Here is a 144,179-nt window from a genome sequence, read left to right on the forward strand (position 1 = left end):
GCAGAGATCCCTGATCGGCACGAACACCAGGCGAACTCTATTGATTTCCTTACACCTACTTCTGCCTGACCCATTAAACACGGCTCACTGACAAGGTGGCAAAACCTTCAAGTTGCACTTTGTTGTATCCCTCCATGTCTCCTGGTTCCAGCCATGTCCAACATTTCCCCCAACTTTCAAACGTGGTAGAGAGAGAAGCAGAAAGATAGTTAACAGCACAGTGCACTGGCGCTCAGCTAACCCATGCAGGCAGACTGACTCATGAATGAGATAGAATCATAGAAAATCAGGCTTGGAAGGGACCTCAGGAGGTATCTAGTCCAACCCCCTGCTCAAAGCAGGACCAATCCCCAACTAAATCATCCCAGCCAGGGCTTTGTCAAGCCTGACCTTAAAAACTTCTAAGGAAGGAGATTCCACTACCTCCCTAGGTAACGCATTCCAGTGCTTCTCCACCCTCCTAGTGAAAAAGTTTTTCCTAATATCCAACCTAAACTTCCCCCACTGCAACTTGAGACCTTTACTCCTCGTTCTGTCATCTGCTACCACTGAGAACAATCTAGATCCATCCTCTTTGGAACCCCCTTTCGGTAGTTGAAAGCAGCTATCAAATCCCCCCTCATTCTTTTCTTCCGCAGACTAAACAATCCGACTTCCCTCAGCCTCTCCTCATAAGTCATGTGTTCCAGTCCCTTAATCATTTTTGTTGCCCTCCGCTGGATGTTTTCCAATTTTTCCACATCCTTTTTGTAGTGTGGGGCCCAAAATTGGACACAGTACTCCAGATGAGGCCTTACCAATGTCGAATAGAGGGAAACGATCACGTCCTTCGATCTGCTGGCAATGCCCCTACTTATGCAGCCCAAAATGCCATTGGCCTTCTTGGGCAACAAGGGCAGACTGTTGACTCAGATCCAGCTTCTTGCCCACTGTAACCCTAGGTTCTTTTTTGCAGAACTGCTGCCGAGCCATTTGGTCCCTAGTGTGTAGCAATGCATGGGATTCTTCCGTCCTAAGTGCAGGACTCTTCACTTGTCCTTGTTGAACCGCATCAGATTTCTTTTGGCCCAAACCTCTAATTTGTCTAGGTCCCTCTGTATCCTATCCCTACCCTCCAGTGTATCTACCTCGCCTCCCAGTTTAGTGTCATCTCCCAACTTGCTAAGGGTGCAGTCCACACCAGCCTCCAGATAATTAATTAAGATATTGAACAAAACCGGCCCGAGGACCGACCCTTGGGGCACTCCACTTGATACCGGCTGCCAACTAGACATGGAGCCATTGATCACTACCTTTTGAGCCTGAACATCTAGCCAGCTTTCTATCCACCTTATCGTCCATTCCTCCAGCCCATACTTCTTTAACTTGCTGGAAAAAATACTGTGGGAGACTGTGTCAAAAGCTTTGCTAAAGTCAAGGAATAACATGTCCACTGCTTTCCCCTCATCCACAGAGCCAGTTATCTTGTCATAGAAGGCAATTAGGTTAGTCAGGCATGACTTGCCCTTGGTGAATCCATGCTGACTGTTCCTGATCACTTTCCTCTCCTCTAAGTGCTTCAGAATTGATTCCTTGAAGATCTGCTCCATGATTTTTCCAGGGACTGAGGAGAGGCTGACTGGCCTGTAGTTCCCCGGATCCTCCTCCTTCCCTTTTTTAAAGATGGGCACTGCATTAGCCTTTTTCCAGTCGTCCAGGACTTCCCCCGATCGCCATGAGTTTTCAAAGATAATGGCCAATGGTTTTGCAATCACATCCGCCAACTCCTTTAGCACTCTCAGATGCAGCGCATCCAGCCCCGTGTACTTGTGCTCGTCCAGCTTTTCTAAATAGTCCCGAACCACCTCTTTCTCCACAGAGGGCTGGTCACCTCCTCCCCGTGCTGTGCTGCCCAGTGCAGTAGTCTGGGAGCTGACCTTGTTCGTGCAGACAGAGGCAAAAAAGCATTGAGTACATTAGCTTTTTCCACATCCTCTGTCACTAGGTTGCCTCCCTCATTCAGATGCTCGTAGGAAGAAGAATATGGATGGTGGGGAGGTGAGGGGGAGCTATACAGAAACCCAGTTTCCCAGAGCTTTGCATCCAGTTTGGCTCCTTTAACAAGAACATAACAATTGTCACACTGGATCAGACCAATGGTCCATCTAGTTAAGTGTCCTATGCCCAACAGAGGTCCGAGGTTAGAGAGACTGTCCTGAAGATTGAAAGGAGTCACACTGAGCTCTAGGAGGGCATAGAAGTTTCATTTGCCCTGAAGTGGTTCTGTCCTGGTCCACTTTGCATTTTTTTTTCATTTTGTTTCTGGAAAGGGGGATGAAGCCTTTGGCACCACAGACATGCCTGCTTACTGTTCTCAGACATAAGGGGCACTACGTGCTCAGCCTGAGCAGCAATCCAAAGAGCTGGGACTCTCTAGAGATGGGACTGGAACTTTGCAAACTCCGGTGCTTAATGATTTTTCTCCGGGAGCAGGGTAGGAATGAAACTGGGACTCTGAATCACAGTTTAGTCTGTGTTCCCCTTGCTCCAGGCAGGAGGATTTCTGTGTTATGTTCATAGCATACAGAGAAGTTAGAGAAACGCATAAAATACTCTTGCTGGAAGGTTGCAATGTAACACTACTCTATTTCTTAAAATTCAGAACACTACCACACAAGAACCCAGAATCAGAAAGAGACAAAGCAGTCTGCTCCCTAAGGCACAGGAACAACTCAACACACCTTACTTTAGGCTGGCTTTTTGCAGACTGATTTCTGAAGACCTAGATAACACACTTATCTGCAGCATCCCCTAGCCTGCAAGTAAGACCGAGAAATCCCATAGTCTTAAAATGATATCTTGCCACTTCCAATACACAACATTCTGCACGAGCACTTTCTCAAGTGCAGCTTTCTTCCCCCTCTGGCTCTTCTATGCTGGCTAGTGAGTTGATGGAGCAAAGCCAGGACTCTACCCACTCCCTGCTCACCTGGGTGGCAGAGGCAGTAGCAGCCCAATGGTGGCTGCTCTCTCTCCATGCACAGGGGGTTCCTTACATCTTCTTACACCCCTGTGCCAGCATGCAGTAGGGCTCCCAATTGACTCCTAGAAAGGCAGATTGCAAATTCCGTGGAAAATGATACCACTGAATTTTGTACAGGTCTGTTCAGAACAGGAATAACACAGGACTCTGTAGATCAGGAGCAAGGTACCTGGGCAAAGCAAAGAGACTGCTAGTATTAGGCATGGTGCTAGCTGGACTTATTTTCATCAGTAACTGAACTGAAACCTAAAACACCCCAAATGTGTTGGAACCTCATGTGGCAATAAATCAAGCCCTGCTCAGTGCTGCGGTGAAAACATCACTGGAGGAAACGCCTGCACATGGTAAAACATTTTGGAAATATCTGCCTTAAACGTGCAGTAGAGCCTGCATCTTCCAAGGGAAATGACCTGTCTTTCCCAATTTCCTTCCCTCCCCTCCCTACATATTTTTCAATATGCAGTTCCTTTTCCTGGGAGACTATTAGGTCAGCTGTTTTTCCATGCTGATCCTCATTCTCAGTCATGGGTCAATGAACAGATTTTTATCTGACTCTACAAGGTCCCATCAGCCCTGCAGCTAAGCTTTGATTATCAATGAAGAACATGCCTTAGAAGGCTGGCATTTCAGCTCGATATGGGTTCTTATCTGAAGCTAATAGGAACCACTGGTCAAGAATAGGACTGTAAATCTCAGCTGGCCATGTTCCATATCTTTCAGCTGTTGAGAGCCTCCCACAAGTTGCTAACTGAGCTCCTTCAACCCCCACTGAAGCCAGTGGGCCAAATCCTGAAGAATTTATCTGATCCTTCTATAGGCAAAATCCCCATTGAGATCAGAGAGTGAGGATGAGTGAGAATTAAGGGCCATTTTAGACAATCACATATAACAGCATATCTCCAGATTAATCTCATTTACTTCTTTGTGGGATTCATCCTTCTAGGAGTTGAGGATGCACAGTGCCTTATGGAATGTCCTTAACACCTTCTAGGATCAGACACATCATTAGAACAGAATTTTCTTGGACAATGTCACGTATTTCTTTGCTCTTCCCAGGCTGAAAATACTACAAGAACAGTCTCTCGCTCATAGTGTCTTGCGACTTCCATTTCTAGACCCATCTGAAACCAAATATTAGCAGAACTTTTCATTTTGGAGCCTCAGAAAATGCTCAGTTCGGGTTCTGGATGAAGTTTTGCATTGGTTCTTATTTTCCACAGAACAGCTCCCCCCACCTGCAGTGCCAATTCTGAAGTGGAATGTTGCTTACCCACTTAAAAAGTCGGGGGAGAGAAACCTGCCAACCTTTCTGGACACCTGCAATAATCCACACTGGAATGTCCCTGAAAAGATACAGGAGAAATTCTTAAAATATATTCCCCTCCAACCACAATATATTCCATATGCTGGGAATCTGAAGGAGTGGGAAACTGGTACATTCAGTTACCTCTGGTAAATGTTTCAGTCCTACACTGGGGAAAATCTTATCAGTGTTTCTCCTACTTCACAGCTGGAAGGAATTTAGAGGTAAATGCAACATGCCTTCAAAAGAGGGATAAGTCCATAAAACTGCTTACAAGCCACTGTTGTTATGAGAAGCTCCGGGGTTTTGGATCACCTTTAATGCTGGCCACCAAGAAATCAGACTAAAAGGCCTCTTTATGGCCATGTACTTCATTACAGGAATGATCTAGAGAGCTTATCCAAGAAGGGTATTTGAAATTGGAAGTTTGTTTGGTGACCTTTCAGCAATAATACCTAAGGTCATCCTGTTCGAAAATGCACTGATGATCAATGAATATATGCTGTTCTGAAGAATTTTGGCAATGTACACAAGGTCCTCTTTGAAGAGGTTCCTCTATGGATGATCCATAACCAAACAACCCATGCCTATATGCTATAAAATGGTTTTTATGCCATGTCTTTCATGTCATGTGACTGCAGCCAAAAGGCAAATAAAAGGCAAGAAGCAGAGGACATTCTTATAAACTGAATAGAATAGAATGAAATAAAGCGATAGAAATATTCAGAGAGAGAATAGTATTGTGATCTATTTTAAATGCTTTACCAGAATCAGCAAAGTGATTACCATGGTGTTTTCATTCTCCAGTTTTTATGGCTTATGATTTAAGGCCATATCCTGTATTATATCGGCAGTATATAGGAATGGGGTAGTATCCCTTCAAATAATTTAGGAGCCCTCCCTGTCTTCTGTTGCAGAAGCCATCAAAACCTAACAGAGCATAAGTGCATATATGTAGTTAGGCTTTGTATGTTTTTCATATATTATAATTAGCAAACACGGTTATTAGAACCCATCTGTGTTCTGGTGGTTTCCTCTTATTCTTAATGTTGTTGTGTCTTTGCTCTCTACACAATGACTTAATATAGAAAGGTATATTCCCTTGCCTAGCTCTCCAGCAGTAGCCTATGTGGGTTAGAAACTGAACTTGAAAGAATAATGAAAGAGTTAACCAAACTTTTTCATACCTCATCTGAAGGATTCAACTACTAGCTACAATTGTATTTGTTGATGGCAGGTCACATTTTGGGGGAAATAGTCATGTTTATAGAAGTGGATGCTATTTACCATTGGGGTGGTGCATAGAATTGTTTAATCTAATTGTCTGTTCAGAAGACACTTAGAAACTGTAAAAGCATCTTTTCTGGGCGAGAACTTGTGTGAAGAATATTAGCCCATTGCATTTTCTGCTACCACCTTAATGGATCTTGTGGTCATTGGGCTGTTCACTCAAGGTCTGCTGTGCCAGCTTTCTGTGCAGAGCTGGGGCAGCACACAGGGAAAACACACATGCCGCCAAACATCTAACCACACCACGCACCTATGAGAATAGCAAGAATTTTCTCAGGGCTTGTCTTCACTACCGGGGAGATTTAGTGGGTCTAGTGAAGACCTGTAAAATCGATGGCAGAGCGCTCTCCAGTTGACTACGGTATTCTAGCACCCCAAGGCCATGTCTACACTTACCAGGGATCAACTCTGCTCTGATCGATGCAGCAGAGGTCAATTAGCATGTCTAGTGAAGACCTGCTAAATCGACTGCAGAGTGCTCTCCGGTCAAATCCGATACTCCACCGGAACAAGAGGAGTAAGGTAAGTCGATGGGAGAGTGTCTCCCATCAACGCAGCATGGTGTTGACACCAGGGTAAGTCGACCTAAGCTACATCAACTCCAGCTACATTATTCACATAGCTGGAGTACTGTAACTTAGATCAACTTACCCCGGTAGTGAAGACAAGCCCTCAATTCTAGATAACATAATTTACTTTTCACTGATTATTTTCTGTTCTCATTTGGAAAGGGTTTTTAAAAAAACTGTTAAGTTAGTCCAACATTTTGAAATAGTCAGCATCAGAACTGAGTGAAACTTAGAGTTTCCACGCAGCGGGAAATTCCATCATTTCATCACTTGTTTTTTTTGCAAATTGTGACAAAATGTTAAAAATATTTGGCATTTCCAATCTGCAAAAAAATTTGGAATGTTAATTTGGAAATGTCAAAGTGTTCTTGGTCACAGCAAAAGATTTTGCCGTTCCCAACACTGAAATGTTTCCTTTCGGTTTATGGAATGCTGGACCCAAAACACTTCCTTTGGAGTCAGATCAATATTAAACTGCACTATCCCATAGTGACACATTGCCTTATGGAAGGTGTGGGAGTCAGATGTCCCCATTCTCTCCCGTAGGACAGGATCCCTGGCCAGAGTACATCAATTTATCCGGTGTCACGTGACTCCTACAGGATGCACTATGCATTGCAAAATCTGCAATGTGTTTGGAAGATGTCATCTTACTGTGAGCCTGCCTGTAGAAGAGAATGGGGGTGGGGAGGTATTCCAAACTACAAGGACTGCACCCATAACAGTATGGACCAGTGATTCAAAATGAAACGTTTCAGATCAGTTTGAAAAACAAAATATTCCAATTCAGATTGAACTGACCCAAAATGAAATATTTCATTCTGATTTTTCCAGTGGAAAATCTAAAATTATTGACAAAATCAAGAAACTTTCCCCCACAGAAAATTTCAACTTAGCAGAAAATGCACATTCTGGCAGAAGTTCATTCTGATCAGAAAACTCTCAGCTCTAGTCAACTTATCCCACCCCATGACCACTTGCTTCCTCTGTGCTAGCACCAGATCAGTCTGGCAGTGGCAGCTCTGATTTATTTTCATTGGGTCAAATTCCCCCCATGCGCTAGTTGTGGCTTATATTAAGGACTTAAGTGTGACTTCAGTAGGACCTTCTAGAATGGGGGAAAATGTCACCTCATCTCAGTAGATATGTATGTGAAATATTTGATATGTATTTGAAACAGAATGGAGGCAATGTAGCTTAGGCAGTGTTTCTCAAATGTAGCCTCTGTGGCCACATGCAGCCATGAGGGGATTTTTCTGCAGCAGCGACAGCCTCCTGGGTGGAGAGGGTTGGGGGACAAGCAGTGGCCCCTCTCTGCAGCACCCAACTGTTGCTCCTGAATGTGCTGCCTTGGTGATTGCTAGCAGGGGATCAGTGCCCTGCACCATGCAGCCTCCTTGGGGCTCCTGGCAACGCCTCTGCAGACACATGGGACTGGTGTGTGTGCTTGGCCGGAGAGGAACCTTTGACTCTGCAGGTCGCCAGTGAGTTCCCGACCCAGCTTCCCGGGGTGGAGGGGCTTCAGGCTTCACCTTGCAGGTGTGGGCTCTGGGCTTCAGCCCTTCCTCCATGCCCACCCCCATGCCCACTCCAGCTTCAGTGGCCAGGCTCCAGTGGCAGGCTTTGGGCTTCAGCTTCCCCCAGGGCTTCAGCAGCAGAGCTCTGGTGGTGGGCTTTGGGTTTCAGTTCCTGGGCTCCGGCTCTGGGCTTTAGAGCAGGGTGGTGGGGCTCGGGCTTGGCAAAATTGCCAGAGTGGCCGCCATCAAGAGTTGGTTGCTGCACTCAGAGGACACCAAAAATTGTGTTATGAGAACCCCTGGCCTAGGGGCTAGCATCCTGGACTGCAAGTCAGGATCCCTAGGTTCTAGTCCCTGCTATGCTGCTGGGTGATCTTGGGCAAGTCACTTCCCCTGTCCATGCCTCAGTTTCCTCAACTATAAAATGAGGACAGTGATACTGCCCTCCTTTATAAAGTACTTTGAGACCTATGGATGAAAAGTGATATAGAAGAGCTAGACATTATAGATAAAATATCTAAATTTTAAAGAGTATTCCCTAACCTGTAACTGTTCTATTTCTCTTCCAAAGTATTTAGGATTTGATCTTGCATCATTCACATATTCTAAGGGACCGTTCAAGGTGAATTAGCCCATTAACACCCTTGTAATCCTCTTTTTGTCCTATGACTACAGATGTGTTAAAGGGCCACTTCACCTTGAATGGTCCCTTGGAATGTGTGCTAACTATTTATGTATAAAGACTGGGAGTGGATGGGTCATTACACAAAGTAAAACTATTTCCCCATGTTTATTCCCCCTCCCTTCCCCCCCTCCCCCCCCCCCCCCGCTGTTCCTCAGAAGTTCTTGTCAACTGCTGGAAATGGCCCACCTCGATTATCACTACAAAAGGTCCCCCCCCCCCGCACTGGTAATAGCTCACCTTATCTGATCACTCCCTTTACAGTGTGTATGGTAACACCCATTGTTTCATGTTCTCTGTGTATATAAATCTCCCCACTGTATTTTCCATTGAACGTATCCGATGAAGTGAGCTGTAGCTCACGAAAATAAATTTGTTAGTCTCTAAGGTGCCACAAGTTCTTCTTTTCTTTTTGCGGATACAGACTAACACGGCTGCTACTCTGAAACCTGTATTTATATTAAGTATCAGGGGGTAGCCATGTTAGTCTGCATCCACAAAAACAACAAGGAGTTAGGTGGCACCTTAAAGACTAATCTGAAGAAGTGAGTTTTTACCCACAAAAGCTTATGCCCAAATAAATCTGTTAGTCTTTAAGGTGCCACTGGACTCCTTGTTACTTATGTTAAACTATCTGTTCAACTTTGTGTTTTGCTGTGACATTCTGAATACCTTTCCCACACCTGAGGAACAGCTCTGTGTAGCATGAAAGCTTTTCCCTCTCACTTGGTCCAATAAAAGATACTACCTCGCCCACCTTGTCCCTTTAATTACAATTGTTTATTTCAAAGATAAAATTGCTTTATTTCCAAGTAGGAATTATGCATATTTTGGGCTCCCAGGGCTAATTCTTTAATGGAATCTCAGTCAGCATTGAACTTTGTGTGCCTGATTTTGCACCTGTACATAATTGTGAGCATGAGGTATAGCATTTAGACATCTAAATATTTTCTTGGGACCTGACTCAGCAAGGCATTTAAACACATGTTCTATAGAGATGGGTAGAGAGATGGGAATCTCTTTTCACAGAGATTATTGAGATTTCAACATTTGTTTTCCTACAAATTAGGAATGAGATCGCAAAATTTTGAAACACTAAGAGTACAAAAAGCTGTGAAAAAAATTCATTGCAGATCAATCTAAACATGGTTTTGTTTTGGACTTTTTTCTCAAAATAAAAAGTTGTTTTAAAAGGAGAAATCAAAATGTGTCATTCTGAGAATGTCAAAATGGGATGTTTTGACATTGCTGGAACTTTTTTCACCTATTTATTTCCCCCCGTCCAAAATGAAATTTCGGTGAAATTGACAAGAAAAGTGCATTTTCCAGTGAAAAACTATTTCATGGACGTTTTTCCAACCAGCTCTATTGCTTAACTTAAAGCATGTATTTAAGTATTTTGCTGGATTGGGGCCTTACTGGGGGCAATGAGATAGTTAGCTTAATGTTATCATTTGCACCCATAGTTAATCACAGACAGCAAATTACGCTCACCGCCTTGGAGGCCGTTTTAAAGTCTGGCCATTGAAGTTTAACTTCTGCTATGTTAAGACTGATGAAGTCAAAACATTCGATTGGCCTTTTTGCTTTTATCTGTCAGCAAATTTCAAATGGGTTCATTTTTCCTTTGAATTAAATGCTTCCATGTTTTCTTTTTCTAGCTAAAGGGGAAACAAATGCCAGCAGTCCCATGTTCATAAGCAACCCTATAATAAACTGAGTGTGTAGCCCTTCATTCATGAAAAGTCCCACAGGGAGTGCAACTTAGCGAGTGTGAAAGCCCTATATGAAATCAGCATAGTCATAATGGAAGAAAAGAAAAAAATCCATGAGAAAACAGATGGTAAACCCTGGCTTCTAATGAACGATTACAAATAAGCAGTGGAAGAAAAATTACTTGGAAAACATGAGGCTAAATTGTATGTTGCCATAACACCACTGAAGATGGAACTACCCTGCCAGAGAAGGTAGCCTACTTGGTAAGTTTCAGGTGAAGGATTTATTTTCCAGCTGACCATTCTCTTGCTCACTTCCCCTTTCACTGATCAGTGATTCCCACAGTGATACAGAGAGTACAGAGAAGCAGCAATTCACAGAAGTGATACTTTGTAGAGTACTGTTAAATGACTGCATTTTGCAAATGACAGTGACATTTCACAAACTGTCCCTGCCAGAAAAAAAAATCTGTATGTTAGATGCGCCACAAGACTATGCCAAATTCTTTTTATTCCAGTAGATACAGTATATCATCATGCAGCAAAAGTCCCCTTGTGGAAATAGTCCCAATTTTTGGAGGTAAAGAAATAAGAGAAACTTAAACATCTGGTGTGTAATCTCTTGGTAATGAAATGAGTCCAACTGTTTATTTGGACTTTTTCTTTATTACAGGACCTTAGGCATATACAGCCACAAAACATGGTATAAAGGTGACTTGTGTGGCACACAGGTTAATGATCATGCAATTTACAGTAAGTGGCATGAACCATGTCAAGTCTAAAGTGAACTAACTAGCACATACATACAGTTCTGACCAGAAAAGTTAAATAAGGTCAGGAAGGTGAAAATTTGCCAAGAGACAGTCATCTTTAGTTATAATTCCTTTCAGAATTTTTTTTCCAGCTTTTGTTCAAGCAAAATTCTTAGGGTATGTCTACATTGCAGTTGGGAGCAAGCCTCCTGGCCCAGGTAGACTGACTCAGGCCTGCCAATGGGGGTGGCAAAGGGGGTAATTGCCCAGGGGCCTGGGCTATTCCTGCCCGCCCTCACTCTGTGCCACTCCCAGAACGGCCGGAATGGCCCTATGGCCCCTGGCAGGAGGCAGGGGGTCTTTGCATGTTGCCCCCCGCCCTGAACGCTGACTCCACAGCTCCCCATTGCCCAAGAACTGCAGCCAATGGGACCTGCGGGCGTGGTGCCTGTGGGCAGTGGTGCACGGAGTCTCTCTGGGTCCCCTGCCTAGGAGCCGCTGCCAGGGGGGTGTTCCGGTCACTTTCTGGAGCCACCCAAGGTAAGCGCCGACCCCCTGACCCCCTCCTGCACCCCAACTCCCTGCCTCAGCTGAAAGCCTGCACCCCATACCCCCTCCTACACCCAAACTCCCTCCCAGAGTCTGTACCTCTCCTGCACCCAAATTCCCTCCCAGAGCCTGCACCCCACACCACCTCCCCCACCCTAACCCCCAGCCTGGTGAAAGTGAGTGAGGGTGGGAGAAAGCGAGAGACAGAGGGAGGCAGGATGGAGTGAGCAGGGGGCGGGGCCTCGGAGAAGGGGCAGGAAAGCGGTGTGGCCTCAGGAAAGGGGCGGGGCAGGGGGCATGGCAAGGATCTCTGGGTTTGCGCAGTTAGACAGTTGGCAACCTACCGGGCGGGCATGTGGAAGCCCTGGCCATGCCAGAAGAGCGCGCCCAGCAGTGCAGCCGGCAGCTCGCTGGACACCAGCCAGCACAGGTGCAGCACCACCCAAATGTCAGGCGGACCGCATCTGTGTGGGTGTGGCTTGAGCGTGTGTGGGGGCCCATTGACTGTTCTGCACTGGGGCCTGGAATAGTGGTCAGCGAGCCTGGACTCACTAGTCTCCCTAGCTCATGCTAGGATGCTGAAAACAGTTATGCAGACATGGCAGCATTGGTGGATGTTTGCCCCCAGCTCCAGTGTAGAGGGCTGGGACCATTCAATTTGTACTCCTCACTCCTTTCAGAATCCCAGCTGGAGATCTCAGGATTTAGATCCAGATTTTGAACATTCCGTAGTCTGGGGTATTTGGATCTGAGGCTAAACCCTTGCTAAAGACAAGAAGCATTTGTGAAGTTCTGATCTTAAGATAGAATTGGATTTTGACTTTCCTGAAATTGAGGGATGATCAGAGAAGGGGTTTTGCTTGGTGACAATCTCTAGGAAGTTTTAGACGTCCTAAGAGGAAGCTGTTCCATCACAGTGGGCGACATATGGCACAGAGCTGAGAATAGAGGTAGAAGACAAACGGGGCAGTTAGAAGAGAGGAACACTGGGAATGTAATTGGAACAACCTTAAAAGAGACCCCATGAGAGAGCGCATTCCAAGATTTTCATTGCGCCCAATGAATTCTGTAGCAAACTTGTGGGAGTTTCCTCAGCGCTGGGTGGATGCATGACTAAATCATGCCCCTTCCTGTCTAGTCTCAGTGCTTTAATTTAGGGAGCTCTCTGCAGCATGGACCACAACAGGAAGCAGGGGTAGGCAGAAGTGAGGGGAGAGATGTAGGTGAGAGCAAAATTGTGATGGGTCTTGAGGGTGAGGATCTTGAACCTAAAGTAAAAGTGAGAGAAGCCAGGGGCTGGATTCAAGGAGGAGATGGAGAAAACCATTGGCCAAGTTGGTTGTGTGAAATTTTCTATTTAGCACAAAATGGTCATTTGAAAAAACCGAGCATCGATGAGAAAAACTATGATAATAATTCTTCTCTCAGACCAGTTTGATACTAGTGTCATGCTGCTGACTTCAATGGAGTTATTCCTGACTTACACCATTGTCCCTGAGAGAGGAATCTAGTCCATTAGTCTGAGAATCCAAAAGCTGCACTGTCCAGAGGGGACCACTTCTCAAGAAATAGTAAGGTCGGTAGATTTAATCTGTAATTATTCTGTGGAGAGTGCCTTTAGGAGAGCTTGGTGCTAGATCTTCGGTGATCTGCTTTAAAGTGCTCATTGAAATGAACAGAGAAAATAAAAATCCAGCCCTTTGTGACTTATGCAGACCTTGAGTCTTACAGCTAAGTAGCAGGAGTGGATGAGCATGTGACCATAAGATCATCAGGCTTAGAAGAATGTGGATACATTGGGGTTGTAGTCAGGGGAGTGGGGGGTGGAGAGGGAACCTGGTGATGTTTGAAATTTTCCCTGGCCAATGAGACTGTAAGATTTCCTGGGTCTATTTTATAATTAAGCTATAGCCTGAAGTGCTTGTCTTGAACTATTCACTTCATTTCTAGCTCGTTAATCTCATTGGAAATGTATATAGCTGTCCTTAATTCCTGCCTGATCCTCTGAAGACTTATATATTCTCCTTTTTGATAAAAGAAAATTAATCAAGGCTAGTCACATTCAGAGCTTCTATATTACATGGCTGATACACATTCCCAGAGGATATCTGGGAAAATATAGCATATAGGTAGAGTGTTTCCAATTCTCCCAATATGAAGAGTTTTTGTTCTTCTTCAAGCCCCAGCTTCTGGAGTCATGTCATTCCATGGGAATTTCAGTTTTCATTGAAAAGAAAAGTGTGTTTCTGGTCCTTGTTTGAGGAGAAAAGCTGGAAAACATGAACCCTAAAGGCTCCAACACCAGAAGGTAAATGAAAAGAACCCCCACTTATTTTTTTTTGGATCCCATGATTATAAAGCCATGTGCACTCTACCCTTCTGCAGAGGGGCTTGCCACAACTGCAATCCCTGTGCTCTCCTGAGCTCCTTGCTAGTGATCCTGGTTGCTAGCCACACCAAAAGAGACAGCCTTGGGCAGAGCTGGCAGGCTATGTTGAGTAACATATGCTGCACTCTCCGAAAATATGGTACAGAATGCCAAGGACCCCAGGGGTCTACCTTACTGAAGCATAATGTCTCTGGGCTGGCTGACCAGAGTGGTGCAGTTCTGGACCATGTCCAGTATTGGGCTTGAGCTTAAAGCTATCATAAGCCCTTAGCAGTCAGGTAACAAGCCCTGACAATCCTGTACTGGAAAAGAAGAGGCACCTATCCTCCAGTTTGAGATTTCTCAAGTCAACTGGTATAAATAAGGGAGGTGGGGCGGAGAATTGAGGCATAAATAAATGATTGTCCAGAACACTGAGATTGGTGTCACTGAAAAGAATTCCCCAGATTGCAGATAACCCCGGCATGATTTCCAGGATGATATGTGACACCCAAAGCAACAGCTAGGATCGTGGCACGCTGTAGTGCTATCTGAATGAAAACATGATCTTGCATATGGACAGATAGAGAAAGTAGGGGGCAGGGTGGAGAGGCAAGTTTTAGGAGGATTGCATGCATGGCTGCAATGGGAATATCCTCCATAGACAGCCTCGCTGCCTTTCTTCTGCATCTCTACAAAGTGAAATGGATTAGCAGCTCACTTTCAATCAGGCTGAATTATGAGCTCAGTGATTTGCCGGACATTTTACATGAACCAGAAGATGTGTTATCTGATGAAAATTGCTTAATTTAATATCCTGGCCTGACAAGCAGTGAACTGTACATCTCCCAGAGAATTTGCCAGTGCAGATGATTTTACTTAGCTGAAAGGATTAAGCAATCAAATCTCTTTTCTTCCCCTCCAAAACCCACTACAGTAGTCTGGACAGAGAAACTTTCAGGAGATGGTGGTGCCAGGGAAAGTAGCAGGGTTAGGAAGTGGATCAAATGCACCTGGAGAAACGCCACTCTGTAAAGACACACATTGGATCAAATCTTGGTCCCATTAAAGGCAATGGGTGTTTTGCCATTGACTTCAGTGAGGCCTGGATTTCACTGCTTGGGTCCCTTTGTCAATCAGTTGATCCCGCAAGATGATAATGTGGGTTGTGGCTGTGCTAATTTTTTTTATGCAGCACCTTCTGTAAGGTGGAACTGTTTGATACGGTTGAGGTGCCAGGGACAGTGGTGGGTGGAGGAAGTCCTGGCTGTATGGCTCTCTTGAGAAGCTTGATGGGAGGTTGAGAAGAGGATTCCACAGCTGGAGTAGAAACACCAGAGCCTCTCTGCATATCCTCTGAGACTCCTGGGGCTGGGTATAGGAAAGCAAGCATGAAAGGTGCATGGACATACCTAAAAATCACTGTGAATGAATACTCCTGTGAAAATGTTCCCATTATTCCCTCTTGCTCCTGAAGCTTTTCCACCATTAAACAGATTGGGTAAGCAAGGACACTTCCTGAAAACCAGGCGCATTTGAAGTATCGCGAGTTGGGCACCCAGGAACTGAGTCATCCGAAATTACTAATCACTTGTGATTAACAAGTGAAACAAGAACAAGTGAAAATCTTACCTTAAATATCTTGGGATGGACATTGCTCATCTCAGCTTTCTAATGACATTGGCTCACGTTGTTCGGAAACCAGTGCTTTCATTTGCTCTGCCTGATGCACTAAAGGCAGCAACTTGTGGTCTGTGCTGCAGTTCTCCTTTTCAGATGCCTCTGAATGACTTGGATTAAGAGGAAAATTAACTAACCAAAAAAAAAAAAGTTCTCAACCATATGCAGAAGCCATGAAAATGCAGTGGAAGGTGAAGTGTTGGTGGCATTTTCCAAACTATAAACATAGGTTTATAAGGCCTATTGATTTTGGTGGAAATTATGACCCTAAATACCTTCTGCCCAAGAATCTGAGTTTTCCTTTTTTTTTTTTTTTTAAAGTGAACCCTCTAGCTGTTATGGTTGCAAAGGAAACTTTGAAAATGTGATGCAGATGTGATTAAAGCAGTGAGATCTGCCTGAATTTGTAGAGAACCAGAAACAATCTCTCTCAGAAGGGTGAACTCTGTTGCCCATCTCAGCAAGGGGTTAGTTCAGAGGCTCAGTGGTGATCATTTGAATGCTAGCATTTCACTTGTGATCAAAGTACATAAGAAAGAAGAGGTGAACATATTAAGATCTTCAATTGTGATCTACCAGGAATGACAGCCATGAGCGGGTGATGCTTGGGAGAACACTTTTTTTTTTTCTTCCCAGGCAGGAAGGAACCAAGCCCAAGAAGCCCAGCAGAAGGTAAAAGGATCTAGGGTGCAGGCTGAGCAACCCAAAGAGGACAACCTAAGGCACATGCTTAAGTGTATTGTTGAATCCAGGGCCTAAATCAACAAAACCTCCACTTTTTTATCATCTATTATTTGTGCTATGGTAGTCCCAAGAGCTCCCAGCCAAGATCAAGATCCAGTGTACTAGGTGCTATACAAACACTCCCTGCTTTAAAGAATTTAGACTCAATAGACAAGATAAAGGGCAGGAGGGGAAACAGAGGCACAGAGAAGTGAAGTGATTTGCCCAAGGTCACACAGTAGGTCAGGGGACGAGCCAGGAATAGAGCCCAGTGTTCCTCATTCTCAGTCCAGTGTCCTAGCTGTAAGGTCACACTGCACCTCTGAAGCATTCCTGAATTACCCTGAAGCTAAGACATAATTTCCCATTGCTGCCCCAGAGCATCACAGCAAGCAGGGAACATAGCTGCACAAGTCAGGTTCCACTTGCTGCAGAGATTTCTGAGTCTTTATGTGCTGAGCAGACGAGGAGTAAGAAGGTATCCGTTTTACCTACTCACTTGTGGACTATAGTAACACTGTAGGAAAAGATCATTCATTTAAAGCAAAGTTCCAAAGAATAACAGAGCCAGATCCTCAGCTGGGGTAAACTGGGTGAGGGCCAAGGCATCATTTCCCAGGGTTGATCAGTAGCAGGTATAGTGATCTATCCAGGAGTCCGTGGGAACTCTTGGCTGAGTTCTTCACAAGGAGACATGCAACGTCTCCGCTGCATACCAGGTTGAAGAATAATCCTCTGGAGGAACACATTTAGCTGTTCACTAACGTCTGCATGAAACTGCTCAGCTAGGATGACAGGATAAAGCTGTACGAGGGGAAAGATTTACTGCACACCACGGGTATCCATTTAAGCAGAGCTGACAGCTATCCTCATCCTGGATGGGCCTTGATGGATTTGTTACTCACACTGAGAGGCATTTTAAAAGACCTATAAACATATTTAAGCGACCTTGAATTTCATCCGATTGAAATGAAAAACAAGAGGTTTTTCTTTCGATTCCTTAGAAATGTCTTGCTGAAGCCGCCTTTGATTGGATTAATATTAGTCATGGTGTAATGGACAGTACAGAACTCTCACTGGTTCCTCAACAGGTCATGAAACAGATAGAAAAAAATCAGCCCAGCCAGGGAGTCAGGTGATCTGGAATTTCCTAGGAACTGACTTGGGGAATCCACAAGGAGCTTAAGATATTTTCTTGGGAAAGGAGAACAGGACTGGCATTAGAGACAGGAGCTTGTGATTTGGGGAGTATGTGGTATACCCACTAATTCTGCAGAGGCATAAATGACAGCATGAGATGCAAGGCAATGGAGAATCATGCCCTAAGATTAGTACTAATGTACTTCAGTGATGGATGATTTAGAATATGATGGATGGGGGGAAAAGAAAGAGGCAACTGCTTAGGACAGCAAAACCAAAATTGCTCTTTAGCATTTTCTTAAATTATAACCAAACTAACTAACATTGGAGAAGCCCCATCAATGGGCTACAGCATTGGGAACCTCAAAGCAGAGTCAGGAGGTGGAGGGGTATTTCATAGACTGAAGCATAGGAAGATGAGTGACTTAAACCGGACCCTTCCTACTTCCCATCCTGAAAAATAATGAAGGTCAGCAGGGTATTTAGAGAGAAATTTTCAAATATCTACCAGTGTGTACTGTGCTACAGTAGAAGCATGTGGCCAGCTGCTAGGCTCTGCTTCTTCTACTTACCTGTTATGTGACCTTGGTTAAGTCACATTGCTTCTCTCTTTCCCCTTCCATCATCCATGTGTCTTGTATATTTAGATTACAAACTCTTCGAGGGCAGGGCCTGTCTCTTAGTATGTGTCTATACAGCACCTGGCACAAAACCTATCACTAACATAAAATATTGGGAAATCAGACTGAGGAGCACTTTTCAGCTCTTCATGCATGTTTTGGGGGATGTAATCCCCAGCTCGGGTAGACATACATGCACTACATGCTATAAAAGTGTAGTCATGGCAGCACAAGCAGCGGGATGGGCTAGCCACCTGCATAAATACCTAGGATCTCAGACAGGATTGTAAAGGGGCAGCTAACCATCCCAGCACGCACAGCACAGTGGCTACACTGTTGTTTTATAATGTGCTAGCTCAAGCAAAGCTAAGATGTATGTATCTACCTGAGCTGGTAATTACAGCTCCAGCTCCAATGTAGATGTATCCTTAGAGGTCAATGTTGTCATCTGGAGCTGAAGGCCTAGGCACCAACTTCGTAGGTGCTCTGGGGCTGGAGCACCCACGGGGAAAAATTAGTGGGTGCTTTGCACCCACCAACAGCCAAGCTCCTTGTGGATAAATTCTCCTTTTGAGCCACCCAGGACACCACATCGTCCATCCGAGATCTTCTTTTTCTGCCTTGTATTTTTCTGCCATCAGCTTTCCCTTCCAGTGCTCATAAACATGCATCACCCACTAAATCTCTTAAAGTACGCCTTGCAAATCAAATCTATCTTCTCATATGATCTATAATCTGGTTCATAAAAATGAAATGGGGCTCTCATTTCCGTGCCTTTTGGAAATCGTGCTCTGTAGATAATGATGATGCCAGCCAGCCTCTTTGGATGCCAACTTTTAGGCTTTTTAAGTTTTCCCAAGACATGCCTTTAAATTAAATATGCAGGGCTGGTATGTGTGAAGCCATTACTGAATCTTGTAGAGTGCCATGAGTCCTTATGGACTTCTTATAAAAAAAAACTTCTACCAGTAGCTGCTTGGGTGTGTACAAAGATGTCTTGTTTTATTTTACATGGCACTATATCCAGAATCAATCTGTAAAGCAGGAGACCAGATAGACCTCCACTCTGCTTTTTTGCATAATGTCTTGTCCTCAAACATTCCAGCTTGGTTAAATTTTTGACTTCTGAGACATTTCTGTAAATTCTTGCTGCCACCAAACAAGAAAAAATGGTTAGACTTTTGCAATTTTTCTTTCTTTCTTTCTTTCTTCCTTTCTTTAAGTCCCCTAACTTTTTTCTTCTTCTGCTGCTGCTTCTTCATTCCAGATTGAACTCAGCTCTGGCTCTCCCAAAGCAATACATTCATTTATCAGGATTGCAAGTTTTTACATTGGCAGACTCAGTGGCTTTCCATTGGGTTCATGGCTCTCAGCCACCATATGGAATGAGTTGCACATTTTCGCTTCTTATCAGAGTTGAAGATGGAAATATTTCTTTGAATCTTCTCAGATTGGTTCCACAGTTGTACATGCGCAGGAAGTTTTTAACACTTACATGGCTCATAGTTGGCTGCTGTTATTAAAGGTGAATCTCAAAGCTTTTATAAGATACTGCCCTGTGTGAGTTCGATTCAGTGGAGTTATATGCATGTGACAGAGGTGAATCTCTATTGATCTGTCACCTTATCTATCTGTGGATCAAACACAGTTCTTTCTCTCACCTGCAGTGTTGTGAGTCCATAGCACAATCACCCAACTCATCAGTGCAGCTAGTTTAAGTAATGGTAATGGACCAGACTTTCATCTCACTTCCATGGTTGTAATTGGGGTGTGACTCTCTAAAGTCAATTGAGTTACCTGCATTTACACAGCTAAAATTGAAAGCAAAAATCTGGCCCTTTGAAATCACTGGCCGTTGCAAACACAGCATCTGGGGCTCAACTCTTGGCAGGTAAGTGAGAGAGATGATAAGACTATATTGCTGTGTCTTTCTCCACCACATCATATATGATGGTGTGGAAGGGCACCACACTAGGAGCAGGACCTGGATGTATTCTCTCTTTGTGGGACAGAGGCAAACAGAGTGTGTCTGGGGCATTTTCTTTTGGGAGATGCAACATACTCTTTCTCCCCATTGGATCCAGTGCATGAGCTGTCATGGAAAGGGACGAGGCACATTTTATGCCTGCACACGTTAACCCTGATTCCCATTTATACTAAGGCCCCTTTACCCCACACTGCCAGGGGATTGGGGCCCTGCAATGGGAGTTTAATTTAACATCTCTGAGGGTCCTTTATGAGGCCAGAATGTTGAAAAAGAAGCCTGATTATGACAGGGCCATGGTGTAAGAATGCTTTGAGTCTGATGAGACATTTGAGATATTTACCTGCAAGTCCTAAGGGCCCAGCCAATCCACAAGCCAGGGACTAACCAGGTGACCCCAAGGTATGTGTATAATCTCCTAATGAAGCAGCCTCTCCAGTCAGTGTTGCTATCTTGTTAGGGATGCTCAATGCTATCTGTTCTGATGGATGGCTGCTGGTCCAGCCCGTGCCTTCTTCTGCTCAAGCTGCATCTGGTCACCCGGCTGTACTGACACATGGGATATCTATCTGAGTTTAGAAGTTAGCCCTTCATTCACTCACTGTCATCCAATTTTTACCACCTTCACTCATGTTGGGGAGCCCCTTGACTGTTTGACTAGTCCCATTGTTTTCAGTGTTAGCTCCATGTTACACCCATTGATTTAGAGTTAAAGCACTTTAAAAAAACCACCTCCATGAGAGACAGCTCCCAGCGCAGCTCCCAGCAGCGGTACACCGTTTACACTGGCATTTTACAGTGCTCAGGGAAACTTGCTGTGCTCAGGGATTGTTTTTTCACACCCCTGAGTGAGAAAGTTGCAGCACTGTAAATTGCCAGTATAGACAAGCCCTTAGCTCCGTGTTAGCAAGGCTGGCAGAATCGAGCCACCAGTGGTATCTCCATAGACTCTTAGGAGTGGCTGGAAAAGCGTGATTGGCATGGAAGCTCTTGATGATGGAAGCTCCAATGTATTTTCATCTTCTGCCCCACAGTGTTGCTTTCCCAGAGGCTATTTCCTCCTTGCACTTAGTTTAAGGTAGCAGTCAAGGTAGCACAATTGTCTCCCCTAGCTCCAAAGAAATCATAAATTGCTACTGGTCTGAAGTTGATCAGGTGCTTTGGTGGGCAAGGGGCAGAAGCTAGGCTCCCCCCAGTCCCTGCCCTGGGGTGAAATAGTAGCTATTCAGAATGTTTTCCACGTCTGGATGCAAGGGCCAGAGAAAGCTGTACAGGAGCCTAAAAGAGGGTCTTATTCTTCAGTTAACTCCTACATGGGTGTGCAGTTCAAGACAGAACTGAGCCGTAGGTGGACAGTGACAATGATACCGTACAGCTATCAGATAGATAGAGGGGTATGCATGGCAATGATAGATGTCAGAGGGAGTTTTTCTGCCTCTAGCATATAGCAGGCTTGTGTGTGGGAGGTTTACAGCCAGAGCCCATTCTGACAAGAAAATGAGCTTTTCATTTAAAAATGACCCAAAATGTAAAAACATCATCCAGCGCTTGGCCTCCCTTAAAGCATTTCATTCAACTCAGTTTTGATCTCCTAGACACCACCCCTTTAAACATACAAAGCTAGCCCATCGAGGAGATGATTTTAGCAGCGTTCCTAGCCTACAACCAACACTTCCTTGCCACTGTAAGCCTAGAAAGCTGCTAGGTAGAGCTGTGTCCAAGCAGGTTCTTCCTACTGTTCAATGGAAACATTTTCTGTGTGTTTTAAATAGGTGGGGTTTTTTTCAGTTCTTTGAATGAAGAGAAGGCTTTGAAAACACATTTTTAAATCCTTCTCTTCATCTTGCTGGGTCTGTTCTTTCTCCCCTAATTCTGGGCTGCAGCATAGGTATGCAGAGCAGACTAGATTCAGAGCTTTGGCTAATGTGATCTTTTAAAGTCATTTTTGGACATGAAATGGGAAAGTAAGGCCAAAGCTCACTCCAGGAAAGGATTTCAGTTTCATTTGAGTCCATTTCAAGGGCCTGCACAGGGTTAGTTTTGCTATTTTTCCCCCATTCCAAAAAACCTCAAAGAAGGAGATTCTACTACCTCCCTAGGTAACGCATTCCAGTGCTTCACCACCCTCCTAGTGAAAAAGTTCTTCCTAATATTCAACCTAAACCTTCCCCACTGCAACTTGAGACCATTACTCCTCGTTCTGTCATCTGCTACCACTGAGAACAGTCTAGATCCATCCTCTTTGGAGCCCCCTTTCAGGTAGTTGAAAGCAGCTATCAAATCCCCCCTCATTCTTTTCTTCCGCAGATTAAACAATCCCACTTCCCTCAGGCTCTCCTCATAAGTCACGTGTTCCAGTCCCCTAATCATTTTTGTTGTCCTCCGCTGGATGTTTTCCAATTTTTCCACATCCTTCTTGTAGTGTGGGGCCCAAAACGACACAGTACTCCAGATGAGCCCTTGCCAATGTCAAATAGAGGGAAACAATCACGTCCCTCAATCTGCTGGCAATGCCCTACTTATACAGCCCAAAATGCTGTTAGCCTTCTTGGAAACAAGGGCACACTGTTGACTCATATCCAGCTTCTTGCCCACTGTAACCCCTAGATCCTTTTCTGCAGAACTGCTGCCTACCCACTCGGTCCCTAGTCTGTAGCAATGCATGGGATTCTTCCGTCCTAAGTGCAGGACTCTGCACTTGTTCTTGTTGACCCTCATCAGATTTCTTTTGGCCCAATCCTCTAATTTGTCTAGGTCCCTCTGTATCCTATCCCTACCCTCCAGCGTATCTACACTTCTCCCAGTTTAGTGTCATCTGCAAACTTGCTGAGGTGCAGTCCACACCATCCTCCAGATCATGAAGATATTGAACAAAACCAGCCTCAGGACTAACCCTTAGGGCACTCCGCTTGATACCAGCTGCCAACTAGACATGGAGCCATTGATCAATACCTGATGAGTAGAAACAGGAGCTGGCACCTGTGGCTGGCACCAAGTGATGCAGTTATTTATCCTGAACAAAACAGGGGGCTTTTGGGAGTGACCTTGTCGTTCCCTGGAGGCACATCCTGGAGGCAATGAGCTTATCACAGGCAGTTGAAGGGTGTGAGATCATACGTTACTGGCGGGAGTAAAGGAGGGTCATCAGCTGGCTGATTCAGAGAACTCTGGTGACTCTCCTTGAGACCCTGCTTTCCCACTTGCTCGCCACTACAATGGTTAGTATGCAGTGAGAAAAAGTCAAGGAGCTGCCAAGGGAGTAGAGTAGAATCTGCGATAACTAATAAGCCATTGCATCAGATACCGCAGTGGGACATTGACACTGTTGAGAGGGAAAGAAAAGGAAGAGACCTGTATGAGAGCATATTTGTGTGTGGTTCGAGAGGGAGAGAGATAGTTCACACCGACCTATGATTTTAGACAAAACATTCCCAGAGGAAGATGCCTGGCAAATTACCCCGAGCACTTGCGTTTGCAGAGCAGGTATTTTGGCTTCTCCCAAGGCACTTTGGAAAATGTTATGGAAGGAGGGAGCAACATGGGGGGTGGGAAATCAGAGGAGCCAAAACGTCCCAGCAGGCCGAGGGCAGAGTTTGAAATCCAGAACCACAGTGGACCTTGAAGGGGAAACGTGTCCTCAGACTCCGGTGCCTCCTCATGCCTCTTCACTGCTGGTGGGTGGAAGAAGATTCTGTGCCTTTGTGGTGATTTATGGGAGCAACCGCTTTGCCCAAGGCAGGTGAAGCGACAGGGCAGCACTGGAAGCGCTGATTGGCTAACACAAATGTTGTCCGTGGAATGCAGGCAGGAAAGATGTAGCACAGACATAAATGTTTGGTGAGCCCAGCAATATGCATTAGAAATGTAGAAGTTGCTTTTCCAAATCAGACTACTGGTCTTTGTGACCCAACATCCTGCTTCCAGGGATGGTCAGGATACAATCGCCCATGAGAGATGACCCACCCTCTACACGCACACAATTATGGAGCTGGCCAGCAGCACATCACTATTCTGTCTACCTACATGGTCTTCCTCCCTGGCCGTATCACCTCAAAAGCATTAATAGATTGTATCTTCACATCACCCTGTGGGGTAGGGAGGTGCTGTCCGCAGACGGGGACTTAAGACTCTGTCTACATGGCCCTGGAGTTTGGACTATGGGGGTATGAACTACAGCACACACTAGCGTGCTGTGCTGTAACACCCCTGTGTGGATGTTGCTGGTGTGACAAAAGGTACCTAGTTTGCATGAATATAATCCTCTTTCAGACAGGACGACGTTAGCATGCACTAGGTACCCTGTAGTTTGCACAAGCAGTATCCACGTGGGGGAGTTACAGCAGAGCATGCTAGAGCGCTGTGCAATTCACGCCCCCATAGTCTAAACTGCAGCGCCATGTACACAAGCCCTGAGACACAGGGCAGACTTGCCCAAGGTCACCCAAGAACTTGGGAGCTGAGCCAGGAAGTGAATCTAAGCCTCTGGAAATGCAGACTGGTGCCCTGTCCACTAGCCCAGTGTTTCTCAACCTTTTTGACACCAGGGACCAGCTTGCTGCCTTCCTAAACTGTGTCCTGGAGATCTGTCCCGGTCATTGAAAAACACTGCACTAGACCACCCTTCCTACCCTGTTGGGCAAAGAAACAAAATCTTTTCCCAGTCTCCACAGGTGATCATCTTGTGTCCCAAAACATGAAATTTCATATCTCCATTACTGGAGGCATACTTAGGTACAAAGCAATAGAAAAGCCACCAGCCTTTACAGGCATGAATTGGCTACCTTGTGGGATTTCTCTGTGATCCCCTTCACGGTCTGCCTGAGCTGCCAGGCGGGGAGAAGTTCTTTGTTGTTGAATTTGAAGCCACAGATGTCTTTCCAAGTTGTGAAAGGCTCAGTTGCCTCCCCAGACAGTAGGTGGAGCTCTCAGCTGTAGATTCCATCAGGATCCTGACTTGCAGTTAACAGGGATTTTCACTTTAAGGAAATTTTCCACATTTTTTTCCACTCGTGAAAGCATCCAGCCGTGGAAGGATTGGTGAAAAAGAGGAGGCAATGAACACAGCGTGTCACCTTTAGGTTGTGGGTTTGAATCCAGCCACGGCTGCTCGTGACAAACATTGTTCTAATGGCCATATGGTGATTTCTCTGACACGCTCCCTTTTTACCACAATGGATTCCATGCTACTGCTCTCCCCTTATATCCGCCTAAGGCTTGATTTTCAGAGGTGCTGAGCAACTCAGAGTCTAAATGACGTGTATTGTAAACTGATGACTGCAAAAGTGTCAGGACGATGGAGACTCAGACCCTAAATATTGAAGTTATTCTATATACTGTATGTCAACATTTCTACTGCTTTCCCTTTTGAACTGCTTTTCATGGTCACCAAAGACTGGAAGTCAGAAAAAAAAAAAAAGTCAAAATGGTATTTTCTTTCTTTCAACTCACTTTTCCCAGTGGAAGAAAGCTTTGTCCATATTTTCCCAGGGTCAGAGCCCCTCCTTTTTAACCACCCATTCCCGCCACCCCAAAAAAGAACAATGAAAAAACCCAACCAGTAGAAGGCAGCTCTTTTTCTTACTCTTGCATGTCCAGATATTTTGTTTTAAGGGCTCAGGAGCATACAAAGTATTTTAAACTTGTGGGAAAAAGCAGGTTGGAGATTTTTCTCTTGTTGCTAAACCCTTGAGTCCCGATCCAGCAAAGCAGTTGAGCACATGCTTAACCGTAAGTGCACTGAGTATTTATATTGAGTTCAATGGGATCACCCAGATGCTTAAAGTTAGGCATGTGTTTCAGTGTTTTGCTGACTGGGGCCTTGTATGATGGAAACTTCTCTAAGGCTACTCCTTGCGTGAAGCCAGCCAGTTCTCCTGAATTATACAGGCTCTCTGTCTCTCTCATGTGCCTAGCCAAGCACAGAGAAACTGTAGAGTTTGGCAGCCTCCTTTGATCTTGCCTGACCAAGCCCAAGTCTGATGGGGAAATTCCACACCCTGCGCCCCCTTTCCAACATTCTTGCCAGCTTCTGCAGATGTTGGTTCGGATGGGATTTCTCTCTCCGTGGTGTGTGTGTGTGTGTGTGTGTGTGTGTGTGTGGGAAGATGGGGGGTAGTTTCAGTGGTGGGCCAAGGCTGAAGGTCTAACATGAATGGCATGCTTCTGTGAAAGGCAATTTACTTCCAACTGATAAAAGGAAATACTTTTACACAAAGCACAGTCTATGGAACTTGCTGCCACAAGATATTAAGCTGAGTAGGATTTAGAGATGGATTAAACCTTTCCATGGATAATGAGAAGATCCTTGGTTGCACACAAAAATAATGAAAAGATAGTCCCTGTCCCAAAGGGCTTACAACTCAGGTACAGTTGCACTATGAATACATTTGTCCTGCTAACATCCTGAGCCAAGCCTACTCAGTTACAGCAGGAAACAATTTTTCCTGATTCGGGGCTTGATCATCTGCCCATTGAAATCAATGGAGGTATAGCTATTGACTTCAATGGCCACTACGTTAGGCCCTGAGTGTGTATTCTTTGTCAAATGGTGGAGAGAATCACCCAAGAGGCAAATCTCCAGCTGCTTAGTTTCCCTTTGCAAGCAGGTAGAGCTCTTGCTCTTTGTGTTGTACATGAACATGTAGAAGTTCATATATTTATTTTCATGCTCACTACCATGCAGCATTGTCCATGACTGATGGCAGAGGGAACCAGTTGATAGTCCCATGCCAGAGCTGGGATGTTGTCAGTAAAATATAGGTTTAATTTGTATTGCTTTAGTTGTTACTTTATTTAATTTATTTATGTATGTATTTGCTTTAAAAAAAAAGAAAAGAAAAAAGGAAGTACAATCCACATCAGACACATGCCTGTGTATGGAACTGCCATTGAGTTCAGTGACAACTGGCTGGCTGTGTCTGGTGGCAGAAACTGATCTCTCTGTTGCTCTATCTCTAGTTATTTAGGATGAGATTTCAAGGAGTTAGGAACCAAAATCCCATTCCATTTCAATGGAATTTGAGGGCCTAACTCTTGTGAGCTCTTCAGTAAACTCCAGCCTTATATTGCACTCATCACAGTGTTATTTGAGTGCCTGAGTCGCCGTGATAAGTGAGCATGGCAGCTGATCTCCTCACTGAGTGTGTTGTCCAGGAATATTGACTATGATATTCTCCCTTTGCTATGGGCTAAATCCTGGTCCTGTTGAAATCAATAGGAAAACTCCTGCTGACTGCAAGAAAAGCTGGATGTGATCCTATTAACAGCTATGGGTTTCTCCATGCAGAGGGAGTGCACAGTATCGGGGGGCCAAGATCTACCATCTGGCTCAGCAAACAGTATTCAGCCCTAAAAGATGAGTGAAACGTCTTGGAGCTCTGCATGATTCTGCAGGTCTCTGGTATCGGAGGGCTGCCGGTGTGGTGCTGAGTGCTCCCATGGCCTGTGTAAGAACATATCTGCATCACATAGTGGTGGGTTGGTGCAACTTCTTTATCAATTTGCTGGTGATGTTAATGTGTGTGGGAGCGTAGGGTTCATAGCCTTGGGGCTGGAGCCAGGTATAGAATGTGGAGACAGCTCTGCCAGTCCCTTTCAGCCCCAATCCATAGTGCCCCCTGCTATTCCAATCTCAGCCTTCTCTGAAGTGGCCAGCTGAGCCCACATCACGTGGTGTAGGTAGAAGGTACACGGTGTTCCACACAGAAATGGGGAGAGCTGGACAACGCTGCCAGAGGCCATTTCCACTGGTCACCAATCCTGCTGGGACTCAGATCTCAGAATCCGGCTGTGAAAGGCAGCTCTTGAAAAGGAGTTCAGGCCTCAACACATGTCCCCATCCAGCTCACCTTATCGCAGCCCCTCTTCCTGTCTCTTTCAATTTGCCCCCTCCCCACCATGCCACCATCATTCTTTCTCTATAGAAATGGCTAGCTCTTTCTTAAATGCATTTATATTATTTGCTTCAATGGCCTTCTTGGCAGCTTACTCCATAGTTTTACTGCCTTGTCAAGGAATTGCTGCAGCTGGAATTCCCTCTTTGCTAATCTAATGGTTAGATTGTGTCCCCCCAGCATTTGAACCTCTCCCCTCCACCTCCCCAAAACTAGTGAGAGCAATTTATCTTGTTCTCCTTCATTCAATCCCTTCCTAATTTGGAAAACTTCTGTTCAGCTCTCCTTAGAGTCTCCTTATAACCTGGAATCATCCCAGTTGCCCCTCTCCTCCGGGCAGTAATATCCTTCTTATGACCACAAGTGAATGCAGTCATTATTTTAGATGTGGTCTAACCTGTGGCTTGCACAGTAATACAGTAACCGTATCCCCTCTTTTGGTTTCCATCCGATCCCTTGGTTGAGGCAGCTACAATATCCTAGTTTCTTTTCTTCCTTATCTTTTTTTTCCCCCCACTGCAGCCATAGACAGAGCTGAAAGCATCAAAAGATTTTTGTGATTTATTAAAAGACTTTATCCCTTCCTTTTCTTTCTGCTCCCTTTGTCCTAATATGCTGGCTTCTCAATGCAACCTTGAAAGTTATTCTGATGCCTTATCATATGGATGTCAGATGTATGTACTTTTGCTTGTCCTGGGAAGAGTGATTGCTGACCAGGAATGACAAATATCTTATTATTTGACTACACGTGGGATTTTGAAGAAGGGTAGAACACAAAGGAGCATTGTGGTAACCCTCTCTTTGAGAAAGAACAGGAGTCAGAATGATTGATCGATCTATCTAATCTATTTATATATGTATCTATCTATCCCCATACACCCTATCTCTCCTCAGACACCCCCTCTATCTATCTATCTATCTATCTATCTATCTATCTATCCTTTTGCAAAATTTGACATTTCAGAATTTTGAAATCTAAAAAATTGCAGCCAGTTATCTAAATGGCAATGGGGCAGGGGGAGAAGATTTCATCTATTTATCCCCGATTTGTTTGTCACATTTGGAAAGTTCAGAATTCAGAATGTCAAAAAAAACTGGAAAATTCAGATCAAAAATCTAGCAGCTCCTTTCCAAGTTGCAATTAGTAAAACAGACAGAATGGAGTCTTTCGGACTTTTCAGCAGTGTTCGCCCCTGTGAGTTCTTACGCCACTCCTCCACTGCTGTCCATTTCTCCAGTGTAAACAAAGCAGGCCCTTGATGACATTGCTCAAGTTGAAAAGCAAAGGTGAGCGTACATCTCCTATCCACTCTCCTTCCCTCTCGCAGCCGAGAGAATTATTTCCTTATTTTAATCTATTTAAAATCTTCTTATTGCTACCATTCTGATTATAGAATGAAACTATTGTGCCTCATTTTATGTCTACGCTGCACACTCCTTATGGCGGTGTATAGATGGTGGCATTTCTTGGTGGCATTTCTAAAGCACCTAAACAGATTAGGTGCCTAAATCCCATTGAAATCAACAGGTGTTATACTCTTAACTTGGATACTTTTTTAATATCCCACTTGGCACCTATCTGCATCTTTAGGTGCCTAAATACCTTTGAAATTGGTCCCTCTGGCACCCAAATTGCACTGAATTTCTAAGGGTGTCTAACTCCCTTAGTTCTCTTTGAAAATCCCAGACAAAATCTACATAGTTCTGAATCAGGCTGTTAGTCATTGCTTGCTGCGTCTTAAAACACAAGCCATCTATTTGGTATCATCAGCCAGCTTTGATATCCTACAGGCGATGTTTCTGCCTAAGTCATTTACTTGTGTGATAACTGACAGGTCCAAAGTTAGACCCTGGGAGTATCCTAGTAGTTATTTTTGTCCAGCTAGAAAAGCTCCCTCTTCTTATCTCTTGTCCCCAACAATCTAACCAAGTAATTTATTCCTACCTACTACAAAGGAAGAAAGAGAGGGACTGATGTTTGTTCTTTTAAAATCTTTGGAGGTGCTCAGATACTAGAGTGATGAGTGCCATATAAGAACCTAGATAGATAGATAGATGGTCCCAGTTTCTTCAGACAGTTTTTTATCCCATAGTCTATTTGACCCTGTATTCAGTTTCTCTCTCAGTAAGCTGATAATCTTTGTTGTGGAAGCTTATCAAGTGATTTCTGACAATCTAGTAACTATAGAACATCCATGAGCTTTTCCCTCAGGCACCATGGCAGCAATATCTCTAAAGAACTCCTAGTAAAGCGAGGCCTGCTCCTCATAAATCACACACACATATTGGTTGTCTCTTAATCAATCTTTTCCAGGTGTTCCCTCACTAAACCCTGATTGTTTGGAAGGCTTTCCTTGCAATGTGGATTTTTAACCGGTCAGTAATTGCTTGCGGTGCTCCAAGTCTTTGACTTTACTTTGCGTGATAGTGTCTTGTTTGCTGCTTGCCTGTCCACAGAAATCGGAACTGTCCTCAGAGAACTTGTTACAATATGCGATTATAACTCCTGGTTGGATGTCATTATGGATTCTCTACCTCAATATCTGACCACCTGAAAAGGATCTAGACTGTTTCTTTATTAACAAATATTTTCAGTTTTTTTCTTAGTGCTCATAACTCCTCCTTCTCTATCATCAAGTACCAGGAAATAGATGTACTCTTCTTGAGTGGCTATCCATTGGGAACAGCCTTCAGGGCTGGTCAAAAAATGTACACTGTAACTTATTTTCCCCAATAGAAAGCTGAGGTTTTGACTACATAATTTTCACAGAAAGTGTCTGTTGTCCTCAAAATAAAATTAAAATTAAAAATTGATATTTCATCAGTGAACCAACCCCTCCCCCCCATGTGACAATTTCTTAACTTTCAGGAGTTTTTGAATGAAATTTTTTGAATTTCCATTAGTTTTATTTTTGAGTGTGTGTGTTTTATTAAAACTTTTTTTCCCCTCTTTTTGTCTAAATTTTCTATGGGCAAGAAAAAAATTCTGACCAGTTCTATCTACACTTTCATAAAGATAGAAGTAAAATAATTGTTTAACAATTCCTTGTTCCCATATCCAATTCATCACTATTGTTTACTGTTTTTCTCTATCTTCTGTAGTTATTTTTGAGGAACCTTTTAATGTCAATTGAAATATTGTCTGCAGCTTGACAGTCACTTTTTCCCTTTTATCTCTCTCCTTATTACTCTGAGTTAATTTAGCTTATTTTTCTAGATCTCTAGCCTCACAACCTCTTTTTCATCATCCATATTAGCAACCAGTTTACTGGTTTCAACAGAGTGGAGACTTAGCCTCTCTTTCTTATACACCTCTGATCAACTCTCTTCAGTAGGGCTCAGAGTAGCAGCCGTGTTAGTCTGTATTCGCAAAAAGAAAAGGAGTACTTGTGGCACCTTAGAGACTAACAAATTTATTAGAGCGTAAGCTTTCGTGAGCTACAGCTCACTTCATCGAATGACAAGAATCCAGAACCTTTCAGCAGCATCAACTACCCAGTCATTAAGTCATTCTTAAGGCACTGATGATGAACCAATAATTAACTGGAAACATTACACAAACTCGAGCTGGTCAGAAGATGTTTTTTCCCCATGGAATATTTAGGGGGTTTGTTGAAAAATCAAAAAAATTATTATATCATCCAAAAACAAAATATTTAATCTAAAAATAATTCAATTCAGAAATGCCACCACAGTGCCTGTTGGGAGTTGTAGTTTGAGTGCTTCATGATCCTATTTTTTTTCTTTAGGCTGGTCTTCCTGGTTGGACTACATCTCTCGTGGCTTACCACAGTCTCCCCTCCTGAAGAGGGTAGATAGCACACCAAGGGAATCCCATAGCCACGTTGCATCATGGGAGATTAAGTCTAGCTGTGGATCCCAGCCCACTGAGGAGAATGGAGCCATGAGGCAGCTGAAAAACCAGTTTTCTGTGTGATAGCAAAGTAATAAATTATCATAAACTGGAAGATTGCTCATGGTATGTAAAACTTGGACGCAAATTCAAAATAGAATCTCCAGTTCCAGCTAAATTGCTTCGTCAGTTATTGAAATGTGTATACAAAAATCCTTTGTCTGTATGACAATCAAAAAATGATCCCAGTAAGACTCAGCTGTAGCTAATGAACCGAGGTATAACAGACCACTGGCAAAAATCTTTTTTCTTTCTAGAGCGGGTCAAAAGGGGGAAATGGTGGTGGTTGTGTTTTGCTTGCTTGTTTTTTTTTTTTTTAATCTCTTCTGTTCTTTAGTTTGAAATTTCAAGATTTGAAAATTTTCCCCAGCTGAATCATTGGTCAGAAAATGAGGAGAAAAAAAATCACAAAACTTGTCATCAAAAACATTCCCTCCCTCCCCCCCTTTGAATTTGAAATTTCAAAATTCGGATTTGTCAGTGTTTCAGATGTCAACATATGAACCAGCTAGCCTTCTGTTCTTCCTTTCTTTGGAAAATCCACTATGGCTCTTGTTTCTCTCTCCTTCGTAATTAGTGGTTTGGTGGAGAAAAAGAGTGGAATGAAAATAATGTAAAAATAAGAGGGCCTGGGGGATATCTGGTAATCAGTCACCAACATCAGGCCCTTTGTTTTGCTGAAATTGGATTTGAGGTATAGGTTATTGCCACTAGCTTCTCATCTATGTTCAAATGCTAATTTTTGGTCACTGGAGAAAATTATTTCATTTCCATAAGTTCAACCTAAGGTATTTATATGGCCTTCATCATTATAATATCTGAGAACCTTACAGTCCTTTTATTGTATCCACACAACACATCTATGAAGTACTATTATTCCCATTTTACAGTTGGAGAGGCTAAGTGACTTGATTTAAGTTCATGCAGAAAGTTGGTGGCATAACAGGGAACTAAACCTGAGTTTCCCAAGTCCCGAACTATCACCAATTGTCCATGCTATGGCACAATTGTCATTCTGAATCTGCCCAAGAGGGTCTGCCCAAGGCACCATTTAAGTCCTATTTAAGCCCTCAAAATGGAGCTTAGAGGGTAGACCCTCAGCTGTCAGTGATTTCAATGGAGCTATGACAATTCACACAAACAGAGTGTTCTGCTTCTGGGTGTGTCATAAGGCTTCAGTGAGAGTCGGTCACCTCTTACAGTGTGGTTAACATTCATGATTTCACAATATTTGGTGTTCTTAAAGCCTTAGCTCCTGGAGTCATGTGAATACATGAGGGTCTCAGCTTTTATTTCAATAAAAACATTTCTAGTCCTTATGGTTGCAGAGACAAGCCTGCAAATGTGATTTGGTCAAAACCCAGAAAGCAAACAAAAAGAATTAAAAATATATTATTTATTGTTATTTTAAACCTCTTGATTTTTAAGCCAATCTCCTCATTTTGGGTATACTGCTTAACTTTGACACTTGCAGCCTTAGTGCCCGGGAGGTGTCAAAAAACATTCCTGGCATGTCTTGGATTTTCTTTTACAAACAGGAGCAGGGAAACAGTCCAGGTCTTCCCCACCTTCATCCCCACAAACCTTCCCTAGCTCTGTTCAGGCTGAAGAACCACTGTTCCAATGGGATAACTTGCTGCAGGACAGATCCTGTCAGCATTATCCAGGCTTCCCCTATTCTTCTTCTGGGCCTAGTTGTGAGAGAGTTCCTCTTTGAACACTGATGGTTTATTAGTAAAACAAGTCCAGCTCCTACTAGCCCTCTTCCCCACCTGTTGGAGGGTGAGCTCTTAGAGTGGGACATCTCCCGCTTTTTCAAATGCTCTTGGTTTTTATTTGAATTGCAGTAGCACCTAGGGACACCAAATCATGGATCAGGGCCCCATTCTCTTAGGTGCTGTACAAACACAGAATGATGAGATGGTCCCACTCCAAAGATATTACAATATAAGCATACTAACTCTCAGGGGAGGTGCAAGCTGTGAGAGGAGGGGATTAATTATTAAGAGAAAAGCTTCACTGTATCTTAAAACATCAATAAAAGCAAACCAAAGCCTCTTTAGAATGACTGAAATTTTAATTTAGGTGGAAATAGGGCTGCCCAGAGTGTCCAATGGTTGTTAAAATGTCTTATGGGTTTTAGGTTGATTTTTTTTCTGCATAAGTAAGTGTCTTTTAATGATACCCTATTAAAAGTGTCTAAACTTGGCCCACTGCACATTTGGCTGAATAAAGGTTTGTGTTGGTAGGTTCTGCAGAGAGTTGTATAGAAACCCTGATATCTCTGACAGACAAAGGAGTCTCGAAAATTACTATGATAATTTAGGTTTCAGAGTAGCAGCCGTGTTAGTCTGTATTCGCAAAAAGAAAAGGAGTACTTGTGGCACCTTAGAGACTAACAAATTTATTAGTCTAATAAATTTGTTAGTCTCTAAGGTGCCACAAGTACTCCTTTTCTTTTTATGATAATTTATATAGGGCCTGGTTTTCAGAAGAGTTGAGCACTCACAGATCAGTTTGTTGCAGAGCCCATCAAAAAAGTTTTGACGAAACAGTTTTCCATCAAAAAATGCAGTTTTGTCAAAATTGGAATATTTTGTGGGAGCATGTCAATTTCAACTACATTTTGACTCTCTCATTTTGTTCTGTTGTTGAAATGTTTTGTTTCAAGAAGATAATGTTTTATTTCATTTATCATTTTAATTATATTATATTATATCATATTATATTATATTGTCACAGGGTAAGGCGAGATGGGCCTAGCCCCACCTGAGACACAATTTCTTTTTAAGGAACCAAGTTTCTCATGGGATGGAAATTCCAGTTTCTCACCAGCTCTTATCTGTAGCCAGTGGGAGCCTAGCACCTCTGAAAATCAGGCCCATCATGTGGGAAGCATGCTGGATCCTGGATAGGGTGCAGAAAAGTCATGCTCCTTTCTCTTTTTACATTCTGTTGGCCCAGACCTGGGAGTACTGCTCTGGGTCAAATTGGACTACTTGTAGTACTCCAATCAGGAAAAGAAGAAAGTGAGAGGAGAACAAAGATCACAACTGGAGCTGGGCAGTTCCTGGAAATTCCATCTTGCGGAGAATTTTGAGATTTCTAAATGTGGTCTCATTCCAATTCAGAATTTACCCCCCAAATTTCAAAATTCTCAGTGAAACCGAATCCTATTCTCTGCCCAGCTCTTTGGGGAGCCTCGACTCATGGGCAGCCTGCGCTGCACTCCTTTTCAGTGTTAACACACTGGCAAATGCCGACCCCCCAAAAAAAATATTTGGATGAATTTCCCCCACCTGCTCTAATTACAAGGAAGATCACAGGGTTGCTTAGCTATCGAGATGCACATTTTGTTGGTAAAGGCAAAGTCAACAGAGTGACCTCATAGCGAGTAGAAGAGTGAATCTAGGGCAGCAAACTGAATGAGGAGGTCAGTGAGAGGAAGCAAGAGGCAGCAGAGACAAATTGGAGAAGGATGAAAACATTCTCTGGCTGACATGAAGGACCTTCTTCCCTTATATGCCCTAGGTGAAATAAGCCTTTAGAAAGTAAGCGTGGAGGACTGTTTTGCTGCCAATGAACATCTTTGTGTTGCTACATGTCTGATCATTCTGTAATTGCCATTTTCCACCAGCTATTGCCCTGATGTGTCTGTCTTGTTTTATTCTGAATTCTAGCTGCTATGTCGTATGGGTGAGGGGAGCTCTAATCTTGGACACAAGTCTAACAAACTTTTGGGACAGTTTCTTGCAATCATGCATGTGATCTTTTTAAAATTTTTAAATATTGTGTTGGCCAGAGAAACAGCTTTGTGTAAAGCCATGATCTAAAGCCCATTAAAGTCACTGGCAAGACTCCCATCAACTTCAGTTGCCTTTGGATTAAGCCCTCAACTAGATAAATTTTGTGCTTCCATCAGTCTTTCCTCATATAATATTTACCTCTGAGCCAAAGCCCATTCAAATCAATGGGAATTTTGCCACTGACTTCAAGAGTTTGGGTCAGGCACAAAGTACTTGCAGTTCCTTGCTTCAGGGAAAAGGAAGCAGACAAGAACTACAGTATTAAGGGATCAGAAGAAGGGCTAAAAATAAAGTGTTGCTATCATAGGGTCTCAAACTTTTGTTGTGGAGATTTTGTCCTGTTGCTGTTCTTAGGGGGATTTTCCTTTTTAGGAGTTGGAAGACTCACTCTCTGTACTAGAAGGTCTATGTGATATTGTCATCTCTGAACAAGCTGTTCACACTCTATTCTTCCATCCCAATGGGACCCATTCTTGGGATCAACTTATATGCAGAGCTGGTTGAAAAATGGTTTCAAATTTTTGGTAAAAAATTTCACAACTATTTCAGGTTTATCTGGGTTTTTTTTAACTGAAATTCAATTTTTTTGCAAACAATGTCATCAACATTTTGAATTTTGAAATTTTCAACCCCAACTCAACTTGTATGTCTTGTGTGCTATGCTGGAGGGTAGAAATATGAAAGGGGTGAAATATCCCCTTTGTCTTTGTGCTGTATCTCATGAAACGTTTGTTCACATCTCCAGAGTTGCTGTGACTCCCTGCTAACTGGTTTCTATTAGCTCCTGAATTTTTACCAGATCTGGTTGGAAATTTTTGATTAAAAGAAAATTTTCAATGAGAAATAAAAATGAAAAAAATACAACAGTTTTTTTCCAAACTACTCCCCTTTCCCCACGACCTCCATTTTCTGACCAGCTTTGATTTTAATTCTGACTACTCTGTTGGGATTTCTGCATCTTTGTTCTTAACGGTATAGTCAGATGAAGGCAGTGTCTGGTTTCTCTCTGCACATGGTTGAAAAATCCAGCTACAATGGGTAGTAGTGAGTGTGTGTTGGTACAGGAGTACAGGTGTATGTAGACTGGGTATGAGTTCCATGTACTGAGCTACACAGAAGAAGGCATTTGCAATGCACAACAGCAAGTTTTATTGGGCCTGCAAAACCCCATAACTATGCTACATATTCTTGAGCAACATCTATTGACACTTTACTAAATACTGTCATACATATAGACATGAAGCACTCCTGTTACACCCTGGTTCAGCTAAAGGGAGAACTGTTCTCCACCTTCACCCAGGTCTTGAACTCAGCCCTGGCTTCAAGCATCAAAAAAGTTTGGTTAACCTTTCTTTTCTATTTGCCGACATCTCCATGAGCATCTGTAATGACTGTTTTGATGGGAAACAGAAATACAGAATCACCCAGAGAGAAGATACTTCTCCCATTCCGAACCAAAAGTTCTACCAGAACTACCACAAACCCTGTTCTGCTCAGATCTTCAGCCTCATTTCTAGACCAAAAGGGTTCATACATCTAAGTATTGGGCAAGGCTCTGAACTTGGGTGAGATAGTATAACAGAACCTTCAAAGCTTTCAAAGTTTGCTTTTTACTGAGATTGAAATTCACCTCTGTGCTGAGGGCCAACACAAGACCTGTACATTATCATCAGGGATAGTCTTGGTATGCCCAATCCTGCCTCAGAGCATGGGGACGGACTAGATGACCTCTTTAAGTCCTTTCCAGCCCTCCATTTCGATTCTATGATTCTGTGATTACCTATGTTCTACATCAACCCTCAAAATAGGGCTTAAATCGGACTTACGTGATGCATAGGCTTTGTGCTGGTTCTCTGCACAGAGGTCAGTTTCATCTGGAGAGAAAAAGAGAGATTATTAGCAGGTGTGATTCTACTAAAACTGAGCCAATTAGCACAAACTCCCCAAATATTTATTTTTGTGGGAGCAAAAAGAACAGCGGAGAACCTTGTTCTAACTCTCTCCTGGCCTTAGCAAACATGAATGCACTTCAGCTCATGAGACAGAGCCCAATTCTGGACCTAAAAGCTAAACACACAGATATGTTACATATTTATTCGAGGCAGCAATTGGCCAGGAAATGGCTATAAAACACACATTTTGAATAAAAGGAGGGAGATTTATGGCGCTTTTGCGAATCTGAATCATATTTTTCTGCATCCCCCAGGCAGGAATACCCTAATCACTAACATACCCCAAAACATGTACGCACAGTGGGCTGGGAATTGCTTCCTTCTGGCCACAGCTCCAGCTAAAGACGTGATAGGGAGTGAGCTACTTTATCTGACAGTCAGTAAATGAATTGCCAATTCATTCTGAGCTTGGAGGAGTTTTTTTTCCCCTTTAAAAAAAGGGTCCTTTTATATGTGTCTTTGATCAGTCGGGGTCTTGACAAATTATTTTCTGTGGAATTTCTTTAGCCTTAATACCACAAGGAAAAAAAATAGATTTACTCTCAAAGAAAAGCTTTTATGTTTTAGAAATTACAGCAATGTAAGGGGCTTTCCTCCATTTCCCCTCATCTCCTTCATTTCAAGAAATGGAGGCAGGTAGCAATGAAGATTTTTCGATTCTGTTTTAATTGAGAGGATGGAGTGGGGAAAGGGCTGCAAATTCCACAAACAATTTTCATTCATGCTGTGGAGGGTGCTCAAGAAACAGAGCAAAATCTCCTGAAGGTATAGGTAATAATGAGTTCATATTCATTATTAATTCTGTTAATAATTAGGCACATTGGGATTTCATTCATGTGTCAGATCTGTGGTCTATCTTGTCCAGTTTATGTTTCGAGTGGGGTCTTAGATGCTTCAAGGGAAGATGCATGGAGCATTGCAGTAGGTATTTATGGAATAACTTGCCCAAAGGAAAAAATTCCTCCGACTTTATGCCCCAAAATATGAGGGCCTATATCCCTTCCAAAGCTCTTGGTTTTTTGTTTTTGTTTTAATCCTGACTTTGTATCCTACTAAACAATTGGTCTCAGTGATAACTTGTGGCAGTGAGTTCCACAGGGTAATTCTGCACAGTTTGTTGTTATTGTTAACTAACGCTGTTGCATTCCTTTCCCCATCCCTGCAGCATTTGTAAGAATTAATTTTCAAGCTGCATTTAATGTACTGCTAAATGATCCCTTTTCCTGCCCCTTGAGGGCACACTTGGGATTGCACTGGGTTCAGGGAACACCGTCCCCTGGCTTATGTACATACATATCACTCCTCTAATGAGACTCAGTCTCTTAGACAGGTTTCAGAGTAGCAGCCGTGTTAGTCTGTATTCGCAAAAAGAAAAGGAGTACTTGTGGCACCTTAGAGACTAACAAATTTATTAGAGCATAAGCTTTCGTGAGCTACAGCTCACTTTGTCGTATGCATTTGGTCTCTTAGAACGTGTGTGTCATTAGGACCTGATCCTGCAAACACAGACATGTGTAACTTTACCCATTGGGCTAGTCGACACAGTTACTACAGTGTATATCAACAGGAGAACCTGGGTAGGCAGACAAGCACTAGCTCGCGCTAGCACAACAAACATAGCTGAGGTAGCACAGGCGATGGCTTGGGCTAGCTACTGGAGTACAAACCCGACTGACCCCCTGACTACATACTCAGGGGGGCTAGTCTGAGGTTTTGCCCAGGCCACTGTGGCCACACTGCTCGTTTGAACTGTGCTGGCTCAAACAGAGCTAGAGCATGTCTGTCAAGACATTCCTACGAGTTGGCAGGATCAGGTGCTTTGATTATTATCTACCTGGGGCAGAGATCCTGATTTTTGTGCATGGCTTAAATGTCATACTATGTAAATAATGAATGAGAATGATTGATTATTTATACAAATATGTTAATTTTGATAAAGAATAGGATGTGATTATCTGAACAATTCCCTGCCCTTCCCCTTCAGCCCTCCCTCCCCACATATACACTATACACAGAACCAGTATAGTCCATGGAAACTAAAAACATAACACTTTTTTGAGGAGTTAAGGACCTTGGCTTGTTCCTTGTTCAGTGCTCACCTGTTAAATTTCCTCTTGACCTAGCAGAAAATTCCTCATTTTGACTCCATTTCTCCCCTGATTTTTCTCTCACTGCTGCTCTTCTCCTAGCTGGGCTAATCACATCTCTCATCATTAGTGCTATCTCCTGATTCTTATACTCTGTGTGAGTCTAACATGTTAAAAAGGGCATGGAAAACAAGAGCAGTGGATCTGAGAACTGGTGCAAACCACGAGAAAGGGTGAAATCCTGGCCTCATTAAAGTCAATGGCAAAACTCCCATTAAGTTGAGTGGAGCCAGAATTTCACTCAAAGTCATTTCACCTGCTGACCTAGCAGCTTCAGGTCAGGGTGTAGCAATGGGGTAGGAGAAGACATATTTGTACAGCACCTAGAACAATGGGGTCCTGGCCCATGACTGGAGCTCCTAGGTGCTACCACAGTAACAATAATTAACTAATTATTAATAAGAAGGAGGGCATCCGAAGCGGTCATAATTGTGTGGGAGTGGGTGTATTACTTACCGTGCTTTAACTGCTTCCCAGTGCAATTACAGAATATCCCCTGCTTCTCATATCCTCCATTAACAGGTGCGTAAATAACCAAATCTCAGCAAATCTTCTTTAAAAAATCATATATATTGTAAGGAGGTCATCAATATCTGATGACATTGAATCAAATGGTGTTGTTTCTCCTCCTTACTATGTCTCATTGAAAGACAATTAAAAATACATCCAATGCCATCCGACTATTAAGTTCCCATGTAAGAAATTGCTGTAGTCAGACTGGGGCAGTATGTGATTGCCAATGGGAAGGTCGTCTTTGTCAGAAGGATCCATTTACTAATAATGGCACGTGCCAGTCACTGAAGGAGCTCAACTTGGAGCTGGGAGAAATTTTTCAGATGTAACTTTTTCCAGCAAAAAATGCAGTTTCAGTGACAAATAATTGTTTCATGACTTAATGTCAGTTTCACTTAATTGTTTTTTTTTAAATCCACTAAATGTTTCACTTTGATATTTTTGAAATGAAGTGTTCTGATTTTTCTATTAGAAATGACCTTTACTTTAAAAATTTCCTTTAACTGTTTTTTTTAAACAAAACCACTCAAAATTGAAGTGAAATGTTTTGTTTGACCTGAAATGCTCTTTTTTTTCACTTTTTCATTTGCCAAAAATTTAAATTAAAGAATTTAAAAAATTATTTCAGGTTGACCCAAAAGATAGGGATATTGATATTGATCGTTATCAGCACCGATATCTTTCATCTTTTTCAGGACTGTCAGTGGACCTGATAAGTTATTTGCATAGCTCTAATTAAAATGCAGACATAATTTTGGAGAGTAACACACCAATGAAAAGGGAGCTGGCTGAAACCTAGCTGAATATCTGGGACATCATGAAATGATAATGATCATAGAACCATAGGGCAGGAAGGGACCTCGAGAGTTCATTGAGTCCAGGCCTCAATAAGGAATTCTTTAAAATACAGCCAGCTCTCCTGGACTCCTTTCCCCCTCATGTTATTCTCCCAGGGGATCCTGCCCATCAGATCCCTGAGATTGTCAAAGTCTGCTTTTCTGAAGTCCAAGGTCCGTAATCTGCTGCTCTCCTTTCTTCCCTGTGTCAGGATCCTGAACTTGACCATCTCATAGTCACTGTCTCCCAGGTTCCCATCCACTTTTGCTTCCCCTACTAATTCTTCCCGGTTTGTGAGCAGCAGGTCAAGAAGAGCTCAGCCCCTAGTTGGTTCCTCCAGCACTTGCACCAGGAAATTGTCCCCTACACTTCCCAAAAACTTCCTGGATTGACTGTGCACCGCTGTATTGCTCTCCCAGCAGATATCAGGGTGATTGAAGTCTCCCATGAAAACCAGGGCCTGCAATCTAGTAACTTCCGTTAGTTGCTGGAAGAAAGCCTCGTCCACCTCATCCCCCTGATCCAGTGGTCTATAGCAGACTCCCGCCACGACATCACCCTTGTTGCTCACACTTCTAAACTTAATCCAGAGACACTCAGGTTTTTCTGCAGTTTCATACTGGAGCTCTGAGCAGTCATACTGCTCCCTTACATACAATGCAACTCCCCCACCTTTTCTGCCCTGCCTGTCCTCCCTGAACAGTTTATATCCATCCATGACAGTACTCCAGTCATGTGAATTATCCCACCAAGTCTCTGTTATTCCAAGCACATGATAATTCCTTGCCTGTGCCAGGACTTCCAGTTCTCCCTGCGTGTTTCCCAGGAAACAAGTGCTGTTGTTGCTTTTGAAGCAGTGCCTGGTGATGCTACCTGAGGTGAGGCACTAGGTGCTGTACAAACACATAGCAAGAGACAATTCCTTCCACAAAGAGCTTATAGTCTAAAGCCCTGATCCTACAAAGGGGTAAGTCTTTCCAGAGAGTATAAGGGGAAACATTATGAGCAGAGGAGACCTGGGTAGTTATAATAATTATTATGTGTCAGCTACGTGCAGCAATAAGAAGGTGAAAATGACAGGAGTTGTGAATGAGAATAAAGGCAGTGGCCTCCGTCAGATTATATTAAAGGCTTTACTAAATGCTGGTGCAGGTTCCTCTCCCTTCCCCCTCCAGTTTAGAGGCTTCCCCATTCCATTAGAATTCAGACATTATTTTGCCTTCAGGTGGATTAAAAGTCATTTGTTAGGTCTTAAGCTGAGATCAAACTTCCCCTGGCTTTTAACACATTAGACACCCCTGAGTGAGACTATTACACTAGTAACATAGAAACCCCATTCATAAAAGCCAGTTTCCTTCTCAGCATCATGTACCTGATTCTCACTCATACAGTGTTTATATTTATGTGTATTCTATAGAGAGTAGTATAATGGGTGTGTATATGGACAAATATATGTAATGTGGTGTGTATCTCTCTCTATCCAGCTATCTACAGTATTTTACAAAGGTATAACATCTCAATCATCCTGGGGGCAAAGGGCAGCATATGCCATGGTACCTTTTCTACAACGGTAGCTATACAGCAATGATCTAATGCTTCAGGGGTGGGAGGATGTTAGTAAGTATGTTGAGCAATAGAAAGATCATGCTTTCTAGACTGGTGCAAATAATCTGATCCAACTCATACTGACCTAATGTCGTAGTATGGGAGAAAACGTATTGATAGGCCTGTATTAACCAATGTACACTTAGTGCTCTTGCAAAGGGCCCCCATATCAGGGGGGGCCCTGGCCTCCAGACATGGGTCAGTGGTGTTGCAACCTTGCACATGGGGTCTCAGGGTTTAGCCTGACCACCCCTACAATGTGATGGGAGGAGGGCTGACTGCATCAAATCTGAGTGAATTTGGGGGTCCCACAATTTCTGTTGTTCTCAGGTCCCCAAAATTATTTAATCCATCACTGCGTATTGACATGAGCCAAAATTACCATATTGACAGGAAACCCTAGTAAGTTCCCAACAGCTTTTGGGGTCCATCTCTAATGGGAATTGCATCCTGATAATAATGTAAACATTAAGGACAGGGAGTTAGAATAAAATATTAAACACTGAGACCCAGTTCCTCAAAGGTATTTAGAGACCTAACTCTCATTGATTGCAATGGAACTAGGTGTCTAAATGCCTTCGAGGATCTGGTCCTGAATTTCTGGCTTGTGTGGGATCATGTCGGTCCCACAGAACCCAATTCTGTGCTGAACTACACTCCCTGCAACTCATTTTACTTCAGTTGGGCTGCAGGCCGGGTAGGTCTGCAGAGATTTATGGCCTTAAAACTGTTTTAATGTCATTGATTATGATACAGTTCAGCCTATGCGCATGTACAGGATGGAGTTAGAAAAAGCACGCAGCATTGGCCTAACGCTGCTCTCCCTGAACTCCCTGGCAGTTTGAGTGGGAGTAGAGATAAGCCAGCGCTGTGTACTTATGAAAGTCCCACCCACAGTTCCTGCAGAATAAAAGATGGTTGCCAACTCTTAAATTTTGTTGCAAGTCTTGCAATATTTGATGTTTTCTGTAAATCCCCAGCTCCTGGAGGCAAGTGATTACTTGAGAATCTCAGCTTTCATTTTTAACAATGAAAGTATTTAGCCCTTGTGGTTGCAGAAAAAAGCTTGAAAAAATGAAGCAAGTGTCCTCCAAAGGTTAAAAAACCCAAAAGCAAAATAAATAAATTAATTAGAAAAACACCCCTCACCCCCCCACACAGACAAACAACCAAATCTTTTTTTTTAAATATAATAATTTTTAAGTCTATCTCATAAATTTGGGTTGGGTGGTGGGGGGTGACTCATGATTTTTGAATGCTTAAGGTAGGCAATACTGCACTATTACTTTTACAGCTCATATAACTCCATAGCTGTAATATCCAAAGACCAAATCTTGAAGTCCTCACTCAGGCAAAATTCCCTATGGAAATCAATGGAAGATTAGACTGCTTAAGAATTCAGGATTTATCCCCATGTGTCTAACTGCCAGGAAATGCGCAGCGCCTGGCTAGTTCCCCTTTTTTGTACATAAATTCCCAGACCTCAGGGGACAATGCATTTCAAGGGGATTATTGCATGACTGAGATGGTCAAAAAGTCAGTCTGCTTTAGCTTTGTGCCTTGTACTAACACTGAAAGCATGCTTTAATCCCCCCAACATGCAGAGTCCACTCCCCTGCCTCATTCACTACAGATAAGGAAATGTACCATACAGCAGCAATTAAAAGCATTTACAATATATATTTGTCTCACATGAGTTCTAAAAATCAAGAAACCCGCCCAATTCCTTTAGCACCTGGGCTGAGAGTTCTGGGCCAAATGAAACCCTGACACAACTAATCTGTGTATAACTGGAGCGGGGCTAGTCGAAACTAAAACTGTCACTTCAGTGTATATGGTGAATGCCACTTTATATCAGTGTTTTCTATGAAAAGAAAAAGAGCTTTTGTTGCTAGATTAAGGAATACATGTTTCTGGAATAAATTTACCTACACACCAAAGCTGTAACAAAGAGTTTTTGCTATCTAGCTATCATCACAGAGAGCAGAATTTAGTGATATGTTCAAAACAAAACCTCAGGACACATGGCATTCACCTGGTTTCTAATTTCCTTACAAATTCAATGCACATCCATTTTTCAGGAGGTTGCTGGCATTCACGAGCTTTTTGAGGGAACTTCGGTTTATTTTGGAGCCAACTTCATTCACAATCTCCCTTCAAAGCCAAAAGGAACTCAAATGTTTTTGACTGAGTTATTTGGGGTTACTCGAATCTGAAACTTGAAGCAGTTCTCAGTGAGTGTGAAAAGAGGGGGCTCAGAACTGAAGGACATGTTCAGATTAACCTCTGTGAACCAAAAACAATGGGCTCAATTCTAGGTAAATGCTCTTCATGAGAGGGTGTGTGTGCTAGGGCTAAGTATATGGTGGTCCTGAGTTCCAATCCTGGTTCTTCTTTTTAGCCACTCTGGCTCTGGATAAGTCATTCCACTTCTCTGCATCAGTTTCCCCATTTGTAAAATAAGAATCAGAATGCCCATATATTCCACAAGGGATGTTGTAGCTAATGCTTTAAGTCTTTGGTTCCAGTTGAAATTATTGAGAGGATCAGGCATTTAGCACCCGTGGAAATTAGCCTCAAGTTGTCTGAAGTTGGGCATCACATGAACTGAGACCCCCAATTAATGAGCACCTTGGAAAATGAAAGCTATGTATGGTAAATGTTGACTTATTATGTTATGATCTGGAATGATAAAGGCTCCATTTCCGAAAACTGCTTAAGCACCTGAGTAGTCCCATTTAAATTAAAGTTAACCATGTTTAGGGCTCTACCAAATTCATGGTCTGTTTTGGTCAATTTCACGGTCATAGGGTTTTAAAAATCATAAATTTCTTGATTTCAGCTATTTAAATCTGAAATTTCATGGTGTTGTAATTGTAGGGATCTTGACCCAAAAAGGAGTTGTGGGGTGGGGCAGGGTCGCAAGATTATTTTAGGTGGGGTTGTGGTATTGCCACACTTACTTCTTCGCTGCTGCTGGCAGGGCACTGCCTTCAGAGCTGGGTGCCCAGCCAACAGCTGCCACTCTCCAAATGCCCAGCTCTGAAGGTGGTGCAGAAGTAAGGGTGGCTATACTGCAACCCCCCTAAAATAACCTTGCAGCCCCCCTGCAAGTCCCTTTTGGGTAAGGATCCCCAATTTGAGAAATGCTGGTCTCCCCGTTGAAATCTGTATATTATAGGATAAAAGCACACAAAAGATAAGATTTCATGAGGGGAGACCAGATTTCATGATCCATGACACGTTTTTCATGGCTGTGAATTTGGTGGGCCCTAACCATGTTTTAAGTACCTTGCTGATATGGAGCCAAACTCAGAAGTTGGCTCAAACCAGAACATGGTGTTCAAGTTCCCCGTCTAAATTTAGGGATGTTCAGATCTAGCTCTGAACCCATCTTTCTAAAGGGTCAGATTGCAAAACAAAATCCAAACAATCCCAGAGTTTATGGAAGTTCAAATTTGGACCTAAGTTCGGATTTCAATTTCATGACTGGTCCATAGGTCTTTAACAGATACCAGCATCCCTGAACTTTGGGAAAGTCCAGAAACAAACTCTGTGACCCAGGATCGTCTATAGATAGAATCAATATTTCCAAACCCAAACATTTAAAACTCAGGAGTCAGCCCCCTTCACCCTCTCACCTCCCACCAAAAAGCCCTCCAAAACAAAACATGAGATTGGTTTAAAAATCACAAGATTTTTTTAACAATAATTTATGGGGGTTCTCTTTATTTGACTTCTGGCTTTTCAGCACTCAAGTTGCATTTTCAGGCTTTACTCCACAGTCATGAAGGCTAGAAACATACTTTCTTTAGAGAAGAACAGCTGAGATTCTCACCTTATCACAGGCTTCCGGGAGCTGGGTCTTTAAATAAAATGCCAAATATCCTGAGACTTGTGATGAAATAGTGAGAGTAGCAACTCTGTGAGAGAGAACTCCAGTGTTTTGCATTCCATCAAAGACAAGTGTAAGATGTCTTGCTTTTGTGTTCATTACAGGAACAAAATAAAGAAAGTCACTCGTGTTCTTAGAGCTGCCACCTCCAGCAGATAGCCCAGGGAAAGGAGACCTGCACCACAACTATGGAGCTGTAGCTATTGGCATTTGATGTTTGAAAGGAGGCTGGTGTAAGCAAACAAAGAGCCCTGTGTTTGCCCCCTCTGTGCCTCCTCATCCCCTTCAGGCAGAAATTGTGTGATACACAGGGAATATTTTAGCCCAGGAAGGCAGCTGAAAAAACAGAAAGCTCACAACCACAGCTTGGGCAATGTTTAAAGACACATTTTTCCAGTTACAGGGGTAGAGCAGAATGCATGTATTGATCAAGATTAACATAGAAAGCACTGGTTTATACCCAGTTGTAATGCACCAGGTTAATTTCCCAGCTGCTCACTTGTGCAGATTGCTCACTCCAAAAATGCCAGCAAAGGGAACAATGTTGTGGTGAAGGTGCAGGACTTGGAGTCCAGAGTCCTGAGTTTTATGCCTGGTTGTGATGCTGACTTACTGTGACTTTGATTGAGCCATTGAACTTCTCTGTGCCTAAGGTTCTTCATCTGTAAATTGGGGTGATACCCTCCTTCAAGGGGATGGACCAGGCTTGGCTCTGTTCTCGCCTTTGCTACCTAGAACCAAGGGGCCATTGAAAACTATGGCTTAGATTACCGTTTATTGTTTCGAAGGAGTGAAACCAAACTCCCAGTGTATTTCAGGGGGAACTGGGCATTTAATGCCCTTAGGACCCTTTGCAAGTTCCAACTTTAATCATTTTCCAAAAGCCAATATGGTGTGTGCTGGGGAGGGGCTTGAGACCATCAAATTCATCCCATTGTGGCCTGAGAAAGATAGGAAGACTAAGTCCAAGTTTGCAAGGCTCAGAGGTGAGCACTCTGCACCATCTAGGTCACTACTTCACTTCCACTTTTGTCTAGTTTTATTTATGCCATTCATTTCCCCCATTGTCACCTCACTTTATATAAGCCAGCATTGTCCCGTCTGATCTTTTCTCAGAGACTCTAACCCCCATTTAGTGAATCATGGAATGGCTATCTGCTGGGGCATCTAGTCCATCCCCTGCCCCAAAGCAGGATGGGTTTCATTATGCCCAAGTATCCCCAGTTGCAGAATATCTAATCTAGCCTTAAAAAGAACAGGAGTACTTGTGGCACCTTAGAGACTAACAAATGTATTAGCGTATAAGCTTTCGTGGGTTACAGCCCACTTCATCGGATGCATAGAATGGAACGTATAGTAAGAAGATATACATATACAGTGACAAAGTTCCTTCTCTACCATAGGACCTTCCTCCTGGTGTCTGATAATGCTTGTACTCCTCAGTCGTTCAACAGTCCACGTTCTCACTCTCAGCTCCTAGCACCTCTTGCTCCCAGCTCCTTACACGTGCACCACAAACTGAAGTGAGCTCCTTTTTAAACCCAGGTGCCCTGATTAGCCTGCCTTAATTGATTCTAACAGCTTCTTGACTGGCTGCAGGAGTTCTAATCAGCCTGTCTGTCTTAATTGTCTCCAGAAGGTTCCTGATTATTCTGGAACCTTCCCTATTACCTTACCCAGGGAAAAGGGACCTACTTAACCTAGGGCTAATATATCTGCCTTCTGTTACTCTCCTTTAGCCATCTGGCCCAACCCTGTCACAATACATACAGAGAAGGTGGAAGTTGCCATACAAACTGTAAGAGGCTAATTAATTAAGATAAGCTATTATCAGCAGGAGAAAAAAACTTTTGTAGTGATAATCAAGATGGCCCATTTAGACAGTTGACAAGAAGGTGTCAGGATACTTAACTTTAGGGAAATAGATTCAATATGTGTAATGACCCAGCCACTCCCAGTCTCTATTCAAACCCAAATTAATGATATCTAGTTTGCATATTAATTCAAGCTCAGCAGTTTCTCATTGGAGTCTGTTTTTGAAGCTTTTTTGTTGCAAAATTGCCACCTTTAAATCTTTTACTGAGTGGCCAGAGAGGTTGAAGCGTTCTCCTACCAGTTTTTGAATGTTATGATTCCTGATGTCAGATTTGTATCCATTTATTCTTTTGCATAGAGACTGTCTGGTTTGGCCAATGTACATGGCAGAGAGGCATTGCTGGCACATGATGGCATATATCACATTGGTAGATGTGCAGGTGAACGAGCCCCTGAATGGCCTGTAGAATGTGGAGTTAGAGAGCTGCCTAGCAGCCTCTTGTTCATATTCCAACTTATTCATGATGACGACAGCACTTCCTTTGTCAGCCTTTTTGATTATCATGTCAGAGTTGTTCCTGAGGCTGTTGATGGCATTGTGTTCAGCACGGCTGAGGTTATGGGGCAAGCGATTCTATGTCCCCATGTTAAGTATCCTCACACCTTCTTGTCAACTGTCTAAATGGGCCATCTTGATTATCGTTACAAAAGTTTTTTCTCTTGCTGATAATAGTTCATCTTAATTAATTAGCCTCTTACAGTTTGTATAGCAACTTCTACCTTCTCTGTATGTGTATATATATCTTCTACTATATGTTCCATTCTATGCATCCGATGAAGTGAGCTGTAACCCACGAAAGCTTATGCTCTAATAAATTTGTTAGTCTCTAAGATGCCACAAGTACTCTTGTTCTTTTTGCGGATACAGATTTACACTGCTGCTACTCTGTAATCTAACCTTGGAGATGATGATTTCCACATCCTCCTTTGGCTGCTTTATTCAATGGCCTAAATTGTTCCTCTGCAGATTTTCCTAACATTTACTATAAAATATCCCTGCTGTAGTTTAAGTCCTTCAAGAATATAAATCAAGGGAGATTTACGGGAATCAGTAACAAAATATGGCAACATAAGAGAAACTGTCCATATGTTTAAAGATCCACGTATCAGTCTTAGGCCATGTCTACACTTACAGGCTAACAGTAGCACAGGGGTACTGGTACAGCTGCACTGCTGTAAGAGCACTCATGGATCCGCATTATGCCGACGAGAGAGAGCACTCCCATCGGCATCATAAAGCAAGCTCAGTGAGCGGTGGTAGCTCTGTCGACGGGCGAGCGTCTCACACCGACATAGTGCTGTGAACATGAGTGCTTATGCTGGCAAAATTTATGTCGCTACAGGACATGGGTTTTTCACACACCTGAGCGACAAAAGTTTTGCTGACATAAGTGCTAGTATAGACATGGCCTTAGTCTCAGGCGGGAGGGCATTAAGTATGAAAACTATGGCCTGCGGCCAATTTGCAAAGGAACTTAGTCACTGGATTGCCTCTATAGACATCTTAGTTCAACATTTAGGGGCCACTGGCATTCACAAAACCACCATGCAGCTGCTGCTGAACCCTGAAGGGGCCTAAATCCCCATAGGTGCCTATGTTTCTGCCGGGGGCCATGCACCAAGCTGCCTAAGTCCTGATCTATCTCACAGCTACCACACTGCTTGGCACCTGAGCTCATGCCTAAACCCTGAAGGGATATTCAAGTGAGGAATTCCCTTGTCTATCTCACCTGCAAGATGTGATCCCGTACATATTCCCAGAACATACCCTCCCCACCCGTATGGCATCACCCTAAGCACCAGAGGCAATCTCACGTTCTCTGGCCTAATGACTATTTAACACCAAGTGGGACTGTTTCAACAGGAGAAACTCTGCGCACACACACACACATATCCCCCCAAAATAGCCAGTCTCCTGGACGTTTGGGCACTTCCTTGCAATGTGGGAGATGTGGGTTCAAGCTCCTGCTCCAAATCAGACAGAACGGATTTGCGAACAGATCTCCTGCCTCCCCAGTGGGTATTCTAACCACTGGGCTCATGTTTGTGATGAGGAGGGAGGTCTCTCTGTGGCATTTTTGCAAGAAAGGACTGAGCTGATTTAGGTGCCTAACTCCAAGAAGAGGATTCCGGTGGAGATGGGCACTTTCTTTTGGCTGTCATTCAGGCACCTGAGGGCTAGATCAATGGGATTTGGGTGCTTATGTAGCTTTGAGGATCTGGGCATTTGCTCCTTTCCTCTGCATTTTGCTCCTGGCTAGCTTAGGTAACTTACTGCTCAGCTTCTGGGAATCCCTTTCTTAGGAAAAGTGCCCAGGCTCCTAACTCGGGGATCTGAATATCAAGGGGCAGTAGGGTGCCTAGGAGTTAGACGTTGAAATGCTCTGTCCCCTTTGGGAATCTAGCCACTTTTCCTTAAGGAAGGGCAGTGGGCCAAGAGCCAGCAGTAAGCTGTACACTCTTGAGCAAGTCAAGCAACCTCTTCTTTCCTGTCCCACCATTGGCTGTCTTGTCCATTTAGCCTGAAAGCTCCTTGGGGCAGAGGTCGTCTCTCTCTCTCCCTGTGTTTGTACAATACTTCGCACAAGCAGGCCTTGATTTTGACTGTGGCCTCTGGGCGTTACCATAATTCAAATATATAATATATAAGGCACTGTAACCAACTCTGACTCAACTTCCCAGAATCCAGGAAGGGACTTCAGTTTTTTTCCATCAAGGAAAACAAGGATAAACAAAACAAGGAAGGAAATTAGTCAAATCAAAAGCCTAAGACTCCTCTTCTGAAGTATGAGAAATAATCGACCAATGTGGGTTTATTTTCCCTAATGCTCTTTCAGATGCAATTTAATTAGTAATTTATCTTGGACTATCTAGGTGCTGAGTATTCTGGAGGTCTAGCACAGGTTTTATGAAGTAGTATAAAAATTGAATAATTCCCATGGGTGGATTTACTGCTATGAAGAAGACCAGCAAAGGCCTTTGCATATAACTTTAAATCCCGCTCAAGCCCTCAGAAGAAGGTTCAAGTGATCAGTAGGTCTTGTTTTGTCCCTCTGTGCATGGGTCAATTTTTTCCAAAGTGCATAACAAGGACTCAGAGAGGCACAACTACAGGACTGAGGCCTAGGAAGGAGCATTGCTGGGAGTCTGTTCCAGGTGAATACAGCAATCCAGTTCAGGCTCTTTTTCAGGGAGTCACAGGCTTCCATTGAAGATAGAGGGAGCTTTTCCACTGCTGTTAACAGGAGCAGAATGAGGCCCATATAAATTAGAGATGGAGAAGAATGTTTAGGTCATCTCAGTCCATCTCCACTGGGGGAGGCAATTCCAGTTTGTTCCTTACAATATATTTTCTAGCGCTAGTTTACATCTCATTTAAGAGATGGTGCTTCTGCTGTTTCTTTAGTGAGCCATGCTGCAGCCTAATAAACCTCACTGGGCCAAATTTTGCCAACTTTACTCATGTTGAGCAGCACCTGATTCCAGGACTAGTCCCGCTGACTTCAGCAGACTATTTTCAGAGTAAAGCTGGTGGAATCTAGCCTCTGGGCGGCTATCTGCCACTGGCCCTCCACCAGTGTGATGCTAAGGGTGCATTATAGGTTGGATATTGAATGGGAAAAGGGAAGAACATGAAGAAGGAGACGCAAAATAAAAGAATATTAAACCAAACATCACTTATTATTAAAACTGCTTTTATATTTTGGAAGGAAGCATGGTTTTGTGCTTAAGACATAGAAATGGAACTTGAAAGCTCTGGGTTAAATTCCTGGCTAAACCTCAGTCTTCTTCAGTGACCCAGTACAAGTTACTTAGCCTCTCTATGCCTCAGTTTCCCATCTGCAAAATGGGGATGATATTTCCTTTGTCCCACCCTGTGCCTGTTTAGATTGTAGGCTCTTTGGGGCAGGAAGTGTCTTTTACTATATGTATGTGCAGCAAAATGGGGTCTCAATCTCTTCCAGATCCTATCGATGATAGTGAATTACAAATAAATCATAATAATTTAGCTTGTGGTTGTTTGCTAGAAAGAACAGAAAATGGGTGTCTGGGTACCTTATATTCATAGCACCTTGTATTTATTAGACATAAATTGGCACACAAGAATATGGTACAACGAGTTAGGTAGGGATTTTTTTTTCTTAGCAACATAGTTGTGCTCACATTTCTATAAACACTCCCACATACATACCAACACTCACACACATTCACCCACATCCTCATTCCCCTTCACAATTACGTATACCCTATTCTCTTAATTAGGGTCACTTTTAATTAATATATATAGAGAGAGAACAGTTTGGGGGAGGAAAAAAAAAAAGAAAACATACTTGAATTAGAGTATCAATAAAATAAAAAACTCTCAACCAGCTGCTTTGCTGGTTTTATTACCTGTTATTACTTATTAGAACTCCTGTTTATAAATAAATAGTACCAGTAAAATATTACATCTGAAGAACCCTGCAATAGAAGTTTTATTTATACACATCTTCTGCTTCCCTGCCACCCCACTGTTTGCTGCACTTTTAAAACATGTTTTGTTCAGTGTCTCATTTAACATATGTGAAATAGTGTTCTTTTTTTCTTTTTTCTTTTCTTCCTTTAATAGAGGAAGAAAAATAAAGACTGAAAAGAAAGAGATGATTTTACACATTTACATTTTCACCATTCTTTAAGAATGCAGGTTTTTAAAATTTATTTTGCTGTCTGCGACTCCTTGGTTGGCCCAAGGCCTTGTTTTCTTGTTGCTGTTAAAAGTTCTCCTGAAGACCAACCTGGCTTTCAAATTTTTAAGGTATCCCAGGACATAGGGATTAAATAAGAGACAGTCAGCTGAAGAGGAAGAAAGAGAGATGTGAAAGGAAGAAGAAAGAGAGAAATACAGAGCCCAGCTTGGCAAGGAAATTATTTTACTAGACTGCTTCTTTTGGAGACAAATTTCAGGCATGTCGCATTTATATTGGAACATAGCACAATGCAGTGAGTAATTGCAATCAGGAAACAACACATGGCAGAGGTAGATACCCATTTTTTCTGATTTGTGGGGATGTCATTTGTTTTTGTTTAAAAAAAAAATAACACACACTGAAATCCACCTTTTTTAGGCCTCTTTAAAAAGGGGCAGTGTCTTTTTGAGATAATTGCAAGAATATATATATATATTATTATTATTTATTATATAACAATGTCAACATCAAAAAAAAAAAAGTAACATCCTAGTTTTTTCGTCCAAGCACTCTGATTGTGTTAAAGGCAGCAGGAGTTGTGTGTTCACTTGAAAACCAGAAGAACGGAAGGAATGAAGGCACAAGTTTTTTGTGCAGCAATAACACAAAATTTGTGCGAGTGTGTCTGGGGAAGGGAATGGCGGGGGGGGAGTGTGCTGTTTTGTCGATTTTCTTTTGGAACAAAATAATAGAAAAAAGTCACAATGAATTACTATTTAATCTGTGGTTTCAAACAGCTGATCGGATCAGTGTCCATCTCTCGAGTGCTAACTGTGAACATTCAGTTAAAAGGAGTCTTGCAAAATATTCTTGTTTGCTTGTTTGTTTTCAATTTTTCATAGCTAGATTTCTTGCATTTCCCTTATTGCCTTGTTAGCTGTTCTCACTCCACTCTGGCACCATGCCCACCCCATGAACAGAGTGGTACTGGTGAGGTGAAAGGGTTCTGGGCACCCCATGGGAATAAAGGAATTCTGCTGGCTGTATGCTGGGAGGAGACTGGATGCCCGTTTGAGGTCCACACTGCCGGATGATGGGCTGGTGAGAGACAGATGTTTGGTGCTGGAACATGCTGTGTGTGTCCCCTATTTGTGGTGATGTGTGATTGGCCACACCAGTGAGACGGGGCATAAGAGGACCAGAGGTGAAATGGGCAGAGAAATGCTGGTAGGGTAATCTGTCCATAGGCTGCATGGCAGTCACTGTGCAACTGCTGTAAGATGGCACGGTAGGCCACGTATTACAGCTAATGTCTTCCAGGCTGGGCACGGGGTCCGTGGTGGGAGCAGAGCTGGCATACATACAAGCTTGGCGCTGGGCAGATTCAGTCCTGTATGAGGTATTCAATCCTTGCTGCTGGGAGTAACTGGACCTGTAGAAGGGATCCTCATCTGCCGGTGAGGTTTCCATGTAGGGTTTCTTGTACGGATGCTCAGTGGTGGAACATTCCTCATCTACTGAGAAATAAAATGCTTAGTTATAAATAAGAACACGTTGCCTTGTGTTGAGCCTCCCATCCTAGGATCTTACAGTGCTTTGCAAGGATGGGTCAGTATCATCATTATTGCCATTTTTTCAGAGGAGAAACTGAGGCACAGCAAGGTGACTTGCCCATGGTTACACACAGCTGGGTCAAATTCTGCTCTCAAGATGCACAGCTGTAAAGCTGGAGCCATTCCATGGAGATGACCCAGATTTACACTGGTAAAACCAGGAATAGCATTTGGCCCCAGATCTCCAGACCTCCCAGATCCCTACTTCATATTCTAGAAAGGAAAACAGAGTACAAGATAACCAGAGAACAGCCAGGACAGAATTTAGCAACATGTAACAAAATTCCTTGCTATGTTAGGTTTTCTACATGAAGTACTTACAGTTCACCTTAACCTTAGTTTCAGCGAAATCCTTTAGAAATAAGCATGGGAAATGGACAGTAGCAATTTAAAATTTTCATTGTTATAGTCCAAGTTTATGTGTAGGTATATGATGAGAGACAGTATGGTCCAACGGCTAGTTCATTAGCCTAGGGCTGGGAGACCTGGCTTGTATCACTTGGCTCTGCTCCTGATCCCTTGTGTGACCCTTGGTAAGTCATGGCACATCTGTGCCTCTGTTTCCCTTCCCACCTTTTCTCTGCCTTCTCTGTTTAGACTGCAAGCCCTTTGATCCAGAGACCTGCTCTCTTGCTATGTGTGTATACAGTTCCTAGCACAATGGACTTCTGATCATAGCTGGGGCCTCTGGGTGCTATTGTAATCCAAATAATACATAATGATATACTTCAACTATAAATATGGAGAAATATATATAAATATAAATACCCACCATGCTTTAAATAAAGTCTAGAAAATATCTAGAAAAGTGGACTTCTGAAGCTGATTTTTCAGAGAAGGATGCAAACATGAGGGCTGGTCAAAAACTTTCCATCTAAATAGTTTATTAAAAACCCAATTTTCTGTCAAAGGTTTGTTTGTGAAAAGTTTCTGTTTTTCACACACAAAAATTGAATTCTCATTGAAAATGAAACACCTCAGAGTAGAAAAGTTTGCAGTTTTTGGCTCAAAATTGAAAAAATTCTATTTGGAATTGTCCCCACAGTGCCTCACAGGAGTTGTATTTTGTGTTCCTCAGGACCCTATTTTCTTCTATGGCCTGGGTTACACAGCAAGACTACATTTCCCATGATATAGAGTGGCCAGAGACTCCCTTGATCCACTGCAGTGGCCCAGCAGGAGGGGGAGACCATAGTGCCTCATGGGAGTTGTAAGCTGGCCTGATATCCAATTCCATAGAGGAGAATCAGGCCATGAGGCACTCAAACTGCAACTCCCAGGGGGAACCACAGCAGCATTTTTTCAAATAAAAATGTTCAGTTTTTGGCCTAAAAATTTGGGGGTTGGATTTTTTTTGCTAAAAAGTCAAAATTTTCATGGGGATGGGGGGAAGGGAAGGGGCAGGAATGGACATTATCAGACCAGTTGTAGTGAAGAGTGAACATGCAAAGATGCAAGTACCCACCAAAATATGTGTGCACACATATTACCTTCAAAATGCATGTGCAACTATCTTCTCTGCAAGCATGCACGCTCCTGCAAATACAAGTCTACACATAATGGGCCTGCAAAAATCCCTATGCACCCTGGGTGCCTGCAAATCCTATCATTTGCATGTGCTGTCAGACTACATCTCCCATGATGCACCATGGGCTCCCCTCTTGCTGGGCCACCGCAGCGCATCATGGGAGTCCCTGGCCATGCTGCATTGTGGCAGAAGTTCTTTTGCTGCAGTTCCCAGCCCACAGAGAAAAATGGGGACATGTGGAAAACATGTAAATGTAGGCTCTCATTGGTGCAACCAGTGAAACACACTTTTACAGGCCTGCCCATAGCTTACTGCTTTGAAAATTGGGGTGCTTAACTTTGTATACAATTGCCTGTATATCCAAATGCATATGCTTGGGGCCAAATTCATTTTTGGAGGATTGCGATCCCATCTTACAACACTGAAATCCACATTTTAAGCAAACATCAGAAATCTGAATCTCTAGTTATAGATACAGATCTAGATAGCTTACACTGACAATCAGTGGATATTCTACACTCTCAGCTGCACTTAAATCTGAGAGTAGAAGAAGAGAACAGCACAATTTTTGGGTGAAATTTGGTGACATTTTAAAAGCACTTAAACAATTATTACTTGGGTATAAACATACATTATTCTCATTACCATTGATCTGATGGATTTCATTAGTACTAGAAAAACGAGGAGTCTGGTGGCACCTTAAAGACTAACAGATTTATTTGGGCATAAGCTTTTGTGTATAAAAAACCCCACTTCTTCAGATGCATGGAGTGAAAATTACAGAGGCAGGCATAAATATACTGACACATGAAGAAAAGGGAGTTACCTTCAAGTACTAGATTAGTACTAAATTAGTATTAGAATAAAGCTTACATAGTGCCAGGGATTCATGGACATGATAGCCCTAATTCAGCAAAGCAGATAAATTTAAGTCCTTTTGAAGTCAATGAGATTTAAGCACAAGCTTAAAACTAAGCACATGCTTTTGTGCTTTGCTGAATCTGGGACTTTATCAGGAGGTGGCTTTAGAGTAATATCCTGTCTAACCCTCCTGAATATTTCAAAATTCTGGTCCCAAGAGCCGCTACTGAATAATAAAAACACTAGGGTTGAAAAATGTCTTGTAAAATGAAGCATTGTTCTGCTAACAAATTTTTCAGCATTAAACTGTAACACAGCTCCAGCCATGCTCTGCTGGCACTGGGAAACACCATCCCTGGGTTTTACTGTTTATTTTCTTTTTAAAAAATAGTTGAACTTTGCGTTTTTTCATTGTACTAAGAATTTGCTTGAGTTACAACCCTAGGTTGTTGATTTTTCCATTTAGTCAGGACATTCTTTTCCCTGCCACAGTATAACCAGGCAAACCTCTCCAAGTTATAGACCTTTTCCAGATTTACTGTCAGGTGCAGAGAAAAAATAAACCTCACTTTCATTTTGCAAAATCAGGATGGTATAGGTCAGATCCTCAGCTGATGTAAGCTGGCATAGTGCCTATGAATTCTCTGGAGCTATGCTGCTTGACATCAGTTGAGGAACAGGCTCTGTACTTCCACACTTCAATTTCCCCCAAAGTCTGATACCAGCCCCCCAAAAAGAATTCTATAGTTTATCCCAACTGCTCTCGGTCTGCCCTTTGGTCCATCTTCCCAACCCCCACCTGTGCTCATCCTCTGAACAAGTTCTTCAGTAAGGAATAAAATGCCAGGTTCGTCTTAAAAGTAGATGCCATTGTGCAGTGCGGAAGCCAGTTCCTCAGCTGATGTAAACTGGCAAAGTTCCATGGGGCCAGATTCTCTGGTCTGCTCTGCTCCCTTTCCAGTTTTCCCAGAGCTCTCCAGCTGGGAGTATACCTGGCATGGAGTCCTGAGCAGGCACAGAGCTGACAGATCAGATTCCTGTGCCTCCCTCCCTACAGCTGGCAAATGGATCCTATGAAGCCATTGCTATCTAGAGCAGTTTAGAGCAACCCCAAGACAGCTCTAAACTGTTTGGGGGCTAGGACACAGAATCCAAGGGCCATAATCCTTATCCAGACAGCTCCCCCACTTCCCAGCCTAAAGTGAACATAGCAGATAATCTTGACCATTTTCTTCAGTGGAAGTGGGCCGATTTACAGCAGCTGAGGAACTGGTCTTGTGTGATTTTTCCTTGATGTTAATAACCTGATAGCTTTCTAATGTATTCATTCTTGCAGGGCCCAGTCCTGCAAGGTGACGAGCACCCTGACCTCTGGCTACCATCACTGGGAACTGAGGGTGCTAATCATCTCACAAAATCAGTCTATTATGATAGGCAAACCTCAAAGGACTAAAGGTTCTGCTGAGTGTGGAGAAGCAGCCAAAGTTTGGGCAAAGCTTCTCCAAAGTATATCCAAGCAAAACGGAGACTGCTAAATTAGCTGGAAACTTCATGAGAACTGGCTTCCTCACAAGGAATTTGGTGCTCTTTTTATTGAAAGGACTTGAGCATAATTGGACCCAAGATTTTCATATTTACGACTTCCAGCTGGGTCGTAAATACCATAAGAAAAGCTTTTTAAATGGAATTTGCACATTTCTACCACTGGTCCCATCCAGAATTAGGTACAAAAATGTAAACTATATCAGTGGTTTTGTATCTTGTGGGTCAGATCCTCAGGGTTCCTCCTTTCAAGTCATTGAGGATCCGGTCCACTAGACTCAAGGCAACAAAGAATTGTGCCCTATTTTTGTTTATAGAAAAAGTTTGTCCACATTCATCAGGCTCAAAAAAAAATGCAGATGGGCTCAATTTGAGTTTATGCTGAAGGCTTGAATGCTTTTTGTTATTATTATTCTACCCAATCTAGTTTACACTCCCTGGATTTAAGTAACAAGCCAAAATTATAAGGCCAATGAGAAGTAGCAAAGAAAAACATTTCTGTGAGGAAAAGGGAAGGACCATTTTAAAAATGGCCTAAGCAAGGGTGAATGATGCCTGTATCCTGGGAAATGGGTCCAAAGAAAGGACTCATGAATGGACTTAGAACCAATTTCTCTGCTCCTATAAATCAGTGTCGTTCCACTGGTCCAACAATTTCAAGATCTGCAATGCTGCTGTTAAACTTAAAATAGATTCCGAGGAGAGATGGCTGCAATTTGTATGGAGACTTTGAAGGAGAGAGCCCAAAGTTTGAGCATCCCAGGGTTGTAAAAGATTGTAAAATATGAAACTCAAAGGTGAATCTGGCCCTGTGACTTTACTACCAGATGGGTTTTGAGCGAACAACTTCTTTTTTTAACTTAACAAGCTTTGGAACATAGGGTTCAATATCCTAAGGAAACAGACAAATTCGCAGGGTCAGTTCAAAACCCTTATTTGCTACAAAGGCAGGGAGTATGCATTTGGTACCTTTGGTGTTAATAGGATAACCATAAGTAACCCCTTAGACTGAACAACAGCCACTGAATTGGGCCTCCTAAAACTCATAGAAGCTGGCATGGTGTATGGCAAAAAAAAAAAGGCCTTAAAGGAGAACTTGTGCGGACTCTATTGAAAAGCAGGACTCTAGCTAATTTGTCCAGCATGCAGAGAGGACAACAATCCTGCTGCTTCCCAAAGTGAAGGAAGAAAGAGGTAGGATGAAAAAGAATGGTATAACAGTGCAATTCTGAATCGACAGAGGCATGTGCCCTAATGGTGCCTGTTACAAGAAAAATGGGTATTTCCATATCTGTGAAGACCTCATGAGGCTCGGTGAAGCAGTAAGGAGAGAAAGTCATATTCTTTCCACAATGGACGGCATCATCTCCAACTTCGCAGGTGCAACAATTTGGAGCTAAAAGTAACTAACCTGTCATCTAAAAACTATTCTCTTTCTGAACTACTTTAAACAGACTCCATGGGGATAAAGCACAGGAATGCACTGAAGTAACTAGACTCTGTTGATCTCATCTCTAGTACTGCCATTTTATGAGCATTTCAAGTCTATGGCAGTTTCAGAAGACACAAACAACAAAGGTCTCAGTTACACCAAGATGACTGGAAGCCTGTAGCATATTATTCCAGATGACTTTCAGATGCTGAGATCAAGTATGCCCAACTAGAGAGATTGTTTGTTGAGTGTATGTGCACGCAAAGAGGCCACAAGATATTTGCAGGGTCTTATCTATATGAAACTTATAACAGACTGCAAGCCACTTATGCTGTTAAAAACAGTAAAAACTTACTCATACCTCCTAAGACAGCACCTACATTTTTTAAGATTTAGGTTTATTCGGAATACTGACCCAACAAAGCCCCTTGTTGTAGCTGGCACCATATTTAAGAGTGCCATGGATCACCCAGGTTTTCCAGAGGCTTGGTATGATATAGAAGCTCATGTAGGTGCCCTTTTGAATGGTCTGTCAGGCTCACCACTGAAATTTAGAACTACTAGCACTGATAAACAACTATAAACTGTATCCAATTTTATATGGATGACCAGTCAGACCAGTTACTTGGCAGGCCATCCTCAGCCAGCATGTGACTCCTATGGAATAAGATGAGAACTCATCAAAGCTGATGGTCTGATTATCTATGGCACATATACTCTAGTCCTTTAGTCTTTGCAGGATGTTGTATTAGAAAGGGTACCTAAGGTACTTCACAAAATGCTAGGAGATGGTCCAAATGCTGGTGTAGAGGCCCTGAGTTGGGGAAGGTGCTTAACAACAAGGTAGAATCCTGGGATAACCAGAAAAACACAAGTCAAAGAACCCCTTGTACCTATACCATTATCCAGAAGGGCTTGGGAAAAAATAGCACCTGACCTGTGTGACAAAAAGGCACCTACATGTCTGGGAACCATTGGTTATTTTTCTACATTTGTAGAAATTCTATTTCTTAATAGATGCACAAATCAATGAGCCATAGGAATATTAAAAGGCATTTTTTTTCTCATTTTGGCATTCTGAAAGAACTTTTCTTTCTCAATGGGACCCAGCTCTGAAGTCCAAGCTTTTGGGATAAATACGTCTTCCTAGTACTTCCAGCGCTCATCACCCACAAGAGGAAGGACTCAGTATGGTCTCTGAGGAGCATAGATTGTTAAGAGAATTCTACAACAAGAGGATCCCACATTAGCCCAGCTGTTCATCTACAGGCGAACCCCCATATCAGTCACCAGGGTAAGACCATCTTTGCTCAACAGATAAGAACAATGCTACTAACCACAAAGGCAAATCTTTGTCCTAGCAAGTGGTTGAGAGGCTGCCAGGAGGTGTGACATGCCTCAGGATTTCCCCTTTAGCCGTTGGCATACAGACCAAAATTTATTCAAACGTAAATCAAGAGACCCAGTCCTGATATAAATGGATAAGGAAAAAAACTGGACATGACTAGCTGTTGCAGCTACACCCTGACAGTCTTCATGGTAGAGGCTGATCAAAGTGTTTAGCACAGAAACATACAGGCAGCAGCTTAAGAACATAAGAATGTCCCTATTGGGTCAGACCAAGGGTCCATCTAGCCAGTATCCTGTCTTTTGACAGTGGCCAGTCAGCTAGTTCTGAACCCAGCTGGATTGCCCTGTGATCCCAGTAACCTTAGTACCCACTGCACAGCCTTGCTGAAAGGAGATATTTCTATTGAGACTAGCTAGCGTACAGGAGTTAACGCCTCTGCGCATTTGATGATCCAAGTAAATCAACTGAAGAAAACCCTCCTCAAGACCAGAAGCTGAGCAGAGCTGGGTTAATAATGAATCTGGGGAGTTTATATTTTTGTAAAGTATTAAAGCTCATTAAAAGTTATTTATAAAGAAGATAAAGTGAGTGGGGAGGGGAAGATGTGAAGTGATGTGCACTGTGTTCTTAAAACTGTAGCAGGAAGCCAGGTAGGAGTTGGATCCAGGAAAGTACAGTGAAGTGAAGAGAGAGAACATGTTAGGGGGATACTGTTTTCCTTATTCTAATAAAGTTCCTTGTTTCAGTGTTAGAAGAAAGTGGCCCGTGACAAATGCAGCCTGAGATTCAGGTGAAAGCTCGGGTCAGTTTCTGATTTATCCCAACTGGCTTGCTCATCCTTCGTTACTTTTCTTTTTAATTAATCTCACTTTGCAAAGAGCCACTTGGCAGCTATGTTCACTCTCTCTGTTTCCCATTAACTTCTTGTTTCTTTTCTTTAAGCCCTGGTGGCTGTTTTCGATTTATTAGATGCATGGGTGGGGAGGGGGGGGAGCACAGAAAGGAAGGCAGAGACTCAGGCTCCTGAGAGGTACATTTCTGGGCTCATGGAAGAAGTTGGTGGTATCTGACAGGACACTGCCACTCTTTGATTAAAGCATCTGGCGGCTTTCATAAAAGGCCCTTAACTGCTTGTGCCACTCAAGCCATTGGAGAGATAGCAAGGAGACAGCAGCAGCCCAGACGAGGGCTCTCTTTGCCAGTCCCCTGCACTTTCACAGGGCCATGCCTGCCGAAAGGGGTTGGTGAACTTATTCCTGAGGAGATATCTTCTCTTCTGTGACAATAAGAGGAAGTGAGATAATTGGGGGATTGAGGGAAACCACCCATGGAGCCACCACTTAGCGGGAATCCCAAAACTGGAAGGAAACCTCTGTTGATTCCTTATCACTTTACAATGTGGAGGCTGATGATGAATTGCTTTGTGTGGCCGGGACACACAGCAGTCAAAGATTGCCATGAGTGTTTGTTGTTGTTCAGGCTTTCTTGTTTTAAAAAAAGAGCATGGGGGAAGAGGATCTGGCAAAGGTTAAGCTACTTGTGCAATGTAGTGGAGCTCAGATGCACTGGAGGCAGGGTTCGAACTAAGGGAGGGAAAGGGTGGCAGCTTTCTCACCACTAAGTGAGCTGAAGGGGCAGAGTCTGGCTATGAAAGGGGATGGTCTCCTGAACAGGGTGCTGACTCATGATCTAGGAGTCCTGGGTTCTGTTTCTGACTCTTCCATTGACTTGCTGCATGTGACTTTGGCTCTGCTTAGATTATAAGATCCTCCAGGCATTCACCATGTCTTACTGCATGTATGTGCAGCAGCTAAAAGGATGCGTGATCTCAGTTGGACCTGCTAGGTGTTACCATAATGCTACTAAAAATGACCTATAGCAGCCTTATGCCTGAGGAATCAGTGCTAGGGGGTCACTATATTTTCCCCCTCTGGCATGGCTCAGTCTTGCAAGCTTTTCCCTGCTGACTACATATGCCTTACTCCTGCTGGTGCACAGCTATTCACAAAAGCAGTCCCATTGATGTTAGCAGGATTTCTCATTCCTGTAATTGCTCCTCGGTCTGAATATGGGGTTCCCAGTAAAGCTTTGGCAGGACTGGGCTTAGGTCACACAGCAGTCGGTGGCAAAGAACTCAGGTCTCCTGATTCCCAGTCGAGTTCCCTATTCGCTGGACCAAAGACATAAAAGGAGGCAAAGGCCCCATGCAGGCTGCACCGAAATATAAGACTGTATTCAGCAAATACCACCTGAAACCCAGAATATCTAAGTATGTGCATGTTTAGATTAACCCTTAGACCTTCTCAGAGGCTATAAAGACAGATAAGTTATCTTTATCTCACTCACTGGCTATCTTTCTGGATGTGGATTCGACTTGTAGCTGTGTTGCCACCTCTATGTTTCATCTGAGCTGCTCTTTCCTAACCGAGTTGAATCACTCGAGTGGCAAGGCAGCTCATCAGCCAGTGCAATTCAGCATCACTCCTGAAGTCAGTGGCACTGCAGTGATTTACAACATTTGAGGATCTGGCCCAATGCATGTAACGCAGGCGACACTGACAATAGCAAGCCTTTGCCCATCCAAAGGACTTAACTTTAAACCATGCCTGGGGAAATCAGGTATTTGTGAGGAATGCCAAATGGGTTTGACATCCATTTTTGCACGGGGAACAATGAGCAAGATGAGGGGAAGTTGCCAGGGCCTGACCTTTTCTCTTGGTGCAGTGGTAGATCTGGCTGTGCTCCTGGGAGATCGGGTACGGGTTGGCAGGCGGTAGCAGGTCCTGGGAGGTGCTAGACACCCCATTCTCGCACTGATACTGGGATGCTAGGTTGGAGGAGGCCGAGAGAACCCTGGTCTCACCACTGAAAGGGCTGTGATTAGAGGCCACTTTTTGTCTCACCGTACTCCTAGGAACCACTGGGTACTCTTTACTGAAAAACACAGGTGAAAAAATGCAGCTCATTAGTATTGTCCATTTGCTCCAACTTCCAATAGAATAATCTCCCCAAGAATCAACACCTTAGGTGCACTTTATCGATCTAACAAGCTACAGGGGGCCATAGCAACGCTTATTTTTCTTCCTTCTAGGTCTCTTTAAACATGTACCTCTCCCACTGTGACTGCTATTATATATGTATAATAATCACCAGACCTACTTCTGCCATGCTGTTTACGGGGAATCAAGCTGACTTGGATGTAAATTATATATTGCGTGCCTATTGCTGTTTCTGTCCCTTTACACCAACCTTCGTCAGTTTGTCTGTCCTCAGATTGTGATATCAGAGCATAGTGTGTCTAGAAAGCACACAGCATACAGTGGTGCTACCATAAATAAATAATCAACTATAAATAATCTAACTGAGCACGGAGGCCTGCCTCAGATTGGGGGCAAAACAGTGTAGCTGAACCAACACAAACCCCCAGAGCAAACAGGCTGCGCCAGTGTAAACTGGGACTTGCTCCCTTGCAGCTAACCTGGTTTGAAGCATCATTGTAGCTACACTACTAGCTAAAAACCTCATGGTGGACAAGGCCGTTTAGTCATTTTCATCCATGGTTCACAAAGCACTTTAGAAATGTGAGTTGGCATGATTATCACCCTCTGGGAAACTGAGCAGCTCCACTGAGTTCAACTGCACCCACTATGTTACTGGTATAACAGCCACATCCAGAGATCTCAGCCAAGATCAGGGCCACATTGTCTGTCTGTGAGGGCATAGGAGGCTTTAATTGCCATATAATGAGAGGCAGTCCCTTACTCAAAGAGTTTACTATCTAAATAGACAGGGCAGACACAGAGTGGAAGGGGAAACTGAGGCTAAGAAAGGTGAAGTGAACTGCTGGAATTAGCCTACCTTGCTTGTCACCATGAAAGGTTTTCCTCCTTTCCCCCCCCCCTGCTGCTGGTGATGGCTTATCTTAAGTGATCACTCTCCTTACAGTGTGTATGATAAACCCATTGTTTCATGTTCTCTGTGTGTGTATATAAATCTCTCCTCTGTTTTTTCCACCAAATGCATCCGATGAAATGAGCTGTAGCTCACGAAAGCTTATGCTCTAATAAATTTGTTAGTCTCTAAGGTGCCACAAGTACTCCTTTTCTTTTTGTGAATTACTTAAGTTCACCCTGCAGGTAAGTAGCAGAGCCCAGAATAGAACACAGGTTTTCAGTCTCCCAATCCTCTGCTGTATCCACCTCTGATGTGTACATGCAGATTACTCGTGTGACTAAGGTCTGCGAGCTGGAGTCTGGGCCTGATCCTGCAAACACATCCGTGGGATTTGGGGCATCAGTGGGACATCTTGTGTGAGGAAAGGGTCTTCTGGTTGCAGGATGGACCCTATGCAGGATCAGGCCCCTTAGGAAGAACCCATCGCTGTGGCAACTAGAAGCTTATTTACAAAACTTAACAAAACCAATTATAGAAAACTCCCTGCAGCAGCCAGCGTTTCTCCAAACCGCTGTGTCTGCTGCTGCCAGAAACATTAGCAGCCACGCTGTCATGGGGAGAAAAAAGTCAACCGAGAGCTCAACGCCAAACAAACGTGTCTTGCATCGTGCCCTGGAGCCAGCCAAATGTTGGGCTCTGGTCGTCTGCCAAGCAGAGAGTATAGCAAAGGTGGGGTCCCTTCCCCTGAGTAAGCCCATGGGAAGGGATAGTAGGAGCCCAGCTTTGCTGCTGAGAAGGGCTTGAAGGCCAGAGGCCCCTCTCACATGCCTGGGACCCAGGCTGTACAGGATAAGTAACAGGGAAAGGGAGTGATATGAATGCACTGGCCCAATGTTGCAGCACCTTTCCCTCCCAGGGAAGCCAATGGCCATTGAGTATTGCTAGGAGCTCAGAAACGCACCTTCTACTCCCATGGGCATTAACTTGTGCAGGCTCTGTCCCATGGTCTTGTCAGGGGAAGGGTTTTGCCTTCTGGAGAGGGAAGGTCCAGAGGCCATGGCCCTCAAACATCATGGAGCTCAGGGATCCCCAACTCCAGGTTATATCGTCCTCTCTAGCACAGTCAGCAGCCAAGAGTGTTTTCCTCCTGTGTATGCTGCAGCCTCCAGGAACCAGAGTGAGACCAGGGATATAAAGTGTAATTCAGAACTCTGTTTATTAGTTACATGACAGGATGGATCCTCCAGAGTCTAAGCACCCGGCACCTGAGTGTGCCTGCATCGTGCGAGAGACCCCTCACAATGGAAAGCCGTCTGGTGATTACACAGATTGCCAGGGAGGAGTGTGCTCGACCCACTGGCAGCGTGGCTCCCAATGCTACATCAGTGTTCTATCCCCTCTCAGCAGGCTGAAGAGGAGTTTACACTTTAACTCTCCCTTGCATTTCTCCTTGAATCCAGAGGAAAGTATGCTGCATATAGTACCTGATCTCCAGTCCCTTTTCCCTCTGCCCCAACATACCCTGAGAGCCTCCATTGTGCATGGTCATATGGAGGGAGGGGCTCCCCTAGGCTTGGAGTGGGTGGACAACACAACATTGCTTCATTTCCCTCTCTCTGGCTGCTTTAGGGAACACAGGGGTGACTTTCCATTGTGTTTGTCCCCAGCACATTATGAGAGATTAGGTAAGTCTGTGTAGGAATAGATCATCCCCTCTCTATTCACAGGCACAACTCACACTCACACAGAAGTTACATATACACACACACACACAATATAGACCACTACCTTTGAGAGGAAGTGATGGAAAATTAGGGCTGGTCAAAAATTTTGTGTCACATCTGTTTTTTGATGGAAAATTGGGTGTTTGACTAAATGAATTTTGTTGCCAAAGAGTCTGCTTTCAGCAGAAAGTGTTGATTTTTGTTTTGTTTTGTTAAGAAAAACCAAATGTCTGAAAATCAGAATCTTGTTATTCAGAATTTCTACCATGGTGCCTGATGGGAGTTGTAATTTGGGTATCTCATGCTCCTATTCTCCTCTATGGGTTGGGCTCCCCACTCAGACTTTATTTCCTGAAGATGCAGAATGGCCATGCCATTTCCATGAGGCACTAGCTCTCTTTACATAGAGAGGAGACCCAGGGGAAATGTAATCTGGCCAAGGAAGCTGGCCTGTCAAAAGAACTCAAAGTACAACTCCTATGCGACACCTCAGTGGCATTTGTCAGAACAGAAATGTTTCGGTTTTCAGCTCAAATATACATTATTTTGATTTTTTGCCAAAACTCAAAATTTTCCATGGGGAAAAACCCCTATTTTCTGACCAGCTTTATATAAAATGTCCTTCTTCCAACTTGCCCATCTATCTATCCATCTGTCCAGACAGACATCTACAAATTTATATCTTGGTCTTCCCTGTGGTGTCTAAGTTCTCACAAAGAGATTTCTCTGGCACCATCTAAAGCAGCAGTCATCTTGAAACATTTATTAATGTTTGCAGAGCACACTTGATATGTACTGTGAACATTTATCATCTGAGATTGCCCCCTTGGTCTTTAAAAATGCATTAGACGTTTTTCAGTGCCGAAAAGTGACTGCTCCAAAAATAGCCAATTGTAATCATAGGCCAAAGGTTTAATGGAACGAAAGGTTTTACTTATTGCTGGCACAGAAAGATTGCCAGGCATAGGACTTTTGCTTTTCAAAAATAACTGCATGAAGGGGTACAGGGGAACATGAAAGTCTGCATGCTACTGGCAAGTGTATTCGGCCTTCTGAACAGCAAGGGGATACTGTTCTCATACAGCCAGAATGCCAGGGCTCTACTTTTATATTACAATGTTAATGTAGAAATTTTTTTCACATTAAACATTGTATATAAAAAGGCTGGTTTAGGAAAGAATTTACAAGGAGGGAAGCTATTTAGAGCATTCGAAAGGACTAGTGGTAAATGTTCAGTTACTGTATTTTATTACCATTTTGCAGTAGAACCAAGGGCCCCAGTTGAGCTCAGGGCCCCATTTTCTAGGCATTGTACATACACATAGGGAGAGGCAGTCCCTGCCCCAAAGAGCTTACGGTCTGAACAAGCAAGAGGTAGCCAGAAGACCGTATTATTTTGTTTTATTACCATTTTACTAGTGGGGAACTGAGGCCCAGAGAGGTTAAACTACTTGCTCAAGATCACACAGGAAGCTTCTGGCAGACACAGGAACTGAGCCTGGTTCTGCTGGGTCTCAGGCTACGTCTCTACTTAAACTGCTACAGCAGCAAGGTTGTTGTGCTGAAGAACTTCAGTGTAGACACTGCCTATGCTGATGGGAGGGGTTCTCCCCCTGGTGTGGGGAATCCGTCTCTCCAAGAAGAACTATTCCATCAACCTAGCGCTGTCTACACCAGGGGTTAGACCGGCTTAACTGAATCGCTTTTTCACACCCCGGAGAGACGTAGCTATGCTGCTTTACTTTTTCAGTGGAGATGAGTCCTGAGTCTACAGCCCTAACCACAATGCCTCCCTGTCTCTCCAGGGGGAGGGATAGCTCAGTGGTTCGAGCATTGGCTTGCTAAATCCAGGGTTATGTGTTCAATCCTTAATGGGGCCATTTAGGGATCTGGGGCAAAAATTGGGGATTAGTCCTGCTTTGAGCAGGGAGTTGAACTAGATGACTTCCTGAGGTCCTTTCCAACCCTGATATTCTATGAAAGCCAATGGGAGATGCATGGCTAAAACCCTACACAGCTGTTTTAAAATCTGCCCCCTTGATGGGGGGGGAGGGAAGGAGAGAGAAAAGAGGGGAGGCAGGGGGAAGAAGTCCTTGTCCATGCGCCTGACCAGCAGCAACAGGGAGGTCAAAGGATGGGGGATTCCTGGAGTGACTTCTGCCTGCCAAACAGTGTCACCAAAAGCAGCTGCCTGGCGGTAGGGATCTGGAATGTCTCTGTACAGCCTGACTAGCGGTACTAGAAAGCAGCTCCACTACGTGGTGGCTGTTGCAGAGTAGGGAACTCACCACATGTCATATGTGCCCTGTCAAATCAGCTTATAGAATCATAGATACTAAGGTCAAAAGGGACCATTCCGATCATCTAGTCCGACCTCCTGCACAATGCAGGCCATAGAATCTCACCCACCCACTCCTACGAAAAACCTCACCTATGTCTGAGCTATTGAAGTCCTCAAATCATGGTTTAAAGACTTCAAGGAGCAGAGAAGCCTCCAGCAAGTGACCCGTGCCCCATGCTACAGAGGAAGGCGAAAAACCTCCAGGGCCTCTTCCAATCTGCCCTGGAGGAAAATTCCTTCCCGACCCCAAATATGGCGATCAGCTAAACCCTGAGCATATGGGCAAGATTCACCAGCCAGATACCCAGGAAAGAATTTTCTGTAGTAACTCAGATCCCACCCCATCTAGCATCCCATCACAGGCCATTGGGTCTATTTACCATGAATATTTAAAGATCAATTAATTACCTAAATCATGTTATCCCATCATACCATCTCCTCCATAAACTTATTGAGTTTAATCTTAAAGCCAGATAGGTCTTTTGCCCCCACTGCTTCATCTTTTAAATACCAAAAGCTGCTCAGCAACAACCCACAGGCCTTACAGAGAGTCAGAGAAATCACCAGCTGTTCATCTCAAGAAGAAGAGAAATTTGGGGGACATAGAGAGGGGGAAATAAATGATCTTGGATTAATCATTTGCCCATTTCTAGTAAAAACTATTGCATGCTCAGAGGAACCAATCGACATCACTGTGGCCATTGACATCACTAGGAATTTTATCTGGTTAGCTTTAAGCAATATGTTTTGAGCAACAGACTCTACTCCAGTTTCATAGCCTGTTCAGCAAAGGCTGTACAGGCAATGAAAGGGTTAATGTGGGCCTGAGAGGCCAATTATGCTACCTGGCTGCACCTGGAGGGAGGGCGTGGTTTAATTAAAGATGAAGCCCAACTGGGGAAAAAGCTGGGTGGTGACTATAGAGAAGGGAAATCTGGCTGAGAAGGGTGCTGTAGGAAAGACCTTTCCAGTCATGCTTTAGGACTATAAAGTGGGAAAATGAGGGGCCGGGGGTGTCAAGGAGGAAGCCCAGGGGGACAGTTAGCCTTGAGATCTTCTCCTAAGCAGATACATTGGATAAGAGAGACATGGAGCAGCCTCTGGCCTGGAGCTAGCTCTGGTGCTGAGGGTCCTGGATAAAAGAGCAGGACTGGACTAGACTTCCTGGGAGGTGTTCAGCTGAGTAAGGGAAATGTGAGAAGTCAAACCTGAGGAGGGCAGAAGTTGGGTTAAATTTACACTTTTGGTTTGGGATTTGGTTGGGGGATTCCAGCAGGGAGTCCTGGCCCTGACCAAAGGACTAACTGAGAGAAGCTGTGGGAAAGGCCAGTTGCCAGGCTATGGTAGAAAGAAGGCCTGGAAAGCAGCAGCACAGAGTCTGATTGAGCAGATGTTGGTTGCTGGTAAGGTCCTGGACTGGAAACCAGTGTCATGAGAGGGCTTGGGCTCTCCTATTCACCCCTGGAGAAAGTGGTGTCAGGCCCAGAGCTGAAGACCTTTCCTAAGGACATTGGATTGTCTGTGGACACTGTTACCCCAGAAAGGGTGGAACTAAAATGTGACCAGGCTGGAGGACTGAGATGACCAGAGCAACCTATCAGCCAAGTCCTCTAGAGCTGAAAGAGGCACTTCACCAGCCATAGCCAGGGGTAAGTCCACTCTTCTACACCACCCTCTTTAAGTTCAAAGTGCTGGTGAAGTTCACAAGCCCATACTGGTTTCATTGATGATCAATAATCTTGGCAGAATTTGACTTTTTATCATCGAGAGATTATATTGATTGTTTTTAAGCATTCTTCTATTTTTTTTAAATCTATGAAAACTTTCATAGTTGCAGGAAATTATGGGGTGGGAAGTGGGTCTGATGATGATTATTTAATGACTGTATACACAGAGATTCCAAAATGTCAAGCTTTATGAATGCTGCTGCCTAATTATCTGCAGCTCTAGTTCTGTGAATGCTGGTGCTGGCTGTTTTTAGCAGAGCTGTAAATACGTACTTCGTGCAGCATTCACTACAACATGTTTTGTACACATTAAGATGGGACTCTGAGTTCTCAGGCAACATGTTTCTTTCTTTGCCTATCTGTGAATTTCAATTATCAGTGGAAATTTTGTCTGGATGGTAAAATTATCAGCAATGTAGATAATTGGCCTTGCAAGGATTAGAATTTTAACAAGGAAGGCACTTAAAAGAAGGGGTAAATAGAGAACTGAGCAAACCAGACTGGGAGGGCAAAAGGACTCAGACTATAATCTCCTTCTGTGAGAGTCAGAAAAATGGTTCTGTAAAAATCGCATCTCTTTGCTCTACATCCCTGCTCCGAGTGTCTCTGAATTGTATCTGCTTATTTTACTAGCAAACCACTTATGCCCTCAGTGCAAAGCCAATGCAGCTATAGGGGACTAGGCTGCATTCCAGTGTACCTCTTGCATCATCGGAGAATTGTCAGCTATGTTTTGTTTGCAAAGGGCCAGGTTTTCCTGCATGTGTGTATGTGTTGCACACACCTGGCTGGCACTATGCATGACAGCTCCAATGTGCACAGACAAACTGATTTCAGGATGTGCATGCACATACAAATCAGTGGATGAAATTCATGGCTGTACAGAAGACTAGTCTAAGGTATAGGCATCACCCAAATCTGCAAAATAGGGGTTAAGTGAGATTTAAATGGTGTATATACTCCTTCCACGGACTCTCTGCCCAGCTTATGCACCTCCACTGAAGACTGCATGGATACACACCCACACAAGTTGGATGCTGCCATATTTGAAAGTCTGGCTTAGAGGCCACAAACATCTTCCATGCTGCAGTGGAGCAGGGAAGAGGTAAAGACTGTGTTTGTGCTTCCATTATCCTAAGCCATCTGGAGGGCCAAACTGGCCTCTGGTGCAAGTTAGAGCAGCCATAGGGCTGCTCTAGCTTACTCCGGCTGGAATGGTCCCTAAAGAATGTTCCACTCACTAGAAATTAACAGAGTGCATCAAGCTCTTGTCCCCTCTCCAGCTCCCTTTCCCCAGCCAAACCAGATAGAACCACTATGCTAAGTCCAAGATTCTACAATGCTGGAAGAATCCTGTTACAGCTTTACGGTAGCTTTAAGGTCATTTTGCATTGCAGGGAGAAAGCCCAGAAGTTGTTTTGCTGTTGAAAGTTTAGACGGCACAAGGCGCACAACTTGATTTTCAGCTCTCCGGCAGAGTCTGACTTTCAGTGCTGCAGCTTCATTTGATTTTTGCAAATGGAAATTGAATTCTCATCAAACCTCACCATGTGAGTGTCATGCCACTTTGCTGACTGCAGTGAGGTCCATGCCATACTTGTATGAAGGAAAGCAACTGGCATGTCATTAAGTAAAACTTAGTTTTACAAGGTGCCCCAAGGAAGGCAACAAATATCAAGACTATCCAGCGTTATCCTAATTTGTTAAACAAAAATTTGGAAGGGAGATTAAAACCTCATGCTTTACGGCTTAACCAATCTCTAATAGAGATCCGGACAAGACCTGATGTGGGGGCAGATTATTCCAGATCTACTGTGAGATTTTACTTTCCTCCAAAACATCTGGTACTGGCCAACATCAGAGACCAAATACTGGGCTAGATGGACCTTAGGTCTGATCTAGTCTGACAAGTCCTATGTTACTAAGGTAAATAAGATGAGTGCACTAGCTAACTGCAAACCCAACAGTTAATATCCACTGACTTATCATTCACATGCAGTCTTGGACAATTGGAAATGGTCTTATTGAAAGGGAAGGTTGGCCAGGACACTGAGGTTATCTTTTTGACGAATCATGGGATCTTTAACTCTTACCTCATCATCTAACTTAAGCCGAGAGGATTTATGTTTACCAGCTCCTCAGTATGATGCCCCCTCTATGGCTGCAGAATCAAAACTGGGGATGGACCTAAGTGCAGATGTGCATATTTGGCACAAAAGTGTTTGATTTTTAGGCCAATTTTTTGTTTGTTGCTCAGAACAGGGGTCAGGAGAGGAATGGATGTTGGACACAACTGATGCAGAAAGGAAGAGGAAATTCATTGACCTACCATCCCCCAACAAAAAAGCCTGTAGAGTGTAAATGTGCATCATTTTAATTTTTGCAGTGTGTGTGTGTGTGTGTGTGTGTGTGTGTGTGGTTATCAGTGTAACTAAAAACAGGTGTCTTTGAAGCATTCTTGGGAGTGTTTCCTGGGATCCTGAATTTAGTTAACCTACATTCTGAGAGAAGTCCGAGGAAAAGCTGACACATTGCCTTCCCTCGCCAAATGACTCCCTGATCTCTTACAAAATCCCCCCTCCCTGAGCCAGCAGGCCAGCGTCATGGAAAGCAGCAGAGTGGGTGGGTTACGTAATGGAATGAGCCAAAAGTCAGACTTGGTAGGGCTGCACTCTTCCAACCCCACAGCTGCCCTCTCCACATCGCTATCCAATATCCCATCTTCTCCCCCTCCACCCCCCCGCATCCCAGCTTGAGAGATGATTTAACAAGACCAGTTTGGACTGGTGCAGGTGGTAGTTTAACACCTAATACTTCCATACACAACACCTGATACCAGAAGTGCAGCCTAATGGAGGGGGATTGTGGCAGGGAGAGCCTAGACACTCTTTACCAGAAACTTGGAGTGGGTGACTGAGGATGGATCACTTGATTGCCTGTTCTGTTCATTCCCTCTGAAGTACGTGGCATTGGTCAGAGTCAGAAGACTAGACCCTGGGCTAGATGAACCATTGCTCTGATGCAGTACGGCCACTCGTATGAACCAGAATTGAGACTATAGGAGACGTAGAGCTATAGTAAGGTGAGGGATCAATAGAATAGCGAAAAGCTGGGATGTAGGGGGCATGCCCCCTACTCAAATGGTTACACTTATGCCTGATGCAAACTCTTTAGAGCTAATGTTCTCAGGTTAAATATCTAGTCTTAACTGTTGCTGAATGTAAGTATGGGGAGGGGCAGGGGAATAGGAAGGAACCCTGGAAATCTTGATGTCCGTATTAATTAGTGTTTAATTGTGAGGACCTTCTAGAGATATTGTCTTGCTGGATGGCTGCCCTGTAACTGAGCACCAGAGCAGTGAAGGAAGCAGCAGCAATATTATGCCTCCCTAACAGAGATTTGACTAACTCTTAGTCTGGTATCTGCAGAGCCTGTTGGAGTGGTACTCATGGACCACTTCCTTAGTCTTAATCTGGACCTGATCCAAATCCCATTGATTTCAATGAACTATATGCATCAGGCCTGGGTTTGCACTCCATCCATTTGCAGGCAACCTTCTATTGGAGTCTTTTGGCAGAGTAGGGACTGAACAACATCTCCCCACCAGGGGTGATAACCCCCACACTAGGGGTTAGCATTTTCTCTTAGGAAGTGTCTAAGGTGACACATGGAGCTGCTGAGATTTCATTGAGCCAGAGCCTGGGGAAATGAAAATGCATATAGAGTTGCAATGGTAAGATGGTTTCAGAGTAGCAGCCGTGTTAGTCTGTATTCGCAAAAAGAAAAGGAGTACTTGTGGCACCTTAGAGACTAACAAATTTATTAGAGCATAAGCTTTCGTGAGCTACAGCTCACTTCATCGGATGCATCCGATGAAGTGAGCTGTAGCTCACGAAAGCTTATGCTCTAATAAATTTGTTAGTCTCTAAGGTGCCACAAGTACTCCTTTTCTTAATGGTAAGATGATAGCAGTAGCTTGCAATGGCACAAACCCCAGTTGCATCAGGTATTATGGATCTAGCAAATGGATTTGGTGTTAGCATGTCCTCCTGCGCGGACACTCATTGGCGAGTCCTCAGATTCACCCAAAAATTCCACACACACACACACACACACACACACACTGACATGCATGTCTCAGCTGTGGAATCCTGGCACTAACTCTTGATCCATATTGATCATCATACTGCACAAACCATGGGACATCTCTCCATTTAGTTCTGTAAACTGTTCTCAAAAGGTAAAATCTAGACACTGCCATGATAGAAGATGTTGAACCAGATTCTGCTTTTGGTAACACCAACATATATCAGAGCAATACCTTTGAAGCCAATGCAGTTACTCTGGATTTATGCTACTGAAAGCAAAATATGGCCCTTTATTGCCATTAGAGAAAGACCCCCTATACAATGCCAAGCCTCTTCTACTGTTGTATACCCCATTCTAGAACTTTGTCACACATTATAAAGGCCAGTGATAGCCATTTAAGTCATTCAGAGCATTGATTTCATATAATCTTTCATAAACAAGAGCTTCCCAAATGTGAGACTAAAAACTACTGAATTAGATTGAACGGTAATTAGGACTTTGATTTTTTTCAGAAGTGCTGAACACCTGTGATACCACTTGAAGTCAACAGGAGCTGCAGGTGCTCACAAGAGATTCAGTTTCTTTTAAGGCCTCTCATTTTGAGTATTCGGGGCTGAAGTACAGTAAGTCACCAACTCTTTTCCCACCCTCTATTCTATTAGCTGCAGGTACAAAAATCTGAACTCTAGGCAATGCCCCATCCCTCCAAAATCACTCCATAGATATGGTTTATTAATGCATCTCCATTGGCTCCTGCACGGAGAAGTTTAAGGGCAAAATTCTACTCTGGAATGCACGGTGCAGATCCCTGCTTTAATTTCATCCTCTGTGGATCAATGCAGAACATTCTGCATGTGATCTCCAGGCTTAATTCTCATTGGCACTATTGGGGAGTTGTAGACCAAGATCTAGGGTGAAATATGCCCCAACAATCCCCCACTGTCTGATGTATGAATATGAGAAATAATTTGCCTACAATTTCCAAGCATTAAAATGACAAACTTTCATCTGAATTGGTTTTGAATTTCAGCATGAACATAACAGGCAAACAAGGAGATGGATGGATATACACACTTTTTTTCTTTCTATGAAAGTAATAGATCTCAGTTTTTGATCTCACAAACTAAAGCTCACACGGTATGTATTCCTAAAGTATATAGCAACTGACATGAGCATGAATAGTCCTGTTGCTAATGGAGGGGAAGATAAACCTGTACTGGAGGCCTGCATTAACTAGAATTTGGATCTCACTGCAGACCTAGTCTATTCTTTGCCTATGAATTACCTGCTATTGAAAGGTGTTGGCTTGATCACCCAGTTGACTGAAGTCTTTTACTTGGACAAGCCTATATGCTCACTTCTGCTGTGTATGTGGAGGAGACCAAACCCATGGCAATGCCATGCAGAGAGGAAGGCAGCTAGGGGGATGTTCTCTCAAACTCGTACATGTTTTACATAGCTGACAGTTCCCCTCTCTGCTAATCAGACATCTATTTGTCTGAAAGGCTGGTTAGAAAAAAGTGCATGCCCAGGCATTTGGGAGTGGAGTTAGGGGGACAAGTCCCGTGGTACAGGCATATTCCTTTCCCCAAATGGTGAATTTGCACCAAAATAACCTTGGCTATTAATGCTGCTCAGAGTAGCATGATTCTGCTGTAGACTTTACAATCACCACTGTAGATGGGCGCTCAGCAAAACACAGGCAGCTGTGGAGCAGGAAGTCATGGTAAATCAAGGTAGGCTTAGCTGGTAGCATTGTATAGGTGGGGGAGCTGTTTGGGGAGTCTAGATTTGGAGGTAGGAGCTCTCTACAAAGAGCCTGAGATCTACAGAGGCCCTGCTCCATATTCCCATGGATCTTGGCCCATTGTTCGCTTTGGAATGTAGTGCATCTCCCCCCTCCTGCCCACGTGCACACATTCTGCCACTGCATTTCCATCAGCCCCCATTCCTCTCCTGATATCCAGAACTCCCTAAAGTCTCCAGGTCTCCAAGGACTGCAGTGGTTTTCAGATGTCTGTCCTGCAGCTTTTACCAGGGAAAGGTTGATATTGGCAGCACAGAACACACACTGTAATGGCACTGCCAGCATAAGTCTCACCTAACCTGAAGAGGTCACCCTACCAGAGACTGGGTAATTCAAGACAAATGCCTGTTCTATACTTGCTCTTTTCTAAGGTTGCCCACAAGGAAGAGAGTGCTCACTGTGATGGTGTTGGGTTTTTTAGGTGGTAATGGGCCTGTCCTGCTCCTATTGAAATTAATGTCAAAACTCAGACCACTTCAGAAGTCAAACCCAATGGACCAGATTTGCTCCTGTCTTTTGGTCCCCTTTCTGCCACTCTGGTAGTGCAAAGATGCTGGGGAGAAGCCAGACCTGGGCAGCTGAGAAGACCCCTTGTTTAGTGTCCCTGCACCCTCTCCCCTCCAACCTGGATACCAGGAGACATGTATAGGGCAGGAGGGCCTGTGCTGAGGTGGATCCTCAGTTGGGGTATGATCCCTTAAACCCCAGCCTGATCTGATATGGGGACAAGTGCCTGAACCAGGAATCCATAACCAGCTGATGCTCCGCTCCTGCCTTGAGCCTCATCTTGGCTTTGCAAATTGTTTTGTTTCTACTAGCTCTGCTGTCTTGCATTAAATGTCCTTTTGTAATAACCACAGACCCATATTTAAAACTCAACAGAACTGAGATCTAGCTAGAAGATAGCATTGCCCTTCCTTCAGAATGAAATATTAATGATGTCCATGGCTACATTACCCAGTGAGATGATTGCTAACCAAGGGGATCTTGGGTCACCAATTTCTAGTGGTCTCTTTTTACATCTTTTCATCTCCTCTTTATAATCAATAGCCTGATATTTTTAGTGTGGCTATGTTCTCAGCTGACCTAAATGGATACAGCTCCATTGAAGTTGATGGAGCTACGCATCTGACCCATCATTTTAAAACCTGTTTTTTCTCACACACTGTCAGGCCACTCTTCTGTCTTTTTTTTTTTTTTTTTTTTTCCTTTACAAAGCCATCCTGAATGGTTCTTTATTTCAAAATAACAATCTTACTCCACCCTTCTCCAAAATAACTTCTTTGTGAAAAAGGCAAGGTGTGTGTTTTTTTCCCCCCCCCACCCTTCTGTCTATGAAGCAAACTAAGCATCAAAAAATACACAGTGCCAACTCTGCAGAATATCTTAACCCTTTCAACTACTCCAGTTCCCACTATGTATATTTCCAAGAGTGTCTGTTCACTAGACCCACAACCACAGGATTGCACAAAACTATTGACTTTAGCACCAGCTCAGCATGGCCATGTGCCACGATTTCCATATGACATGAAGTTTTTCTAATAGTCTTTAGCATTTCACCCCATGGAAAAATAGTAATTTAATGTAAAGGTTCAAGACTTTCCATTCATCAAAGCTATAGGGTAACTGAACAGCAAAAACTTGTCAGGACATGATTGTCCAAGTTTAAAAGGTGTGGGTAGGGAAAGAAAAACTTTCACTTTTCAGTATATGAAAAAATATTTACACCACCTGCCAGGATCTGTGTAGCTATTAGAAAGGTTATATGATAAGGGATCACAGGACAGTCTGATTATCACAAAGGTGGATTCAGAGTAGAATAAGGTGGCTTTTTTATTTTTGGCTCTTGGACGTGAGCCTACAAACACTTGAACATGTGAGTTTAATCTTATTCAACTGGACAGTCGCATGCATAAGTGTTTGCAGCATAAGAGACATTGTTGTCTAGCAGTATGATTTACATAGCCATTAAGGCTCGATCCTGCCAATGCTTGTACACGTGAGTAACTTTACACATGGGAGTTCTGAGTGCATGGAATGAATCAAGTTAATAGAGTCTTAGATCTTAAGGTCTAAAAGGGACTATTCTGACAATCTAGTCTGACCTCCTGCATAACACAGGTCAGAAAGCCTCATCCAGTGATTCCTGCATCAAGTCCAACTGCTTGTGGTTGAGCTAAAGCCGCTCTTTTAGACAGACCTCCAATTGCCATCAGATTCTATCATGTCCCTTTTGTTCCAGTAGTTAACTATCGATAAATTTTATCCATGAATCTTCTTTCTAATCTGAATTTGTCAGGTTTCAGCTTCTGGCCATTGCATCTTGTTTTGCTTTGTCTCTTAGATTAAAGAACCCAGATATTAGAAATCTTAAAACCATGATCAAGTCACCTCTTTTCAGTCTTGATGTTTTTTAATCAAGTTAAGCATATACATAAATTGTTTGCAGGATTGAGGACTAAATTTTACAAACTAAAGTAATGCATATGAGGCCAATTGCTGCAATGGCAAACTTTTTCATACCATATGTGTAAATATTTTACCTTTGCATTCTTGACATTCTGTGTAGCTCCATATCGTCACTACCTCGAAACCCTTTAGCAAAGGGATTATTTTCAATCTTTAACTGGGTGATCTGAAGGAAGGAACAAGAAGTAGTTTATTATGAGCATTTCATTCCCACTCCAAAGAATTAGGCATTACAAATCGAGCTTCCTAGAACTAGAAATCTCTGAGCTGACGAGAAGACCTCAGTCAACAACCCCTTTTTCTTAAGCTTTATTATGCTACCCTTATAATAAAGTAAAGACACTTGCAAGAGTAAGGGTTTACTAGAATTAGTCCTTTCTCGTATGACAATTGCTTTGTATTTGGGTTTAAGGTAATTTATATTGTGGTAGCACCTAGAGGACTCAAGATTATGGACCCATTTTTTTTCTAAACATCTATTCTCTTTATTTATGTGTCTGCTCAGATATAACTGAAATGAACAGAAATTTTTCCCCTCTTATATCAATCAACAGATACCCACAGTGCCTGTCATCTCAGGGCTTGTCTACATGGTGTGGGGTGTAAATTCTAAAGCACACCCACATGTTGTGCGCTAACTGGCCCATGTAGACCTTGCTGGAGCACATGAAGAGTTCCCCACTGCATGTTAATGTAGCACTTTATAAAAATGGGTAATATCCCCATTTTATAACTGAGGAAAGTGGCACTTTTTGCTCAAGGCAGCACAACCTGATGGCAGATATGAAAACAGTCTAGGTCTCCTAGTTCTGAGCATTCTGCTCTTACCACTAGACAATGCTGCCTCCAATATAGATGCTCCTGCTGAAGCTGGATAACTGCATTGGTCCTTGGTCTGTACTTATTTAACTTTACACATGTGAACAGTCATTGTACTTGAGTTCCATGGAACCTCTCGTGTACAAAGTTAGACACGTGTGTGTCTTTGCAAGCTCACAACCTTTGCAAGAATCCATGGATGAAATCCAGGCTCTATTGAAATCTGTGACTAAACTCTCTAATTGTTTAGTTGTATTCGGCAACATCATGCCCATGTGAATAGTTCTTACTTGCTAAACACAATGGGAATAGTTGCTTGAGTGAGTGAAGTCTTCTAGTAAGTTGGGGTTTGATACTGGTACCAAAACACACATTCTCTTTCAAAATTTCCATGAAATTATTAGAGCCCTGCAGTGCGAATGCATGGGTATGTGAGTCAATCATCCCACAGCCTTCAGTGGAACTGTTCACATGAGCAGTGATTTAATGTGTGTTCATAGATTTGGGCCCCAAGAGAAGTTTAGGTCACTTAGTCTATTCTTGTTTAAAACCTTTGTTAGGGGCATGATCTAATGCCCACTGAGGTCAAAAGGACCCTTGCCATTGACCAGTGTGCTTTGAATCGGGTCCTAGCTCTTTAATTCATTACAAGCATACTATTGCTGCTGACTTTGATAGATTTTTTTTTTCCACTTTCTAAGTGAGTTAGTCAATTACATCCTTTACTTTTTTTAAAAAAAAGGAAAAAAGGCAACTCCCATAAAGTCAGAATGCCCCGGAAAGCATTATCCAATATGGATGCAATAAAAATATAGGGCTCTAAATACTGTACTACTTTGGAGAGGGTTAACTGAAGGAAATTGTCTAAGTTCTCACCTGACTTATAGATTACTCTTTTGCTTTACCACTTCTCTATGATAAACTGGGCACAAGTACTTCTGAACAGAGTTTATGGAAGGAGCTTGCATATAAAGGGTCACCTCTAAAACTGTGCATAATTCTAACATTTAATTTATTGAATATTTGAGAGAATGGAAGTATATGTAAACATTTATATATTGTACAGTTTTAGATACATTATATGCTGGTATTGCCACCCATTAAGGTTGCCCAACGCTTCTCATTATAAAACCCTATTTTCAGTTGCTTTTAACTTTAACCATTAGAACAGACATTTTTCCATACCACTGTCTTCCTCGGGCTGATTTTTTTAATAGTTTCAGCCAACAGAATGCAGCCATTTTTTGAAAACAAAGCTAGGGGATAACATGTTTTGCCCATTTTTTTTGTAGGAAAAAAAAAAATCTGGATCTTTTCTCAAATACTAGTCTCCCTAGATTTTGGAGTAGGGTTTCAAAATTCTGCAGGAGGGCATTCTTTGACAGGGAGATGCCCTTTTCTGTTCCTCTGAAATCTCCCCAAATTTGGTCCAATTATAATCCTTTGGAAAAATGCAGTTTGCATATACTTTAGACCTTTTTTCAATTTAGCAGCTCAAATATGAAGTCGCATCTTCATTGACAATACTTCATCCAACGTAACTCTGTAGGTATCTACACTAAAATGTAGCTCCCACCAATGTAACTTGCTCACTCCCCTGACTTTACTCCTCTCATGAAAGTGGAGTTGTGTTTAAGTCGATGTAGTTAGGTCAACTGTGTCAGTGCAGACACTGCATTGCTTACATCAACTTTTGCTGGCTTTCAGAAACTGTCCCCCAATGCTCCACAATTGGTACAAGTGCTCCTGGGGAGGCCATGCACCTCAAACACAAGAAGTCTACTGTGGACATGCAAAAGAAATGGAATTATTGTGGTGGCTGTACATTGGAGTAACTTAAGTCAACTTAATTTTGTAGTGTAGACTTGTCCTGAGTATTTTCTAGTCCAGAATTACAGGGGTTGAGCTGGACTCTCCCTGTAATGGCTGTTCACAACTGCTCCAGGTCAGGGTGGGGCTGGGCACTGGAACTGCGGACAAGGAGCCTGTCTTTCCTCTAGTCTCAATGACACCGCTGCTGGTACCCAGGCAGGGTGGAGAGGAAGCTGTCTGATTTGAATGCAGAGAGAACAAATCCTAGACCTGGGGGAGGGAAAGAAGTATATTCAGATAAGGAATCTGGTGACCCTACAATGGGAGGGAGTGGGAGACAGACTGAGACTGGGGCTGGGAGCTGGTGAGAGAAATGAGATGGGGACTGGGATTGGCTGGACAAAGACTGCGACTAGGAACTAGGTGGGGGTTGCGGAGGGAGGGGAGATCGATCTGACAAGAAATTGGGGTGTGGAAATGCAACTGATATTAGCTGGGCAAGGAGACTAGGACAGATGGCCAGGAATGGGGGTGATTAGACAAGGCTCTAGGGAGGGCCTTGGAGGAACACTAAGATGGGATGAAGAACCCAGATGGCAGAGACACACACAGGATGAGGAGCCAGGACAGAACTGGGATAGACTGGGCAAGGAATCTGGGGACAAGTTGTTGGAGTGGGGACTGGTTGGGCAAGGAGACTGGGACTGGGTGTGGGAAGGGGGAGAGGTGAAATATCCGGTGGGGAGGAGGGGGAGAGAATTGGAGTCCTACAGTGCACCTGGAGTGAGACTGAGACTGGCTGGACAAGGAGACTGGATCTGGGATGAGTAACCTGAGGAAAGAAGACTGGGATAAGGAACCAGAAGTGGTGAAGAGACAGGACTGGGACAGGTTAGAGGGGATGTGGCAGATGGGCTCAAGCTTGGAATGGCTAGAGTTTGCGCTTGGTAGCGCTCGCTCCCCTCCTGCGCCCAAAATGGAACCCAAGGTTTGAATCTCGCCCTTCCTCTGCTATTGGCAAATATCTGAAACCTGCTGGTAAAATGTGTCCTCCCCTTCTAGTGCTGGTCCCCATAGAGGATGATAACCTACTACTGCTATCAGTTACTCCATTAGTTCAAGTGACAAAGGTCTGGGAGGTGGAGCTAAAGGTTTCAAGCTTGCTGATGAACTATATGGTCAGATGCTCTTTTCATGGCCTTGTTCAGAGTGTACAGGATGTATCGTGCTCTGGGGATGAATCAGGGTTGTGAAAGAAAGGAGGCTGTTGTCTGTAGGACCCCAGCCTCATTTGTAGCAGAAGTTGAAAGGTAGGTAATAAAGGAGGCAAGAGATTGCAAGAAGCATAGGCTGGCCTCCTGGTTAAGGTGGTTGAATGCTGCCCTGGAGAGCTGGATTCTATCCCTGCCTCTGCCAAGTTCCTATGTGATGCTGGGCAAGTCACTTAAACAAGTGATCACTAATTGTGTATTCCTCACTTTCTGGTGCCTGACTTGACTCCCTGGAGTGCAGAATTGCTGAGCTTTGAACATATAAAATGTTCTATAATGCTAAGCACTCTGGAAAAACCAGGTCCCAGGCATCTCAAATCAGGTATCCAAAATCAGTGAGCATCTCTCTGCCTCCACTCTTGATCTGAAAAATGGGGATAATACAAACCCTTCACCTCATGGGGTGTTGTGAAGATATTGTAGTGATGAGTGCCATAGACTCCCTGAGAATTAGTAATCCTGTCTTCAGAGCTGATGTGAACAGTGGGCAGTAAATAAGGCCTAGGGCCATATAATAAACAGTATGAAACAAAATATTGAATAGTTGCTCATAATTGAGCACAGTCTGTCATGTGCACTGAAAGAGGCAGGGGCTAGGTGGAAAAAAAAAGCATGATCATGCAATTGGAGACTGTACAATAATGATATACATGAAGGCCAAATTAATATTGCCCAGGAAACATTCATACTGGCATTTCCTAACCTGAGTGCTTGACTTCATTAAGATTGCAGTGCTATTTTAATAGAGGGTTTTGAGTATAATGTGTGTACATACAAGTTAAAATATATATAAACCCTTATGATACACCTTTGGTACATATTGGTAATGAGTTATAATGTACACTTATGCATTGTCCTTTGCACATCTCTGTGCACTGTTGCACAGCTGTGTATGTGCTGCCTTTTTAGCTAAAGCTGTTCTTTCCTAGTGCTGTACTTTACAGGATCTGGGCTATAAAGCACACAAAAAATAAGCATAAAACCGGATATCCTGACAGGGGAAAGCCAATATAAAGCCCAGGTCCAGCTAGGGGGGCAGTAGGTTGTAAAAATTAATGAGAATAATTGTTGTGAATTCTTGCTTTGGAAAGAACCCTCACGAGGGCAGAACTTTAATTATTTCTGTCTATTAGGGTTCATTTCCTGGTCCTAACCAGAAAGCTAGTACCTAATAAATATGAGCAAGTAACACAATGATTTAAGCTGCAGCAAAATAGACCTTAACTGCAGGGGAAGTTTAATATTTGGGAATCAACCTGATTGCATGCAACCATTGTGCAAACGGCAAGGAAATGAAATGTGCATGTGGCCTAGTTTAATGGTAAATATTTCTGGGGTGAGGGTAGGAGTTGTGGGGAGCGGGAAGAGTCTCTGAGCTGCTGACAACTGCGCTGAAAACCTGACAAACTTTCTTCATGGCCTCACCCTCCCTTAATGTGGCTGGGGAGGTGGGGGGTAGGGGGGTGAGCCAGTTTGTTTAAATACCTTTTCTGGCTGCCTAAAATATCAGGGGAAATAAAACACTGAATCCAACGGGGAATGTAGCAGTGGAAGGGAAATAAATCCACGGATCTGAAATCAGTTGAGTCTTTCCCATAGCATGTATAAGCACACTGACTCTCTCCAATATGCCCTATAGATGCACAGCTAAAAGAAGGTGGCTCACCAAAAGCCCTTGATGACTAATACTGGCATTCATTTGCAGCATACTTCTGGCAATGTGTGTACCTGGGAGTAGGTGTGATGTGGACATGTATACCGGTGTGACTTGGATGTATCTGTAAAGTAGACAGACTGGTGAGACTGTGAACAAATACCTAGGTTGAGAATAAATATATTCACTATTGTGCCATGAAAATATCTTTTGCACAATCCGCATCTCATCCGCAAGGGAAATCGGTCCCCACTGTGAATGAAATGTACCCATGTTTTCACAGCGCCTTTCTTTGCCTTACTACAGTAATAGGAGTATAAACTGTTCCACTCAAATATCCGCTGGTGCAGGGTCCCGGAAAATTGGCTTTTACTACTATTGGGCAGTCTGCAAACTTTATTCCCTTCCCTGGAGGGAGATGCCATTTAGGGTAGATCATTACATAGTTATGTAATTTCTCAATTGTGCCTTTATTCCATTTAGTTGTTCCTGAATGGTTCCATGAATTCGTGGGCCTGCAGAAAGGGGATACACACAAAGGGGTGGGGTGTGTTTCCAGACTGCCAAAGACACAGGTGTCATGTCTTATCAACTAAATACAGCTGACTTGCAATCAAATAGCCCTCTTTCCCTATGGCAGTTACCTACCCAAATCTTTGGATTGTGTTATTTGCTCACAAGACGTTCCTTGCTTCTACAAAGAGAAGGTAAATTCTAAGACCTCAAAAGCTGAGTTTGATTTCCTCTAGGAAATCAATTTTAAAGTGGTTATTCTGTCCTCTTATTACCATCAATTCTCTTGTGTGGTTTTTTTTTAATATAGGTTCACCTATCAACCAGATTTTATAGCCTCCACAGCAGGGTTATAATTTTAAGCCATAAATTGGCCAAGACTCCATTTGGCTTCAGTTTGCAAGCACTGATTGTTCTGTCAGTGCCAACATCTCCCAGTTGTAATGGCTTGGACCTATTTCCTTCCACTCCCTAGTGACAGTGAGATGCTGTTTCTTCACAAGCCTATCTCTGTTTTTGTATCTAAGGGGTTGGTTGATGGAGACGCCGACGAGATTGAGAAAGCGAAACCTGTTTAAAGTGGTTCAGGCGTTTCATAGCCACATCTCCAGGAAACCATGCATAATTTATCTGGAGTATTAAAGTGACACGTTCTTGGTTCAAAATTAACCACACGATTGAACTTTTTAAACACAATGAAACCATTCTACAGGTCCAGCCGTGTAATTAAAAGCCCTCCCCCTGACTTAAACAGTTTATGGAGGATTTTTTAAAAGGGTTTAAAATTCAATTTTACCTGAACATGACCTCTACTTTGAAAGTAATCGGTTTGCCTGGAGTCTAATACTGTTCTCTTGCCACAAGTTTATATTTGCATTAATAATTAAGGTTTATTTGGCTCTAGTTAAAGGATCCACACACTAGCCCTTCTAGAAGTGGTCTCACCTGATTGCTATTTAGTAAATTCAGCTCCACCCCCCCACAAAAAAATTTCTGATCTTTCAACTTCTGTCACCCCCCCCTTTTAATATCTTCAATTCTTTTTTCCTGCTACCATACTGCTAGGACCACTTCACCCCCAGGAACCTTGCAATTGGCTACTGCTGGAAAACTTTTTTTGGTCAGGAATAGACTCTCCAAAAGAGTTTAAAGGCAAAAAACAGGACTAGGTCGCTTTCACTATTAGTCAAAATAATACCACGCCACAAAGCTCAGATACTGTAGCCTACGGGCGAGCCAATGGGAGACATATAAAGTATGGACAGCTCATAAAAGCTCTATGGGGGCTTCACAAACCTAAATACGTGCATCAGTGTGACTGAAAGTGTGTGCGCATATCCGTGTGGATGTGCCCATGTACTCGTGTATAGACCTCCACTAACACCCATCCCTCTCACCGCTTTCTTGCGCAGAAAAACAAGACAAGGCATTATTTTATCCATGCCTTTTATGTTGCTTCTCTGGGCCTTTTTCTTTTCCTTCCAACCCGCCCCCCTTGACTTCCTGACGGAACTGAGAGGCACCCCGAAAGCCCTGAGATGAGGTACAAGCCACGCAACTACCTAGATTGCTTTTGAAGAGTTCACCAGCAAGGAACCATTCTCAAAACAAAAGGAGCAAACGCCGCCAGCCTGGGTTATAAGAGACAGCTGCGAAAGATACGGCTCGGGCGCCCCCCTCCAACGCCAGATTACAAGCCTTTGACCGATTGCGGGGGGGGGGGGAGATAAAACCCACTTCCTTAGTTGGTCGTCTCAGCTCCTGAGCAAACCATCCTGTTCAACTAACTTCTCCCCCCGCCCCCCTCCCGGCTTGTGCTAAATCCCATCTTTACACCTTATAGCTGAAACTCCAGGAATAACCCCCCAATGAAGAGTGCAAACCCTCTGAGCACCTGGTGTGGCAAGACAACGGGGGTCTGTATGTGATGCGGGGGGGGGGGATGGGGGGGATGCAGCGTGCGTTAGTGGCAAAGCCTCTGCCCCGGCACTCAGACTCTTCCACGTTGCGTGGCTCTTCCCCCATCCTCTTTACCTTGTGGTTTTGGTAGGAAGTCACAGCGATGAAGGCCGTCTCCGGAAAGACATGGGTGCAGAAGGCGGTGTTTTTGGAGCCGAATCCGTTGTTCTCATCTGCTTTCACGATATGGAGCCTGGGCTGGTATTTGTGCATGGAGTTCAGTATGATCTTGAAAAGAAAGACACACATGAGGGGGGTGGGGTGTCAAGCATCGAGGCCTAGATCCTTCACTCTCCCCTCAGGCCAAGATCCCCCCGACAGGGCTTTGGGGGGCAGGGAGGGGAGGCTTCGCTTGGGAAAGGGGCGTCTGAGGAGACTAAGTGAACTGGTTTTATCATTCATAGACTTCACATCCCTCTAAAAATGTGTGGGGTTTTTTTTGGGGGGGGTTCATCTTTATGGGTCTCCAGGAGTAGAAATAGTTGACCTTATTTTTTTTAGGAACAAGGCAGACTTTCTCCTCTGCTGAAAGCCAGCCCCTTGACACGGGAAGCAGACATGAGCAGTGGGAATATTTTCCACCAGGGATATAAAGTTGATCTCAACAAGGAATCTACAACCAGCCTGGCCATAAATCAGGTTCCTCGCTAAACATGATCTTGCAATAACATAACTTTAAAGAACTTACGGGACGCGTGTGTGCCTGGGTCTAACATACATATTTACATTTAATAAAAGCCACTGGGCCAACAGTTCTCCCGGGTGCAATGTAATGACCCTAAATTGAAGCATTTGGCTCACTGGTTCTATAGCGCAGGGGAATCTCCTGTTTTAGTTTGACTGCCTGAGCCTTACAATTAGTGCTGTGCTAGTTACATTTATGGGGGGCGGGGGGGTTGAGTACGAAAGGAAATCCGACCCATCAGAAATTACATGATAGAATTCCTGGGGCTCGTAAGTTATTCATTGCTCAGATTGTGGGAAAGGCCTGAAATGAAGACCCAGGTGGCGTAATAACTAAACTAGATTTCCCTTAAGTGCCTTCTTCAAGGATGAAGCTGTCTCAGTGATGACCCTGGAGGGGACTATTTAGCACTGTTGGAAATGACTGTGAAGGCGAGCAGCTGCCGTCACAACTGGGAGAGAGGGAGGGGTGTGTGTGAGAAATTATTTTTAAACCAACAGCCTAAAGGTAGCGCTTGCCTCTCCCCTGAAATGTCTGTTTCTTTGACTCGCCTGTTGCCCCCTTTTTAATCTTGTCCACACTTTGTAAGCTAAAAGTTAGAGCTGGCCGAAATGTTTTGAATGGTCAGACTATCCACAGCTCTTTATAAAAAGAGCCTTTTCAAAAAATTTTGTAGGAAACTTTTTTCGGAAGATCCACAAACTTTTTTCAAGAACAATCTGGGGGGGGGGAATCGCCATTTTCCCAATTGCTTCTGGATATAAAATCAATAGTTTGGCCCAGAGGTTAACAAATGTCAAAATAAGAAAGCGGTGCCGATCTGGGCTGGCCACCATTACAGGGTCAGCCTTCGCCATGATTTCTTTCTCCCAAGAGCTAAACATGCTCTTTAATTGCTCACCCTAGCCAAAGAGACCTCAATGATTTTCCTAACCCAGCCAACCATCTTTGCATAGACTTCTCTGGATGCCAGGGTTGGTGCCCACCATAAAACCAGATACTGTCTCTTTCGAAAGTTTGGCATTCAACTGGGATTAATCCTGGAAGAAAAGACTGTCTGTTTTTCCTCCCCCCTTCCTTGGGTTGTAGTCTGTAATGATAATGACTGCTGCAAAACTCGGCGACAGACAGACGCAGTCTGTCCCACCACCCCCAGCCCCTGCAAGTCATCTTTGCCTGCCAGGCCCTCTCATCCTGGGGCTTTAGCCAAATTGCTTTGACATCCCGGTAAATCGTGGACATCAACGGTGAACGATCTAATGATTTTTAATTTCATTACAGCGACTCTAATTGAGGGCCCACTGGTGCCGCTTCCTCTCTGAAGTCCCTATTGTTTAGCAGGGCCTTAGGTTTGTTTAAAGAGACTTTTTCCTATCGCCGCCTGTTCGCAGCAGGGAGTAAAATGGCTGCTGGCCTCTTCCTTCCAAGGGCATCTCATATCAGCCCCCCCCCCCCCGCCCGCCGCCCCCTTCCTTCCCTAGAACTTTCTTTGAAGCCTAGATCCTTGAGGTGGGGGAGTTTAGAAAGGGGAGTTGCTGGTGGAGTCTAAACCTCCAAACACAGGACAAGATGTGCTGGGCACGAATTATTTCCCCCTTTCCTGGGGTTTGAGCAGGAATCTCAGTTCCTGGAAGGGACCTTTCTCCACCCATACTGAGTGAAGAACCATAAGAAGATTGTATGTCCTCTTTTGGGGAGCTGGGGGAGGAACAGATAAACCAGAGGACGATTAAGAGGAGGAAAGGGGAGTTAGATTAGGCTGTGATCTCACATCCACCCCACACTTCCTTAGTAATTATGTCCCGTCCCTCCTTCACTGGGCTAGCTAGTTGCGTTAGCAGTCCACATGGAGCATTCAGTCCATCAGTGGAGGCCACTTGTCTATGGATTTCATAGCACAAGATTTGTCGTTTTTAAGAAAATCAAAGTGTTGAAAGCAGACTGGAAAAGTCACACTTGGAAACTAGACATTGGGGATCTTGATTCATACCCTCTTGTCTAATTATAAATGTTTTTGTTCAAAGGAAGACCTTTGAAAAATGACTGTGGCAATTCACACAGCGTTTTCGTGCCTGACCCTACGCCGTATATAGGTCTTGCAGAAATATGAAGCGAGAGCGAGGTTTCTTTTTTCTTTCTTTCTTTTTGAGCCTTGTTCCATTTTGAATCGGAGACCCCAAACCACATTAGGTCGTATTTCCTTGAATAATTATGCCTGATTTTTACCTTTTTAACCCAAGTCACGGAGGCAGCAAGCAGCTTTTAAAGCGCTAAGGCGCCACGTGAGATTAAAACGAGGTAACTAAATAGTTACTCACTGAAGCCTGCCCTGGCCAGCCTGTTTTTAAGAATACTGTCAAAGTGCAAGACCTGACAACGACTTGCATAAGCAACTCCCAGTCAATACAGCTCAATACCCAATTTTCAAGAACGTTGAGAATGAACGTGAATTCAGATGTATCCACTCTCCCACTGCCCCCAAAAATAAGACAATCCCAACCCTCTAACACTGGGAATGAGCTCGACTTCCCTGGGCCGTCACTCTTGTATTGGGCCGTACAACACCGCCCAGTACAGAATAGGCAATACAGTGCAGAATGCATACAGAGGCTAAAATGCTTGCAAATGAAAGCAGGGACACAGAGTGGTTCTTGTGTTCTGTCTCTGGTGAGAGAGAGAGAATCATAAACATGAAACCCCTACAGGTTATCTACTCCAGTCACCTGCTCTGATGTAGGATAGGTGGGGAGGGGGAGGGGAAAGAAAGGGGTGTGAATGTGAACACGAATTTTTTGCTTCCCTCAAAAACTAGCATGCTGTTTATGTTAAAGGCTAATTAATTCCATTGTCTGTCTTCCCCCATTGCATTATTCCCTTACATTACAGCCTCATAAGCTTTGCATCTGGCCCATGTAGTATTTCTTAAGGTTTTCCTTTTCCTACGGATTACACTCTACTGTTTCTCTAAACAGGCCTGAAGTCTGCGCTTTGTAGTGTCCTACTACAGCTGCCAAGTTACTGGGACAACATCAGATCAGATCCAGTAATTTACCACGTTGCACAGAGAGACATGCAGTCATGATTTATATTTCACCAAGCATCACCCCCCCCGCAACACACCCACACCCGCCACCATGTGTCTTATAAGAATGTCTGAAAATGCAACCTACCGAGTAACAGCTCAATTATAGCCAACAGTTGATAACAGTCCTAGGACTTTGTCAACCACCAGCATGCATCAAAAGCCATTTAGAGAAATTAATACCAACGTTATGCCTCTTAAACGTCTATCCCGCTCCAGGTTCTCCCCCTCCCCCCTTGCTCTGACTTTTCACTTCACCTGACAAGCAGAGATGCCACAAAAATAGGAAATGAGTGCAAAAAAAAAATCAGCCTGAATATTAGCTCCCGGACACTGTACTGGACAATAAGCCAACCCCACCACGCGCAGCAAGTGTCTAAGCCCGGAGCTGGCCGACTTTTGTTGCAACCATTTTGCCGCAGGCTTTGCCCAAACTCCTTCACATGAAACCAGCGGAGTTCAGAGCCCAAAGCCGGTGTAGGCTTATTGCCCCCCCCCCCCGACGCCCCCCGAGGCTTTGGGCTCCCTTCAGCCCTCCGGAGCGCTGACTCCGTAACAGAGAGAGGAGGGCGCCTCCTCGCGAAGGTACTTACATGTCCGAATGGGTCAAGGTGGTTGTTGGTGAGCTTGAGTTTTTGAAAAGAAACTAACTGCCTCATCCAGTGCGCCCCAGTAGCGGGTGAGTCTGGGTGGACGTACAGCCGGCCTGGCATGGCCGGTTCTGCCTTCCCTGTCACTGACCTAAACCAAAGGGACACAAAGCCGGCTTAGCCCTCGGGACCCGCGTCAGGCCTACGCCCAGCGAAGCAAGTTCACCACCACAGGACGTGCATGGAAGATCGGGCTTAGAAGGAATGGAAACGTGTCTGTCTGTCTCTGTCTAGCGATCTCCTTTGGTCTATTTCAAAGGAAGGGGCCGTTGGACAGTCGCATCATATATTTCGGGGAAGGAGACACCGACACGCACCACTCTGGAAATTAATTGAGATTTGTGACACATTTTCCGTTTGATTCTCCCTCCTCCTCCCTCCCTTCCCATTTAACCCCTTCCTCCCCTCTTCCTAAATACCAAAGAAAAGAGCATCTGGCAATTCTTAACATTTACCTTCCTGGTGATTTTCTCTCTTAAATGCAATTAAGTTGTTGGCCCCACGATAACCAATAGGATCCAACAGGAGTCGAATCATTGGCTAATTTAAAATTTTGTGCCGCCTCCCGCAAGAGTTTGGCTGGCAAACTGGAGTTATCTCGGGATACTTCGCAACGACCCCCCTCCCACCAACATTTCTTCCTTTGTTAGTTTATTAATAGCACCAACTGACAGCTAAAAGGTATTTTTCAACCCATTTGAACCAGGTTTTGCTAACTGTGCAATCCAGACACAAAGATTTCCTCCTATCTTTGCACCTCTCCCGTCCCCCCATGCATGCATACCATTTATTATCTGCAAATTTGTATCTGTGATCATCAGCTGGTACAATATCCATGAGCAGTATGTACTTAGTTTTTGGATTGAGTCCAGTGACCTTCACTTTGTAACTGGGGAACATACGCCTAAAAAAATAAACAAATAAACATAAATCTAGAGAAGAAAACATGACAAGAGGAGCGCAAACTCAGGCAATTGTGAGGGAAGTATACGCTACGGTAATCGGCAATATTAAACGAGAAACTATTCCGCACCCTTCAAACACAAACACTCCAAACATAACTTTTCCTTTATTGTCCAAACGGGACTTTTTTCTTTCTGCTGAGTATTGCTCCGCTGTTATAGTTCCTATTTCAGGCAAAATAGTTAATTAATTAATTAAAATTAAGAGGCTTTTTTTAAATTCTTCTTTTTGTCTGTGATCAATCCAGTAGTTAAATTCTTCATTCTTTTACAATACAAGAGTATATAATCTCTTTCAGGGATAGTTATATTTATATCCCTACAAAGAATAAATTACATTTATGTAAGTATGAGCCATTACATAGTGGATTTTTTTTGCTAAAATATTGGCCTTTTAATAAAACACACGCTCGTACATATATCGTATTTGTGCACATGTATGAAATGTTATATACACGCTTACATAGGCTATGTGTACATATATACATAAACACACTTGACAAATCTTTTGAAACATGCAAACACTCTTGAAAAAGTGACTTTTAGAAATATTTTCCTTTACTACAAGCAATATTATTTTGGTTTGAACTTTCCCAGTGTTTAGAAATAAGCATATGAAACTGTATCCTTTAATTTTTAAAAAAACCTTAAACTTACTTATTTCTGAAATTATATTTGCTTTCAGATCTTTGCAATATGAAATCAGACCCATTTGTTAGTTCAGACTGAGTGATTTGAAAAACAGGAAAAAGAAAACTATACAGACCAAAGTTACTCATCAAAAATAGCAAAAACTGATATTTAATATTTTGCAGGAAAAGAAAAAAGACCTGAACAATGAAATATAGTTATATCCCTAAATATATAACTAACAAAATATTGTATAAATTATATGTTTATGTCATAATAAAAATAAAGTGTTACATAAATAGCTAAAACTATTTGGTTTATTCTGGGCTGATATATGCAATTACTTCTATAGAAGCTCTATGTTGTAAATGTTTTTCATTGCTACCCATACCAGACTTTTATCCACGCCTGTACTGGAATTTTATGCAAGGTGTTTTATATTTCTCTTCACTGCTTTGTACACTCTGATCATTTGCAAGGCAACTTATTCCTGGCATTTTGAAACAAGTCAATGTGCTGGTCATTTCACAGCATTGGAGTCTATTGTCTATTTGCTCCTTTCCCTTTTCTCAATAGGACAATTAATTTAGTCAACTCTGTTCTGTGCAAACCGTACTCCCTAATGGTTCTAGAGAGCTCCGGCCCTTTGTTTATTTCCTGTCTCTTTATTTGTGGAATATTCTCCTTTTAAAACGATACCATCTTTTCAACAATAGATATGTTCAAAGGGAAGCCGAGCCGTTAGACAGATCTATTTGTTATCCACGGCAAAACTTTGTATAGCTAGAGCTTTGTTTCTCTAAAGCACAGTTTTGGAGACCACAACGAACACTATATAACAGAACAGAAAGCAGGTTTGATTCTAGATGGTTTGCAGGGCAAATATAATTTTGAACTATTATTATTTTTCTGTCTGGTGACTTTTTTCCTGTATCGAACGAACCCCTACCTGTGGTGATGGCATGAACATTGTTCAAAGTAATATACAAAGGGAAATACATTTCGATTCCCGGAGTTAACTGATGGGAATTTGCATGGTGCTTGCCAATACTGCGTCTCAATCGATCACCAATTCCTCTTCTCCTTAACTTTTATTTCAGTGCTCCTTCAGCAAAAGGGGCTCTGCAGTGCCCCAAAGCATTAATATCAAGGGAAATGGTAAATTACACCAAATGCTCTTAAAAGAGGTTGGGTTTTATTAAGTGATTAGATTTACCAGGCCAGACATGGAAGTGATCTCTCTCTCTTTCTCTCTCTCTCTCTCTCGCTGTACACTTAGATTTGCAAACCTTATGTTGGTCTAGATAGAGACACAAACAGTAGCTCAGGATCATATATACTTTTTTACAGAATGACTGGGAGATGTCTCTGCATGTGTGTATTTGCCTAGAGCTGAACACAAAATAAATATCTAGAAGCACAGAAATATGCTTTTCCAAATATTTAACTATTCCTTGTATTTAAAAAAAAAAAAACCCACAAGATCGTCCACCGAGTTGTATTACATGAAACAATGTAAGATTTTGGCCAATTGATTGCAACCAGCATGAGTTTGGAAATACTCCAATGAACAGGATTAAGGAGAACCCTGTCCTGGTTAAATAAGAAGCCAGAAGAAACAAATCTTTTTAGTATACACTGTATTGGAGGCCTCCCTCCTGAAAATATCGCAACCAGCCTTTCTTCAACAAATCCTTCAAATCGAAAAATGTCTTCAACATTTCTGTAGCTTCAATTAGGCAATAATCTTATTTTATTTCTTCCTGCTTATTTTCATTCAATTTTGCGAAACGGCCTCGGTAACTCATAATTATTGAGATTTTACATTGATTTCAAATGAACTTTTGACTCTCACATGACACGTGTCATACATAAGGCACACAGACAAATAGACAAATATATATGCGTGTGTATTGTGTGTCATAGGAGAGATGTTCATAAAAAAAGCTTATTTTCAATCTCTGTATACACACACGAATGTGTATTTGTACATAAACATCTGTGCATCTGTGTGTACATAATATACATCTGTGTATACAATATATATATATTCATTTTAAAAATAGAAGCGCTCTTTTATTAACCTTACCTTCCAGCCTTTGTTATAATCATTTCTGTCCCCACTTCGTGAAATTTTAGCCACAATTCTCGTTCGTGTAAAAACACTTTGATCCCCTCCATGCCCTGCAAATAAATAAGTTAATGAGTGAACCCAGGAGAGGACGAGCTCCGAGCTTTCCAAGAGCTGGGGGAAAACAGGAGACCCAGAAGAGGGATTGAACTTTGGCATGTCAGCACCGAGCGCTTCTGCTTTCTATACAGTCCTAACTGACGTGACATTAAAAGACTGTAACTCCCAGACCAGCGCAAAGGAATGATTCATTGAAGGGAAATCTCCAGGAAAAAAAATTTCAAAGAAGCTCTTGCAAAGCATTGCAGCGAGGAGACGGATTTCTGCACGGCACCCGCTTTCGTAGGAGAAGTTTGTAGCCTTTTGATATGGGGCTAGAGATAGGCACGGGGCCAAATGCATCAAAATAGACAATGCGTGAGGGCAAGACAATGCATGAGTTTACTAGAAGGAAAACGATCCTGGGCAGAGGCGATTCACAGAAAGAAAGAGAATAAAACACCGTCTGCAAAGCCAGGGAGGTGTCCCGCACCCTTCAATTCCTCTAGTGGTGTAAATGGGTCCTAGCTCCATCACAAACGATGCGTAGGACCAGCCGAGCGTGTACCCCGATAAATTTATACAGATTGCAATGGAAGTCCTTTAACAATACACTATTGACAATAGAGCACCCCGATCTTGCTTTTTTTAACCCCCCCTCCAAAAAAAAACTGCACCAGAAAAGAAGGATCGGGCCTCAAAACCGGTTTCCCCCCGTCACAGAATTAACGTGTGTATACATATTACTTGTGTGTTTGTGTGTGTGTGTATATACACACACACACAAACACACAAGTAATATATATACACATATTGTTAATTCTGTGACGGGGGAAACCGGTTTTGAGGCCCGATCCTTCTTTCCTGGTGCAGTTTTTTTTTGAGGGGGTCAAGAAAAGCAGGATCGGGGTGCTCTATTGTCAATAGTGTATTGTTATATACACACATGTCCCGAAAGAAATAATAATCGTGTGGCATTTCATAAATTGTTTCTTTTTAAATCCACTTCTTCCTACATGAATTTTGCGCGCCCCCCCCCCAACACAATTAAGATCTGAATAAGGATAGATTTATGCCTCTCTCTCCCCTCTATTGTTCATCACACACTAATAATTTTCCTTTTCTAGATGTACCTGAGATGTAATCACAGAGCTACATTAAACATGTATTCAAGACTGTCTTTGCCCCATCAGCCGTGTTGTGCTCTGTTTTCATTTAAAGGAAGGGGAATATTCGCTGAATCCCCAGCCTTAACAAAAACTGCCCTGCATCTAATGGGCTGGTTTTAGACGAACAATGGTTTGTTCTAGTCCACACGAGCCGAGTCCCTGTGGTAGGCTGTAGTTTAAAAAACCAAAACAATCCGTTAGCTGGGCCGCCGGCGTCCTGGCCTACTTTCCTGTTAAATGGTTCGGCTCAAAGGCAGAGCGACACAGTTATACAGTCCACCCACGGGTGCATGCAGGAGAGCCTCAAAAGAAACCATGAGCACCCCTGCCCAGCAACACGGGGCGGGCACAGGACTTCTCCAGTGCCCCCCAAACCCTTCAGATTAAGGAAGAGAGGTGGAGAATCAAGGAAGGGAGAGGGAGGCACTGAAATATGCATGTCTGTGTATATGTGTACGCTGTGTGTGCCTCGCGTGTGTGTATGGATGTGTGCGTCGTGGGTATGTGAGTGTGTTTCAGTATATGTGTGTGTCTTTGTGTCTGTGTACGTGAATGCTTGTATATTTGTGTGTGTGTGTGTGTGTGCCTCTTTGTATACAGATGTGTATTCGCTTGTAAGTGCCATAACTAATTGTTATTACTGCAGTTGTAGCTGGTATAATCTGACACTGGTGTTCAGTCTCGTCACTTGACTCCGTGTGTCTAGAATTACCCATCTCTACAGCGCACAAACCCAGACAAATCTCCGCAACAATTCAACAAAAACCCGAACAGGGGAAAGACAATGCGAGCAGCGACTTTTCTCGTCAGGTCTCTCCTCCCCCGCTTACCTGCTGGGTGAAAGCTGCCGGGGGAGAGGAAGGCGACTTGCTGCTGGCCCCGAGCTGACTGTCTTGTTTGGTTTCAGATTGAAGCTCTTTCGACTCTGAATCAGCCGGCGTGTTGGGAAGCCCAAAGCCTTCTTCAGCATCCGCCATGTTACAAGCTTCCTCCGCTGAGTCTCCCGCTGCAGGCGCGCACAGCAGAGAGGGAAGATAAGAGAGACATAAGTCAAAGCTGGCATTTAAGAAAATGTATAGAGAGAGCTATAGATATAGACCCCCTTCTCCCGCAACACGCCCTCTGGCAGCAACTCCTCTTCAGCTCCTTGGAGAGAAAATATTGGTGGGGGCAAAGAGAAGACTCCACTTGTTATTCCAGTCCGCAGGGGAGATTAAATTTTTATCAAACATCACAGAGAGAGAGAGAGAGAGATTTTTTATTAATCAACACACAAGCGAAAAAGATTAACAATATAGTTTAGCTGCCCTCCTAGTAAGCTGTTGGCTAAATGTATCTGGAAAGGCCAATAAAGATAAGGAACCGGGTATTTTGGTTCTTTTTTGGGGGGAAGCTCATTACAAATTTCACCTTTTTAAAGAAAATGTACAAGCCTGACTGGTGAACTACTGACCGCTCTTGACTTTTATTTTTATAGTAGCTCCCCATTTATGGAGCCATCCACAGCTAATATTGCTTAAAATGTTTCCTTGAGAGAACTGAATTCCTTCAAAGGGTGCTTTACCCTCATGGAGACGTGAAGCAAATGATATAACCTCACTTGCAAAGAAAAATAAAGTCCCTTTGCAAATGCAAACCGCGAAGCAATCAACATTCTCATACGAAAGTGACTTCTCCATTCAGGTGCAAGCAACGTGTGAAGTTGCCTTTAATAGATAATATGTCACAGTAGAAGTAGAATAAATACATAGTCACGAATTAATACATAAAATCAAGCCATTGTATAATTTCATGTATTAAATGTATCTGTCAGTTACACTTGCAGGTAAATTGATCTAACCTGCAATATTACAGCAGAAATGCAAACTCAGAGAACCTAAACTGAGAGAAAAACTTCAATCAGATACTAACAGAAAAAGTGAATTTCAAAGATTTTTTTTAAATTGTCCTTTAGGTTGTAATGAGGGATATAAGAGATTAAATTGCCTGTTTTCTTTCTCTTTTTTCTTTACTTTTTTTTAGGATTCAGAACTTGGTGTCGTTTATTTTAAATATGTAAAAATATTTAAAATAATGTACCAGGTCCGTTTTTAACAGCCATGTCAGGGGGAGAAAGTGACACGTTTTAAGCATAATAAAATAATTGCTTCTCCATGAGCTCTTTCTTCTCGAACCGTATTTAAAGCACTCCCTTTAAATATTAATTCCTAGTTACAGCCTCCTTTAAATATTGAGACACGACGTGGTGTGTTTGCACTGGTGCTTGTGGGCGAAAAAGATGAATTAAAACAGAAAGTGAAGGGGGGACACTTGCCACTTCTCTCTCCAAACATCATTTTAGAAAACTAGCTCGCTTTCTTCCCCCCTCCCCCGTTCAAATGCTCCTTTCCCAGAACACGCAAGGCAGATGGTTTGTAATAAGTGGCTGAGGGGCGAAGGGGGAGGAGGGACGGTCCCGGTGCAGCGAAGGTGTGCGCCGGGCAGAAGGGATGAGACACGGCTGCTGGATTTCATGTCTCACCGGTCCACGCAAAACCCGTGCACGCTAATGGCAGTGATGTTGTGCTAGGCACGCCAGAGACAGGGACCATGTGAGGTTCCCTTCGCTGGGCTGCTGTTTCCATTCCGCTTCTCGCCGAGCTCTGGCCACCCTCCCTGACCCATTTGCAATCGGCTTCTGGCCCGCGTGTATGTGTCATTCCCCCGCAGTCGGCGGGGTGAGAAACGAGGCACGTTCGTGACAATCCAACGAGCCCAGAGCCACGGCGGCAGCCGCGGCTGCGGAGAAGAATTTCTCGGGCAGGCTCGCTCCACGCGTCGCCTGTTTAAAACATAATTCAGCGGGGGGGGGGGGGGGGTGGAAAAATAACCACAGCGGCTCAGCCCACTTTGAGATCAACCCCCCCCCAATAGCGCCAGAGAGGAAATGGGGCTTGACAGAACCAGGCCTCGATCGCTCTATGAAAAATGCATCTTGCGCCGCTAGCTTGCCCCAAAGTGGGTTAGCAACAAAAAAACAAACAAACCCAGAAACCAACCCCAACCCTTTCCCTTTGTTCCATCATTTATTTGTTGTTTCTCTTCCTCCCCCCTCCCCCACCCCCTTAGGAGGTTACCTGGGAGGAAACCCCTTTACTGATTTCCCCCCACAGGCCTTGGCATTCCTTGGGAAAGACAATGTCTGTGTAACAATGACCCCCTGCCAGCGCTTTCCTCTCGCTGTCTCTCCTCACTCCCCACCCCCCCCCACCCCCAGACAGACAGGGACAAACAGACAGGGCAATGGAAGAACCGTTACCTTGCTTGTTGAATTCCATGCAATCAACGCATCTCCTTAATGTTTCCCCCCCTTGCAATGGAAATGAGTGGCATCAGGCTTCTGGTTTGCATGTCGTTGCATTTATTTATGTTCAGACCCGCATTATTATTATTTTAAAACACAGCCTGGAGGGGAAAAAAGCTCTCCAATGCAACAGTGCCTCTGGCCCTCTTTCTCGCCAAACACTTCCAGGTTGTCAGACGCACCAGAGAAAGGATCCTGAGGCCGAGATAAAGCCTTCCTTCTCGGCCTGATCGGGTGGATCCGGATTCTCCCCCAGCCAGCCCCCGCACCCAGCCCCCTCCTAAGGACTGGGGAGGGGGGAGAGGGGCGGGGGGAAGACGACAACAGAAAGTTTAGAGAGGGCTGTCGCTGAGTAGCAGGAGCAGCCTCCCCCGGCAGGTTTGTGATCTTGGCTCGAGTCCCCTCTCTCTGGAGGGCAGAGCGAGTTGCACATAAGAAATAGACGCCGAGCGGAGCGCGGAGTGCGGTGACGTGGGGTCGGGCTCAGCTTTGCTCGCAAAGTGCTGAGATCTTCTGTCCAACCAGCTCTGATCCTGCTCCGAGTCGCTCTCTCTCTCTCTCTCTCGCCAGCCCCCCCCCCCCCCCCGCTTATTTTTCTGGCAGGCAAACAAGAACAAGGCACAAAGACAACCATCAAACTCACCAGTAAACCCCCCCCCCCGCCTCCTTCCCCACTCCCTCCCTCTTCCATCCATCTTCCCCAACCGGAGAGAAAATTCAAAGCTTGTGAATCCCCCAAAGAAGCAGTTGGCTTCCCTAACACAAACCATACATCGGCCTCTCTCCCATCCCCCCAACGCGCACTCCCCCAAACACCCCTGAATATATAGGTTAGTATTTTAAACCAACTCACGAAAAAAAATTTCTAGTTCTCTTGGGGGCCTTTGACATATGAAAAAGGGACTCATTGACCCAAGCCAGACTGGATAAAAGGGATACCCAGGGCAAAGAAGGAACCAAGGCACCTCGTTATTCAACCTCCTTAAATTCAAATGGGTTTAACACAACACGAAGGGAGTGCCTAGCATTTTGTATTGTATCTGCAGAAAGATCCAAGCTCTTTTTACAAAATAGATCCCCCCTCCCTCCTCTCTTGACCCCCACCCTACCCCACCTTTGCAAAACGAGCAGGAATTCTCCAGCCTTTCCACGGCGAGATGCAAATATATACAAAAGCTCAGAGGCTCTGCTGTATTAAAATAATCAAGCCGTCAGTTGAGAAGCGGGGATGTGTTTTTATCTGCATCTTCCTTCTCTCTCGCTCTCTCTTTTTAATGTATTATTTTGAGGGTAAAGTTGAATAGGTCAACGCAGGGTAAACAGCCGTCCTGTCGCATTCTACAGCCTGAAGAGAACCAGATTGGTGGGTTGTATTTTTGATAAGAGTTGGAATAAATGGCATGGGTTAGATCTCTGCCCACCTTCTCTTTCTTTCTTTCTTTCTTTCTTTCTTTCTTTCTTTCTTTCTTTCTTTCTTTCTTTCAATTAGGGTTTCACAGAAGCTGAAAAATCGACCCAGACTTTCACCAACAAGCCCCTGGAGTGCTAATTCTGGATTCCTATGAAAGTTTGAGGTGAAGTGGGGATAAGACAAGGTTGTGCAAAATGTCTGTGTTTGCGCGTGTGTGTGTGCAGTTTGGCATCTGCTTAAAGCTCTTCATGTGTCCTCCAGTTTAATTGCAACTTGAAAAGAATCAGTAAAGTAGTAGTCAATTCTTTTAAAATTGTGCATAGCTGAACCAACCGTTACAACCAACAAATTAGAGACTGGTATTATAACATGTTATTTTCTTATTATTTTTAAAGGGGAAATTATATGCAGAACGATGCAAAAAAAAGTATTATTCTATAAATATTGTAAATGTCAGAATAAATCAAGCTACTTCTTTGGCCTTAGCATGAACATGCCTGCTGTTTATCTTGTAAAATTCATTAGCTCAAATCTATGTTGCTGTTAAGTAAAGAGAATGACATTTCTGCCTTTCTGCAGCCCCCAAGTGCTTTCTGGATGAAAGTTTCCAGGTAAGCAACTTGGAGGCACCATGTCAGGTCTCTTGTATATTTTGTAACCATTCGCTTGTTTATACAATCCCAGAATTGCACATGATCTCAAAATAGTGAGGACCAGAAATGGAATTCTGCTAGTGAAATTTGAGATTTTAAAAAATAAAGTTAGAAAGTTGCATCCATAGAATGGTTGTTGTTCAGTGGACAGCGAAGTAGCATGAATGGAAAGAAATGCAAAGTGAGATGATCTAATCTAAGGTGCAATCTACAACCTGGGACATAACGATCAAACACCAGGCAATGCTGCTGCCTTTAGGCTCTAATATTGCAATGTAAACACTCACCTCTCCAAATCCAAACTAGCTTTTTCAAGGACCTTGAAGAAAAGTTGAAAACGACGCAAATAAATCGCGTTTATTTCCTTCTGCAGGTTGGAAAAAACAATAATCTAGGAAAAGGACCTCAAGTCCAGGCGCTATAGGACTGTATATAGAAGGAGCCTTCCAGCTAGAAGCCGATTTGTGGTCTCAGACAAATTAAATATTACTGTTTATTACCAGCCATACTCCAATAAAATAAAGAGAGTTCAAGGCGATAGCTGCTATCTCACCAGCTCTTGCACCTATAGGACTCAGAGACGTCATCATACACGCAACTGGCCCATTCTATCATGGTTGACTGCAGCAGTAATGGAAGGTTAATTTGTATTCTTCTTTTCCTTTAAAGCCCTATCAGCTAGGTTTCCCCCTTTGCAAAGAAACCACTCAGTGCAATGCAAAATACAGCCAGCCTGGGGGGGGGGGGGATATAACCAAACAAACGTGCTTAATACATTTAAAGGGGAAGGACTGGAAAATCAGAGTCCAGTTCTGTCTTGGAATGGAAGCAGAAAATGACTATCAAACCAAGATCAACTCCTTTAATCCAATGGTACTGGCACGGTGCAGCTTACTTTTAAAAAATATACAATTAGTATTAATAGGAAAACTTGTCAAATGAATGTTGAGGCGTCTCTGAAAGCCAGGGCACTGGGCTGTGTATAGTAAAGGATAACCTGGTTATTGGCACAGATTCGGGTATGCTTCGGAGAACTATTATCTGCCAGGATTCATGATAATAAAAATGGTAAATCGAGGCTGTTTCTTGACAAAAGAAACTGACCCGAAAAACTACTTCTCCTCTCAAATTCTAATCAGTCGCTGCAAATTAATAGCCAGGGCATGTAAAACAGATCTGTTAAGCTGGTCCAATTTTGTGTTGCATTTCACCTCACTCTCTCTGGGGCACAAAGATTTTCCAAAAGATGCTTAAACATTGTGTCCCCCAACAGAGCGAGAGAGAGATCGGAAGAGAAATCAAGAGGAGAGGAAATAAATTGGACACCCTGCGGCCCTCAGGAAAACCCTAGCTACAAAGCAAGAAGTTGTGGCAGGATCTGTGGACTTCAAGGTAAGTGAATACAGCAGAGACCCAGTGAGCTTCCCGGCTATTGTTTCACTGATTCTCTGCCCTACAGTTTCCCCTATTTCATGCAAGTGACCTGGCTTTTTCTGGTGGTTGAGTTTGTTCCCCGCCTCCCCACCCCCCCAGATTTTCATCCAGAGAGCCATATTGGGGCTAGTGCGTCCGGTACTCACTGAGCTAACGAAGCAGCATTTCAAGCCCATCCTCAGCATTCCAAACAAACAAGAGCAGAACAGAGTGGGGGCCGGTTAAAAAGCAATGCAACCCCAACTCTGGGGGGGGGACACCCCCACAGATCTGCACGACAGGGCGATCGCCGCTTTTAATCACCAGCAAAACCGGCGCAGTGCTCCCCGATCGAGTTCATAATACACAAACACGCTCGTTTGCCCGGAGTGGAGTTAGTCCCTCTTTATGGAGAGCCAATATCGGACAATTTAGCAACAATCTCACCAGAAACGTTTTGCTTTACAGTGGGTCCTACTTTGCCCTAGGCTGCATCAGTCTGAAGCTGGCATTTACTTGTGTATATATGCAATTTCAGTTTTAACTTTAAGTGTGCTCTTCATCTCGAAGGGTCTTGACGCTGTTTTATTTAGAATGAAAACAATGTCCTTTCACACACTGCACTGGTTCTGATATTCCCCCGCACTCCCGACCCAGATATTGAAATTTACAAATTCCTATTAGCTAGAGGAGAAGGGGGTACAGAGTAGCTGCAATTACTTTTTAAGCCTTCTTCCCAACACTAAAATAATCAGACCAACTCCTAGTGTCGACAATGCATCTGATGAAGTGGGTTTTAGCCCACGAAAGCTTATGCTCTAATAAATTTGTTAGTCTCTAAGGTGCCACAAGTACTCCTTTTCTTTTGACAATGAACAAGTTTACTTTTTGCCTTTTCATTCCAGCAAGGAACCTTTCTACTGAAGCAGGTTGGAGATTTTTGACCATTTTCCTTTAGGGTTCGCGGACAATGTCAAATATGCTTAAAAACTACGCAACAGGAGATACGTATATGTGTGCCTATGGGTTCGCACCCCCGCGCGCACCTCAGCACATACATCTATATCTACACACACACACATTGTGTTTCTTCTGTTGCTCATTTGTTTACTCATACTTGGCGTGTGTGTGCGCATATATTTAGATACAAAGGTAATCGCATTTTGTGTATGTATATATGTAGGGGGTGTGTGTGTGCATATACATCTGTACATACTGTGACATTCTCTCACTTAATTCACAGCGCTGGATCCTTGTCTTCTCTATTCCAGCAATAACACCCATTGACTTCAATGAGCATGTTGCCTGAGTAAAGATTACAGGGTCAGGCCTACAAACATAACCTTTGAACGGGGGAACCTTTGGGGACCCTGTAGTGCCTACAATGCCTCGCATACATTACAATGGTATTCCATTTAGCTGGAAACAGCGGCAGCACCCATGCAGCTCATCTGACAACTTTATATTGTGTCAGTCGCATCAGTTACTTGTTTATCTAAATATTTACTCAGGGAAGGAAAGAGAGAGATGGCAAAGCGGATGCCTTGCAGTGGGTCGAGATATCAAGAAAAAGAACTAATGCCTACCTGGGATCCCTTTTTTTTCACATTTTAGGGTGATATTTGAACATTTTAGGAACAGCATGATATTCATGAAATAAGGGAGTGTACCAGAATGCACTGGGAATGTATCAAGAAATAACTACTGCTCTTTTTAGTTTTCCATTTCTTTCTTTCTTTTCTTTCTTGGAAGTTGGCTACAACACCTGTCTGTTTATGCATCGGTGGAAATATGTCTTAAAAGTTCCTTAAGTATTTAAAGAACTTCATTCTTTCCTAAATTGTTGGGGCTTTGACTTAATGCATTAATTCGAGGATAGTCACAGTTATGCCTATGTCGAAATAACGCCCACACTGGTTCAAGCCGTGTCAGTCTTTCCATTACAAGATCACGTTTTTCTGTGGTATACAATTCGACTGCTCTAAAGTGAAACTTCTGGGGTTAGGGCAGTCTGCGTTGATCATTTTTAAATTACAGGTGGACAACATGTTGTTTGTTTGTGGTTCCAAGTGCGCTTTTTTTCCTCTTTCCCGCCCCCCCCCCTTACTTAAATATATATATATTTAGAAACACGTTTTCCTGCAGTCCATTAATTCCCCGTGCGAACTGAAGCTTTAGCATAGTTAGGAAAATGAAAAATAAGCACATAGCAAATACACTGAGGTTTAGAAAGAGTATATTGTGCAGATACAGTAGCTACTTTTTCAGAGCGTTCATAACTGCGCCTATGCGTCGGGGGTTATGCAGGATATATTTCTAATGGCCCATGGATATACAGTGTTGTAGCTATTGTGTCAATAAGTGCAACACTGAGTCCCTAATAATGTACACGGATATGACAGACCGGTCCAGAGGCCAGAATAATCTGGTCTCAACAATCCACGGCTAAACTGCCCCTAATGGTAGGGTTTGACGGTATAGTTATGTAAAAAACTTGGTCATCTGTCCTGACCATATTAGAAGACTCCTTACAATAAATGGATACCACAGGCTACTGGAACCCACAAGGAGACACTATGCTTTCTCATAGCCACAATCTGTTGATTACGGGTCACTAAAATACCTGTTGATAGGACAGAGCGCACCAATGTTAAGGTCTTTTGTCAATAACTCTCAGATGAAGGGTCAGAGACACAGATTGGAATAAAAATAAAGGATTTGTTGATTCAGAGCTCATCTGGCTCAGTGCTCAGTATGAGACACATCTCAGTGATAGATTTTTCCCTCCCTTGATCTTAAGGAAACCATCCCCCCGGAAATTAAATACACGCGCGAGCATAAACCAGAGTTCAAATGGTATTAAAGGTCTGGTTTAAAGCCAGGAAAAAGCAGGGTTAATTTTGCCCTCCTGTACATAACTCAAGGAGTTTTTCCTGTGGAGAGCATTTCTATGGGTACATAGCCCATAGGGGCTTCAGTGCTAGGCACAAGGTATGGGGTAAGTCTAGAGTATGTCTCTAACTTCTATGCATTTAAACCAGACCCTTAATAATTTGAGTCATTTAAGGTAATGCTTTGTTGGGTTTATCCGCATAGAATCCATCTCTCCCCATTACAACCTCTCTTCCCCGCCCCCCCAACTCCTGAATCAATTACTAACGCTACAGCTGGATAAAAGCATGTTAATGATGCCAGAATAGCAACGCTAATCTTCTATTGCCAAACACAGTGTCAATCAGTACTTTATCTTGGTCTGAAGAAGAAAATAAAATAAGATAAGGCCATCACTCCAGCCCCAGAAAGAAAGTTAAAGGGGCAATGAGGGCTAAAGTCTTCAGTGCCCTGTGCCTTTTCCTGAGAGTGATCTCTTCTGTAATGATCTTGGGGGGGGGGGGGGAGGAAACCAAAGTAAAGTGGTCAGAATCATTCACTGAAAAACGCTGCACTAGTGACACCTGCAATTTTTCTTTCTCCCTTTTCCATAACACGAGTCAGGAACGGCTCTTAATACCATTTGCGGTACAGCTATTTCTGAAAGACAAGCACTTGGTCGGGGGGGGGGGGAAGAGAACACGTGAAGGTCATTCAAACAACTTTGTCATCTGGGGAAACCAGCTTTCTTTCTTTCTTGCTTTCTTGCTTTCTTTCTTCCCAAATAGCATAAACAACTCAATAATATACATATACATATAACATCTTAAACTGGGTGTGGAATGCATCTATTACATTATATGTGATTCATGTGTCCAGAGGATGAAGTTTCAATCGTGTTTAGGCAAAATATCTTTCTACAGTTAATATTTGAGCGAATATATGTACTCAGAAATATAACTGAACTCTCTCTCTCTCTCTCTCTCTCTCTCTCTCTCTCTCTCTCTCTCTCAATTATAAATACCTTTGGAAAATCTCTTTCCTTTTGCTAAAAGCGTGCACCAAATTTTCAGTTGGCCTCAAGACCTCAGCACATAGGTGTTTCCTTTTGCCTCTTATTTCCCTGTGGAAGGCCCGATTTCCCCTCCAAATTGTAATAGATTATTTTTTAAAAAAAAACAGACTCTAATTATAAAGCAAACCAACAGGAATTTCATTTGGGGAAAAAAATAAACACCCTTCCCTCACCCAAAGCGTGTTGAGTTTCCCTGGGCAGGAGAGATGTTTGAGACTAGAATTCCTTTAAAAATATTCTTACTGAGGAGCAAAACCATTTTAAGCGGCCGCATCTCCCCTATCTCTCGGGGTTTTCCTGCTTATATGGGCATCCGTGGGTATAGGCACTCATTCCACATACACACTCAAGTTTGGGCAAATGTCCCTGTAGGAAAAATCAATTAAAAATTCCGTCAGACAGTTTGATCACGAGGTAGCTATAGCGTTGTTGTTTTTTTTAGTAAGGATCTCATCCTCACTTTCATCTTATTTGTGTGTGTGTGGGGGGGGGGAGGTCTGGTTTTGTGTGTGTGTGTATGTATGAGTGTATTTTTGCATGTGTGTGTCTATATATAGGTGTTTGTGTCTGTTTTGCTATGCATTTGTGGGTGGGTGTGTGATAAACAATACCTAATTAATAATGATCACATTGAAAGCCTAACCCATCCCAAACTTTTACACATAAGCCTCTGTTAGGTACAATCTCCTTACCTTGAAACACTCAAAACGCTTCTGACTGCGTGTAGAACCCACACTTCCATACTGCCAGGGGCCTAGATAACTAGTTTTCAAGACAATGCTTATTTTCTGTCATTAATAACACATTAAAAAAAGATTCTTGTTTGGATCCAAGATTGTTTTTTATGGTTCAGTTGGACAAGACGGAACACATGTTAGTTTAAGCAGGTTCATGAAATAGCTGTAAATCAAATAAAGTTTACGAGTTTAGCAGGAAATACTGGATAGATGAAGAAAAAAAAAATCCGGAGAGCAGCAGGCTGATGTAGGTTGCTTTGGTTTTGTCCTGCTCTGTTTCTCTCTGTTCTCTTGAGCATCTTGCGGATTAAAGGCCTCGGACCTCATTGGAGCCTCTGTGTTGGCGCCAAGTGGCATGTTATTAATCAATTGTCCATAGGTCCAGTACACATAAGAGAGAAATTTAATCACCAGAAACCAGACCCAACATAAAAGAGAAATTTAGAATCAATTCCCACCCCCATTCCCCTCAACTAGTGGAGGCAATCAAATATTTCTTTATTTAAAAAAAAAATGCACCAAACAAATTGCAAACTTTTCAGAGGTTTAACCTGAAAAGCTCTTAAAAAAAATCCCTGCCTTGATCTTGCTATAAAAGCTGAGGGGGAAATAATACAGTTTAAGAATTTTATAATGAAAAATAAATTTAAAAAAGTGACCTAGCTGCACAAGAACCTATTGCAGCGCTAGGCTTTTCTCCAATTCGCTCCCCTTTTTGACGGTGAAAAGGCTGAGGTGGATTGCCATTTGAAAGGCCAAAGGCAGAGAGTACTGCAATTTTAACTGTCACTTCGGAGTTCTGCGCATTGTTAATTGCATTGCAAGTATAAAACCTGCTGCTTGAGTTTTGCTGGCTGCCTATTTGCAAATTAAGGAAGGTCAATACAATGAAAGGAAAGGGACACGTAGGAGACCATATCGATCTTTTTCTGTGTAGACAATAGATATTTTCTGCGGCCCGAAGGTTCTTTCTCCTTTCACATAACTTGAAAAAGTTCATGGTTCTGATTTTATTCAAAGACATATTTTCCTTTGAAATCCAACAAGTTATATATATATTTTTAAAAGAGCCACCAATGTTCTTGTGGATATAATTAAAATAAATAAAATAGTTTATTTATACAGCTGATTGTAGCTAATTCCACATTCGTATCTAATATTGATTATGGAAATATTTGTAGTTAGAGATAACACGGGTGTTTCTTTCGTTATCTATCTATCTATCTATCTATCTATCTATCTATCTATCTATCTATCTATCTATCTATCTATCTATCTACATTTATTCAGACTACTAAATATCCAGCAATTTGTTTGCTTTGCTTTACTTTTCCGTAGAACTTTTTCTGTCTTTATTTTAAGTTCAGTGATCAGAATTAGAAAAGATTTAAATGCAATCGGCCGATTTACTGAAATAAATTAAGTACCCTTCCCCTCATATGGTATATATGGGATCGAAAATATAAAGAAAATCTCACCGAAGTTTAAAGAATACTAATGAAAACCACAAATAAAGAAATAATATAATTTAATAAAAATACACGGTGTTCAAAATGCCCTTCTCTTTATTTCTGGTTCATAGTTTGATCCCGCTTTATACATCAAAAAGCTACAAACCAATTCTTTGCATGTTTAAAACCTTCAAAGCTGGATTTTCCCCTATCACTGCACATTATTTCTTCCCTTCGGAAAGTTGCGTTAGCCTATTTCGCAGCTGTGGAAGCTGCCCGTAGAAACCATCTGAACGGGGTTTATTTCGCCAAAATAAAAGCGTATTATAGTGAGATTGAGAATGTGGGTAAATGTAATCTGAGATTTAATCTTAAATGTAATCTTTGCTTGCCTAATTACACATTTATTTGCCTTCCGCGGACTGGAATGGCTTTTCTTGTTGGTTGCCGCAAGAACATTGGGTAAAACTCTTTTTTTTTCTTACATTTGAATCGTATTTCACAGAATATGTGACTCTGAGTCTAATTTATTCTGTGTACCTACTCACAGTCTAGGGATGTCTTGGCCCGATTGCAATGCAAGGAATAAAGTAAGTAAGTGTGTGTTGGGGATAGGGTATGGGAGGAAACAATCAGAGGTCATAAAATTTGACAGACATGCAGCAATATTTAGCTCTGTATTTTTTCCCCGGGGTTGCATGGTGTTTGTTTTTATTGTTGTTATTATTAGTTTTCTGTCTACTTTTTGCCTTGCCTGACTTAGGAGTTGGCGGTTTATATTTGTGAAGGGCAGGCGCAGGGAGGGGTGGAAGGGAAGAGGGTCGCTCCTGGGCTATATTTGGAAAAGAATTTAGAAGTCCTTCCAGCAAAGTTGTGCAAAAGGTACCAGGCAAATCCGACAGGCAGGCAAGGAGGCGGATGGGCTGCGTTATAACACTCCCGGGCTGACAGGCAGTCCCCACTGTTGCACTCAGACCCATAGAGGTGCTACATCTTTCCCCCGTGATTAGAAAATGTCCGTTTCCTGTCTCCCGGTGTATTTTTTAAGCAAAAGACACGTTGCATCATGAGACATCCTCAGTAAGGAAACGCAGATTTTGTTGTACACATTTGTTACTTGACTTCTTTTTGCCCGGAGAGAGTTTTCACCCAATGTTACATTCTTCCCACCTCTCTCCGAATACAGGGAACCTGATTCCCAACAGCTAAATCCTGAAATAAGTGGAGCTCTCATTTAGTAAAAGAGAGATAGAGACCCACAAACAATCTTACCAGCATAAACCAAGAGTGCGCTGCGACGCTTTACCACCCCTCGAGCTGCTCTTTGAGTTGTTTGGTTCATTTTTAATCGCTGGATATAGATTCTTCTTGATATAAAGAGAGAGTACGGGCAATTCCTTCCGTAAATGCTGGATATGAGTGTGCTAAACGGGAATTAAGGAGCGCCCAGTTAACAATCCGTCTCCCTGCAGGTTTCAAAAGCCTGCTTTATTCAGAAGTGGAAAGAAAGCAGCATTTTGGGAGCGTCACTTACCTTGATCTTAGTTTTCCATCCAAGTCTTATTTTTAAATGCTACACCCTGCACCCAGAGAGGCACTGCAGCCGCAAACTCTAGACTCGGGAAAAGAAGTTCGAATCAGAGTGTGACAAGTTACCTTTAAAATGTCTCCCGTTTACTGCCTTTGCAAACCCTGCACTCTCCCGCTACTGTGCTGAAAACCTGTAAGGTGTCAGGGGTCCTTGTATAGTTATTCACATCCCAGGAGCCCCCAGTCAAGGGGCAGAACATTGCACTGACAGTTAAACGTACACACATGCAAGTATTAGTCACGTTTGCTTATAGCTCAGAGCCAGCACGTGGGCAAATTTGTTTTTTGAAAAATGAAAATGTGATATTTGCCTGCAATTTCCATCAATCTTTCCCCTAGTTGTGGTGTTTTGTCGGGACTGGAGTGTTCTCTATTCTCTTTGCCTGGCGTTATCCTTGGTTAAATGGTCCGCATAGAAAACCTTTGTGATCGCTTTCCTATAACTCACATACCAGACTGGAATCACTCAGAACAAGGAGCGTAAGTACATTTTTTTCTGAACAATCGTAGGGAATGTTTACATCGGTGAGAGATGTATGTTTGAGTGTGTATATACCCACACATGTCTCTACATGCATAGATACGTACATGCCTATACGTATATAAATACGTGCTTTTGTATATACACACATACATACAAATATATTTGTTTATGCCTCTGTCTATATTTATATATAGGTATATATGTAGGTACACATATACATGAGTGTATGTGAATGCATATGTATTTTTGTAAGTATACACACACACACACACACACACACACACACACATATATATGCATATAAACATCTATGAACATATATGTAGACATATATGTATATATACTGACACACATATACATACAGACACATATAGCTCCATATTTTGGCAGTGATATATATAAGCAGTGATTATGTATTTCATATTTTATCTATAATCACCCATATATATTTATCACTGCTAAAATATGGAGATGTGTGTATGTGGCGAGAGAGAGAGCAGGTATATGTGTACCTAGATGTTTTTATATATATGTGTGTGTGTGTATGTGCATATACATACAAACATACATATGCACTCAACATTTGTATATATACACACAAACATATGTGTGTGCATATATACACAGACAGATACATTACAGACACAAATGTGTGTCCATACCAAAGTACATATTTATACATGTATATGTGTGCATAGAAATGTGTGTTTGTATGTATATACCATACATATATAGACACATATGTATGTGTGTGTGCCTATATACACAGATACACACGTGTGTGTGTGTGCACACGTGCATGGGTGTATATACATGTGTCAGACACACCAAGTATATGAGTCTACATACCATGCATACAAGATGTGTATCCATGTTTACACACATATACATCTCATACATTTGCATTGCCTGGAGAATTCACCCCCTTCTGCTTCGTGTGATTGATTCCCAGTCTGGTATGTGGACCTGAGACAGGGCATCAAGCGTTCTCCTATACAGACAAGTCCCCCAGAGAGAGCAGGGCACACCTCCATACTGACAGAACTGCACTTTTGGGTGAGACCTCCTAAAACACATGTCACCAACGGCGGGAGCTTTAGGTAGCTAAAATCCTGAAATGTTGATCTCGGGGAAACGATCTCCCTGCAAAAAGAACATTTATTTCCAAACCCTCGGACGTCAGTTACACTCCATAACTCCTCCTCTATGCAAGTACAGAGTTGCCCCCACCTCCTTCTTATATTTTGCAGCTGTGTGGCGAAGGTAGCTCCAGATAAGTGAAAGTGGTATTTTTATAGGCTGATAAAACATACTTATCTGGGCTTTTCTGAATCTCACAAAGATTCCCTAATTGGTCATTTGCCCAGTACGGGCTCCGAAGTGCTGATTCTTCTTATACACTATTTTCAGCTGCAAAAGGGATATCTTCCGCCCCCCTCCCCCCACCCTTGTGTCTATAGACTGCTGTTTCTCCCAACCTGGAAGCATGACATGTTACAGTCTTTCCCCCTTTGCTCTGGAGCGTCTTGTACCGACACTTTTGCCCTCCCATACTATTTAATGGTGCCAACCACATTAAATTATATACACTCACAGTCTTTTAAATTCGTTTATGGCCTTTCGGGGCACTAAAATAATCATAACAAGAAGAAATAATAATAGTAGTAGTAAAAAGCAGTACATGGTTTAGCTTCTAGGCCGGGTTGGGGGGGTCCAAACCGATTTTTTTTGCGTTCTTTCTGGTCACCCACCCCCGCTCCATTTTTTTTTTCGGAAAAGAGACCCGATTGCTTTCTTTATAGTTTCTATTCCCACCATTTTACTGACGCCTGACCCTGTAACCTCTCATTAGTGATACCCCATATGCAGCATGGCCATGGGGGAAATAGTTTTGCTGTTAGAAACGGAGAGATTATTGAAGCTAGGGGTACCCAAGGGGGCTTGAAGGAGGGGGAACTGAAAGCCAAAACGGGGACACACTCCAGGTTCTTAATTTGAAAGTAGCGAGTCTTTTCTGAAGCGTATATACCTGTACTAACACTACAGATGGAAGGGTAGATATGGATCTGATTGATTCATAACTCAACCGAAGTATTGTCATTGACATCAATGGCACAATAATGAAAACTGACATTGTTTCCATTTCCCGCTAGAGTTTGGTCGTGATGGGGAAAGCTACCTTCCTTTTCCGACCTTTGCTTCACAATCAAAGATTCCCCATTGTCACAGGAACCCAAACGTCTCGGTGGGGTCTGTCATTCTACACTAAACGGGCCAGATCTAGTCACGATGTTTGATACAAATATCGAGCCTGATCTACATGTTTTCTATTATAACAGTCATAAATGAATTCAGCCCCCTCAACCGAACAGATGCGCCCAAACTTTGTGAAACGTAATGAAACCACCAATCATCTGTAACCATCGAATCCCGAATTAAGGCTAATCTACCATCCCTGCCTGGTAGACAGGGCAGCGGTGGAGGGTTTGTCCCAGATTAAAATGACGTCTTTCAGTTTAGTGATTTTGTTACGTCTAAAGATGCAGACAAGAAATAGCCATGGGCCATAGGTAGGAAGCAGCCCTATCACTGAAGGAAGGTATCAAACGATTACTTCCCAAAATAGCTCATCTTTCAGGCGGGGAGTGGTGGGAAGGTTATTTGCTTAACTCTGAGTTAGTTATTTTACCTTCATAGGACACTTTTCCTCCCTTGGAGTCGTTAGGGTTTCGCTGACGATTGTTTTATTTTTGAGCCTGTAATGATGGCTTATGTGAATGCATTGACTTTTCCCGGGTGTGCTGTCTCCGCAATGTTATGAAGCACACAGGAACACAAACAAACACGCCTCGACAGCCACATGTGCACGCAACACGCCCACCTTGGCAAACACAGACATCCACACTAACAAAGGCCCAGACACAAACACACGCCCACACAGACCGGCCACACACGCCTCGCGAACGCACCCAGCAAGCCCGCGGGTCCTGCGCTCTCCCCGTTTGTTAATTGCTCCTTTACTACTTCTTCCCAAGCGATTGTACCGGAGACCACGGGTCTGAGACCGGCGCCCAGTCCCGGTTCTTTGCATGGGACGGCTCCCCTTTCTTTTCCCCTACAAAGAAGAGTAAACGGCCAATGGACTCGTATATGTTTCCTTACACTCCCTGATCGGGTCCCACTCCGTGTGAAAACCCCAAAGGGATCTTGGAAAGTTCCCGCTAAACTAATTGCTGAGCCCCGTTTTCTTTTCCTGGGGGGAAGGGGGGAATTGATGGACGATATGACCTACCGCTGCTGCAGCCACATGAATCAAACCAATTCAAAGAGCCCGGTGTAAAGGTTACTCTGACCCCTACTACCGAGTCAATGCTTTGAGGCTCCCATGCAGGGGGGGCTGCTCCGGCCAAGCTAGACCCATTTCCCGCTGCCCTGTACACTTACCGGCTGGTAATAAGCTTATTAATGAATTTTGAATGAACTCAACGGTCGGTTTGGTTTAGTGTTACACTCAGAGATGCCGGGCTTGGGGAGGGGGGGGAGCTTACTGCGGGTTGTGTGTTTTAGGGCCGGTCCTGCGGAATCGAGCTCTCTCTTTGTGTTGGTGTGTACTGAAAAGCTCCAGAATAGTGTGCGTGTAATAATTATAATTCATTTATTTCCCAATTCAAGAATTAGTTGCAACGATTTGAGGGATAGCTTAGTGGTTTGAGCATTGGCCAACTAAGCCAAGAGTTGTGAGTTCAATCCTTGAGGGGACCATTTAGGGATCTGGGGCAAAAAAAATGGGGATTGGTCGTACTTTGAGCAGGGGGTTGGACTAGATGACCTCCTGAGGTCCCTTCCAACCTGATATTCTATTCTGCATTTTTCTGCAGAGAGAGGCCAGTTGTCCGTTAAGCGCCCCATCCGGCTCCTACTAAAGTTAATAGCAAAGCCCCCTTCGGCATGAATGGAATCCGGAGTGGGACCTGCTGAAAGGCAGTGTGTGAAACCCGGACTCCTCTGAAGTCTCAGGAATTCTCCCGTTGATTTCATTGGAACCCGAGTTTCACGTCTTTCCCAGCCAGAATCCGCTCCACTTGTTGCTTCTTTATGAAGTAGTCTAAATTCTCAAAATGCATTTAAATAAAATAAGGGTATTTCTGGTTCAAATTATCCAATAAAAATCATGAGTCCTGGGAAATGAGTGAGCTGTGTGTGGTTTTTCTCTGTGTGTGTGTGTGTAAAATTTGCTTAATTTTGCAAAGAAATAGAAAAGAAAAAATAGCCCAGCCAGTTCCACGCTCTGTTCCCTTTGCTTGACGCACCTCAGTGGGCGAGCTATTGTTTAGACAGGAATGGGGGTTGGGGATTTGGAAGGGAAAGACATCACAGAACAAACCTCCCAAAGCAACACGTGCTGATTGTTCTGCCCTCTCGCTCCTATCCCGAAAAGGAAAGGAGGGGTGGGGATATGGCGGGTCTCATTCTGCAGCCTTTCGCCAGGCAACACTCCGGTTTGAGATCATCGATTTCAAACAGATTACCCTAAGTAAGAGCTGCAGGATCAGGCCCCATTAAAGTGGGGCGAACATTCTGGCCCTAATGAACCCAGTGGGGGTGTGCCATTGGTGATTCCAATAGGACTAGGATCTCCACTCCAGACTAGCCTTTAAGGAAGTGCACGTGCGTAAAGTTAAGCATGTGCTCAAACTCTTTCTTGTCTAGGGATGGATGAAGCACCTCCCGGACAGGAATGAACATAAGCCCTTGCTAGAGTCTTCAGTGAATGGTGACCTGAGCGAGGAAGCTAAACTTGGCCGAGTTAGTCTAGCCCTCCCTCCCCCGACACACACACACACACACACACACGCTTTACTCTTGCCCCCAGCCCCCGGGAAGGGCCCACCGAGGGACTTAGTGGAACAGGTCTCACTCCGGAGTGCTCAGGCAGAAGCCATCGCTGAAGTAGGACGTTCACTGCCCTGTCAAAGTTTCAAGTTCAACCTCGGTTTAAATGTCAGTTTTAATGGAAAGAGCGCTCCCCCCCTTCCCCAGCCCAGGCTGACCTGAGCTATTTTTATTTCTGTAATAAAGAGCTTTTACTTAACTCTCCACTTGCTTTTAACTTGTCCTGGGTGAAACCCCTCCCCCCACCGTGTAAATGGGGAACGGGGGGGCGGGAGAACGAACCCCCCCCCATGGCATCCGCCTCTTTAGCAGCTTAAATACATTATTGACGATTAAATCGTTGTTTAGCGCTGCAGCCCGATGGGTGGGACGCGGATGGAGAGGGGCGAGCCCCGACTTACTGTAAGTGCGAGAGAGAGCGGGCCCGATCCTGCCCCCGTTTGAAATCAGTGGCAACCCTGCCATTGACTTCAGCGGCAGTGGGACCACAGCAGATCCTGTCCCTCTTCAAATCCATGGCTAAACTCCTGTTTATTTCAATGGGAATAGCTATGGGCCCAATCCTGATCCCGTGTGAAATCAAATGCCAAACTCCCCCTGATCCCGTTTAAAAACAATGGCCAGGTGATGTGGGAATTGACCTGATCTGCCTAGCAACGGACCCCAAGAGAGGGCCCAGAAATAGCAGAGGGAAAAGATTTGTCCCATCAAAATAATTATTGCTCTTCCCCCTTTAACCATCCATATATCCCGTTATTGCTGCAAACTCTGTGTCCAGACCTGCTCCCATTGGAAGGTTGGAATTTTGTTTGTTTGTCTTTGCTTTTGTCTTTGTTTTTGCCATTAGCTCAGTGAAAGCAGGGTGTAGTATACTACTGATATTAACAATCCCGAAGGGTGCCTTCAAGTCTATTGTCCTCTGCCCTGTTCCCAAAGAGACACATAAGTAGGGAGGTAGAACGACAATCGAGGGTCCTGGGTAGAAGATCTTACCCCACCCATCATAGTTTCAATGTGCTCCCCCACCAGTGAGTTATACAGTCAGTTAATAATATGGGCTCTGCGGGTCTAATAAAAAGTATTACCTTGCCCACCTTGACTTTCAAGGAGCTTTGGCAATTCGATCTCACGGTGCAGTTCTGGGACGCGCTATGAGCAGATGAGACTGGGGGGGTTCAAATTCATCTATAGGAGTTAGATGCTCAGCTTAATTTCAATGGGATTTGGGCACCTAACTCCCTTAGGTTCCTTTGAAAATCCTGTTCTGTACCCTATGCGGAAGTAGTTGCATGGTCTCTGTGCAGTCCCTAGTGCATGACTGTCTTTATTACACCACCTGCCTTCGGAACTGGCAGCAATTCTCAGGCTTGTTGCGAGGTTCAGCACAGAGGCCAAAGGCTGAATGGGCATTAGAGACTGATTTACCTCCTAGGCTCTAAAAGTCCTTCCAGATAAGGGGTGAGGTAGGGCCTACTGAGAGGGCAATGGTGGATTTTGTAGTTAAGGCTATGGGCTAAAACACAGGTGATTTAAATTCAGTTCCTGGCTCTGTCATAGAATCCTTGTGACCTTGGACTGTCACTGAATTTCGCTGTGTCTAAGTTCCCCATCTGTGACATGTGGATAATAATACTTCTTTTGTCTACCTTGTGTATTTAGATTGTAAAATCTTTGGGAAAGGAACTGTCTCTTACTATATGTTGGTACAGGCCTACAACTTGGAGGTCACTAGTTGTACATGTTCTTTGTATAAAAGGAGGACTTCAGCATCTATCTAATCTATCTATTTATCTATCTAATCACAAACTATTCAAATTAATCAGTCTAACTTCATTTGATCTAACATTTGACTAACATTCATGCTCTCTCTGGCCACATGCACACATTCTTGACGCTGCCCCCAGAATACAGCTGACAACATGAAAAGTCATATTATGATCTAGCTATGACATCAAGTACCCATCTTACTTTGTGCATTCTTATAGGTGGAGATTGTACTGTCCTGTTCTGGCTACCCATATGTTTATATTGCAGTTCAGCTAAATGCCATTGTAGTTGCACACACTGCCATGAGTTTGTGTGAAAAATCAAATAAAAGGGAACATGGAAGGAAAGGAATAAAATGGGGTGGAGACTGCAGGAAATCCAAAGTAATTTGCCCTAAGAGCAAGTCCTTCATTATCCTTAAGTGGGATGGCCATATTGCTTAGAATTTGTACAAGCCCTCTGCACATAAGCTAATTTCTCCTGAAACAGACAAGTTAAGAAGCCCAAATGGCCAATGTAAATTTAGTATGCAGCATCAGCTGTAATATATATACAAACTGTGGGGTAAGCTGCTTAGGCCAGCACTTTTGGCAAAACCTTCAAAAGTGCCAAGTCCCATGATCAGCTGTGACTCAGGCACTTAGGGACAGATCATCAAAGGTATTTAGAGGCCTAACTCCCATTGGAATGACTGGGAGTTCAGTGTCTAAATAACTCTGGGCCCGAGAGCCATATTGAGACATCTAAAAATGCAGGTAGTTGCCTGGTGGAATTTTCCAAAATCCAAAGTGTAAATCTGGAGCAACACAAGTTAAGTTAATGGAGGTTCTCTGGATTTACAATGGTAGAAGTGAGATCAGAACTTGGCCTACAACATTTAATAGGGAATAATTTATTTTCTATATTTTTGTTTGTATTTTCTGTTTAAACATCCTATAGAATTCTACAGAAAGGTTATCAATTACTATTGCATTCTCTATATTTTCCCCCATAGGGGCAGACCCCCACATTTTGTATCTCAGTGCAATCATGAGGTGCTTCATGTGGGTTTGGAGGCACAGTCTGTGGAGGAGTCCACACAAGGTATTCCTCTAAGAGCCAGATTGAACTTTGTATGTTCAAATACTCTATGGGATGGACCTAGAACTCTTTAGCCCTGTGTCCCTCCACCCTGGGCAGATCAATGTTCAGGGGTTTCAAGGTAACTTTTAATTTTGCCTTGATTTCATGTCTCAATTGAGTGTGAAGCTGCGGGACAAGGATCATGTGTGTATATGGGAAAGCTGGGTCTCAGACTCTGTTTTACAGTGTTTAGCAGGCATCTCGGGGAGTTGCAAGTCTACTCCTCCCGCCGCCCCCTCTCCCGCATTTATACTATAGCATTGGGGGGTGCAATGGCTTAGTTTTTAAGGTTGGGGTTTTTTTAGGAATGTTGGGTGGGTGGTTGGTGTAATATTAGCCTTATTACATCTTGTTACACCAGCCTGGGGCAGTATGAGTTTATAGCATTCATTAGACGTTGCACCTGTGGTGAGTTTATATCTATCTATCTATCATCTGAAACAGGACCATGGCATCTCTACAATCAATAAAATAAAATCAATAGTTTTATATAATGTTGATTTCATAGGCTAATATTTGACAGTGTGAGGTCACAAACTGACACCTAACAGTACAGTACTGGGATTTGGCTTTAAGGATTACCCTGTTAATAATGTAATGATGATTTCCACATGTCTGGATACCTTGCATCACTAGTAATCGCATCGTTAATGCTTTAGATGCTATGGTAATGGTCACTTGATTGATAGGTAGATATGCATTGTGATTAGCTATCTAACTAGGAAAAGAGTATCATAGCAGTGTAATTGCCACTTCCTTGCCAAGTCTGGGGATTATTTTCACTTGCTGCCATGGCTGCTCCAGAAAAATCTGATTGGTTTCACTTGTTCACTTTGAAAAGGTTTCCTTGGTGCTATGTATTTTGTATTCACCTACCTGCCATCCTATCAGATGGAAAGAGGTCAGTGATGTCACTGGAAAGGGGAAAATAGAGATAATGCTCCATACCAGTCAATGGGGATATAGGGATATATCCAGGGCCAAATTATAAAGCAATTTTGGTTCTCCTTCGAAACTCTTCCCTTTCTGTTTCCCCCATGGACTCTTATATACCTCCCATTCTTGAATCCTGGATCTTCTTCCCAAGTGAGGGAGGCAAAACCATGCCTGCAGATACACCAGCCATCAAAAGTTAGCTGTATGCTACACTGCCACTTGGTATTCTGCATCAAATTAATTGTACCTTTCTCTGACTACTGGCCTTGGGAATCCTGCCTTAATTCACCCTGAAGGAATCCAGTACCACGTAATAAAGTCCCTCTGTCTATGTTGTCTTTATATAAAACAGAGATCAAATCATGATTAACTGGAAGAGGAACCAGAACCCAGGTAGGAAGAAAAAGGAGATGGCTCTCTATGTGGGAAATGAACTGTTAAGATGGACAAAGCAGTTATTGGCCAGAAGTGACATGCAGAGTATGTACACACACACCCCTGCCTTCCCCCAGTTGTCCAGCTGATGTATAAATTACCAGATATTGTCTTTATTATGAAGAAAACTGCCTTAGATGCCTGTCTGAACCAGGAAAGAAGCATTATTTTCAAAAGAAACCAATGCAGAGACAACTGTTTCCATTGCATGGAGACAAGAAATTGTTGTAACAACAGATCTGTTGTTAAGAGACTTTGAACCTATAAACATTTACAGTCATGACAAAAGTGGCCTCTTTTGGCAGATGATCAAAATGCAACATAGTTCTTCAAAGATATGCCAACATCTGTGTGTGGAGGAAAGACAATGGAATAATATGTGACCTAGTTATTTTCCTGCACTGTGACTTGGATGGGCAAGCTTGGAATGAGAGTGAACAAGAAGCCAGCAAATCCTAGATGCATTTGTGGCATAAGAAGCCTTCCTGTGGGGTATAAATGCAACTATAAAGCCTGGGTGACTGTCTTGGAGTTACCCATTTTTCTTTGCAAGTGGAAGCTGAGATCAAAAGCAAAATCTCCCTTGTATTGTGTAGTTGCACTTGAACTAATGCAGGTGTCAGCCTCAGTGCACATAACCAAACTTTTACAACTTCAGCTTGAGGGCATTGCCATATTACTCGAGAACTGTTACCTGCTCTCTGTGTGAGTAAAACAGAGTTAGAAAGGGAAGCTTTATAACTGCGCATTGTTCCTCTAACAGCCTTGCTATAGTTAATTCATATGATGGTGGACACAGAGTCATAAAGTTTAAAGCCTGAAGGGACCTCCAGACCGTCTAGTCTGACCTGGTCTATCACAGGCTACTAAACACCATCCAGCCACCCCCACACCAAATCCAGCAACCAGAATTAGATCAAAGTATTACAGCCCTCAGGAGACTAAATGGTGGTTGCAAGAGGCTGAGAACAGGAGAGACCAAGGTTCTACCGATGTGTGAGGCCCCTGCAATGACAGGGAATTGATTATGTGAGATATGCCCAGATGAGCCTGTCAAGTGACCCATGTCCCATGCTGCAGAGGAAAGTTGAAAATAGCCTTTGGGCTGCTGATTTAAAAACGTATATGGCTGACTATTTCCAAACCTGTGGGTTCACCATATAGATTCCCAGTACCTCAAATCCCTCCTCTTCTAGGAATGAACATTGCTTCCCTACTAGAAGGAGTAGTTGTAGCACTTAGAAGCCTCAGTCAAGGAATTTAGGTTGATGGTGCTCTGTGCTGTACAACTTGCTATCTTTACTACAGCTGGGAGAAATTCACAACTTTTGTTCTTCAGAATTTCAATGTAACATGATGTCTCAGGGACTTCCTCTTCCCAAACTTTTGGTTCATTTAAAATTTCGGTGTAATGACCTTCTTTGCACTGAATATGTAATTGTTCAATGCACGAGCAGTCTTCATACAACACCAGGCCTATTTTCATTCAGCAAGCTGCACCTTTCTGTTCCTACCTCCATTTAGAAGAAGACGGAGATTTTAATTCAAGAACTGGTGCTAATCTTCCAGTATCCGCAAACCCACCATTCCATACGCCTTTCCAATAACAAACTATTAATTAAAATCAAAGCACTCATCAAGATTTTCATTCTTTTAAACGAGGGGTTCTCAAGCTTTTCTATAATACAGCGCTCTACTCTGCTCTGATTAGGCCTCAACTGGAGTATTCTGTCCAGTTCTGGGCACCACACTTCAGGAAGGATGTGTACAAATTGGAGAGAGTCCAGAGAAGAGCAACAAAAATGATTAACAGGTTTCAGAGCATCCGATGAAGTGAGCTGTAGCTCACGAAAGCTTATGCTCTAATAAATTTGTTAGTCTCTAAGGTGCCACAAGTACTCCTTTTCTTTTTGCAAAAATGATTAAAGATCTCGAAAACATGACCTACGAGGGAAGATTGAAAAAATTGGGTTTGTTTAGTCTGGAAAAGAGAAGACTGAGAGGGGACATGATAACAGTTTTCAAGTACATAAAAGGTTGTTACAAGGAGGAAAAAGAAAAATTGTTTTTCTTAACCTCTGAGGATCAGATAAGAAGCAATGGGCTTAAATTGCAGCAAGGGCGGTTTAGATTGGACATTAGGAAAAACTTCCTAACTGTCAGGGTGGTAAAGCACTGGAATAAATTGCCTAGGGAGGTTGTGGAATCTCCATCATTTGAGATTTTTAAGAGCAGGTTAGACAAACACCTGTTAGGAACGGTCTAGATAATTAGTCCTGCCATGAGTGCAGGGGACTGGACTAGATAATCTCTCAAAGTCCTTTCCAGTTCTATGATTCTTTGAATCTATGAACACAGAGATTGTATCATGGACCATCTCCCAAATCCAACCATCTTTGTCCATGCCCCACCTTCCCTTCCATTCCCCATCAACCAGCTCTGCCTCCCCTCCTATTCCCTATTGCCCCATTACCTCCTCTCCTATTCCTGGTTGTGTGGACACCATGCCCCTTTCCATTCATGGTTGAGTGAATGACCTCCTTTCCCATTTGTGAGCACATATCACCCCTGTGGCAACTATGGGAATTACTTACATGGAAAACTAATATTAGAAAAGGGTTTAATTTTTTAATGTGTGTTTGAATGTGATGTAGCAGCTGGAAACAAGGAGGAGGAGACAACACCATGTGACTGGCCGCCTCTCTGAAACACACCAGTGAGTGTTCCTGAACCACAGTTTGAGAATCAGTGCTGTAGAGCAAGCCTCATGTGAACAAGTTTACTGGAAAGAATGTTTGCTTCAAATTTTTGTCAAATATTGGGGAATATCTACAGAAATCAAATAACAGCTGTTTGGTATTGTAACAATTTACATATTCAACCACTTGGGAACCAATAGGGATCTGTTGTAGCTCTCAATATGCAATTCTGCAGAGTCAATGACATTATCTTGCTCCCTGAGATAAGGTGTAGACTAATAAAGCTCCCAGAAGGACTAGAAGCCCATGACCATAAAATGACGGTTCTCAAATTATGTTCTTTGGACCACGGTGATTCATGAAGAACTTGCTGATGGTCTGAAGAGCTAGTCACCTAGCTGGCTTTCTTCCTTGAATGGACTTGCTAAATTGCATGATATAGGGAGCTAAGAATGCATTAAATGCTTTCCTAATATGTTTCCATGTAAGCCCGTGCTGTAGTTGCTAGAATGTAGGCTCATCATCAGATGATTGCAGGGGCGTGGTTCCTGCGATCATGTGGAATAGATGGGAAGGTGCCCTTAAAAGAATCTCTCTGTGGAATCAATGGCCCAAAGTTTGAAAACCTTGCATAGTACCCAACACTTACGCGGTGCTTTTCATTAGTAGACCTACAAGTACATTAAAAAGGAGAAGGAGTACTTGTGGCACCTTAGAGACTAACAAATTTATTAAAGCATAAGCTTTCGTGAGCTACAGCTCACTTCATCGGATGCAAAAATGCATCCGATGAAGTGAGCTGTAGCTCACGAAAGCTTATGCTCTAATAAATTTGTTAGTCTCTAAGGTGCCACAAGTACTCCTTTTCTTTTTGCGAATACAGACTAACACGGCTGCTACTCTGAAACCTGTGATTAAAAAGGAGGTAAGTATTCTGGTCTCCATTTTACTAATGGAGGCACAGAGATGCGAAGTGACTTGCCCACCCTCACTGATTGGCAGAGGCAGGAATAGACCCCAGCGCTCAGGCCAGAATTCTATCTAGTAAGCCACAAATTTGTATTACCTAAGGCCCCCATCCCCCCCCCCCCAGTCATGGATCAGGATTCCCTGCACTAGGCGCTGTGAGAACTGTAGAGCTCTTAATGTAATATCCTTGGACCAGGTTCTGCCCACCCTTACTCATGTTGGCTAGTATTTTATTCTGTGAGTAGCCCCATTGATTTCAATGGGAGCTAGTCAGGGAATAAGGTACCTACCATTCATTCGGAGTCACATTCAGAATCTGTCCTTTCATTCCTACTGATAATAATGGGTGTTGCCTAGATATTTACTTTGGGCCGTCCATAAGAAAGGGAAATTAGAATAAATGCATTAGAGAGTTTCTTGACGTGCCTTGTTTCTGCTCGATTTTCAGAGGGTTGTATTCACAGTTAATAAGATGATGATGACAATTGCCAGGAGTTCAAATGTTAGATAAGGGCACCAGTATGTGTTGAAATCTGACCATGTTTGCTTGACTGATGGTCAGGGGTTCGGTGATTGAAATCTTGGCTACAGTCAGACTCTCAGCTCTGGATCTCCTGAAATGCGCCGTGAGCCTGCTCTAAAGGCAACTGAAGTGTTTTCCTGAACTTTGCAGGGCTCTGACTCAGGCTCCAAGGGTGGAATTTCCCTGTTTAGGAGCCCAAATCTGACTGATTTTCAACAAGACTCGGTCTCCTTAGAAAATCCCATCCCAAATGCCCATCCTGCCACGGGTTCTTATGCGTTGGGCGCCCCGTCCATGATGACTTCCCTAGGCTACGGAATAAGTGACATTGCCTTTGTGCTATGCTTGGCAGTAGCAAAGCCTACAACGCTTGTGGTCGCAGTGTCCAATCAAAGGGCAGATGGGGGTTAGTGGGTGTGAGTGGGGGGGAGAGGTTAGTTCTGTATGAACATCAGATTGCTCGGATTGCTATACAATCAAAAAGTTACAAGTCCAAATGTATGTAACCTGACAATGGGGAAGAAGATAGGCGATTGAAAACATGCTTGTTAACAATAAGAGATTTGGCATGGCCGCTCCTATTTAGCAGTAAAGTCAATCAGCCTGGGGCAATTTGAAATATTGAAACCTTATATTGTGAGCATATCAGAAAGAAGGCAGGATTCCCCAGCTGCCTGGCGTGAGTGGGGCGGAACCGCTAGCTCAGAACAGAGAAACATCCAGGACAGAGGTTCAGTCTGGGATCTTTCAGCATTTCTTGTGATCTCTGTTTTTCTTTGTGCTAATACCGGCAGCCAGCGGGCTTGTCTGGATCAAGAGAGCAAGATGAAAGATACAGGGGGGAAGGTGTTTTCTGAAACGCACCGTGCTCGGTTTCCATGCACATTTTCTTCGTAGAGGTGATTTTTTTTTGGTTTGATTAATTTCCCATTCCCTGAAAATATACTGAGGAATCCAATCCCTTTCCTATCTTTATGCCCCTTAACATTGCTGGAAAAATTTGCCCCATTCTCTCTCTCGCTCTCTCTCTCGCTCTCTCTCACACACACACTCACGTTCTTTTGTGGCTTAAAAATCGCGGTGCGTTCAATAACTTGCTGTTGTGGTAGAAACTTCCTTGGCCATCAATAACTCTTATTTTTCACCAGAGGACTATAACCGCGTTTGTGATTAATATTGGAGAAAGCCAAACTATAAAATGATAATTAGCCAAAAGGAATCAGTGCCCCAGCCTCTATTACGGTGCCAGCATCAGAGAGAGGAGGGGGAAAACACTAACGTCCTTTCATTTGCTCCCAGTCAAACCCACCGAGACTGGTGGCTCTGAGGAAGTTGTGTGGAGATACAATGCACTCTGACAAGGGTTTCTGAATTTACAAATGGGATCTTTAGGAGCAAACTAGCCTGCCTCTCCATTGATTTCTCTGGAGCTCCAATGCCCCATGGTAGAGGGCTTGGCTGTTTTATGATCATTATCTGTAATAGGAAAGAACTCCGTTTGAAGCTGCCTTTCCCATTCCTTATTAGCCTCAAAGCAGCCTTAACTTTCTTTCCAAGGCAGGTAGAGTAACTCCAACTATGGCACTGGGTATCCTTATTAAAGGGCAATATGTGTTCCCCTCTTGACAGACTCCCACTGGAAGATTTAGCTTCCTCTCTCCCTGCGGGGATAGCCCTCTAATGATCCCACTGCCTTTGTGTTCTGCTGTTTGTCAGGAGGGCTGACTTAAAGCCACCCTACATCTGCTTAGGCTGGAGAGCTGCGTTGCCTACATTTTAATAAACCTATAATTTGCACATTTCTATTATGCCTTGTAATTTCACTGCTCTGGGACCGGGATAGAGACAAATCGCAGAGCCCGAGAGCTTGCATAAGGCACCGCCAGAGAATCAGAATAAATAATGGGCTTAAAGCTGCAGCAGTAAAATCACCGAATGGAGAGGAGCCAACAATGATTGAAAAATAAACATGTCTCCTCATTCCCTGCCGTTTGCAGCCCGGCTTTATTTATAATCTCGTTTTGAGAAGCTGTTGGGTGAGCTTGGGAAATTAAAACAGAAGATCTAGTGGGACTCTCCAAAGAAACTGACCTGGGTTACGGATGCCTTTTTATAATGCAACTGTTAGTTATAACCAAGTTTTAAGTGTAGATGTTTAATTAAGTCTCCACATTTTAAAATGCCAAAGCTGCTCAAGGAAATTGACACAGGCTTCCCACTTTACTGGAACCTGGTGTGCTTTTATTTTCAAAGTACAAAAAACAACACACACACCCCACCCAAAAAACCGACAACCAAAAACCGCTCAAAAACTAACTAATTAACTAACTAAAAACTAACAGCACCACAACCATCCATTAGGGGCTTTATTTCTGCACTAAGATCACACACATACACACACACAAGCATTTATATATGAATAGACACTCACAAAATACTGTATTTGGGATCAAATGACCTACCGCTAGTAAAAGCTTAGCAGTGGCACGTGTGATATCCATATATATGACACGTTTGAAAGAATACAGTCAATACTTTAATAAAGCCAGATCACCCGATTACAGACAATAATGTGTGTGTGTGTGTGTGTGTTTGAATGCGTGTGTGTCAGTGTGTATGGGTGCCTGCACGTAAAAATGCTTAAGATACAACCGCACAGAAGAGAGGAAATTCAGATTAACTCCGAAACTTGCAACTCACCAACACCTTTTTGTCACTGGAAAGACCGGTAGGCAAAGTCGAAAGTCTTAACACTGAATTTCATGGCGTTGGTCAATTTGTGCGGCAAGTCTAATGTTGTTTCAACCCATGTACTCATTTAAAGAAAAAGAAAACAACCTTCAGGGAATGGTGACAAAGGTTTATAATGCGGGTGCAAATAGATTGCAAAACAATTCTTATTGACTCCCGCTCCTTGGGTCCTGCAGGAGATTGTCCCAATTAAATCAATGGGTGATTAATTGAAGTAAGCACTGCCCTATCGAGCCACTCAACCGGCATAGTTTATAAATCAATGTATTCTATTAACCCACAGCCTGGCTCATGGGAATATTAATGTTCACGCTGAAATAAGCGACCCCCATACATAGGGGCTCACACACTTAATAGCACGAACAAAGGCACATTTCCCCCATAAAGACGTATCTTAAATCGATTAATCTTCAACCGTGCTCTTCGGAGTCGAAAATCTCTGTGCTACGATTCGGACTCGTTAAACTGAGAAGTAATATGATTACAGAAAGCCTGGAAGCCCACTAAATATCTAGCCTGTCAATCAGATATTTCACTTAGCCTCTCCGGTTGTGTAGCCGGAGGGTAAAACTTGAATAGCTAAACTGAAAGGTACAAGAGAAATTGTCGTGTTGTTGGTTTGTCTGACACAGGCATTTTACGGGAGAGGAAGAGAAGCTTTTATTGGTGAGAGAAGAGAGCTCGAACTCATAACCCTGCACGGCGGCTGTAATAGTCTGTCTGTTGCTCTGTTCCACAGACTTGAGAGCAGTCCAGATGCTGATAAGACATCCCCACTAGAGCTATCCCATGTCTAGCCCAGCCCTGGCACCGAATGTCCTGAAAGGCAGCTACCAAAGGACGTCAAATCCTATTATGGCTGCTTAGGACACCAGAGGCCCAATTCAATTTTCCAGAACAGCGGTGTAAATCCGGAGCACGTCCTGTTTGCACCGATATAATAGAGCAAGGTCTGACCCAGCGCTCAGTTTTACGCAATACAATAATGGCTGGGGGAGGGGCTATTTTAACAGGTGGTTGTAACTTTTACATTTTGCTTAGTTAAAAGCACATCCCATACACATGGGGGAACGTTGTCAATGAAGCATGGGACATAGTTCGTTATTATTTGTGTTGCTGCAGAGCCTAAATGCGGCACTGGGCCCCATTGTGCCAGGCGCTGTACAATCCCGTGGGAAGACACCGTCCATCCCTGCTCCCAAAGGGCTTCCTGAAGAGGCGATGTGAGTGTGAAAAGAGCGTGGGAACGTGCACGTGTCCATTCGAGCGGAAGTGGTTGTGTGGTTGCTGTGAATGCTCGTGAGTCCTCACAGATGTGTGTCTACGTGTGATTCTCTGTGTGTGGCACGAAAGCATAGGTGTGAGAGCGCGGGGAGAGAGAAAGGGGCCGGATCTGCGTGTGTACCTCCTTTCTATACTAATCCAGCATGTGTAGCTCTCGCTGCACGTTTTGACAAACCTGAAGGGGGGGGGGCGGTAATACAATCAAGGATCCATTGCGTCTACATGGGGCACCAGAGCGGGACAGACCCCTGCAGGCTCCCCATGCATTTCCCCTGAACCTCCTCACGCCGATGTTTGGGATTCTCGGCATTGACTTTTCTGCTCTTTGCAAGGTTTCTCTCTCCTGCCCTCTTCAGCGGCAGCGCGAAGCTTTTAAACAAGCGCCCCCACGGAGTTTGGAATAAGGCCGTTATGAGACGCAGCTCTTTCGGCAACACGAAATACCTGATGGCTGCACTGGGCCATAAGTCAATAGATCGAAGAGCCTTGTGCTTGGGAAAACATTTGCCGGATCGGGTGCAATGTAGGTGCCCTTTGGAGCTGCACCTTTGGTTTGCAATAAGAGAAATAGCTGCGCTCGGAGATGTTATACGCCAGGGGGGAGTGGTGGTGAAACAATCTTCAGACACAAGAAATAGAAGAAAGACACCCCTCGAATGTCGGCAAATAGAAGCCAGCTCTGGCAGCGTGTTTACGATGTAAGATCCTGATAAAACTTATAGTAAAGTTATCTCTCCATCCCTCCGCCCCAAATATACCTTCCAGAGGGGCTTGGGGGTAGCTGGGCTCTGGTAGAATTAGATGCTTAGACGAAAAGCCAGACGGAGCACATATATACATGTATCCACACTCTCCTGGGAAATTGTAAAGACGGATTCTCTTCATTCTGCCAGCCCATAGCGTAGCAGATAGAAGAGCGCAAACAGGGTGAATTTGACCAAAATGGAGCGCACAACTAAGCCCACCCAGGTAGATCCTTGCGCTAGGAAGGCAGGATAGGGCCCCGGTTGATCTCACTCCAGGAAGAGGCTAAGGTTCAGTTGGTTATATGAGAGCCTCCGTTTTGCCAGCCTTACAGTTAGTAGGGGCTAATCCCTCCCCTGAAGAGAGAATTAATGGGGCCGCTTGGGGTGAGGAAGGCTGTATAGAAATCTGTGGAGGACTTATTCCCCTCGTTGGGGATGGGGGAGTGAGGTGCTTTGTACAGTACACGGGTCTTCTTCTGCTATAAAAGCTGGTTGGAGTTGTTGCAGAGATCTTTCAAAGGAAACCTGGCATACATCTGGGCCCGATCCTTCAAACACGACTCAGATCCTCTTAACACTATTACAGCCCCTTTTAATCATGCTCATCTCTCAAGGACACTTACACGCCCTGCTTGCTAGGGACCCTTCAGTCGGGTTTTCTTTACTGTTTCAACTCAATATGCGGTTGTGTTTTTTTCCCCCTCCCTAGAAAAAACAAACATTTTCTCCCATCACAAGCTTTCGGGCAAGGTCAGATAACAAGGCAGCTGGTGTGCAACGAAGCTGTAAGGAAATCATTGATAGGTCCTAGGCTGATTGAATCTATCCCAAAGAAAATATTACGTAAGTGAGGCTGATCAACATGCCCGGGCGAAAGGCGCTCTCATAAAGGGCCAACGGAGCAAATGAAACAAATGATCATTGCAAATGTTAAACACAGAGGGGCATTTCATCACACCAACATAAATTCAGCTTGAAAGAGGTTTAAAAAATCCTCTTGTTGTTCAATGCCAAGCAGTTTGAAGACCAACCGGGGGGAGATTTTCTTATATACATGCTGGCAATTGAAAAGGGTTAAATGGAGGTGTAGGGTAGGGTAAAGCTGACAAAGCCAGAGCCCGATCCTGGCACGCCTGATCCAAAGCCCATTGAATTCACTGGAAAGACACCCATGGATTTCAGTGGGTTTTTGGGTCAGGCTGTTTTTACGTACAAGAATAGCCCCATGGAACTCATGGGGGTCACTCATGCGACTGGCGCCTCTGAAGTCAATGCGGGCTTTGTCGCTGACTTCAATAGGCTCAGGATCAGCCCCTAAATGAGGAAATCTAGTGTGGCCCATCTTTTTTGTATCTAACAACGCCTTATTCACGTCTTCCTGTCGCCCCTAGTTCAGGACCAGTTTATATAAGCCCCAAAGTTTGGTACAGGATGATAACACTTTCTGTCCATGCCTTAGCCTACATCTGTCACTGTGGATGCGTTACTCTAATAATTATGATTTAATATAGTGATAAAATGTCCTTATACGCTGCATTACCGGGCCCTACACACGTGCCGGTGCAGTGTTTTGTTCTGGGGACAAAACAGGGGCTTTCCGTTCACTTTCGCGCAAAGTATTTTTTAGGAGACTCTGGGGAATTTTTGGATATATTAAAAGAGGCAGAAGCTCAGCAATTGCTCCTTACACTGTTCTCTCCTGGAAATTCCAATAAAAAATTCCTTAAGAGAGTTAATGGGAAAAAGGTATTTGAAAATTCAGATCTATTAGCTGAAGTACTATTATAGTGCAGTTAGTTGTTTATAGAGGGCAGTTTTCAAACGAGCATGTATTTTTGTTTGTCTTGGGAAAAGTTGTCTTGGATAGAATATTTGTTTGCAGAGAAAAACTACATTTGGTGAATTTTGGACACACGTATGTGACATATAACCATATGGCATGCATATGATGGGAGATAATATGTATATGTATACACACTCAGGCACAACCTTCGCATGCACCAGTGGTGTGTGTGTGTGTGTGTAACTCTGCCTTGGGAACACTTCTTGCATGTGTAAGTAAAGTTACTCAGGTGAATACTTTTTTCTCACGGGTCCACATGCTTGCAGGATCGGGTCTATCTATATGTCATATGATTACTCCGGTATATTCTTCTTGAAATAATCTGAATTCTTGCACTTGTGGGAAGGATTTTCTTTTGTTTGAAATTAAAATGTTTATAAAACTAACACACACACACACACACACACACACACAGATCCTTGTGAAACGGCTTGAACTAATTTACCCCAGAAGAAGGAAATCTTTCAGGCAGTTACCTCTGCCAGCATGTTTAAAATGTATAAGTAATTTTAGATTGTGTCTTCAGTTAATATATTTTACCCTTTCTCCGCTAGATGACAAGGAAGACCAGTCATTGCAAGATGTCTGCAGATACAGCTCTTTAAGAGTTTCCATATTGTATGGTTACGAAAAAATGTGTTTGTGGTCCCTAAATCCCTCCCGACAACTTTCTAAAGTCATCTCGTGTTATGGTTTCCATTGTTTGGGCTGTATAAATCGTCTTTTGAAATTACATTTACTTCTCCCTCACGCCAAACCTGGAATCCTTTAGAAGGATAGAAACACTGAGATTTATCTGACAAGTGTGTGTGTGCTGGGAAAGGAGGGAGACTTCATTTCCACGACTATCACACAGAAAGGAAGAAGAGTTCTAAGGAACGCTTTACAAATTCGAGTTCGAAGTAACTTTGACGAATGATTTCTTCACTTAGCAAATCGGGATTTCAGATTTCCTTGGTACATTCAAATCTGGGTTTGATCTTAGTGTTTGGGTGTATGCCCGTTAGGTTACTGCAGAAATAAACTCGACTCCCTTATTTCTGAAGAGGTCCAAAGGAGATACTTACCTGCCTGTTTTGATTATCGTATTTGGTTTCTCAGTTAAAGCACGAATGAGCAAACCAGGCCACTGGTCACACACAATATTTAAAAAATTCATCATTTTATTCCCTCAATTAATTCAGTTTCTTTCTAATGATAAATTATATTACTTAATCACAAGAGCAAAAACATCTAATCTATATCTATCTAATTTTAAGGAAATTAATCCCTTCTGCTTTACAGAAGGAAAACGCTTTCTTTTCTTTTCTTTTCTTTTCTTTTCTTTTCTTTTCTTTTCTTTTCTTTTCTTTTCTTTTCTTTTCTTTTCTTTTCTTTTCTTTTCTTTTCTGTCTTTCATAATCTAAACCACATACATCATCTGTGTCGGTGAGCTCTTGCAATGCACTTGCTCGCCTCGCAGAGAAGTCTTGAATGTGCCTTTCCCCGTTCAGACCCCTTGTGGGTCTGAGTGTCTGAAGAGTTTTCACAGGGCTTTCTCTCCAAATTAGGTTGAAGGCGATCACTCCTGGTTTCCTTTCCGCTGCTTCAAAATCAGGAGGGTGCCGATTTGTTACAATGGCTTCGTACACGCACAAAATAAAAGCTTTGACCCAAACTTTCAAGCAAAGCAACAAAAAACAAAAAAAAAGCAGGTTTCATTCATTAAACGTAGCATCGAATGTTAAAAATGTTTTTTTTTTAAATTCCCCAGGTTTGCTAGGGTGCTGCTCAGCCTGGACTGTGAGGAAGATGAAGAGGAGGGTACAGGAGACCGGCAGGGTTTCAGAAATATACTGGTCACCTCTACAGCTGTACAGCGATTTTTAAAAATATGTTTGGCATGTTTGGGTTTTGAAAATCTAAAGCAAGAACAAACAAACAAAAGGAGGGCCCGATCCTGAAAATACTGATGCACAGGAGTGTATACAATCAGCGACACCGTGGGCTTGCTCACAGGGACACTCAAAGTGATTCCCATGCGTTTGCAGGATTGAGCCCCTGAGTTCTCAGATATTGGGTACAATTTTCAAAAGTGACTCAGACACTTAAAAGCCGAGGTCTCAAAGAAAGAAACGGGACTTGCCACAGGGGCTTTCGAAAATATTGCCCCATGTCTTTAGCGCATTTCAGCGCATTAATATGTCGGTACATCGATTGGTACGCAAAATAAATACACTTGAACATCAACGCAATGTACAACTATTTTCTCCCAGTGTAATTACTGGTACTTCTGTGGGTACACACATATATCGTATGTATATCACCTCTGAGTGTACACACACACCTCATTTCTCCATCCATATTCACAAGCCTATTCAATACCACAGTGCCTTTCTAAAGTGAAGGTTTATATTATTTTTGTCTTAGATTGAGCACCATCTGTGAGCATTGTCTTTATTATTTAAAGTTAATCTCTAAGCATACCTACATCTGTTGCATACATTTCATATTCAATTGAACCCATATGTTTATATTTCTATATACCTGTGCAAAGCATGGCCCAGTTCTACAATCCTCACTCAGGCATAGTTCTTCCCTGCTGATTTGATTTGATTGATTGATTGATTGATTGATTGATTGATTGACATAGTGGGAATCGCAGGCCTCGGCCCATGGTTATATGAATAATGGCTTTCATTATTTTCAGAAAATATACTTTTGCATGTTGTCATATGTATTAGACATTCACAGAAGCAAACATAGAACTTCATGGATATAGTCCAAACCTCCCTGAAAATATTTGATCACTGTCTGGCTAGTATACTCCAAATGTTATTCCTGCGAGAGACTTCTTTTTTATGTGCAAGTATTGGCCCTGACATTCTGCCTCTCTGTAATTTCTATCTAGATGACATTAGCAATGGACCGCTTCCCTAAGACAGCAGACTGCAGCATTGGTTCTACCTGCATGTCCCCCACATCCACCAACCTGCCCCTCAATACTAGGACTCTGGACCAACCCAACAGTCCCGCTGCCCTCAAATTTAGGACAACCGAGGAAGAAGAATGTATATGTCAGGAACGTGAAGCTTTGGCTAGGAAAGCAAACTTCTGCCAGCTCAAACTGCGATCCTCAGCAGTACCGTGTGTTTCAAGCCTGTAAGACCCAGCCTGCTCCTTCTTATCCCAAAGCCTCTGGAATTCCCATTGAGGACTTTCATCTCCCTCCCCCCCCCCTCTTTCGTGGGCCAACCTTGCCCCACTCAAACGGTTTCCTTCAATCTTCAGAAGTATAACAGCCATGAAAGGCAGGTCCTCTACAGTCACCCCATACGCCAGCGCAGACAGGCAGCTAGGTTTATAAATTCACCCCATGGAACGGCATCTTTTTTATTTTTGCACCTGTTTTATTATTACAATGCTTATAACACCGGGTGACCGACCCCACTTATTGTGTATTAAGTGGGAAATGGATTTTCCTTGGTGAATTCCTTCAGACGCTAAACAATTCACAATATTAGGGTTTTTTTGGCATCCAGGGGTGAAAAAGAAAAAAAGAAAAAAGCGCGCAACTTGTGATATTCGTCTTTCAAGGAGTAGCCCTGAATCAAAACACCTGTTGCAGATTATCCTGCTTCCCCCCTTGTAAATGGAATCATTTAAATAAAAAACAAGGATAAATGTATTGGTTTTCTCTCCCCTGACCCGTGGGATCACAGCTTTAGAGCTCCGTATCGCTTCGTTGAACACATTAATAACAATACATTCGGGAAGCAAATGTGGGACCTTTACCAGGTCACCTTTTGCCCTGCACACTCAGATCCACACACACATGTGAGCAAACAGACAGCTACACACAGAGACCAGACTGAAACCCACTCCCGACACACGAATACACAAGCACATCCACGCCCCCAAAACGTATTCAGATGCACACAATCCGGCCTATAGCTATAGCTACACAAACACGCACACAACATTGGCACGCAGCAATGCACACGAACACCACACTGAAAGCGGCGCGCACAGTGTCCTCGCTACGGGGGGATACACAACAAGTTTCCATCTCTCCCTGTAGCTGGGGTTATTTCACTCTGTCCATTCCCTGCCGAAAACCCCTCGCTCATCGCCAACAACTCAGGTAACCACCCCCGGCCTCTGCTTTGGAAAGGATCAAGGACCCAAGCGGGCCAACATTACCTTAGAGACAGTGTTGCTGAGCAGGGAGTCGGCACCAGGGCAGAGGGCTCATGGATGATAAGTACTGGCACTGCACTTCCCCTGACAGCCGTTTCATTTGGCCACTGGCCCCGTTTCCGGTTGTAACTACTAGGGGACCCAATGAGTTTTGCTGATAAGGTATCACAGTGTGTCTCTCCTCCGCGGTCAGCACCTTAGCTCTGAGCTCCACGGGACCACTGGCCGCCGTTCCGGGACAGCCGGGAGATGTCGAGGTATTTCTGGTAACAATCACATCACACAAATGCCTACATTCCGGCTTCCTTTCTCTTTATCCCTACCACCACATTTGAAGTCACACCTTCTACTGGATTTCTTAGGTCCGGGCTTGGGGGGTGGGTTACTGCTGCTGGTTGTTAATCTGTAGGGTTCCACCAGGCCAATAAAACCAACATAGCCAGAAACTTCTTTTTCAATAGGAACTTTCTTCTTTTCCCCCCACGCCTCCCCGAGAATGCCTGTTTGTTTTCGCCTGGGTTTAATAGTAGAGTCTGTAAGCAGCGCTGCTGAGTTTGGGTGGTGGGGGAAATTAGAAAAATGCCCTGCTCTGAAAGTTACTCACACTGAGATGCCTTTGTTTTTCTTTTGCAGAGACCTGTCCTAGACATTCGAGACATACACACACACACAAGATAGTATATGTGTGTGTTTTATGTGCAGTCATTCATATCTATCGATCTATGAATAACTGGGACAGGTCTCCTCCTAGAACAAGAACAGAGGCCTTAAGTCTTAAGTCTGATATACATGTACATCTTCCTGGTGTTTAACACACGCACAAACACCCCACACATATACAGGTATATGTGTATACACATCTGTATCTATATACACCCATCCAGACACACACATCTATTTAAGATATTTTAATGTTTAAGACTTATAATAATAATAATAATAATGAATGATTCATTAATTAATCATGTATGTGCAGTCAGAAGGGGCCCTGATCTTGGCTGGGACCTCTTGTTGTCACCTAATATCAACACTATCCTGTGGATTGAAAACCGGCTAAAGGACTGTAAGCCAAGCATTATGTTTGTGGGAGGCATCTCGTGGGGTTTTGCAAGGATCTTTGGTCAGGTCTTATCTAATATTTTCATTAATGATCTAGTGAAAGGAGTATGCAGCTCATTAATAAAACTGGCAGATGCTTCCTAGCTGGGAGGAGTTGCGCACAACTGTAAGGACTGAGAAATAAAGGAAAGGGACCTAGAAAGAGTAGAAATATTGGTAGAAAATAATGTATTAGACTCAATTTAGAAAAAAAGTAGGCTAATAAGTTGGGAGAAAAATCATCCACAACACAGGTTTTCAACTGGGGCCTGACCCAAAGCCCAGAGAAGTTGAGGATCAGGCCCAGAGAATGAAAAGGCAGTGGACTGCAAATTAGACTTGCGTTTGTGGTGCAAAATGTCTGCAGAAACACAAAGGGGCAAAGCACCTATGAGCTGTACCCACAGGGGTACAATATATGGAGCAGGAAGATAATGCTCCCATCCTTGCATTATATGTCTACACTAGAGACCTTACAGTAACACAGCTGTACCAATGCTCTCCTGACATAATTTTATAACCCCCAACCAGCAGCGTTAGCTATGCCGGTGGGAGAAGCTCATGTAGTGTAGACATGGCTTAGGAGTAGACAGACCTGATTTTAAGTCCCAGCTCCCCACATACTTCTTGGCCAAGCATCATAGCTTCTCTCTGTCTCATCTGTACAATGGGGAAAATAGCACTTCCTTACTTCAGAGGGGAGTTGCTATGGGAAAGGGGGTCTGTATAAGGCAGATAAACAGACATTATTGAGGATGATAATAAAAGGCATGGGATAAAATTAAGCAAGAGAACATTGAAGATGAATAGCAGGAAACTTTTCCTGACAGTGAGTTCTATTAGAGTGAGGAATAGCCTCCATAGGAAAGTGTTGGCAAACCCTATTGATTGGGCATTTAAACATAGATTAGAAAAGGCACTAGTAAAAGTAGAATAAAGACAAAGATCCTGTCTTGGCGGGGAAAGGAAGATGATATAATAGGTGTTACCACTTCTCATTTTGGGGATAGCCATCTTGGTATTTAAAACAGAAATGGGTACAAAGAAGCCACACATAATTTCTCATCAGTTAGAAGAATAACAGTGGGGTTTAGCTACAGAACAAAATCATGCACGTTTAGAGAGGCAAGGTGGATGAGGTAATATCTTGTCTCTTTAATATCCTGGGACCAACAGGACTACAACACATCTACACATTTGACATTCTAAGTCCCTTCATGAATTACAGGTCGTAGGATTTAAACAAACCCAGAGACAACACTTAAATTTATCAGATCAGCTCCTCAGCTGACGTGAATCAAAATAGATCCATTGACATCAACAGACCTTCATAGATGTACTACAGCTGAGGATCTGGCCCACTGTATTTTAGCACATTCATCTGTCTATCTGTCCTAAAGATTGTAGCATTGTAGGTCAATCAAATTTAATATAATTCTTTCCCCCTTTTGTAAGTGATAATGAGCCCACCTCCTCCAAAAGGCAAAGAGAAAATATGGACCTAATTAACTACTGCATTACACCTATTTGAAAGACTCTAATTCCATTGAAATTAATTACACCAGCATGAAATTGGACTAACACAGTTGTGAATCAGGTCCATTATCTTAATTCTGATCATGTCCATTTATTTTGCAATTATGTTTTTAACAGCTCTTCCCTAAGTGGCTGATTATTTTAACATTTCTTTCTTTCTTTCCCTTTTAACACCTAAGACTTAATTATTAAATGAAAACCCTGTATCTATTTGTGTCATTACCATCAATGTTTAGCAAACCCTGTGAAGCCATGAATATGATTATGGACTGGTAATATGAACAATGGGGGAGGATAAAGGAGGTGTGTGTGTGTGCATGAGAGAGAGAGAGAGAGCAATCCAATTAATAGACATCCATCTCTAATAATGAGCCCTTTAGGAAGAAATGAAAAATGGTCAAAGCCTGGTAAAGTCAATTAAGTCACTTTCAGATAAGAGGTTACCCAGCAAGGCCAAAAGTTAACATGTAAAGGCTCATTGCTAGGGCAGTACAAATAAAATGGTGCTTGAATATCTGAAGACATTTGGTTGCTATTATAGACAAGTGGGGCTAATAGTGTGGGTACATTCACTGACTAACCGTGGGAGCTAGGCATCCTATAAGGACACATAATAAGGAAAGACTGCAAGGTTCTCTGGCTAAATAAGTCCAAAAGGGCCATTATAAAACCACTGACACAAGAAGTGTGGTTGGGACAAAGAGCATTTATAATGAGAGCTTTTCAAACAGGCCCATAACTGGTAGCTAGCAGCGTGAACATGACTAAAGGATGTTTGTTTTTTATAGAGAACACATGGCGAAGCTTTATGATGCAAAGTCTTCTAATGATGTTTAGAGTATACATCCTTACCACCATATCAAGCTGTTTAGAAAATTAACTGTGCTTTCCCCTTCTTTAAATCCAGAACTGGGAAAAAGTAACTACATCTTACAGAGTTTTTTGAAGGAATATAGGCAATAGTTTCAGACATAAGAAAGAAAGAAGTGAACGGGCAGTGTGATGGGTGTGTGCATCCCACACCAGCCTTGAGGCCAATTAGGTCACCTGGCCTCACCTGAGAGGGGGAGGAACAGGGCTAACTGAGAATGGAACCCAGCTGGGGAAGAGCTGGGACAGCCCTGTAAAACCAGGAAGCTGGCAGTAGAAGGGGGCAGTAGGGAGGTGGTCTGAAGTAATTCTCTAGATGGAAAGTGAGTTGTCTGGGGGACACGGAGGTGATCTAGGAGAAGAGTAAGCCCTCAGGTACTGCCCTGGATTGTAGAGTCCAGCAAGAGGCTGAGCAGGATGAAGTAGCTATAGGGCACAGGGGAATCTCTAGTGGTAAACCAGAGAGGCAAGGAGCTAGAGATACAGGGTAGGAAGGAATCCAGGGAGCAGCAATAGGGTATGGATGGCAAGTCAGAGGGCCTCTGGGCTGGGACCTGGAGTAGTGGAAAGGCCTGGGTTTCCCCTACCAGCTACTAGGAAGGTGGCACAAGAGTGGGAGATGTAGACTGGAAAACCATCTGAAGTGGTATCCAGACATCTTGTCTGGTGGGACTTTGTTACCAGGGGACTGCATAGTGACCTGGCCAGAGGGCTGAGTCATGAAGAGGAAACCTGTGTCTCTGAGACAGAGAGAGGGGTCAGAGCCTGAGTAATTGATAGAAGAGGGCATCCAGCATAAAGAGCTGCTTCCCAGACCTAGTCACAAGAAGGTGCAGCTGTGGTGAGTGGGACCCCTTTACAGGCAGGTTTGTTCTAATTCTTGCTAGGCTGTAAGGACTTGACCTTGTTCTTCATCTTTATTCACTAGGAGTTCTAGCTTCACTGGGTTGAGAATGGAGCCTCAGCTCTGTGCAGGGCTGAAGCCTTTACTTATTACTCAGACAATGCTCCTGGTGAAATCAGTGGGAAGCCTACCTAAGAAAGGAGCCTGGCAGTAGGGCCAACATCTAGGGCCTGATTCTGCTGCATATATTCACATTGAGAAGAACCTTACTCCTTGACAGGTTTCAGAGTAGCAGCGTGTTAGTCTGTATCTGCAAAAAGAACAGGAGGACTTGTGGCACCTTGGTGACTAACAAATTTATTTGAGCATAAGCTTTCATGGGCTACAGCCCACTTCATCAGATGCATAGAATGGAATGTTGTAAGGAGAGAGAGAGAGAGATACAGAGAACATGAAAAAGTGGAGTGAGAGGCTAATTAAGATCAGCTATTATCAGCAGGAGAAAAAAACTTTTGTAGTGATAATCAAGATGGCCCATTTAGACAGCTCACAAGAAGGTGTGAGGATACTTAACATGGGGAAATAGATTCAATATGTGTAATGACCCAGCCACTTCCAGTCTCTATTCAAACCCAAGTTAATGATATCTAATTTGCATATTAATTCAAGCTCAGCAGTTTCTTGCTGGAGTCTGTTTTTGAAGCTTTTCTATTGCAAAATTGCCACCCTTAAGTCTGTTACTGAGTGGCCAGAGAGGTTGAAGTGTTCTCCTACTGGTTTTTGAATGTTATGATTCCTGATGTCAGATTTGTGTCCATTCAGTCTTTTGCATAGAGACTGTCTGTCTGGTTTGGCCAATCTACATGGTAGAGGGGCATTGCTGGCACATGATGGCTTGTATCACTACAAAAGTGTTTTATTTTTCTCCTGTTGATAATAGCTCATACTCCACTTTTTCATTGTGTGTGTGTGTGTGTATACTTTCCATTTTATGCATCTGATGAAGTGGGCTGTAGCCCATGAAAGCTTAGACTCAAATAAATTTTAGTCTCTAAGGTGCCACAAGTACTCCTGTTCTTCTTACTCCTTGAGTGGCCCTATGACAATAATGAGTCTGCTTGCATAGTAAGGTGCTACTCAACTTTAGTAAGGGCAGCAGAATCAGGCCCTTTGGACATCAGTGCCTCATGTTAGGCATCTAACTCCATATTTAAGTGCCAAAATGCCAAAATAACACATTGGATTTTCAGAGGGGCTGAGCTCCTGCAATGATGGCATTCCTACCAATTTCAACAAGCATTCTGCCAGAGTAAGGACTCTGTGTGGACTCTGCAGTTTGGCCTATACAGTATTAGGGATTTGACACATCCACCTGCTGTATTCATGGTGGAGCCAAATCCTGGCTTTCTTTCTCAAGCAAAACTACTGTTGGGTCAGGTCCTGAGAGATGCTGTGCAAGTGAAAGTCCCAATGAAATTCCTCCTACAGGGATGTGTATCCCCATCCACGTACAACTGTGTCTAATTGCTCAAAAGGGCAGTGAGGATTGTACAGCTTTATTATCACAAAATAAGAGATGTATGTTGCCTTCAGTAATGTAGGGATCTCGTGTTCTTATCACAAGGATGCTCTTCCCAATGGAAGGCTCAATGTGGAGGGATGCACAAGGTAACTTCATCTGTATCCCTGGAGAAGATAACTTGCCTATCACTTACAGTACATGTGTTGGCTACCGATTGGAGTACAGTTAATTCCACATGTGGCGCTGGCTTGCTCACAACTTATCTCTCATGAACTTGTATGGCCCCCATCATGTTGCAAGCTGTAATGTAATTATCCTCACAACACCCTGCTGAGGTAGGGCTGGGCTATTGTAACCATTTTACAGATGGGATCAGTAGCACAGAGAGATGAAAAAGGGAAGGGATGGCTCAATGGTTTGAGCATTGACCTGCTAAACCAAGGGTTGTGAGTTCAATCCTTGTGGGGGCCATTTAGGGATCTGGGGCAAAAATTGGGGATTGGTTCTGCTTTGAGCAGGGGTTGAACTAGATGACCTCCTGAGGTCCCTTCCAACCCTGATATTCTATGACAGATTTTCAAAGGTATTTAGGCACTTAATGATACAGAAAGGTGCCTTCTGAATTTCCACTAGATTACAATCTGCATCTCAATACCTTTGAAAATCTGGTCCTCCAGTCACATTGTAAGCCTGTAGGAAAGAATGGACTTCACCCTGAATCCATCTGCCAAGTTCTATGCTAAAGCCCTAACCACCTGCCTGTCTTTTTCTGGTCGTAGTCAAACTTATGTGCCTCCTGAGTAGAAAGCTGAGGAAAGGGGTATGTCTGGAGTGAATAAGGAGTGTGCTAGGGCTCAGCCCTCATTGACACTGCATAGTGGACATGCAATTTGGAGCAGGAGTAGGAATAGATGCTGTTTGTTGGTTATGTTACATAATGTTTACTGGACCAAACCAAGGTCAGAATCCTATTATATTAGATCCTGTACAAACATTTACTAAGAGACCATTCAGACAAAATAAGCAAGACAAAGAAAGGGAAACAGACTGATCAAGGTCACACAACAGGTCATTGTTGAAGCCAAGAAGAAGCCCAACTGATGCTAAGCCCAGTTCCCTATCCACTACCATGTGTAGCTACCTTCTGAAGAGGAGGCCAATGCAATTGAGGGGAGGTCAATGAGAGAGTGGAATCTACCTCAACTTGTTTATCCACAAGCACTTTACAGCTGCAAATCTGTCAGCCTAGCACTGTGGCTTGGGCGTTGTGTACAGTGGTTTTGGCTTTATGCTCTTGGCTATTATATATTCCAGGTTTCCTTTCTAAACATTTCTTACCAGATTCTAAGGGGGAAAAAATCCCATATATCAGATTGAAAACCCACAGTCCCCATAAATGTATATGTCACACATGTCACTGGACTTGCAGGAATGCAAACATGTCTAATGAGTGGAGCATGGAGCACTTAAGTTCTTCGCCTGGTTCAGACAAAGGGCCACCTTTGCTTACATCCCATTGTGTTGTATCTACCTTCTTTTGTCAGCAGTTCTATGGGTTTCAGTCTGAGCAAGGTTGGTAAGAGATAAAGGAGATTGCACCCTTGCTTTTCTCATCCAAGCAGGCTCCCATTCCCTCACTCAGTCTACTCAGATCTTGGGCCCTGGTCTTGCCTCTGCGCTTTGAATATTCCATCTCCCCTTTGAGCAAGTGGGCAGAGAGGGAGCGAAGAGTGGTGGGAGTGGACAGAGCATTGGCTGCACTGCCAGACTAGTAAGCAGACATTTTTTTGGGGGGGGGGGGGTGTAATAAGTTGTGCCTTCTCAAGGGCTGCACTAACTTACTTCCCCCATTGGGCAAGAGGGGTGCTATGGTGCTGAGGAACTAGATCTCCTGGGGGTTACTTCTAGGCACATGCAACTTTAGGCATCACCCCTTGTTTAGGGATTTCCTTAGAACCAAATTCTAACTCTACAGGTCTACCATTGCCAACCCTTCATCAGGTGAGCACTTCCAGGGTCTTCCCATAGGCGTGCTCATGTCACTATGTGTTTGGACAAGATCCTCACCCTTGGGGGCAGGAGGGTGTTGTGGTTTGGTTGAAGGGCCTAGTCTTTCCTGAGAGGTTTTCAGCATTGTAGTTCTTGGGAGCAGTGGGCACTCAGGACTTGTGGAGTTGAGTCCTTCATGTCTATGATGATGTCAGAGCCTTCTGCCTTGTGTGGGATGACTGGGAGTCACTGGGCTACCATTCCAGCAAGGGGGTTTGGTGACATCATAAAGCACACAAGTGAAGCAGGAGCAGGTGCCAGGGTCTCCAGCACAACTCTGAATTGGAATTCAACCCACACAGCCCTGAGAGGAAT

At 43.3% G+C, this 144,179-nt stretch overlaps 1 protein-coding gene and 1 long non-coding RNA gene across 5 annotated transcripts; one reads left to right on the forward strand and one right to left on the reverse strand.

The window, feature by feature from the left end:
• Positions 1–52,411: 52,411 nt before the first annotated feature.
• TBX5 (T-box transcription factor 5) lies at positions 52,412–102,673 on the reverse strand. Of its 4 annotated transcripts, XM_043498233.1 has the most exons (10): positions 102,465–102,673; positions 101,535–101,672; positions 97,601–97,776; positions 95,521–95,615; positions 92,624–92,743; positions 91,783–91,930; positions 87,498–87,650; positions 79,469–79,560; positions 64,051–64,277; positions 52,412–54,530 (listed from the first exon to the last, which is right to left on the reverse strand). In XM_043498233.1, the coding sequence occupies exons 3-10, from the start codon at positions 97,745–97,747 to the stop codon at positions 53,950–53,952; spliced, it is 1,563 nt and encodes a 520-aa protein (XP_043354168.1). In that variant the 5' UTR covers positions 97,748–97,776; positions 101,535–101,672; positions 102,465–102,673; the 3' UTR covers positions 52,412–53,949. The 4 variants fall into 4 exon arrangements, with proteins under 4 accessions (XP_043354168.1, XP_038229807.1, XP_043354169.1 ...); XM_038373879.2 differs by lacking the exon at positions 101,535–101,672; XM_043498234.1 differs by lacking the exon at positions 102,465–102,673 and having other exon boundaries at positions 101,535–101,807.
• Positions 102,674–103,344: 671 nt separating this feature from the next.
• On the forward strand, positions 103,345–111,788 carry LOC122456785. The gene is made up of 3 exons (XR_006275850.1): positions 103,345–103,569; positions 110,230–110,314; positions 111,654–111,788. It is a non-coding gene; the product is annotated as an uncharacterized LOC122456785 (long non-coding RNA).
• Positions 111,789–144,179: the final 32,391 nt, after the last annotated feature.

This window comes from Dermochelys coriacea, chromosome 15, assembly GCF_009764565.3.
Source record: "Dermochelys coriacea isolate rDerCor1 chromosome 15, rDerCor1.pri.v4, whole genome shotgun sequence".
NCBI classification, from domain to species: domain Eukaryota; kingdom Metazoa; phylum Chordata; order Testudines; family Dermochelyidae; genus Dermochelys; species Dermochelys coriacea.

What these genes read in the sequence shown, in the direction of transcription:
- TBX5 (XM_038373878.2), bottom strand. An exon ending in CGGCAGCTTTCACCCAGCAG is followed by an intron (nt 95,616 to 97,600) that starts GTAAGCGGGGGA and finishes ATTTATTTGCAG; the next exon opens with GGCATGGAGGGGATCAAAGT. An exon ending in CCACTGCACCAAGAGAAAAG is followed by an intron (nt 54,531 to 64,050) that starts GTCAGGCCCTGG and finishes ATTTCTCAGTAG; the next exon opens with ATGAGGAATGTTCCACCACT.